Here is a 142,806-nt window from a genome sequence, read left to right as displayed (position 1 = left end):
CCGTCCCCCGTCCCCCACTCCATATTGGGCCTGGTTTTCACAAAACACACTAATCACTTATATCATATCATTCAAAAAAGTTTTGGGGTAGAAAATGACTCTTTATCCATGCTGGACCTAACTTATTGTACAGTTTCATATATTGTATAAAACAAGGAGGTAAACACTCCAGTCTTCTCTTTGAGTGCCCCTGTGTGCACCTTCATGTAAAGAGGTCTATCAATTCAACCATTTGAAATGGATGACCATTCATTTAAGAAATACTGATTTTCATCAGCGATTTAGCAACTACAAATTAGGTAGGTCGACTTGTTTTTTTACATAACCTTCCCTTTTGGTACATATTTATTCAGATAACTGATTACAATATTGGTTGTTATTAGCACAGAGAGATGGTTTTCTTTCATCAATATAATGCATTTGCCATTAGCCTGGCTCACTACAACAACTAACATGTCATCTCAGGTTTCAGGATGAACCATTTTCTCACAAAAATTGGATTCAAACAAACTGTCTCTCGTCAACAGTTTCACTTGTCACCATGATTGCATGTTAGGCCTAAATAAAAGGTCATGTAAGTACACAAGTAATTTGAAAAGTAGTTATTCTACAGAAACATAGTTATACAGTAAGTTATATTACAACCTACCTCTCCAGTAAGCAGCGTGTTCTCTCTCTCTAATGAAATAGGACATTCATAATCTGTCAGTAGTTAGTTGAATCAGTACCTTTACACTGTTCTGTTTGTCTGTACAACAGCTAACCTCCCAGAATCAGAATCTTGTGATGTCACAATGAAGGCCTCATTGCCATGACTACCCACAGAAGCTCTCATGTGTAGTCAAATGCTGGAACAATTCACTTTTTTAGCCTATGCAGCACAGTCATAACTGATATTTGCATTGAATCCATGTAACCACATTTTTTATTCAAATAAAATGCTCTACCTCATATCAAATGGTTGACCATTCATAATACAGGTGTTTTGACTAATTCAAAGTCAATATGTTTTAGATATCACAACTAGCATCCAGGTTTACTTAGGTTATTTGTTTGATCTCAGCCTACCACTAATGTCAATGTTTACCAGTCAAACATTTGGACACACCTACTCATTCAAGGTTTTTTTCTCTTTTTTTCTACATTGTAGAGTAATAGTGAAGACATCAAAACTATGAAATAACACATACAGTGGGGCAAAAAAGTATTTAGTCAGCCACCAATTATGCAAGTTCTCCCATTTAAAAAGATGAGAGAGGTCTGTAATTTTCATCATAGGTACACTTTAAAAAAAAAAGTCCATATTATGGCAGGAACAGTTCAAAATAGCAAAGAGAAATGACAGTCCATCATTACTTTAAGACATGAAGATCAGACAATCAGGAAAATGTCAAGAACTTTTAAAGTTCCCCCCCAACCCCTCTTGTACGCTGCTGCTACTCTGTGTTTATCATACAGTGGGGTAAAAAAGTATTTAGTCAGCCACCAGTTGTGCAAGTTCTCCCACTTAAAAAGATGAGAGAGGCCTGTAATTTTCATCATAGGTACACTTCAACTATGACAGACAAAATGAGAAAAAAAATCCAGAAAATCACATTGTAGGATTTTTTATGAATTTATTTGCAAATTATGGTGGAAAATAAGTATTTGGTCAATAACAAAAGTTTATCTCAATACTTTGTTATATACCCTTTGTTGACAATGACAGAGGTCAAACGTTTTCTGTAAGTCTTCACAAGGTTTTCACACACTGTTGCTGGTGTTTTGGCCCATTCCTCCATGCAGATCTCCTCTAAAGCAGTGATGTTTTGGGGCTGTTACTGGTCAACACAGACTTTCAACTCCCTCCAGAGATTTTCTATGGGGTTGAGATCTGGAGACTGGCTAGGCCACTCCAGGATCTTGAAATGCTTCTTACGAAGCCACTCCTTCGTTGCCCGGGCGGTGTGTTTGGGATCTTTGTCATGCTGAAAGACCCAGCCACGTTTCATCTTCAATGCCCTTGCTGATGGAAGGAGGTTTTCACTCAAAATCTCACGATGCACGGCCCCATTCATTCTTTCCTTTACACGGATCAGTCGTCCTGGTCCCTTTGCAGAAAAACAGCCCCAAAGCATGATGTTTCCACCCCCATGCTTCACAGTAGGTATGGTGTTCTTTGGATGCAACTCAGCATTCTTTGTCCTCCAAGCACGACAAGTTGAGTTTTTACCAAAAAGTTATATTTTGGTTTCATCTGACCATATGATATTCTCCCAATCTTCTTCTGGATCATCCAAATGCTCTCTAGCAAACTTCAGACGGGCCTGGACATGTACTGGCTTAAGCAGGGGGACACGTCTGACACTGCAGGATTTGAGTCCCTGGCGGTGTAGTGTGTTACTGATGGTAGGTTTTGTTACTTTGGTCCCAGCTCTCTGCAGGTCATTCACTAGGTCCCCCCGTGTGGTCCTGGGATTTTTGCTCACCGTTCTTGTGATCATTTTGACCCCACGGGGTGAGATCTTGCGTGGAGCCCCAGATCGTGGGAGATTATCAGTGGTCTTGTATGTCTTCCATTTCCTAATAATTGCTCCCACAGTTGATTTCTTCAAACCAAGCTGCTTACCTATTGCAGATTCAGTATTCCCAGCCTGGTGCAGGTCTACAATTTTGTTTCTGGTGTCCTTTGACAGCTCTTTGGTCTTGGCCATAGTGAAGTTTAGAGTGTGACTGTTTGAGGTTGTGGACAGGTGTATTTTATACTGATAACAAGTTCAAACAGGTGCCATTAATACAGGTGGAGGACAGAGTAGCCTCTCAAAGAAGAAGTTACAGGTCTGTGAGAGCCAGACATCTTGCTTGTTTGTAGGTGACCAAATACTTATTTTCCACCATAATTTGCAAATAAATTCATAAAAAATCCTACAATGTGATTTTCTGCATTCTTTTTCTCATTTTGTCTGTCATAGTTGAAGTGTACCTATGATGAAAATTACAGGCCTCTCTCATCTTTTTAAGTGAGAGAACTTGCACAATTGGGGGCTGACTAAATACTTTTTTGCCCCACTGTATATGAATAGTCACTTTAAATATACATTCATGTACATACTTCCTCAATTGGCCCGACCAACCAGTGCTCCTGCACATTGGCTAAACGGGTTATCTGCATTATTTCCCGCCACCCTCCTCCAGTCAACCCCTATTTTACGCTACTGCTACTCTCTGTTCATCATATATGCACAGTCACTTTAATCATATCTACATGTACATACTACCTCAATCAGCCTGACTAACAGGTATGTAGCCTCGTTACTTTTATAGCCTCGCTACTGTTATTTTTCACTGTCTTTTTACTGTTGTTTTATTTCTTTACTTACCTATTCTTCACCTAATACCTTTCTTGCACTATTGGTTAGAGCCTGTAAGTAAGCATTTCACAAGCTCAACACCTGTTGTATTCAGCGCACGTGACAAATATTGATTTGAAGAACCATCAAGCGCTATGATGAAACTGGCTCTCATGAGGACCGCCACAGAAAAGGAAGACCCAGAGTTACCTCTGCTGCAGAGGATACGTTCATTAGAGTTACCAGCCTCATAAATTGCATTCCAAAGAAATGCTTCACAGAGTTCAAGTAACAGACACATCTCAACATCAACTGTTCAGAGGAGACTGCATGAATCAGTCCTTCATGGTCGAATTTCTGCAAAGAAACCACTACTAAAGGACACCAATAATAATAAGAGACTTGTTTGGGCCTAGAAACACAAGCAATAGACATTAGACCAGTGGAAATCTGTCCATTTGTCTGATCAGTCCAAATTTGAGATTTTGGTTCCAACCGCTGTGTCTTTGTGAGATGCAGAGTAGGTGAATGGATGATCTCCGCATATGTAGTTCCCAGCATGAAGCATGGAGGAGGTGTGATGGTATGGAGGTGCTTTGTTGGTGACACTGTCTGGGATTTATTTAGAATTCAAGCACACTTAACCGGCATGGCTACCACAGCATTCTGCAGCGATCCGCCATCCCATCTGGTTTACACTTAGTGGAACTAACTGGCTAACTGCAAGCTTTGCAATGCAATCATTAGCCTGCTATCCACTGGAGTGGCTGTGCAGTCCCAAGTCTAAGATTAAGGGTGTCTTTTCCTAGTTTAAAATCATAAACATTCAACATTGGCCATGCTGTCAATGAAGCATTATTTGTGCCGCGCTCAAAACAACTGTTAACTCGGAACTGCAAAATCTGACTTTAGTAAGTTCAAGACATTTGGGAACTCGGGAGAAATGAGCTACGACTGGGAAAATACGTTTTGAACTTTCATCCAGCTCAGAATTGTACTTTCGGAACTCAGGCCTCATTCTAGAGCTACGACCTGAAGATCACTGACGTCATCATTATTCAAGCATTTTGTTGTTGTTGAGTTTCCAGTTCTCTTGAAAGCACCATGAATCCAGAGGATGCCAGACTTTGATAACAAAGTTTGATGACAAAATGTTCCCACGATGGACAGCCGCGCCACTTTCCTGTTCAAGTGAGCACAGCACAACAAGGTGAGTCCAAAAATGTATTGTATGCTGCTACATAAATGACGTAATTTGGCAGAGAGATATATATACTGTAGCTAAGAAAGTAAGATGTTAGCAGACCATGTGCCTCACCGAATGAATGAACTATTCCACTACCAGACAAGGCTTTGCTGATAGCCTGGTGCAGCAGTGGTACTGATGTTGGGACTCTGCTGTTGGGACAGCTTTATGTAGGCTCTAACAGTATGTGGGCACCATCTTTCACCGTTATAGTGCAATTAATGCATTGCTTAGTGTTGAGTGTTGTATAGTGTAGTGGTTTTGTTGGCATGCATCCAAACTAAAATTGGTACCTATAATATTCCCCTCTATCATATTCCCTCTATCATATTCCCTCTATCATATTCCCTTCCATCATATTCCCCTCTATCATAATCTGGGAATTATATTCCCTCTATCATATTCCTCTCGATCATATTCCCTCTATCATATTCCCTCTATCATATTCCTTTCCATCATATTCCTCTCTATCATATTGCTTCTATCATATTCTGGGAATTATTTTTCCCTCTATCATATTCCCTCTATCATATTCCTCTCGATCATATTCCCCTCTATCATATTCCCCTCTATCATATTCCCTCTATCATATTCCCTTCCATCATATTCCTCTCTATCATATTGCTTCTATCATATTCCCCTCTATCATTTTCCTTATATATCATATTACCCTCTATCATATTCCGCTCTATCATATTTCTTCCGTCATATTCCCCTCAATCCGAGCTGTGGCGAGAAGGTTTCCTGTGTCTGTCAGCGTAGTATCCAGAGCATGGATGTGCTACCAGGAGACAGGCCAGTACATCAGGAGACGTGGAGGAGGCTGTAGGAGGGCAACAACCCAGCAGCAGGACCACTACCTCCACCTTTTGCAAGGAGGAGCAGGAGGAGCACTGCCAGAGCCCTGCAAAATGACCTCCAGCAGGCCACAAATGTGCATGTGTCTGCTCAAACGGTCAGAAACAGACTCCATGAGGGTGGTATGTGGGCCCGACGTCCACAGGTGGGGGTTGTGCTTACAGCCCAACACCATGCAGGACGTTTGGCATTTGCCAGAGAACACCAAGATTGGCAAATTTGCCACTGGCGCCCTGTGCTCTTAACAGATGAAAGCAGGTTCACACTGTGCACATGTGACAGACGTGACAGAGTCTGGAGACGCCGTGGAGAACGTTCTGCTGCCTGCAACATCCTCCAGCATGACCGGTTTGGCGGTGGGTCAGTCATGGTGTGGGGTGGCATTTCTTTGGGGGGCCGCACAGCCCTCCATTTGCTCGCCAGAGGTAGCCTGACTGCCATTAGGTACCGAGATGAGATCCTCAGACCCCTTGTGAGACCATATGCTGGTGCGGTTGGCCCTGGGTTCCTCCTAATGCAAGACAATGCTAGACCTCATGTGGCTGGAGTGTGTCAGCAGTTCCTGCTAGAGGAAGGCATTGATGCTATGGACTGGCCCGCCCGTTCCCCAGACCTGAATCTAATTGAGCACATCTGGGACATCATGTCTCGCTCCATCCACCAACGCCACGTTGCACCACAGACTGTCCAGGAGTTGGCGGATGCTTTAGTCCAGGTCTGGGAGGAGATCCCTCAGGAGACCATCCGCCACCTCATCAGGAGCATGCCCAGGCGTTGTAGGGAGGTCATACAGGCACGTGGAGAACACACACTACTGAGCCTCATTTTGACTTGTTTTAAGGACATTACATCAAAGTTGGATCAGCCTGTAGTGTGGTTTTCCACTTTAATTTTGAGTGTGACTCCAAATCCAGACCTCCATGGGTTGATACATTTCATTGATCATTTTTGTGTGAATTTGTTGTCAGCACATTCAACTATGTAAGGAAAAAAGTATTTAATAAGAATATTTAATTCATTCAGATCTAGGATGTGTTATTTTAGTGTTCCCTTTATATTTTTGAGCAGTGTATATACTCAAATCAAATCAAATGTATTTATATAGCCCTCTGATATCTCAAAGTGCTGTACAGAAACCCAGCCTAAAACCCCAAACAGCAAGCAATGCAGGTGTAGAAGCACAGTGGCTAGGAAAAACTCCCTAGAAAGGCCAAAACCTAGGAAGAAACCTAGAGAGGAACCAGGCTATGTGGGGTGGCCAGTCCTCTTCTGTCTGTGCCGGGTGGAGATTATAACAGAACATGGCCAAGATGTTCGAATGTTCATAAATGACCAGCATGGTCCAATCATAATATAGCAGAACAGTTGAATCTGGAGCAGCAGCACGGCCAGGTGGGCTGGGGACAGCAAGGAGTCATCATGTCAGGTAGTCCTGAGGCATGGTCCTAGGGCTCAGGTCCTCCGAGAGAGAGAAAGAAAGAGAGAAAGAGAGCACACTTAAATTCACACGACACCGAATAGGACAGGAGAAGTACTCCAGATATAACAAATGACCCTAGCCCCCCGACACATAAACTACTGCAGCATAAATACTGGAGGCTGAGACAGGAGGGGTCAGGAGACACTGTGGCCCCATCCGAGGACACCCCCGGACAGGGCCAAACAGGAAGGATATAACCCCACCCACTTTGCCAAAGCACAGCCCCCACACCACTAGAGGGATGTCTTCAACCACCAACTTACCATCCTGAGATAAGGCCGAGTATAGCCCACAAAGATCTCCGCCACGGCACAACCCAAGGGGGGGCGCCAACCCAGACAGGAAGATCACATCAGTGACTCAACCCACTCAAGTGACGCACCCCTCCTAGGGACGGCATGGAAGAGCCCCAGTAAGCCAGTGACTCAGCCCCTGTAATAGGGTTAGAGGCAGAGAATCCCAGTGGAAAGAGGTGAACCGGCCAGGCAGAGACAGCAAGGGCTGTTCGTTGCTCCAGAGCCTTTCCGTTCACCTTCCCACTCCTGGGCCAGACTACACTCAATCATATGACCCACTGAAGAGATGAGTCTTCAGTAAAGACTTAAAGGTTGAGACCGAGTTTGTGTCTCCTACATGGGTAGGCAGACCATTCCATAAAAATGGAGCTCTATAGGAGAAAACCCTTTCTCCAGCTGTTTGCTTAGAAATTCTAGGGACAATTAGGAGGCCTGCGTCTTGTGTACGTGTAGGTATGTACGGAGGGAAATAGAGGGAATATGAAATAGAAGATTATGACAGAGGAATACAATAGAGATGAATATGACATAGGAATATGATATAGAGGAATGTATTAAGAGGGGAATAATGTAGAGGGAATATGAAATAGAGGATTATGATAGAGGATTACAATAGAGATGAATATGACATAGGAATATGATATAGAGGAATGTATTAAGAGGGGAATATTATAGAGGGGAATATGATATAGAGTCATACGATAGAGGGAATATGATAGAGTGGAATTTGATATATAATAAATATGATATATAATAAACATGATAGAGGGGAATATGACATATAATAAATCTGATAGAGGGGAATATGATATAGAGTCATACGATAGAGGGAATATGATAGAGTGGAATATGATAGAGTGGAATATGATATATAATAAATATGATATATAATAAATATGATAGAGGGGAATATGATATAGAGTCATACGATAGAGGGAATATGATAGAGTGGAATATGACAGAGGGAATATGATAGAGTGGAATATGATATATAATAAATATGATATATAATAAATATGATAGAGGGGAATATGATAGAGTGGAATATGATATATAATAAATATGATATATAATAAATATGATAGAGGGGAATATGATATAGAGTCATACGATAGAGGGATATGATAGAGTGGAATATGATATATAATAAATCTGATAGAGGGAAATATGATATATAATAAATATGATAGAGGGTAATATGATATATAATACATATGATAGAGGGTAATATGATATATAATACATCTGATAGAGGGTAATATGATATATAATAAATATGATAGAGGGGAATATGATATATAATAAATATGATAGAGGGTAATATGATATTTAAGGAATATGATAGACAGGAATATGATAGAGATTGAAATTATAGAGGGAATATGTGTCACTCCTGCTACCTATCTTCCCCCTGTCACGTTCTGACCATCGTTCGTGTGTGTTTTCCTTGTTTTAGTGTTGGTCAGGACGTGAGCTGGGTGGGCATTCTATGTTGGATGTCTTGTTTGTCTATTTCTATGTCTGGCCTGATATGGTTCTCAATCAGAGGCAGGTGTTAGTCATTGTCTCTGATTGGGAACCATATTTAGGTAGCCTGGGTTTCACTGTGTGTTTGTGGGTGATTGTTCCTGTCTCTGTGTTTTGTTGTCACCAGATAGGCTGTTAGGTTTTCTCACGTTTATTGTTTTGTTAGTTTGTTCATGTTCAGTTTCTTCATTAAAACATGAATAACAACCACGCTGCATTTTGGTCCGATCCTTGCTACACCTCCTCGTCAGAGGAGATAGAAGAAAACCGTTACACCCCCCTGTCTGTCGAGGGCGCCAAGCTCCCCAGCATTGATCGCTTCTGCCATCATCATTACTCACACCTACCGTCCCCCATCTTGCGGGTCAGCGATTATTGTTCTCACCTGGACTCAATCACCTCTATCATTACCTTCCCCATATCTGTCGGGTTCCACTCTCTGTTCCCTGCTTCTGTATTGATTGTCATATGTCCTTGTTTACCAGTGTGCTGACACTGTTCCTGTCTTGTTCTATGTCTGTTCACAATTAAATGTTTGACTCCCCGTACCTGCTTTTCATCTCCGGTGTCGGTCCTTAAAACATGATAGAGGGAAAACGATAGATATGATATAGTTGAAAATATTAGAGAGGAAAATAACAGAGAGGAATTTTATAGATGGGAATATGATAGAGGGGAATATGATGGAGGGGAATATGATATAGTTGAAAATGATAGAGAGGAAAATGACAGAGGAATTCTATAGAGGGGAATATGATAGCAAGGAAAATGATAGAGATTAACATGATAGAGGGGAATATGATATAGATGATTATGATAGAGGGGAATATGATTGAGAGGAATTTGACAGTGGGGAAAATGAAAGAGAGAATATGATATATAATACATATGATAGAGTGTAATATGATAGAGTGTAATATGATATTTAAGGAATATGATAGAGAGGGAAATGATAGAGGGAATATCTTAGAGAGGAATATGATAGAGAGGGAAATGATAGAGGGAATATGATAGAGAGGAATATGAATGAGAGGAATATGATATAGGGGAATATGAAAGAGGGAATATGATATAGGGGAATATGATATAGGGGAATATGATAGAGGGAATATGATAGAGAGGAATATGAAAGAGGGAATATGATATAGGGGAATATGATATAGGGGAATATGATATAGGGGAATATGATAGAGGGAATATGATAGAGGGAATATGATAGAGGGGAATATGTGTCACTCCTGCTCACGTCTGTCCTTGTTTACCAGTGTGCTGAAGCTGTTCCTGTCTTGTTCTGTCTGTTCACAATTAAATATTTGACTCCCCGTACCTGCATCTCATCTCCGGCGTCGGTCCTTAAATTATGATAGAGATGAACATGATAGAGAGGGATACTATAGAGTATATACACTGCTCAAAAAAATAAAGGGAACACTAAAATAACACATCCTAGATATGAATGAATGAAATATTATTATTAAATACTTTTTTCTTTACATAGTTGAATGTGCTGACAAAAAAATCACACAAAAATGATCAATGGAAATCAAATTTATCAACCCATGGAGGTCTGGATTTGGAGTCACACTCAAAATTAAAGTGGAAAACCACACTACAGGCTGATCCAACTTTGATGTAATGTCCTTAAAACAAGTCAAAATGAGGCTCAGTAGTGTGTGTGGCCTCCACGTGCCTGTATGACCTCCCTACAACGCCTGGGCATGCTCCTGATGAGGTGGCGGATGGTATCCTGAGGGATCTCCTCCCAGACCTGGACTAAAGCATCCGCCAACTCCTGGACAGTCTGTGGTGCAACGTGGATCCATCCAACGTTGGTGGATGGAGCGAGACATGATGTCCCAGATGTGCTCAATTGGATTCAGGTCTGGGGAACGGGCGGGCCAGTCCATAGCATCAATGCCTTCCTCTAGCAGGAACTGCTGACACACTCCAGCCACATGAGGTCTAGCATTGTCTTGCATTAGGAGGAACCCAGGGCCAACCGTACCAGCATATGGTCTCACAAGGGGTCTGAGAATCTCATCTCAGTACCTAATGGCAGTCAGGCTACCTCTGGCGAGCACATGGAGGGTTGTGCGGCCCCCCAAAGAAATGCCACCCCATACCATGACTGACCCATCACCAAACCGGTCATGCTGGAGGATGTTGCAGGCAGCAGAACGTTCGCCACGGCGTCTCCAGACTCTGTCACGTCTGTCACATGTGCTCAGTGTGAACCTGCTTTCATCTGTGAAGAGCACAGGGCGCCAGTGGCGAATTTGCCAATCTTGGTGTTCTCTGGCAAATGCCAAACATCCTGCATGGTGTTGGGCTGTAAGCACAACCCCCACCTGTGGGCCCACATACCACCCTCATGTGGTATGTCGGGCCCACATACCACCCTCATGGAGTCTGTTTCTGACCGTTTGAGCAGACACATGCTCATTTGTGGCCTGCTGGAGGTCAGTTTGCAGGGCTCTGGCAGTGCTCCTCCTGCTCCTCCTTGCACAAAGGCGGAGGTAGCGGTCCTGCTGCTGGGTTGTTGCCCTCCTACGACCTCCTCCACATCTCCTGATATACTGGCCTGTCTCCTGGTAGCGCCTCCATGCTCTGGACACTACGCTGACAGACACAGCAAACCTTCTTGCCACAGCTCACATTGAGGGGAATATGACGGAAGAAATATGATAGAGCGGAATATGATAGAAGCAATATGATAGAGAGGAATATGATGGAAGGGAATATGATAGAGGGAATATGATCGAGAGGAATATGATAGGGGGAACATGATAGAGGGGAATATAATTACAGGAATATGATAGAGGGGAATATGATAGAGGGAATATGATAGAGGGGAATATAATTCCCAGAATATGATGGAGAGGAATATGATAGAGGGAATATGATAGAAGGGAATATGATAGAGGGAATATGATAGAGGGAATATAATTCCCAGAATATGATAGAGGGGAATATGATGGAAGGGAATGTGATAGAGGGGAATATGATAGAGGGAATATGATAGAGGGGAATATAATTCCCAGAATATGATGGAGAGGAATATGATAGAGGGAATATGATAGAAGGGAATATGATAGAGGGAATATGATAGAGGGAATATAATTCCCAGAATATGATAGAGGGGAATATGATGGAAGGGAATGTGATAGAGGGAATATGATAGAGGGAATATGATAGAGGGAATATGATTGAGAGGAATATGATAGAGGGAATATGATACAGGGGAATATGATACAGGGGAATATGATAGAGGGAATATGATCGAGAGGAATATGATACAGAGGAATATGATAGAGGGAATATGATAGAGGGAATATGATAGAGGGAATATGATACAGGGGAATATGATAGAGGGAATATGATACAGGGGAATATGATAGAGGGAATATGATAGAGGGAATATGATACAGGGGAATATGATAGAGGGAATATGATACAGGGGAATATGATAGAGGGAATATGATAGAGGGGAATATAATTCCCAGAATATGATAGAGGGAATATGACAGAGGGGAATATAATTCCCAGAATATGATAGAGGGAATATGATAAGTGACGATTTTAGTTTGTATATCTTGGTGGGACATTGAAAAGAAAAAATGTTGGATGCATGCCAACAAAACCACTACACAATACAACACTCAACAATACATTAATTGCACTGTAACGGTGAAAGCCCACATACTGTTAGAGCCTACATAAAGCTGTCCCAACAGCAGAGTCCCAACATCAGTACCACTGCTGCACCTGGCTATCAGCAAAGCCTTGTCTGGTAGTGGAATAGTTCATTCATTCGGTGAGGCACATGGTCTGCTAACAGCTTACTTTCGTAGCTACAGTATATATATATATATATATCTCTCTCTGCCATATTACGTCATTTATGTAGCAGCATACAATACATTTTTGGACTCACCTTGTTGTGCTGTGCTCACTTGAACAGGAAAGTGGCGCGGCTGTCCATCGTGGGAACATTTTGTCATCAAACTTTATCAAAGTCTGGCATCCTCTGGATTCATGGTGCTTTCAAGAGAACTGGAAACTCAACAACAACAAAATGCTTGAATAATGATGACGTCAGTGATCTTCAGGTCGTAGCTCTAGAATGAGGCCTGAGTTCCGAAAGTACAATTCTGAGCTGGATGAAAGTTCAAAACGTATTTTCCCAGTCGTAGCTCATTTCTCCCGAGTTCCCAAATGTCTTGAACTTACTAAAGTCAGATTTTGCAGTTCCGAGTTAACAGTTGTTTTGAGCGCGGCACAAATAATGCTTCATTGACAGCATGGCCAATGTTGAATGTTTATGATTTTAAACTAGGAAAAGACACCCTTAATCATAGACTTGGGACTACACAGCCACTCCAGTGAATAGCAGGCTAATGATTGCATTGCAAAGCTTGCAGTTAGCCACTTAGTTCCACTAAGTGTAAACCAGCAAAGCACCTCCATGCCATCACACCTCCTCCATGCTTCACGCTGGGAACTACATACAGTGCCTTGCGAATGTATTCGGCCCCCTTGAACTTTGCGACCTTTTGCCACATTTCAGGCTTCAAACATAAAGATATAAAACTGTATTTTTTTGTGAAGAATCAACAACAAGTGGGACACAATCATGAAGTGGAAAGACTTTTTTTGGATATTTCAAACTTTTTTAACAAATCAAAAACTGAAAAATTGGGCGTGCAAAATTATTCAGCCCCCTTAAGTTAATACTTTGTAGCGCCACCTTTTGCTGCGATTAAAGCTGTAAGTCGCTTGGGGTATGTCTCTATCAGTTTTGCACATCGAGAGACTGACATTTTTTCCCATTCCTCCTTGCAAAACAGCTCGAGCTCAGTGAGGTTGGATGGAGAGCATTTGTGAACAGCAGTTTTCAGTTCTTTCCATAGATTCTTGATTGGATTCAGGTCTGGACTTTGACTTGGCCATTCTAACACCTGGATATGTTTATTATTGAACCATTCCATTGTAGATTTTGCTTTATGTTTTGGATCATTGTCTTGTTGGAAGACAAATCTCCGTCCCAGTCTCAGGTCTTTTGCAGACTCCATCAGGTTTTCTTCCAGAATGGTCCTGTATTTGGCTCCATCCATCTTCCCATCAATTTTAACCATCTTCCCTGTCCCTGCTGAAGAAAAGCAGGCCCAAACCATGATGCTGCCACCACCATGTTTGACAGTGGGGATGGTGTGTTCAGCTGTGTTGCTTTTTCGCCAAACATAACGTTTTGCATTGTTGCCAAAAAGTTCAATTTTGGTTTCATCTGACCAGAGCACCTTCTTCCACATGTTTGGTGTGTCTCCCAGGTGGCTTGTGGCAAACTTTAAACTACACTTTTTATGGATATCTTTAAGAAATGGCTTTCTTCTTGCCACTCTTCCATAAAGGCCAGATTTGTGCAATATACGACTGATTGTTGTCCTATGGACAGAGTCTCCCACCTCAGCTGTAGATCTCTGCAGTTCATCCAGAGTGATCATGGGCCTCTTGGCTGCATCTCGATCAGTCTTCTCCTTGTATGAGCTGAAAGTTTAGAGGGACGGCCAGGTCTTGGTAGATTTGCAGTGGTCTGATACTCCTTCCATTTCAATATTATCGCTTGCACAGTGCTCCTTGGGATGTTTAAAGCTTGGGAAATCTTTTTGTATCCAAATCCGGCTTTAAACTTCTTCACAACAGTATCTCGGACCTGCCTTGTGTGTTCCTTGTTCTTCATGATGCTCTCTGCGCTTTTAACGGACCTCTGAGACTATCACAGTGCAGGTGCATTTATACGGAGACATGATTACACACAGGTGGATTGTATTTATCATCATTAGTCATTTAGGTCAACATTGGATCATTCAGAGATCCTCACTGAACTTCTGGAGAGAGTTTGCTGCACTGAAAGTAAAGGGGCTGAATAATTTTGCACGCCCAATTTTTCAGTTTTTGATTTGTTAAAAAAGTTTGAAATATCCAATAAATGTCGTTCCACCTCATGATTGTGTCCCACTTGTTGTTGATTCTTCACAAAAAAATACAGTTTTATATCTTTATGTTTGAATCCTGAAATGTGGCAAAAGGTCGTAAAGTTCAAGGGGGCCGAATACTTTCGCAAGGCACTGTATGCGTAGATCATCCATTCACCTACTCTGCATCTCACAAAGACACAGCGGTTGGAACCAAAATCTCAAATTTGGACTGATCAGACAAATGGACAGATTTCCACTGGTCTAATGTCTATTGCTTGTGTTTCTAGGCCCAAACAAGTCTCTTATTATTATTGGTGTCCTTTAGTAGTGGTTTCTTTGCAGAAATTCGACCATGAAGGACTGATTCATGCAGTCTCCTCTGAACAGTTGATGTTGAGATGTGTCTGTTACGTGAACTCTGTGAAGCATTTCTTTGGAATGCAATTTCTGAGGCTGGTAACTCTAATGAACGTATCCTCTGCAGCAGAGGTAACTCTGGGTCTTCCTTTCCTGTGGCGGTCCTCATGAGAGCCAGTTTCATCATAGCGCTTGATGGTTCTTCAAATCAAATCAAAGTTTATTTGTCACGTGCGCTGAGTACAACAGGTGTTGAGCTTGTGAAATGCTTACTTACAGGCTCTAACCAATAGTGCAAGAAAGGTATTAGGTGTAAATAGGTAGGTAAAGAAATAAAACAACAGTAAAAAGACAGTGAAAAATAACAGTAGCGAGGCTATAAAAGTAGCGAGGCTACATACCTGTTAGTCAGGCTGATTGAGGTAGTATGTACATGTAGATATGATTAAAGTGACTGTGCATATATGATGAACAGAGAGTAGCAGTAGAGTAAAATAGGGGTTGACTGGTGGAGGGTGGCGGGACATAATGCAGATAACCCGTTTAGCCAATGTGCGGGAGCACTGGTTGGTCGGGCCAATTGAGGAAGTATGTACATGAATGTATATTTAAAGTGACTATGCATATATGATAAACACAGAGTAGCAGCAGCGTACAAGAGGGGTTGGGGGGGGAACTTTCAAAGTTCTTGACATTTTCCTGATTGTCTGATCTTCATGTCTTAAAGTAATGATGGACTGTCATTTCTCTTTGCTGTTTTGAACTGTTCCTGCCATAATATGGACTTTTTTTTTAAAGTGTACCTATGATGAAAATTACAGACCTCTCTCATCTTTTTAAATGGGAGAACTTGCATAATTGGTGGCTGACTAAATACTTTTTTGCCCCACTGTATGTGTTATTTCATAGTTTTGATGTCTTCACTATTACTCTACAATGTAGAAAAAAAGAGAAAAAAACCTTGAATGAGTAGGTGTGTCCAAATGTTTGACTGGTAAACATTGACATTAGTGGTAGGCTGAGATCAAACAAATAACCTAAGTAAACCTGGATGCTAGTTGTGATATCTAAAACATATTGACTTTGAATTAGTCAAAACACCTGTATTATGAATGGTCAACCATTTGATATGAGGTAGAGCATTTTATTTGAATAAAAAATGTGGTTACATGGATTCAATGCAAATATCAGTTATGACTGTGCTGCATAGGCTAAAAAAGTGAATTGTTCCAGCATTTGACTACACATGAGAGCTTCTGTGGGTAGTCATGGCAATGAGGCCTTCATTGTGACATCACAAGATTCTGATTCTGGGAGGTTAGCTGTTGTACAGACAAACAGAACAGTGTAAAGGTACTGATTCAACTAACTACTGACAGATTATGAATGTCCTATTTCATTAGAGAGAGAGAACACGCTGCTTACTGGAGAGGTAGGTTGTAATATAACTTACTGTATAACTATGTTTCTGTAGAATAACTACTTTTCAAATTACTTGTGTACTTACATGACCTTTTATTTAGGCCTAACATGCAATCATGGTGACAAGTGAAACTGTTGACGAGAGACAGTTTGTTTGAATCCAATTTTTGTGAGAAAATGGTTCATCCTGAAACCTGAGATGACATGTTAGTTGTTGTAGTGAGCCAGGCTAATGGCAAATGCATTATATTGATGAAAGAAAACCCTCTCTCTGTGCTAATAACAACCAATATTGTAATCAGTTATCTGAATAAATATGTACCAAAAGGGAAGGTTATGTAAAAAAACAAGTCGACCTACCTAATTTGTAGTTGCTAAATCGCTGATGAAAATCAGTATTTCTTAAATGAATGGTCATCCATTTCAAATGGTTGAATTGATAGACCTCTTTACATGAAGGTGCACACAGGGGCACTCAAAGAGAAGACTGGAGTGTTTACCTCCTTGTTTTATACAATATATGAAACTGTACAATAAGTTAGGTCCAGCATGGATAAAGAGTCATTTTCTACCCCAAAACTTTTTTGAATGATATGATATAAGTGATTAGTGTGTTTTGTGAAAACCAGGCCCAATATGGAGTGGGGGACGGGGGACGGGGACTGAAGTTTTCTTTTTAAAGTCTGTGTTGTGCTTTGTCATCTCCAATGGCAACGCCTTGCATCACAATGAAGATGTCATAAAGGATATTGTGCACATAATGATAGGAATGGCAAAAAATTGATTCATTTGAACTTGGTCGAGTTTCCAGTAGCCAACTTTTTACTAGTAATTCAGATAGGCCTATTGCTTAATCATCTCTAGATCAGGATTGTCACTTGCTTCATTGTAAGTAAATGGGAAGAAAATGTGTGCACATTGTAAAGAGATGCATTATTCTTTGGTGAGCAACACGCCACTTACTACAACGTTATGTATTTTTCAGAGTTATTGTTAGCTAGGAGGAAGACATGGAGGGTTCAACGCTGACACAGAGGAGGGGTGAGTGTCAGTTGAAGGAAAGGGAGATCCAGACAGACTACATGATGGAGCTGGGAGCCAGGTTGGCTCTGGTGAGACAGATCCAGAGGGAGCAGGAGAAGGAGATGAAGAGGATTTGGTTTGAGACGAGGAAAATGCCAAGCCTGATTGAGGAGGTAACAAGACCAACTTTGACAAAGTTGACTAGAGTTCTATTGAACAATATTGATTAAAGCAAATACATGTCAATATACAGGCAAAATATGCGATATGCCATGAATTGTAAGCTAACAATATTTTGTCTGACATCTTTTCTTGTGTTGTATCGTGTCTGTCTCTCTGTTTGAGTATTGTTATGGACATAGTCCTCAGTTCTTATGGTTGTCTTAAATAAATAAAAATAACTAGACCAAGCGATCTCTCGTAGACCTTCATATCAGGATTATATGGTTGTCCCACCTAGTTACCTTAAGTTGAAAGCACTAACTGAAAGTCGTTCTGGATAAAAGCATCTGCTAGATGTCTAAAATGTCAAATGTTATGCTGGGTGTGGGGCATGTATTTTTACAATTAGTTGACCCATTGGCTAGAAGACCCAGGGTTGGTACAGACTGGTGCAGAGCATCTGAGAGGACACTAGATATATACAGTGCCTTTGGAAAGAATTTGACTTTTTCTACCTTTTTTTACGTAATAGCCTTATTTTAAAATTGATTGAAAATATGCACATTCTCAGCAATCTACAAACAATACCCCACATTGACAAAGCAAATACAGGTTTTTAGAAATGTTGAAATGCCTTACGAAACAGGATTGTGTCGAGGCACAGATCTGGGGAAGGGTACCAAACCTCTCCTCAACATTGAAGGTCCCCAAGAACGCACTGTTCTCCATCATTCTTAAATGGAAGATGTTTGGAACCACCAAGACTATTCCTAGAGCTGGCCGCCCAGCCAAACTGAGCAATCGGGGGAGAAGGGCCTTTTTTCAGGGAGGTGACCAAGAACCAGATGGTGACTCTGACAGAGCTTTAGAGTTCCTCTGTGGAGATGGGAGAACCTTACAGAAGGACAACCATCTCTGCAGCACTCCATCAATCAGGCATTTAAGGTAGAGTGGCCAGATGGAAGCTGCTCCTCAGTAGAAGGCACATGACAGCCTGCTTGGAGTTTGCCAAAAAGGAACCTGAAGTCTCTCAGACCATGAGAAACAAGATGCTCTGGTCTGATGAAATCAAGATTGAACTCTTTTGCCCCAATGCCAAGGGTCACATCTGGAGTAAATCTGCCACCACCCCTTCGGTGAAGCATGGTGGTGGCAGCATCATGCTGTGGGGATGTTTTTCAATTGCAGGGAATGGGAGACTAGTCAGGATCTAGGCAAAGATGAACAGAGCAAAGTACAGAGAGATCTTTTATGACAACCTGCTCCAGAACAATCAGGACCTCAGAGTGTGGTGAAGAGTCACCTTCCAACAGAACAATGACCCTATGTACATAGCCAAGACAACGCAGAAGTTTCTTTGGGACAAGTCTCTGAATGTCCTTTATTGGCCCATCCAGAGACTGGACTTGTACCTGATCGAACATCTATGGAGAGACCGGAAAATAGCTGTGCAGAAAATCTCCCCATCCAACCTAACTTGGATTCTCCTAAGATTGGGAGAATTCCCCAAAAACAAGATTTCCAAGCTTGTAGCGTAATACCCAAGAAGATTCTATGCTGTAATCGCTGCCAAAGGTGCTTCAACAACGTACTGGGTAAAGGGTCTGGATACTTATGTAAATGTGATATTTCACATTTTATTTGTAATGAATTTGGAACAATTCTGTTTTTGCTTTGCCATTATGGGCTATTGTGTGTAGATTGATGAGGGGAAAAAACGATTTATTAAATTTTTGAAATAGGCTGTAAGGTAACAAAATGTGGAAAAAGTGAAGGGGTCTGAATACTTTCCGAAGGCACTGTATATGTGATGTATAAGTAAATAGCGTTGACTCATAAAGTATGTATGTCGTGAATGTGATCACTTTCAACATGTCTGTTTCTTTTCTCCCGCAGAATGTGAGAGATGTGACCAACCGTCCACTCACTGAGTTCATGGCTCACTGTATAGACTCCCTCCCACCGCTGGCTTTCACCAATCGGAGGCCTATACCAACCATGTTACATCCCCCCTCTCCATTGGCCATACGCACTCAGGATGCACAGCGGTTCATTGTATTTTCATACTTTGTCCCTGCTGAGTGCCCAGTTGCCACAGAGGCCACAGCAGATGTATCTACTGGTAAAAGAGAGGACTTATTGACAGATACACATCTTTCCTCAATGCTGCATCGATACCTGCCACACTTCTTTAACGATGACTCCATTCCACCACAGCAGACAGTAGAGGGAACCACTGAGCTCTCAGTTGCTCCAGTGGCAATATCTAATATAAAGGAAGAGGACAGATTCTATCCTTTCTCCCTCCCACCACTGGCTCAGCGGTTCGTTGGCAATTCATTAATTGTCCCGGAAACCTCCCAGCCTGCTGTTTCAGCCACAGAGTGCCGAGTTGCCAAAGAAGCCACTGCAGACACAGCCACTGTCAAGAGAGAGAACCGATGGGCAGCCAGAAGTCTTCCTTCAGTGCTGCCTCCATGCCTGCCAGCAGTCTTTGACGATGACTTCATGCCTCCAGAGCAGACAGTAGAGGATGCCTATGAGGTCTCAGGTGCTACAGAGAACACTTCAGGCACAGCTACTGTTGATGGAGTGGACAGATCAACAGCTAAATGCCCTGTCCCAATTCTGTCTCCCAGTCTGCCACCTGTCTTTGACAATGACTACAAACTGCCAGAGGAGGCAGTAGAAGGAACCAACAAGTGTCCAGTCGCCAGTGAATCTGCCACTTCCGTGTCCGCTGTCCTCCAAGAGGAGTTTTCAGCTGATAAGAGTCTTCCTGCACCCGCAGCACTGCCTCTAAGACTGCCCTGCACCCACAGCATTGACCACAAACAGCTATGGGAGAAAGTTGAGGACAACACAGAGTTCTCAGTAGACAAAGAAGCAACTGTTGCCATTTACACTTGGGAAGATAAAAGTCCTTCAGTTCTGCCATGCATCCACAACAACAACGACCACCAACTGCCAGAGGAGACAGTTGAGGACAACACAGAGTGCTCAGTTAACACCGAGGCAAGTGCAGTTGCATCCACTGTCAAGAGAGAGGAACTGACAGGTGATAAAAGCCCTGTCCGAGCAATTCCTCCAATCCTGGGATGCATCCATGACAAGGACCACAAGGAGCCAGAGCAGAAAGTGAAGGGCCCTAGTGAAGAGGTGGATCTCTGCCCTCACGCTCACCAGCTGGACCCAGATGTTAACTTAACTCTGGCAACCCGCAATGATGAACCCAGGACCTGGACCCTGGAAGAGGCAAAGGTAGGTGTCCTATTTTACACTACTACTTTACAGGTATGGGGGTCAGTTCCATTTCAATTCAAAGCATTGAAGAGAATTGGAATTTTAGAGTTCTTCTTACATTGACTGGAATTGACCCCAACCTTGCTGCTCTTTGCTCATAGTATGAAACATCACCCCTCACTAGAGTTAACATTTTGTATTACTTTTAGTATGGACCCAGGAAGAACATCTATGGGTATTGTAAAATATAATGGGAATACAAAAAAAACAAAGGACCTTAATTACTGTACTTCAAATTGTGTGCCCCATGAGGTCATCATTGTATGTCGATCACTCAAATGTGTATTGAATGTGACACATTGGAACAATATTACATCTAGAGTCAATGTCTTCCTGTCAGGATTATTGGATAGGCATTGAAATTGAGAGTGAAGAGAGGAGCGTCAAGGAGGAGGTGAGACAGAGGGAGGGATTGAAGCGTGAGGCGGACTGTGCCAATTCCAAGAGCTCCAATGGGATGGCTTCATCAGAGAGAGCAGAGACCATCCTTGAAAGAGTGGGCTTTCTGGTCATGAACCACATGCAGAAAATCCCATTTTTGAAGATGAAGGAAAGAGAGAAAAATAAGAAACTGCATAAGAAGTTGAAAGATGACGAGAAAGAGAGAAAGGAGAAGAAAAAGAGGGAGAAGAAAGAGATGAATGAGAGAGAGAAAGAGCAGAAGAAAGTCATGAAGGCTGAGAAAAAGAGGGAGAAGTTAGAACAGAAAAAGAGAGAGAAGGAAAGAAAAGAGAAGGAAAAGGCAGAGAAAAAGAGGTTAGAGGGGCTGATGAAGATACATAATGACATGATGAAAGACAGGATTAAGAAAGAGAAGAAGTGTTCTGAGGAGCTGAAAAAGAGAGAGAAAGCTCAAGCTGAGTTCTTGGAGATGGAGAGAAAGATTCAAGAAAAGGAGGAGGAGAAGAAGAGAGAAAAGATGAGGAAAGAGGAGAGGAAGAGACTAGAGAAGAAGCAAAAGAGGGAGCCAGCTGGAGGTGGAACTGAGAGGGTGATAGAAGAGCAGGGAAAGGATGAAAGCTTGAAGATGGATGAGTAGACTGGGTATTAGAGAGAGAGAGCAGGGCGGGATACTGTATTTTTGCATGCAATGAAAAATGCAATTAAAAAAAATCTATATAAAAGGTTTACTCTGTTTGATTTTTGTCAAGGCATACGGTATAACACAGTAAACACACAATGTTTACATTTCACAAATCTGGGGAGTGTTGCACTGTTAAAATGTTGAATTCCAACTAATTATTTGGATTGGAGATTACTGCTTTAGACTGTTGATATGAATCCACACATTCAGCTCAGTAAGCACTAAATAAGTGTCCAGCATGCTCTAGAGGTTATTACAAGTAACTACACATATCACACCACAACAGCTAACATAGGGTCTCACTCCCGCTCCTCCTTTCCTCCTCTCCTCTGTTCTTCCTCTATTCCTCCTCCTCTCCTCTCAGCGGCTCCAGCTGGATAGAGTGACGTCGAGGTGACCTCTCACTGGAGAGAGGGAAAGGGGGAACAGAAGAGGATGAGGAGATGGATAGAAGGAGAGCAGGAATGGAAGAGGAGGTAGAGGAGGCAGAAAGCCTGGTCTAAATATTGCTTTAAAGGGAAGAGAAAGGGGGGGGGGGGGTGGGAGAAAGAGGGGGAGGGCAGCTGCGTCCGACACCCCATACCTACACCTGCAACAGGTAGGCCAAGGGGCGGGACCTGAGGGTGAGACTCATAACATGATAGGGGAGGCAGATGAAGAAGGGGTTGAGCTGGAGTCAAGGATGGGAGGGTGTTCCTACGAGCCCCCTGCCAGCAAGAGGAAGAGCAGGGAGGAAGTCTGTCCACGAAGCACTTCCGGGTCATTGGGTCGCATCCGATGAGATTAGATCCCCCTCTATAATGTAAAGCAGTTTTGAGTACTGGGGTGTTCTTTGTATAAATCCAAGGTGGAACCTCCAGGGGCTAGCCTCCTCTCAGGGGACAGTATGCTCTGGGCTGCCTGGGAAAGGTGCTCCTCTGTGGGAAAGAGGAGAGAACAAGAGGCCCCGGAAGAGATCTCCTTATGGTAGAGATGGACAGATCGACTCTCCTTATCATCTCCCACCTCTTCCTCTAGCTCGGCCTTCTCCCTCCTTTCCTTCTTAAAGTTGTGATGAAGAGAACCTTTTTCTCCCTTTGCTCCTTCCTCTACCTTCCTTTCCCTCCTTCCCTCTTGGTAGACCTTGTTAAGTCAAGACAGATTGTGAATAGCTAGCCATGGTTCAGACCACTGTCGCTGTCTGGGAGGGGGGATACAGGACTGGTCCACTGGACTCAGCTCACATGAAAAACAGCTTCTATCTCAAGGCCATCAGACTGTTAAACAGCCACCACTAACATTGAGTGGCTGCTGCCAACACACTGACACTGACTCAACTCCAGCCACTTTAATAATGGGAAATGATGTAAATATATCACTAGCCACTTTAAACAATGCTACCTTATATAATGTTACTTACCCTACATTATTCATCTCATATGCATACGTATATACTGTACTCTATATCATCGACTGTATTCTTATGTAATACATGTATCACTAGCCACTTTAACTATGCCACTTTGTTTACATACTCATCTCATATGTATATACTGTACTCGATACCATCTACTGTATCTTGCCTATGCTGCTCTGTACCATCACTCATTCATATATCCTTATGTACATATTCTTTATCCCCTTATACTGTGTACAAGACAGTAGTTTTGGAATTCTTAGTTAGATTACTTGTTATTACTGCATTGTCGGAACTAGAAGCACAAGCATTTCGCTACACTCGCATTAACACCTGCTAACCATGTGTATGTGACAAATAAAATTTGATTTGATTTGACATGGGGAGAATCTGCTGCTGCTGCCACTCCCCCTCTTACCTGGGATGAGATAAGAAAGTATGAGACAGGTTCCTGAGATGTTTAACACCTTCCCTCCCTCCCTCTAACCTGATCCTCTGAAATTGAACACATTCTCTCCCTCAAGTGAGTTGGGTGAGCCCGTCTTGATGACGATGTCAGAGGGTGACATGCAGGTGACCGGTGATGCATCGGGAGACGGCAGAACGTTCAGGTAGCGCCTCGTCACCGGTCCTCCGCTCACACCCTTCTCCGTAGTGATGATGATGATGATGATGATGATGATGACACGGCCTTTGGCGCGGCATGCGTCCAGTAGCACCTGGGGTATGTAATGGTCAGTTATAATAATTTCACCACACACACGGTCTTGTATAAGTAACCTTTTGGGGGGACACAATTCACCCCCATTCAAAATACTATTTTCCCTAACCTTAAAAAAAAAAAAAAAAAATCTAACCCAAAACCTAATTCGAACCTTAACCTAACATAACCCTAGCATTTGACCTTGTGGGGACCAACATAATGTCTCCATTTGGTCCATTTTTGTGTTTGTTTACTATTCTTGTGGGGACTTCTGGTCCCCACAAGTATAGTTAAACACATCCACACACACACCCCTCCTCCCTCCTGACCTGTAGTGTAGGCTGGTGCTGTGCATTGATAGTGTAGACCATAGCTGAAGCTCCAGAGTAGTCCTCCATACTGGGGTTAGCTCCAGCTGAGAGGAGAGTAGAGGCTAGCTGAGCTTCAGCCCTCTCCATACAGGAATACATCAGAGCTATACGGCCTGACCGGTCCTGGGCATTAGGGTCTGCCTGGGTGGGGAAAGATAGGATGGGGTTAGGATGTAGGTAGGCACACACACAGTGGGCTTTAGGACCACCTGTTTAGAATAGAGTAGGATAGAATCCCACAAGGGGAAATTAAACCTACAGAGCTCTCCTTTAAAAGCAGACACAGACCTGGTTGTCTAGTAGGTATCTGAGCAGTTTCAGGGTTCCAGGTCCAGTGGCAGGAGGTCCTGGGGGACCGACATGGTCTGGAGGAGAGGAAAAGGTAGAGATGGTAAGAAAAAGAGAGAGGCAGTCAGACAGGCGAAAGTCAAATAGTGAGTTAGCATCCAAACGTACCTGGGTTGTCTGAGGTCCTGGGTTGTTAAGGTTTCACTCCAGACCAAGTGGAGATCGACACATCACATATTGGCAACAGACAACTTCAGCCGACTGGACACTGATACACATCCTCTTCACTCCGTTCTACCTCTCTCCTGTACGAGGAGCGTGGGTCCTGTCTCAGGTGAAGGGCAGGCGTGGGTAGCGGTGAGCGTTCAAAGTTGTCAATGGTTTTCAGCTCTAAATGTCACCTGTTGCCGAGTCTCCACACTACAAAAGGCTCTGGGAAGGACTGATAGAAGTCAGCTTTGAACGGCCTTCATCTGGCAGACCACCGCCTGAGTTCAAACAGCCCAGAGGGGTGTGTGTGCAGAAACGGCACTCGAAATCAAATTTTATTGGTCACATACACATATTTAGCAGATGTTATTGCGGGTGTAGCGAAATTCTTGTCACACACACAAAAAAAAAAAAAACGAAATATTGCAACGTTGCTTAGGAGCTAGAAGCAGAGTTGCCATGTCTGTCGACGCCATCTTGTCAGAACACAGACTTGTGGAAAAAGACCTGTGGATATGGAGGAATGTTTTGAAGCACTCTGGTAATGACTTTACTGGCTGTTCCGCCTTTGGATAGGCCTGTAAACACACACACACACTTCCTTTGCCTTCATCGTCAGCAGTGCGAGAGAGAGCAAACTAATTGAGGTCATGGAACCAGAAGCCTCTAATAAAATGTGTTGAAAGAACTAAATGTCTTGGCAAAAGCAGTGAAGTAGTTTTATTTTGATGTATCTACAACGAGAGGGACACAGGAAAAAAAACAACAACTGATGACTCGATGAAAAACCTAAAACAAATGACATTTATTGATGCAAGACTTCCCACCTTTTTCTCAAGAATCAACTTTTTAAATCAGTCTCTAAAGAAACGTTATTACAACATAAAACGGACAAATAGGAAACGTTTTATTACCACACAAGACATTTAGGAGTAGAAACTAGCCTATCAGGAGATACAAAGCAAACCCAGGAGGCAGTTCCTCACCATGTTTCATCCAGATTGGCATGATACCGTGTTGTCCCCTTAGATTATGTTCCCGCTGCTTTTGAAAATAACCTGAATATGGCAATATTCCAACCAAATGTTATGGGATCATTTATATACACGGCACTGCAAGAGATGGGTCACATTTCTCTTTCAGTTGGATCTTCAAATCAACGAGGCACCCAATCCAAAAGGGGTTAACAGAATTTAAAAAACACAGGATCATTGTAAAAGGACTAAATGCTCTGAAATACTGGCACCGGGAAACAGACTGCCTCGTCTTCAATACTGCTTTGTCACCAGAGAAAAACATGGTCTGCATCTCAGTCCAACGTGGCTTCCTCTCCTCACGTCATCTCTTCTTTCACATCAGTGCAGGTGAAAGGAGAGGACTCTCCTTTAGACTATCGAGATGGATACACCCAAGGAACAGAAACATGTGTCCTTACCCTCCGTCCCCTCCTCCTTTCAACCCTCCCAGAATGAAACAGTATTATACGTCACCATAGAAAACACAGAAATGACCAACAATGTGACAACGTTGATTTTACATACAGGAGAGGCGTTTGCACCGGTGCAGAGTTTGACACCTCATGATCAGAAGGGAAGAACTAGGGCCAGGAGGTTTGCCTGAACAGGTCACATGGTCAGGGAACACAACTTGAAAAAGGTAGAGCCATAGAGAACGATAGAGGCCTATAGTGGCCAAAATGCTGTGTTAGCATGGGCAGCGCCATTGAGGGCTTCCACCATTTTAAAGTAGGCAACTGGATGGGGATTCTTATGGGTTGTAGCCGCAATGGCACTGCCCATGCTGTCACAGATATAAAGATGAGTCCTCGATCGGTATGGGCAGAGCAGAAAGGTCAAATGAAGGTCATGAGTAGGGCCATGAGTTTTTCCTGAGCACATGAAAAGACAAGGACCACAGGAGGTCGGTGGGACACCTTAATTGGGGACGGCAGGCTTGTGGTAATGGCTGGAGCAGAATCAGTGAGATGTTATCAGACAGATCAAACGTGGTTCCACGCTCCAGTCCAGACATTATGAGCCATCCTCCCCTCAGCAGCCTCCACTGACAAGGGCACATAAAAAAAGTCATAGCCCTAGTAATGGTAAGTAAATATATCTCACATTTTAGAAACAGAAACAGTTTCACGGTTTGTTTTCCTAGAATCATCCTCTTCCAACAATAACAGAAACACTTTGCACTGGTGCCAACTAGGGCACATCCTAAATGGCACCCTATTCCCTATGTAGTACAGTACTTTTGGCTTCAGTAGGGCACTATATATAGGGAATTGGGTGCATTTCAGATTTGCCCTTAGTGAATATGGTTCAGAGTTGAACCTATACAGCAGTATCTCAAAATACACCAGAAGCCCCCCCCTTAACACTCGTCATATAATTAAGAACCTGTGTTTTTACACCTTAATTCAAATACAGAAAAAGAAATCCTTAATAGAAAACCTTATTTTCTTTTCATCTATCGTTACTAGGGAAAGGAGATTTCCCTAACCAGGAAACACTCTGGACTCTAACGTTAGTTGTAGCTCCCTAAGTAATGATCCAATATAGAGGGTTGCTCCTGGCCCTAGTTGTGTCAGAGTTAAACTGTAAAACACACACCGTCTCTTTTCATACCCAGATGGTCTGAATCAACTAGTTTCTCATCAGTCATTGGTTGTGACGGAAATATCAAAACATGTCATGATATCAAAATTCCCTTTACAGTATTTACAACAAACCAAAAGACAGATGGAGACGTCACATAAGGAGAGAGCGGTGGCGGGGAGGGGGGTGGCGTAGGTAGGCCGTCTGGTTGGTTGGGGAGGGGTTGGCGTAGGTAGGCCGCCTGGTTGGTTGGGGAGGGGGGTGGCGTAGGTAGGCCGACTGGTTGGTTGGGGAGGGCGGTGGCGTAGGTAGGCCGACTGGTTGGTTGGGGAGGGGGGTGGCGTATGTAGGTCGCCTGGTTGGTTGGGGAGGGGGGTGGCGTAGGTAGGCCGTCTGGTTGGTTGGGGAGGGGGGTGGCGTAGGTAGGCCGTCTGGTTGGTTGGGGAGGGGGGTGGCGTAGGTAGGCCGTCTGGTTGGTTGGGGAGGGGGGTGGCGTAGGTAGGCCGACTGGTTGGTTGGGGAGGGGGGTGGCGTAGGTAGGCCGACTGGTTGGTTGGGGAGGGGGGTGGCGTAGGTAGGCCGTCTGGTTGGTTGGGGAGGGGGGTGGCGTAGGTAGGCCGACTGGTTGGTTGGGGAGGGGGGTGGCGTAGGTAGGCCGACTGGTTGGTTGGGGAGGGGGGTGGCGTAGGTAGGCCGTCTGGTTGGTTGGGGAGGGGGGTGGCGTAGGTAGGCCGACTGGTTGGTTGGGGAGGGGGTTGGCGTAGGTAGGCCGTCTGGTTGGTTGGGGAGGGGGGTGGCGTAGGTAGGCCGTCTGGTTGGTTGGGGAGGGGGGTGGCGTAGGTAGGCCGCCTGGTTGATTGGGGAGGGGGGTGGCGTAGGTAGGCCGTCTGGTTGGTTGGGGAGGGGGGTGGCGTAGGTAGGCCGACTGGTTGGTTGTGTGTGTAAGGACAAATGTTGTCCTTTTGTGGGGATCTTGACAGTCAGTTACCATGGCAACTGCCAAACCGCCTACTGATTGGCTCAGCTCTGTTACAAGAGTCCTTTAAACATCCAATCAGAATAATTTCACAGAAGGTCAGAACTGCCCTCTGGGTAAAAAATACAATCAAAACAAAAACCAGACACTTCCAAGATGTCTTCCTCTAGGAGATGGATGCTGATTGGTGCAGAGTGATTCCGGAGTGTGCAGATAGACTTATTGTCAACCTGTTCTGTCTCAATGGAAAATTAAACCAATAAATACAACTGTGCATCCTCTGCATGTTCAGGGTCACTTAGTCTACTACAGAGAAAACACCTTCTCAGGGGGATGGAGAGGGACATTACTATGGGAATTACAATTTAAAGTACCATGATGGACCAAGGTGCTGCCCTCTGACTGGGCAAAGAGGGGGCAGTAGATCGTGAATATCCTGTGGGATTTTCCTTAAGGAGACTAGCGAAGGTTCACCATCCTGTGAAGTTACTAACGAAGAGGTCAGTGTGTGTGTGTGTGTGTGTGTGTGTGTGTGTGTCCTTTCAACAACAACAAAAACTCCAGAAATTAAATCCTACATTTTAAAATAACCAGAATCATCATAATATTATTAATCATAACAATAAAATATTATAAAAGAATAGCAATAATACATTACATACAGAGTAATGGAAAACATCACAACACTTGTGTTTTTAAATGTATACACAGAGTGAACGAGGGGGGGGGGGGTGGACAACACTTCCATGTCTACGTCTCAAATGACACCCTATTCCTCTAAAGTAGTGCACTACACAGGGAAAAGGGGATCATTCGAGATCCTGTTCCGCCCCTGTATCCATTAGAAACAAATAAAAACATCAAAATAAAAGTGAATGCCAATGTAAATGTTTGTCGAGCTTCCAGACAGCTACTGACAGAACCCTACCATGCTGTGTCCTGAAGGGTGTCCATGTTATCCCGTCTCTCCATCATCCCCTCTCTCATTGTCCAGAGCCTGACAAGAAGTCAGAGAGGCAGGGGGCGGGGTTAGAGAGTAGGGACTTCCTGTGTCTCTGTTTCCTGTCTATGCCACAGACAGCGTCGGGAAGCTCCGCCTTCACTAGAGGCCCAGCATGCCCCAGGGCTGTCCTAGAAGCCTGGGTAGCGGCGAGAGTTCCGCGGGGGGGGGGGGTGAGGTGAGGTGGGAAAGGCAGAATGAGTCCGATCCAAGGTGAGGGGTTGGAAAAATCCAGGTGGAAAGGTACAAAAATAAAATAACCAAAAGAAAATACAAAAATAAAGAAATTAAAATTACACACTCATCGTCATGTTGGGTGAATACTGTGAAGAGAAAAAGGGAAGGGGTAGACATGAGTGAAAAATGTAAACACTACAACATTACATACCAGGTCACCCACCCTGGTTCTTGTGGGGTCAAGGTATAAGGGTCAGGGGTCATCGGCCAGCAGTACTCACACTTTCACTTTGGAATGGGTTGAGGAAGTTTCCACCCATCTCCCCATCGTCCCGCGGCGTCCCGGGAGGGTTGCTCATACCCCCCATGTTGTTAGGAGAGTTCTGGATAGATAGATAGAGAGTAAGATAACTCTACATGTCTACCACAAGTTATTTGCCCAGCAGCACCAAGACATGTCCCGTTGACTGTAAACCCTGTCGGTTTGAGAGATTCAAGTCAAATGTTGTAGAAAAGGGGATTTATATTCACCTTTGGCAACCCGTCCATGTCCCCAGAGCCTGAGAGAGATGAGATTCAAAACAGTTAAATCCATGCACTGAACATTATGTCACCCTTACGACTGCATTATAACAGGTGTTCATAACCCTGTCACCCACCTAGTGAGCCATTCATGTGGTGAGGTTCCATGGCTCCCATAGCTCCCATCGGTCCATCAGGCCCCGGGCCCATAGGGAACTGGGAGAGAACACACACAACATAAAGATGTCTCAGTGACTGGACCTTTAGTCTGGTTTTATTGCCCTATCTAATCAGCAGGGGGGTAAAGTCATACTGTGTCATACTGTATCGTGGTGTCACGCTGCGTGACATCACGCGGTGGAATACGACGTGTAATGTGACTCACGTTGGGTCTGTTTCCTCCTGGTCCTATAGGGTTCATCATAGTGTAGATGTTTTCACTGGAGTTGTTGGAGTCTGGGGGAGACGAACACAATAGTACAACATTAGTACACACAGAGAGAGGCAACACACATAGTATCTAAATATAGTACTGGTGCTGGGGGGGCTTATTTAAGGGACGCACCACCTGGGCTGGGCATGATGGGAGTTCCGGGCGGCCCCCCTGCTCCTGGAGGACCCTGGGAAACAGTTCAAAAAGGTCAATAAGAACAGTGCACACAATTTCCCCCATTTCTACAGCGAAGGAACAGTTTTATAACTGACGAGTTGTTGAAAACACTGCCGGTTGGCTACTCACCACATAGTGGCCGGGAGATGAGGAGGAGTATTGTATCTGTGATGAGAGAAGGGAAACTAGAGGTTAGGGGGGGGGGGGGGGGGGGGGGGGGGGGTCATAGTTACCGCCAGGAGAGACTCAACTAACCAGTAGTTCTTTCCTCCAGCAACACGAGGTCAGTGTAGTACCTTTTCAGGCAACATGTTAAAATAATAACAATCCTTTTAATGAATAATCTAATCTATGACTAATTGAGCGAGGAGGAAACAACTTACTGAGTTCGCATTGGGACCAGGCCACGGTCCTCTACCACCAGGTCCCCTGAGAGACAGGGAGAAACTGTAAGTATAGGAAACACTGCCATAAACCAAGAGAACAACAGTTCAACATTCATGATGTCGGGGCCTTCGATATTCAACCATGAAGCTGGTGCTATGGGATAGACTGTCTTTCTCCCTATGGAGGGAACACTTACATGTTCATCCCAGGCATAGGACCACCCATGGAGTTAGGAGGGGGTCTCATACCCCCGTAGTTCTACATAGAGAGAAGAGATACACAGTGTCAAAACTAGAGAGTGTGTGTGTGTGTGTTCATCCCAGGCATAGGACCACCCATGGAGTTAGGAGGGGGTCTCATACCCCCGTAGTTCTACATAGAGAGAAGAGATACATTGTCAAAACTAGAGAGTGTGTGTGCGCGCACGCACTTACCTGTGGACCCATGGGCCCCATTCCTCGCGGAGCGTTCATTCTCATTGGCCCACCCATATTAGGATGTCCTACAGGAGAAAAGATGACAAGAACACAGTCTTAACACCAACACACACTGGTAGTTAACATAAAGATACTATGCGATGGTCTAATGGATCATTCGATTCACTTAGCAAACGCTTTTATCCAATGAAACGGTCACCTCCACACCTAATCCACATATGGCCAGTCTGAACCTGGAAGGCAGGGTTTATGGCAGGCAACAGACTAAACTCTCCTCTAACCTCATTAACTGGGACCCCTGTTAGGTTAAATGGTAATCTCTTAATTTGAACCAGTAATCTCAAGCCAAAACACACACCGAGACCCACACTATCCTATCTTCCACCCAGATGACCCCTAGATCTATAACGTCCTGGGGGCACCGGCATTCTCAGAGAGGAACGACACTTGAAAAACTGCAAGCTTCCATAAAAACACAAGCATGAATAATGTGTACACACACACACACACACACACACCTTGTGGTCTGGTGGGGTCCATGCTGTTTGGCAGGAGAGGCTGAGAACCAGGGATTCCCCCGGGAGGCTGAGGGAAACAGATGGACGAAAGAAGGGGCGATCGTGAGTATGGACCACCAGCACATACTTACCTGAAAGTACATGTCCAGCTGTATAGGTGAGTGTGTGGTCCATACCTGATTTGGCATTCGGAGTGAGGGGCGGGGTCCACCTGGAAACCGTGGCGACATGAAAGGCTGAGAGAGACCGAGAGAGAGAGTTTGTCATTCCGACTGAAAAGGAGCAGAGCAGACAGATGATGGACAGAGTGTGAATGGAGGATGAGGAGGAAGTGGGGTGAGAACACAGAAAACTAAAACAATGAGCCGGCTCATTAACAAGATATTTTACAGAGGATTTGCTCTCCTTCCTTGGCCTTACATGTAGATCAGTGTGTGGGTTTTGTCTGTCCTGTGCACATGCTCAGTGTGTAGGTCCACAGTGGCTCCTCTTTTGTTTTATTGATGAGGTGTTGGTGGAGTGTGTCTGTGTGGAGGCTAAAGCTCCCTCACCCCAGAACTGCTCCAGAGGAGAGAGTCAATTATTAATCTCTCTCTCTCTGTGTGTGTGTGTTTTACCTGTCCGTGTGGTCCCATGCCGTGGGGGGGCTGTGCGTGAGGAGACTGCTGGGAGCCTGGCGGACCCTGAGAGATGGGAAGAGTGACATCAGAGAGAGGGAGGAGCTAACACAATTACACCTTCAGGAGCAAGGAATGGGATGTGGCAGAGAAGCTAGGCAGTAGCCAATCAGAACACAGAGAGGGAGAGGAGGCCGTTTTTCCTAATCCGTGGTAAGAGGGTGTCTTCACCACTAGAGGGCAATGTTGACACAGCTAAAACGCATAGCTCAGAACGAGTGGATCAAAGGAGCCTACAGCATGGTTGGTCGCTGTCCATCCCACACTGTTCAACATCAGGACATGCAACTAGACTGACGAGCTGCAGAGACTGCATGTATGACTTCAGGTTTGTTTTGTGAGTTGTGTGCATCTTCTATTTAAAAAAATAATTATTGGCGAACAAACACGATAATAGCAACACAGGCATATTTGCAGCAAACAGCTCTTGCTAATGATAAGGCCACTTGTACAAACAGGACAACACAGGCACACACACCCTCCTCCCTCACTTGTGTTATAAATAGCACTTCCGTGCCTCTCCTCTCTTTTCTCGCTCTCTCACTACTCTTGCCATCTCCCACTCTCACCTACTTCCTCCCTTCCATTATTTAATTCCAGCTCTCTCTCTAGTTCTCCTCCACTCTCTCTCGCTCTCTAGACAAACAATGAAGTGGTAGCCACAGAAACAAACATTGAGGCCCCTCTCTCTCCCCCTCGCTCCGTTCCACCTTATCGTCGCTGCTGCCAAATGCCAGTGCTGTCCATCACACTGTCTGGCCGTGTGTGTGTGTGTGTGAGATATATAGAGCGAGAGAAGAGGAGTGTGGGATCATTGGAGGTGGAGAGAAAGAGAGGGAGGTGAAAAGTGTGAGGAGATGTAGGAAGAGATGGAATAAAGTAATGGATGGTGTAGATGCTTGGAGGAGTGGAGGGAGGGAGGGGAGGTTAGGGCCGTGGGAGGGAGGGAGGAAGGGAGAGGTGTATTACCTGGAAGAATCCAGGCGGCATGGGTCCTCCTGGCATACCATCATTAGGAGGCATATTCCCCATCACAGGACTGGGGGCTGCTGCCGCACTCTGCAACACACACGCGTTAAAAGATGAAGCACACAATCACACACACACACACACACACTAATAGATGCATTGGGTCTCCCTCCATCTCGCTCCCTCTCTTCCATCCGGCTCATTCCCCTTAAACCCCTCTCCCTCCCCAAACATCTGTACTCCTCCCTCCCTCCCTCCCACGGCCCTAACCTCCCCTCCCTCCCTCCCACGGCCCTAACCTCCCCTCCCTCCCTCCCTCCCACCCACAGCCCTAACCTCCCCTCCCTCCCACCCACGGCCCTAACCTCCCCACAGCCCTAACATCCCCTCCCTCCCACCCACGGCCCTAACCTCCCCTCCCGCCCACCCACGCCCTAACCTCCCCTCCCTCCCACCCACGGCCCTAACCTCCCCTCCCTCCCTCCCTCCCTCCCACGGCCCTAACCTCCCCTCCCTCGGCCCTAACCTCCCCTCCCTCCCTCCCACGGCCCTAACCTCCCCTCCCTCCCTCCCTCCCACGGCCCTAACCTCCCCTCCCTCCCTCCCACGGCCCTAACCTACCCCTCCCTCACCTGCCTCAGTTCTTCCCCGTTGCTCTCACTTCCTTTTGCTCACTCCTTCTCCCTCTCTCATCTCTCATCTCTTGCAGTAGTTAGTCGAAGCTGTTGCTATGGAGACGAGTCATTTGCTCCCTGTCCCTCTAGCATCCCCCTCTCAGAAAGAGAGAGAGAGGTAGGGGAGAGAGAGAGTGACGAGTTTTCCGTAACAACCTCTAACCAGGACCTAGCCACCCTAGGCAATATGGTGAGAACTCCACCTATCATACCAGAGGGCAAGGTTCGTATAGAAATACCACTAACCAGGCTACTGGCATCATGCTTGACATAGACAAAACACAGACAAAACACAGATAAATCCTAAATATCAATGACAAATAACTGTACATCAATACAGCTACATGGTTGACTATCACCCACACAAACAGAAATACATGTCAACACACACACAGTGACAGGAAGCACCACAGGGGAAGGTTAATGTCTGGCTCAGCCTATAGGAATCCACCACAATGAATAATTATTCCACAAATCAAAAAACTGATGATTTGATTGGGTGATGATGTGGCTCACCGATACTGAATGGAATTGATCTATCCAGCCCCCCTCCCCAAAATGAGAGAGGGAGGAAGGCAAAGAGAAAGTTACAGGAAAACGAAAAGGAAAAAAATCTATGAACTTAGAAAACAGCATATCTGAGCCCCCTGCCAGAATGCCAGACATGGATATAGACACAGACAGAATGCCAGACATGGATATAGACACAGACAGAATGCCAGACATGGATATAGACACAGACAGAATGCTAGACACACACCTTGTGTGTTTGAGTGCCCATCTGGTCCTCAAGACTTACAAACTGGCACTTCACTCAAACAGTTGCCAGCCAAGGCAGACAAAACAGAGCACACAAAGCATACACACTTAACCAGCTCTCTGGCACTGAGGATGTGAAAGCCCCCCTTGTTCTGGGCCGGATGCCAGGGCTGCAACACACACACACACAAATCCCTGGCTTAGCCCCGGCCCAGTGCTGGGATTACTGGATTAAGACCTCTATTCCATTATCTCCACACACTGACGATAGCGACACACACACACACACACACACCCTTAGGCCAAGGGAAGAGGCGGGACGAAGACACACAAACACACACTTGGGCCTGTCACTCACGTAATCATGGAAGGCCTTGGCCTCGCTGGAGTGTTCGCAGTTCTCCCGTCTGTCCGGCGCAGCGCAATACAAATCCCAGAATACACTGCAACGGGAAATAGAGGAAGAGGGTTCATGTCAGGGAGCACCTGATGAGTCAATAGAGGCTGTAAAGTGGTCAATCGAACGCCACCAAAGCAATTGAATTGCCATTGAAACGCATGAAGGACCGTGGGGGAAAGAGTCATTGCCCCCCCAGCTAAATTAGCCTACATCTGAGTTCCACTGACATCTATATACAGTACATCAGTTATTCACCATACTACTCTCACTTGCCATCTATCACACTGACATGTGCGCTCTCTCACTCACACGTACAGTTGAATTCGGAAGTTTACATACACCTCAGCCAAATACATTAAACTTCATTTTTCACAATTCCTGACATTTAATCCTAGTAAAGAGTCCCTGTCTTAGGATCACCACTTTATTTTAAGAATGTGAAATGTCAGAATAATAGGAGAGAGAATAATTTATTTCAGCTTTTATTTCTTTCATCACATTCCCAGTGGGTCAGAAGTTTACATATACTCAATTAGTATTTGGTAGCATTGCCTTAAATTGTTTAACTTGGGTCAAACGTTTCAGGTAGCCTTCCACAAGCTTCCCACAGTAAGTTGAGTGAATTTTGGCCCATTCCCCCTGACAGAACTGGTGCAACGGAGTCAAATTTGTAGGCCTCCTTGCTCGCACACACTTTTTCAGTTATGCCCACAAATGTTCTATAGGATTGAGGTCAAGGCTTTGTGATGGCCACTCCAAGCCATTTTGTCACAACTTTGGAAATATGCTTGGGGTCATTGTCCATTTGGAAGGCCCATTTAACACCAAGCTTCAACTTCCTGACTGATGTCTTGAGATGTTGCTTCAATATATCCACATAATTTTCCTTCCTGATGCCATTTATTTTGTGTAGTGCACCAGTCCCTCCTGCAACAAACACCCCCACAACATGATGCTGCCACCCCCGTGCTTCACAGTTGGGATGGTGTTCTTTGGCTTGTAAGCCTCCCTTTTTTTCCTTCAAACAGATCTATGGTCATATGGCCAAACAGTTCTATTTTTGTTTCATCGGACCAGACGACATTTCTCCAAAAAGTGCGATCTTTGTCCCCATGTGCAGTTGCAAACCGTAGTCTGGCTTTTTTGTGGCGGTTTTGGAGCAGTGGCTTCTTCCTTGCTGAGCGACCTTTCAGGTTGTGTCGATGTAGGACTCATTTTACTGTGGATATTTACTTTTGTACCCATTTCCTCCAGCATCTTCACCTTTGCTGTTGTTCTGGGATTGATTTGCACTTTTCGCACCAAAGTACGTTCATCTCTAGGAGACAGAACGTGTCTCCTTCCTGAGCGGTATGACGGCTGCGTGGTCCCATGGTGTTTATACTTGCGTACTATTGTTTGTACAGATGAACGTGGTACCTCAGGTGTTTGGAAATTGCTCCCAAGGATGAACCAGACTTCTGGAGGTCTACAATTGTTTTTCTGAGGTCTTGTCTGATTACTTTTGATTTTCCCATGATGTCAAGCAAAGAGGGACTGAGTTTGAAGGTAGGCCTTGAAATACATCCACAGGTACACCTCCTATTGACTCAAATTATGTCAATTAGCCTATCAGAAGCTTCTAACGCCATTACATCATTTTCTGGAATTTTCCAAGCTGTTTAAAGGCACAGTCAACATAGTGTATGTGAACTTCTGACCCACTGGAATTGTGATACAGTGAATTATAAGTTAAATAATCTGTCTGTAAACAATTGTTGGAAAAATTACTTGTGTCATGCACAAAGTAGATGTCCTAACCGACTAGCCAGAACTAAAGTTTTTATAAACAAGACATTTGTGGAGTGGTTGAAAAAGGAGTTTTAATGACTCCAACCTAAGTGTATGTAAACTTCCGACTTCAGCTGTATACATCTGAATGTAAATGGTATTCTAATGGAATACACAAACGTGTGAATACAAGAAGATGCAAGGGGCTGAGATACTCACCACCACCACGAGTGCAGGAATCCAGGAGGCTCCCCTAATGTAATATTCTTTTCCCATCGTATCTGAAAGAGAGAAAGCAACATGCTGTCTAGTTCTAAACTCAGCAGGAGAGGAGACTGCCAGGGTGGGTGTGTGTCTAGAGTACATGTGAAACTCATTCCACTGAGGGCTGAGCGTCTGCGGGTTTTCACGCCTCCTTTGTACTCGAATGATGAATTAAGGTCACTGATTAGTGAAGAACTCCCCTCACCTGGTTGTCTAGGTCTTAATTGAAAGGAAAAACCAAAAACCCTTAAGACACTCGGCCCTCCGTGGAATGAGTTTGACACCCCTGGCCTAGAGGTTAAGAACACATAATCAGTCTGTCTCAGCAAGTCGATGCTGTCCCTCTTTCTCGACTACGCTCTCTCTCTCTCTCGCTCGCCTCCTTTCCCTACCTCTCAGTCAACGCCCTCTGAGATAGTTACACCTCGTTCTAACTCTTTGTCAACACTGTCCTTCGCTCTCGCGGTCTCCCTCTACCACTGCCTCCATCTAGGCTACCGCTACCTGTCCACATCTACCTCAGTCTCCCTCTCTTTTCCTCTCAGTCAGTCTACCTTTCTCCCACTGTCTCACTCTAGTCCGTTACTGGGAAGGAGCAAAGTAGGACAGGAAAGTGTGTGCGTCTTACCTCCGACAAGAAGGTCTGTGCAGACTTCTGTGCTCCTACATGCAGCAGGTACTCATATACGTACAGCGCTAACCTGCAACACAGAACAGGACATTGCATTAGCAAAATTATAGAAAAAGCCATAGGAGTTAGCATTAGCAAAGATCTGGATGAGGATTACACAAACCTACTAGAACAACAAGGCTGACCGTGTGAGCAGGGCCAGCTCCAGGCATAGGCAGTCGCTTAGGGCCCCAGGCCGCTAGGTTGTTTTTGGGAACTCAGTCAGGGTCTCAACTTACTGTTGCGATAGTAGTAGAATACACAAGGTGCAAGTTCGAAATTTGGTTGTGCATCAGCAATTTCTCAATTTCAGCTAACAATTTTTGATTTATTTACCAATCTAAACTTGTAGTAATCATGGCAAAATACCGACCAGGTATGTGCCTAGGATCCCCAATTGATTTTGTTAGTCTTTGTCACTCAGATATCATTGAAACCCTTTCCATCCGGAGCATTCTAATTTTGTAATAACAGTTAAACAATGGTTTAAAGCCTTAATAACACTGCCGTCCAATCACTAAATGTATTTCTGTAAACTGCCATATACACATGACAACATGAGCTACAAATAGATAGAATTGGTTTAGGGATTTATGGGCGGGAACCTTTTTTGACTTCAATGAAAGGTCACGGCGCAAATCCTCCATTTGCCTCAGTGCCCTGGTAGATGACTGGAAGGAGAGTGGATTGAGTGATATTTTGACAGCTTCAAAGTGAAAACCAGCTGGTTGGTCAGATGAGGAAAGAAAGTTGCTACTCCCTCCGTCTCTGAATTTTTTGGGGCCATTTATTTCTAGCTGGCAAAACAAGTGAGCTAGATTTTCTGTGTACTGTCAATAACATAGCTAACTTTGTCACTGACATGGGCTAGTAAAAAAATCGTCAGGTAGACTAGCGGTTAAGAGCGTTGGGCCAGTAACCAAAAGGTTGCTGGTTCGAATCCCTGAGCTGACTACATGTAAAAGTAATCTGTTGATATGCCCTTGAGCAAGGCAATTAACCCCAACTGCTCCTGTAAGTCGGTCTGGATAAGAGTGTCTGCTAAATGACTCAAATGTCAATTAAACCAGATTGACCACTGTGCTCTGGTTTCACTTCACTTCACTTGCAGTGAAATATGTGAGCTTGCCAGATCAGGCTGGTTTAGGGAGGTTAAGGAAATACAGTATTCTTGATGCATGTCCCCCTGCCCCCACAGGTCTAAGACACTTCCCAGCATTGCTCCCTGGCCTCCCAACGCCCCTCCCCAGACCGCTTCCACCCTTGCCTCTTCCTTTCTGGTCCCCCCCCCCCCCCCCCTCTTACCCCCCCCACTGGCCTTGCTTCCTAGTCCTACCAGACACCGGCTGCATACCAGCCTCCAGGTCCACCGCAGCTACTCTGAGACAGCTGACTCCTCTGCCCACCAGAGGCCCCCACCGTGGCTCCTCCATGACTTTCTCCTGTATGTTCCTCACCCTTGTATGTTGTCCTTTCCTTTCCCCATATATCCTGCCTACCAGCCTGCCTACATGTTTAAGTCAGAACTCTCATGGCCTTGGAGATGTAAAGACTAAAATAATGTTGGGCTTTTAAATGGTTCCCGTTCTGATTCCTCACGTGATAGGCCTAGCGTAATGAGTGTAATGAATGTACAGAAGAAATTGAAGGTGTAAAAGCTGTTAAGTCATTACAAATAACATTTATGACAATATCTCTAAGGTGGTTGTATTTAATGTTCTAGCTATGATGGAGATCTTTTTTTTTTTTTACAGGTTTGAATGAGACAATGTCCTCCCTAATGTTATTCTTTCAATAAAGTTCTTGAATGATTAATATTACATTACTTGTTTATGACTTTCCTTATCATATGTCAGACTAAATGCTATTTCTATTTTTTTGGTGCAGATGTGTTGAATATACTATGCAGATAAGTGTCCGATCAAGGAACATTCCATATAAAATAAAATAAAGGTAAATATCATTGGTCACTAAAACAACTTATTCACAGTAAAAAAGGTATTTCTATTCTGATTTTCAATTCTTACGAAACACGAGACTCAATATGCTCTAAGTTTTTCTCGATCTTCATTAGAAAGGTTGTAAATTGCAGTTATTTGGGGGGGGGGGAACATAGATTTTCATATAACATTCATTTTCATAGGTGTTCTTTCTTGACTGATTGTCATTTGAAAGGGCAGTTCCTCAGCTTTCAAAATAGGTATCATATATTCATTATACTCATTAATGCCCGCCGAGGTCATGATTATTTGTTCCAGTGGAACATTCTGCTCAGGCGGGAAAGGGTTAACATGGCATAAGTCAAAGTGTAGAACTGCTGTAAATTTGCTTCAAAAGCTACAATATGTAACTTTTTGGGCGACCTGACAAAAGTCATAGAAAAGTGAGTTACAGATCTGTGTGTGCAGATTCTATGTGCTCTATTTCTATGCTTCCCATTTTTAAGTTTTGATTTTGTACACCAGCTTCAAACAGCTGAAAGTTAAATACTTTTGTTTATGGAAACAATTTCACAGCAGTTTAGATGGTACAGTGATTCTCTACACTATACTTGCTTGTTTTGTCAGACGGAAATTAGGCTAACTATTCGAATTTTAAGAGAAATTTCTGCAGTGCCTCTTTAAAACTTCAAACATTTCACCCCATGACAAAATGGGTAGAATTGCAGGAAAGTAACTCAAAAAATGTTTTCTCCCACATGGAAAAATGTGTAGAATGCCATGAAATTTGTTATAAAATTGCTAAAATGTTTCTTTGCAAAATATGTAGAACCGCAGAAAAATGTATTTCAAACTGCAGCACTTTCTACACCACATGGTAAGTGTCCACGCAAATGTTTTGCTCACTTAGGGCCCCCAATAGGCTATAGCTGGCCCTGTGTATGTCAGACCTGGGTTAAAATACTATTGCAAATATCTTCACATTTCAAGTAAATATTCAGATATTTTTTTTATTTGAAAAGACAGTAGTTGAATATTTGAATGCTGTGGGGAAATGCATTTGGAAGGTATTTGCATGTATTGGAAAATAGGGTAAATACGTTTAAATTGAACTTTTTAACCATATCCCCTTTAATTGAATTTTTTTATAATTTTTTTAAATTAGAAATTCACATACATATTGGACCATGACCCAAATGGTCAGAAAGTGACTTCTTACACCTGAATACAAAACAGCCAGGAGATTATGGTGTCAATGTACCACATTTACCACGAGACAGCCATTTCTTCATCATTGGAAAAGATAAACAGTTGAGTTTGATTTTTTTTTAAATGTACATACAAAAATAGGGTTGTCAAAACTATTTTAGAATTTAATGAAAAATTATTTTATTTTTAATTCGCATATGTTGTAGCTTAGACCTTTCATCATCTGAGGTTTGTGTTGTGCCTGCCATCAGTTGAGACGCAACAGCTCGTGAATAAAATAAGTAGTTGAGTTGGCCCATATTATTTGAAAATACACAGAAAATAAGTACTTAAATAACAAAATACACATGTATTTGAACCCAGGTCTGATGTGTGAGTCGTAAGGGCTGTCTCACAGGACCATAAATAGCTGAGGGGTGTTCCCACCCTGTGATCACAGATAAAACAACTGGTGAGACAGGTCAAACACACTGCCAGAAAAGAGTACGAATCCTCTTAAGAGCAGGAGGCAATTGTGAGGTTGCAGCTCTTCAGACAGGTGAGCCTGTGATTTATGAGCCAGGATGTCAGAGGCAGCGGTTCTCTCTCACACACACACACACACACACACACACACACACACACACACACACACACACAAAACTGTCTGAGGCTGCCTGGTGGTGTAGTAGAGTTTACTGTCCGTCTTGGGTCAGCTAGGCCTCCCTCTCACACACACACCTGACCAATGTGACCACTGCACAGGGCACTCAATGATTTGAAAGTCACTTAGCTCTTTGATTTAGTGTGGGTCTCTCGGCACACACACAAGTACAAACCTTAGTGATGTAGGGGTAAAAAATAAATAATAATTAACAGGCCGGCAAACTGATCAGCGGTCACGGTGAATAAAGTAACACTGCCTATACTTTCAATGCATTTTTCCCCAAAAGGTGGGGAAATGTAGCCAGAACACCAGGGTTAACACCCCTTCTCTCATGCTACGTGCCATGGGATCTTTTAGTGGCCACAGTCAGGACCCTTAACATCCCACCCAAAAGACGGCACTCTACACAGGGTAACGACCCCAATCACTGCCCTGGGGCATTGGAATTTTTCTTTTTTTTAGACCAGAGGAAAGGGTGCCTCTGCTTAGCTTCAGAGGCAAGCCAGAAGTGGGATGCATGGTGGGTAAACTGCTTTTACCCTCCACTACACCACTGACTTTAGTTAGTGTAGGTCTACTCTCTCACATACACACCATGTCTTCTCCTGACCGTTTACAGAAGGCTACGGTTAACAGAAACTACTGATCTCCCCCACAAGGGCACTGATGAAATGTTTATGTGTGATGGGAGGCCTGTCTGTGTGTGCGCGGGGTGGGGGGGCTATGTGCACCTGGTCTGCTGCATTATTTAAGCTCACGCATTGAGAGGAAGAGTTTCTTGAGCTGCAACACTGGGAGATGTTTTGATGGGAAGGTAGTGTCTCTGCACACACGCACAATTACTCAGTCAGCAAAGGGACAGCTCACGCCTCCCTCAGTCCCTTTCTCTCTCACACAAACTTCCCCCCTGATGTTCACCACCAGTACGTACACCTGACATCCTGCCTGCGGCTGCAGACAAAACCCCTCTTTAAACACGGATAAGCCAGCCCACCGACACACACACACACACTCTCTCTCTCTCTCTTTCTCACAGACCGAAAAACACACACATTATTCTAGCTCAGAGCGACCGCACACACCACTCCAACTCACAGCACAGAGCAACCGCTTCAGTCAGACACTCAATAATTCAACACAGAAGAGGGAGATGAGGACTTGGAAGAGAGGAAGGGAGAACTGAGCATTGGAGAGGAGGGGAAGAAAGGAGAGGAGACAGAGGAGGAGAGGGAGAAAATCAAAAAAAGTTTGCCTTCTGAGCAAAGCTATGGTCTGCCCAGAGCTCAAGTGCTGAGGTTGATTCATAAAATCAGTTAGGCTAGATTGTAGAGATTAACATACTATTTTCAAGCACAGCAGCGACAGACATAAGGAGCAGACAAATGTTTTGACAATTTATTTGCACATCTAAAGGACAAGGCTTAGAACAGTTTTTATTGAAATATGGACTGAAGTGTGAGGAAAAGCATGGGCAAATAATGAGGTATTGGCTTTGTTGACATTTGGAAAGAAACAGGGGAAAAAGAGCCACCGACAGCTTGTCAGTAAAGTTCAAATAAATCAGTATGAATAGCCTAGTAGTTGTGTTGTTCACGGTGCATAATTTTGAGTATCTGGTTCTGCAGGTCATAACAACAAATATATATATATATCTTTAGAAACCAAATAACACATGTTGAGAGACAAACACGTTCAGGAACTAAACATAAATGCAACACAGTAGCACTAGGTGGATAAGATAACGTTTCTGTCGTACTAGCAGCCAGTTCAGTGGAACAGCATCCTTCACGGACAAAACGGCACCCGTAGCTAGCAGACAAAGGGATAGGTAAGCTACCGCTAACTGAGCTAGCACACTGCCTAGAGTTTAACTCAACTATTCGTCTAAATGCTAAGCATAGTGGCCAATTTTAAAATGACAGAAAACCTAGTTTTATAAAAGGACACGTTTTTTCCTCTTTAATAAGGGCTAAACAAACTGTTTGGACACAAAGTTGTCATACTTGCCGCTAGCTAGCACCTAGCCTACCTAGCAGTAACTCGCGTATGAAGGTACACAGTCATACAATGTAGAGTGAGTTCGAATAGTTCATTTTTGGAACGTTGGGCACTCCTTTGTTACATTGAAACAAAACCGGTTACATTGGTTTCAACTTTGTAAAAGCTATCAGTCGGCTACGTTATTTCCCCATAAACTAATCCCAGGCTTCCTGAAACACACAAGCATCTTCACGAATGCATTGTTCCCAATACCCAGAGAGGTAGGGATGCTCTTTTCCACTCAATTCTAAAATGCAACATATTGCACAGACAGCTTTAAAACAAACGAATTTGCCAATGTTGTTTAATATCTCCAATATCATACATTAAGTTATTATGCTGTACCGGATGAGAATGAAACTAGTAGGAATGGATACCTTAGTAGTAAGCTAACGTTAGCTAGGCTAGCAATCAACCCCTAATAACTGATTGCTTGTTAGGGAGGGCTACAAGACTTCACCGATGCAAGAAAACCTGAAAAACAAAGAACCAAAACTACGAAGAGAGCATATCGTATCCTATTCTGCACCCTTTCTATGACAACAAGCAAGGTGGTGTATGTGAGCGTTGGAGATAACAGTAGATATCCTAGCATTAGTGTCTCTAGCTAGTGTTTTTGTGACATTGCACTATTCCCACTTACTTTTCTCTTGCTTGGTTATCTGAGGGCACAACAGCACCTTTCCCCTTGGCGTACATCCTTGAAGCTGGTTTCGATACTTTTTATTCAGTCCGGTTCCGACACCTGTCAAAGAAAGCGACCACTTACGATCTCCATAGCTACACAGCAGTAGTGTTCTCTCTCTCTCACTGTGCCCCGGTGTCTTTTTTTCTAGCAGGCTACATCCATCCTCAACATTGCCGAGCCGAACAGGGGCTGCTGCCGTCGCGGGGAGCTTGAAACCGTCTGTTGGTGATCGTTTTTTTTTTTTTTTTTCGCTGTTCCAGGGTTTTACCCACGCTCCCCCTGTTATAGAATGGTGGGGGCTTCTTAAAGGGATAGATCCCTTTTGGTTTATTTGCCAAACTAAATTATGATAGACTGGTCAGTGTTCTTCATTCCTGTGCCTGGAGACCCACATGGGTGTGTGCAGGGTTTTGATATAGCACAGCACTAACATACCTCTTTTAACAGTACCCTACTGTGCCCACATGGAACTGTGTGCTCTGTAAGGTATGTTTTCCGGCCAGGAATGGTATATAACAGCTCTGTGTGTCCTGTTTAGATACAGTTCTATGGCTGTGTCTACACAGTAAGCTAAATTCTGATCATTTTGCCAGTCGCATCAGATCTTTTTCAGAGCGGATCTGTTTGGTGAAAGGACCAATTTAGTGGAGAAAAACAGATCAGAATTTGGCTGCCTGTCTAAACACAGCCCATGTGTCGTGTGAGGGAATAATTAATAAAATGTGTATATGTATACCAAGTATGAAGTTGAGGGATGTGTGTGTGTCCTGTCCCTTTAAGAATGTGTGTGAGTGCCGGTGCAGTGCAGTGGCTGGGTGTGTGTGTGTGTGTGCGTGTGCAGGAGCGAAGTGATCTGCTTAAATGTTGCTCATCTGTGGGAAGGACACACTGACTGCATGCATGTGTCATTCTTGGGGTTAGCCACCTCCACTGTTTTCTACAGGACACACATAAGCAAACACATTGTCCAAAAAGGGGGGAAAGAGAAGAGAGAGTGCAGAGCTAGGACACACAAACACAGCCTAGCTAGGCAGAGCTGTCAGCGTGCTTGTGTTGCTCCAATAGGGAAGAGAGTGAGGGAGAGTGTGTTTGTATCTACTCAGCTCTAGACCACAAACTCTATCACTGTCTCATCATAGCATCAGTATCGATTGGTCTGAGCCCACATACCTCTCAGAACACACACACTTTTGAGCGTGTGCCTGTGTGTGTGTATATTTCTGATAGGGTAGGATGATTCGTTAGGATAATTATAAATCAACTCCACTCCTGGAATTCAGAGGTATTCACCCTAATGTACACACGCACACACACACATCTCACACACACTCCAAACAGGTTGTGTTCAATCGAGCCAGACCTGTATTTTCAATCACTCCAGAAGAGGACCTCTCAGAATATTACATTCACATGTTTCATTGCTAATTGAATGAGGCCGTTTGACTCACCAATTAGGCTGTTTGTTGGATGTCTGGATCAGTACTCACTGGATTCCTATAGATGGCTGAAAGACTTGGGCCCCGTTTCAATGCTGTAGTAAGAAAGAAGGAGGTTACTGGAACATGGCTCTCCGTGTGTCAATACCACAACCTAGCAAGTAGAGAGTGTGGTGGTTTCAGTAGTAGCACATTTAATCAATGTGGTTAACTATTTTGCTTCTCACACTTCCTGATACCTGATAGTTCTACTATCTCTCAGAATAGAAGTTAGCACTTTAACCTCAGATCTAGGATCAGGTTACCAGACCTCACATTCTAATCATAACCATTAACAGGACTGGACTGTGTTTGACCTGGGACCAGCTAGGCTGCGTTTACACATGCAGCCCAATTCAGATTATTTTTTTCACTAATTGGTCTTTTGAGCAATCAGAAGAGCTCTTTTGTAAATAATTGGGCAGAAGATCAGAATTGGCCTGCCTGTGTAAACACAGCCTTAGAGTTAAGGGAAATGTCTACCTGCTTCTGTATCTCTCTAATCTCTGTTTTTTCTGAATACGTTCTATCTCTATAGAAATGTAATCTCTCTAAAGATCATACTGCCTGGTTTCTCTACGCCCCCATTTTCACTCTGTCTGAGAGGAAAACCACAGACAACCAGTGCCTCGGTATGACGCTGCCTCTCCTTGCTTTTTCAGCCTCTTTTTCTCTCCTCTTCTTTCCTCTCCCCTTGTCTCCCATTCATTAATTCTTCCACCCATCTTCTCCATCCTCCCCACTCCTTGTGCAAGCTCCAAACAGGTATATCAGTTGTAGGTGTTTTGCAACAATGTGTACCTGGACTGTATTTACACCCTGCCTGCTCATGCTCATTACTCGCTAATGATTACCTGCTAATTACCATGTAAGTACATGGTTTTAGCACCACAACGTATAGGTGGACCATATTTCCAGAAACTAAAATGGCAGGTTGCTGTTTTATACTGAACAAAAAAAATAAAATCCCAACATGCAACCATTTCAAATATTTTTTTGAGTTACAGTTCATATAAGGAAATCAGTCAAATGAAATAAATGAATTAGGCCCTAATCTATGGATTTCACATGACTGGGCAGGGGTGCAGCCATGGGTAGGCCTTGGAGGCATAAGCCCATTCACTTGGGTACCAGGCCCACCTAATGGGAAACCAGGCCCAGCCAATCAGAATGAGTTTTTCCCCACAAAAAGGGCTTTATTACAGACAGAAATACTCCTCAGTTCCTTCTCCCCTCAGACGATCCCGCAGGTGATGAAGCCGGATGTGGAGGTCCTGGGCTGGTGTAGTTACACGTGGTCTGCGGTTATGAGGCCAGTTTGACGTACTGCCAAATTCTCTAAAACAAATTAACGTTGAATTCTCTGGCAACAGCTCTGGTGGACATTCCTGCAATCTGTATGCCAATTGTAGGCTCTCTCAAAACTTGAGACATCTGTGGCATTGTGTTGTGTGACAAAGCTGCACATTTTAGAGTGGCCTTTTATTGTCCCCAGCACAAGGTGCACCTGTGTAATGATTGTGCTGTTTAATCAGCTTCTTGATATTCCACACCTGTCAGGTGGATGGATTATCTTGGCAAAGGATACATTCTCACTAACAAGGATGTGAACAAATTTGTGCACAACTTGAGAGAAATAAGCTTTTTGTCCATATGGAACATTTCTGGGGTATTTTATTTCAGCTCATGAAACATGGCACCAACACTTTACATGTTGCGTTCATATTTTTGGTACGTATCCACGTGGTTGTAATCAGCCAGTGGAAAACAAAGGGAATGTAGAGGGAGAGAAAGAGAGAGAGAGATGTGGGAATTTGAGCGAGTTGACTAATATTCTGAGAGATTAAAGGAGAGAAAGAAAGAGAGGGAGAGAGAGATTGTGTGTGTGTCTGTATAAAGAGGTCAGACTGGGCTTATGAAACTGTCTATGACCTAACCTGCCCTATTTCTGACAGAACACAACTCTGTACAGTCATATCATACCCGTAGGCACACAAACACACACACATACATGCATGTACGTACAGGCTTTAGGATCAGAATGTCAAATATCACCTCTTCAATCTAAGTAAAGTTTTGATACTGTGTGTCAATAATGGCAAACTTTTAAACAGTTGGAGCAGAGTCAAGTACATCTGACCTAAGAGCCCTGAAATAAAAACACATGGATGTTAAATAGGATCCAGATTGCATGTCCTCTTAAAGAAGGGTTTTAACAGTGGCACGCACTCACACATACATACACATGCTCACACACACACACCCGGAACACAGATTTTTCATTAAAGGAACACAGACTGTGGTGTGATCTGCTACTACACAGACAGTACACAGTTCTCAGCTTTTAACACTATTTTATTTAAATGTTGAATTCAATCAAACTCTTACTGTAATGGTTATCTGGTGATGTCTTTATTGCTTTATTCCCAAAATGTCTAAATGGTTTTAGGTAAAAATTACCACATAACTACTTTTCCAGGTATGTTTGTTGACTGAATAAATAATGCTCTATTCTATCCCCCCTCCTAATCTCTCTCTAAATGTTCTCTCTATTTTCCCCTTTCCCTCTCTCCCCTCCCCCTCTCTCTCCTTCTCCCTCTCCCATCTTTTCCATTCTCCCTCCCCCTCTCTCTCTCCTTCTCCCCCTCTCTCTCCTTCTCCCTCCCCCTCTTCCTCCCCCTTTTTTATCCTTCTCCCTCGCCCATCTCTCTCCTTCTCCCTCCCCCTTTTTTATCCTTCTTCCTCCCCCACTCTCTCCAGTAGAGAAGGTTATGCTTGGCATTATGTTTGTCTTACCTCTGCTCTTGGTGTCCCATGCAGTGTTATGTACGTACACTAACACCAAAAACGGGCTGTGTGTGTATATATGGAGTGTGTTGTCTGGGGGTTTTGATACATGCGTTGTTGACAGTCTTGCCCCTCGGCCAGAACTACAGGGCCCCTCTACCCCTCTGTGGGCCTCTAAACCTCTCTTTCTTTTCTCTCTCTGTCTTTCTAGTTCTTTACCTCTGTCCCTCTCCATCTGCGCACTCCATACCTCCTGCTCTCTCTTTCTCCTCGCCTCTCCCTCCATTCACCACCACATCCACCTATCTCTAACACACACGGTGGCAGGGCTGTACTCTACCTCCCCAAGGAGTAGTGTTTAACTCACTGACAAGGGGTTTAAGGCCGAGGATGTTTGTGTGTGTGGTGGTGGGGAAAGTAAATTGTTTAGTGTTTCTGTGCTGACTCCACATATGATCCCCATTAGCTAACGGGGGTACAGACACACACTCACGGTGAAGGATGACGTTAATCCAGTGTTAGCCATAATGGGTCCATTCTAGCTGTTCAGCAGTATCTACTGCAGACATCACAAAGCACTTGTACATACCTGCTCTATTCTATCAGGTTCTATTATGTACTATTCAGATGTTGTGAATAAAACATTCATCTTTATATTTTGCTTTAAAGATTTATCAATTGTTTGTAAAAATCTGATGTAGATTAAAGGTTATAACGATTATTAGATGTCGGAGACATGAAAACAACATGAACAACAATTTGATTTATTAAAAAAAAAAAAATGTTAATGCACATTCTCCTAGTCAATGTCTCCATACCAAGTCCAGAGTGTCATGTTTCAGATGTCAGTAGAACTGAGTTGACAGCCCATAGCATTCTAGCTCAAAGTCTGATGGCACAAGTGACCATATCGTTGGCCATTTTAAATCGTGTCAGTATGTCAGATTAGCTCAATCGCCAATTTCTCAGCCTCTGAGTATCACAGAAACACAACACTTTGAATAACAGACAAATGTTCATAAGTGGCTGGATGAAGTGTATCAAAATATCTGTTCAAAACAGGAAAAACATTCAAACGTATGTTTTGAAAGATCAAATTTGACTATAAACATGTGCGTTTCTTTATTTAAAACTTCTTGAGGCTAGGGGGCAGTATTTTGATGTTCGGATGAAAAACGTGCCCAAAGTAAACTGCCTATTTCTCAGGCCCAGAAGCTAGAATATGCATATAATTGGCAGATTAGGAAAACACAAAAATTTCCAAAACTGTCAAAATATTGTCTGTGAGTATAACAGAACTGATATTGCAGGCGAAAACCTGAGGAAAATCCATCCAGGAAGTGCTGTTTTTCTGAAACCTCTCTTTTTCATTGCAAGCCTATCCTCCATTTAAAGGGATATCAACCAGATTCCTTTCGCCACTGGAGCGAGACCTTTTCTTTCTCTCTTCTATTGAAAAAGGCTACCGTCCGGTTGAAATATTATTTATTGTAAAAACAACCTGAGAATTGATTATAAAAAACGTTTGACATTTTTCTACGAACTTTACGGATACTATTTGGAATTTTCATCTGCCCGTCGTGACCTGCACGAGCCTGTGGATTACTAAACAAAATGCGCCAACCAAATGGAGGTTTTTGGATATAAAGATAATCTTTATTGAACAAAACAAACATTTATTGTGTAACTGGGAGTCTCGTGAGTGCAAACATACGAAGATCATCAAAGGTAAGCGATTCATTTTATTGCTTTTCTGACTTTCATGACCAATCTACTTTGCTGCTAGCTGTTCGTAATGTTTTGTCTGCTGAGAGCTGTCCTCACATAATCGCATGGTTTTCTTTCACCGTAAAGCCTTTTTGAAATCTGACACGCCAGGTGGATTAACAACAAGCTAAGCTGTTTTTTGGTATATTGCACTTGTGATTTCATGAAAATGAAATAGTTTTAGTCATTTAATTTTAATTTGGCGCTCTGCAATTCACCGGATGTTGATGAAAATGATCTCGCTAAAGGGATCGGTGAGCCAAGAGGTTTTTAAACCTTTTACTGCAGTAGGCTAAATTAAGGTCACAGAGTGTTTCTTGGTAGTCTCATACAAATCTTCTTTGAAACAAAAGTATACACCTCACACAAATGGTTGTGGGCTTAAAAATAAGAAGACACTTGTACCATGTCGGATATAGAGTTGAAATGTATTACATTTTGAGTTTGCATCCCAATATTAGACTTTATATACATCACATAAGAATGAAATAGAGCAAAACCGTTTGACATAGAAACACCGGATTTTTGTGACAAATTTAATCATGTTAATTAATTATGAAAAATATGAGTAACATTCCACCCATTCCACCCGCTTCTACTGCAATACTATATACTTATTTTGGGGAAATATAAACCACTTACTTGTGTGTGTTTAAACTATTTATATTTGTGTTACTGCTTGACAGACGGTGTCTCTTTGCAATCATAAAAAATTTGAGGTAAAAAATGAGCCTTGTTGGCGCGTTTTAAGCTAAAAATATGTTGGAGCTTTTAAGGTTAGCACTGTAGCAACATGAAAAACATAATCATCAACCACCACAGATGCCCAATAGGGGATAATCAGATCTTAACTACACTAATGCTTGATTGGTCCTGGGGATTCACTGTATTGTTTTAATAAACACACACACACAGTGAGTGTGTATGTTATCTTCCAGATCTTGACCTGTGTTAAAGCATTATGATTATTGTATGAATTGCACTCCACACTGCCCTTTCCAACCTGGACAAAAATAACACCTACAGTGGGGCAAAAAAGTATTTAGTCAGCCACCAATTATGCAAGTTCTCCCACTTAAAAAGATGAGAGAGGCCTGTAATTTTCATCATAGGTACACTTCAACTATGACAGACAAAACGAGAAATAAAATCCAGAAAATCACATTGTAGGATTTTTTATGAATATATTTGCAAATTATGGTGGAAAATAAGTATTTGGTCAATAACAAAAGTTTATCTCAATACTTTGTTATACACCCTTTGTTGGCAATGACAGAGGTCAAACGTTTTCTGTAAGTTTTCACAAGGTTTTGTGACGACCCTCCCACTCTGTCTGCCGTATTCTGTCTTTGTTCTTGTTTCCTTATTAGGATTCCGGTGGGCGGAGTTGGGAGGGTCGTCAGCTACATGGGAAACACCTGGGCCAGGTGTGTCCCAGGATAAATAGACCTCTTCCACATTCATGGAGGAGACTCTCTCCATGCAGACACCTTTGTAGATTGTGTTGTGGTTCTTGGTGGCTTTTTGTTTGTTTGCTTTGGCACCTTTCAACACCCTGCATTATCACATTCATGCATGCAAAACATTCACTTACACTACTGATTACACACACCATTGTATATTTTCCTTAGTTGCTTTAGTTAATAAATATATATTTTGTTATGCCTTATCTCCACGTTGTCTCCCTTTGTTACGGGCTTTGAGCCGGTTCGTGACAGTTTTCACACACTGTTGCTGGTATTTTGGCCCATTCCTCCATGCAGATCTCCTCTAGAGCAGTGATGTTTTGGGGCTGTTGCTGGGCAACACAGACTTTCAACTCCCTCCAAAGATTTTCTATGGGGTTGAGATCTGGAGACTGGCTAGGCCACTCCAGGACCTTGAAATGCTTCTTACGAAGCCACTCCTTCGTTGCCCGGGCGGTGTGTTTGGGATCATTGTCATGCTGAAAGACCCAGCCACGTTTCATCTTCATTTCCCTTGCTGATAGGAGGTTTTCACGCAAAATCTCACAATACATGGCCCCATTCATTCTTTCCTTTACATGGAGGTAAAGGAGGTCATTCACTAGGTCCCCCCGTGTGGTTCTGGGATTTTTGCTCACTGTTCTTGTGATCATTTTGACCCCACGGGGTGAGATCCTGCGTGGAGACTCAGATCGAGGGAGATTATCAGTGGTCTTGTATGTCTTCCACTTCCTAATAAGTGCTCCCACAATTGATTTCTTCAAACCAAGCTGCTTACCTATTGCAGATTCAGTCTACCCAGCCTGATGCAGGTCTACAATTTTGTTTCTGGTGTCCTTTGACAGCTCTTTGGTCTTGGCCATAGGGGAGTTTGGAGTGTGACTGTTTGAGGTTGTGGACAGGTGTCTTTTATACTGATAACAAGTTCAAACAGGTGCCATTAATACAGGTAACGAGTGGAGGACAGAGGAGCCTCTTAAAGAAGAAGTTACAGGTCTGTGAGAGCCAGAAATCTTGCTTGTTCATAGGTGACCAAATACTTATTTTCCACCATAATTTGCAAATAAATTCATTAAAAATCCTACAATGTGATTTTCTGGATTTTTTTTTCTCATTTTGTCTGTCATAGTTGAAGTGTACCTATGATGAAAATTACAGGCCTCTCTCCTTTTTAAGTGGGAGAACTTGCACAATTGGTGGCTGACTAAATACTTTTTTGCCCCACTGTATGTGAGAATGCTATTCATTGACTACAGCTCTGCATTCAACACCATAGTGCCCTCAAAGCCCATCAATAAGCTAAGGACCATGGGACTAAACACCTCCCTCTGCAGCTGGATAGTGGACTTCCTGACGGGCCGCTCCCAGGTGGTAAGGGTATGTAACAACACATCCACCACATTGATCCTCAACACAGGCGCCCCTCAAGGGTGCTTGCAAATTCTCCTCCTGTACTCCCTGTTCACTCATGACTGCACGGCCAGGCACGACTCCAACACCATTATTAAATTTGCCAATGACACAACAGTGGTAGGCTTGATCACCAGCAACAACGAGACAGCCTATAGAGAGAAGGTCATAGACCTGGCCGTGTGGTGCCAGGATAACAACCTCTCCCTCAACGTGATCAAGACAAAGGAGATGATTGTGGACTACAGGAAAAAGAGGACACAGCACACCCCTATTCTCATCGACAGGGGCTGCAGTGGAGCGGGTTGAGAGCTTCAAGTTCCTTGGTGTCCACATTGCCAACAAACTAACATGGTCCAAGCACACCATGACAGTCGTGAAGCGGGTGCACGACAAAACCTATTCCCCCTCAGGAAACTGAAAATATTTGTCATGGGTCCTCAGATCCTCAAAAGGTTCAACATCTGCACCATCAAACTAATCTTGACTGGTTGCATCACTGCCTGGTATTGCAACTTCTTGGCCTCCGACCGCAAGGCACTACAGAGGGTAGTGTGAATGGCACAGTACATCACTGGGGCCAAGCTTCCTGCCATCCGGGACCTCTATACCAGACAGTGTCAGAGGAAGGCCCTAAAAATTGTCAAAGACTCCAGCCACTGTAGTCATAGACTGTTCTCTCTGCTGCCACATGGCAAGTGGTACCGGAGCACCAAGTCTAGGTCCAAGAGGCTTCTAAACAGCTTCTACCCCCAAGCCATAAGACTCCTGAACGTCTAGTCAAATGGCTACCCAGACTATTCACATTGCCCCCTCCCCTCTCCTCACCAGTGGCACTCTGTTGTCATCTATGCATAGTCACTTTAACTCTACCTACATGTACATACTACCTCAACTAACCGGTGCCCCCGCACATTAACTCTGTACCGGCACCCCCTTGTATATATTGTTATTTTTTTACTGCTCCTCTTTAATAACTTGTTACTTTTATCTCACATACTTATCCGTATTTTTGAAACTGCACTGTCCGTTAGGGGCTCGTAAGTAAGCATTTCACTGTAAGGTCTACCTGTTGTATTCGGCGCATGTGACTAATATAATTTGATTTGATGAATGGCTACATTAGAGCCTGTAGAGTCAAGTGTCACTAGTCCTTCTCCCTTAACTGCTACCACTGTTCACTTACCAGCCATATGTACAGTACTGGATATGGGGAGAGAGAGTTTTCCATTATTGAGAATAATTGTCCAACATGTTATTATTCAATCTCTTCTGTTTGTCTTTTCTTTTTTTATTCTGGAGAAAATAAAACAACATGACAATCATAGTTTCCATCACTAAGAATTACTCTATTATAATATATTTATGATAAATGTGTGACAGCATAGACAGGCCTACATTTTCACAGCAAAACTGATCCAAAATGGCGCAGCAGTAAGATGTCTTTTTTTTCAATTTTCGGATTAAATATACCTTCCTGCAACCTGCCTCACCCAATGTGGTACGGATCTGCTATTTTTTTTTTTTACCTTATAACTGGAACCTCCATCAGAAGCTAGCCAGCTAATTAGCTACTGGCTATTTAGTCATTGTTAGCCACTAATAGCGGTCTTTACCTTTATCTCAGACACGATAGCCCGGATAATACCTGCCAGTCTGCACAGCACGACACAGGTTTTTTCCACTACATCACCGGATTCCTGCCGCAAGCTCTGGACCATTACACCGGATCTTCGCAGCTAGCTAGCTGCTACCGAGTAGCTATTGTGGCTAACACCCTTATCCAGAAGCATGCACCAGTTAGCCTCAATCTAGGCCCATCTCTCGGCTAGCAAACGAAGTACACCAACTACAATACCTCTCTTGCCAATTGGCCAGGACCCTTTGTCAACACGGAGCCCTGCCAATCCATCACGACTGGTCTACTAGTCTGCTGACGTAATTCGGCCGATGTGCTCTCAACCAGCCTCTGCGACGTGGATGTCGGTGAAGACCCATCTGCTAGCCCCGGCCCGCAAGCTTTCTGAACACCGTGTCTCCCGCTCGCCTAGCATAGTAATCGACTACTCCCTGTTTCAGGGATTGCTGCTCATTGGTACCTATGATCACTCGGCTACACAGCTGATGCCTGCTGGACTGTTCATTAACACGGTACTTCATTTTGTTTATCTGTCGGCCCCAGCCTCGAACTCAGGCCCTGTGTGTAGCTAACTGACCCTCTCTGCCCATTCATCGCCATTTACCCATTGTTGTCATCTTAGCTGTTTACCCATTGTTGTCTTCACTCTCCCAATCAACACCTGTGATTGCTTTATGCCTCTCTCTAATGTCAATATGCCATGTATACTGTTGTTTGGGCAGCTCTTATTGTTTAATTTTACTGCGGAGCCCCTAGTCCTGCTCAACATGCCTCAGATAGCTCCTTTGACCCACCCCCCACACATGCGGAGACCACACCTAGCTTAACTGGTGCCTGCAGAGATGCAACCCCTAACTGTAAAAGCCTTGTGTTCATGCATGTTAACATCAGAAGCCTCCTCCCTACGTTTGCTTTATTCACTGCTTTAGCACACTCCACCAACCCTGATGTCCTAGCCGTGCCTGAATCGTGGCTTAGGAAGGCCACCAAAAATTCTGAAATTTCTATCCCAAATTACAACATTTTCTGTCAATATAGAACTGCTAAAGGGGCCGGAGTGGCAATCTACTGTAGATATAGCCTGCAGAGTTCTGTCATACTATCCAGGTCTATGCCCAAACAGTTCGAGCTTCTACTTTTAAAAATCCATCTCTCCAGAAATAAGTCCCTCACTGTTGCTACTTGTTATAGACCCCCCTCAGCTCCCAGCTGTGCCCTGGACACCATATGTGAATTGATTGACCCCCATCTATCGTCAGAGTTTGTACTGTTAGGTGACCTAAACTGGGACATGCTTAACACCCCGGCCGTCCTACAATCTAAGCTAGATGCCCTCAATCTCACACAAATGATCAAGGAACCTACCATGTACAACCCCAAATCTGTAAACATGGGCACCCTCATAGATATCATCCTGACCAACTTGCCCTCTAAATACACCTCTGCTGTTTTCAACCAGGATCTCAGCAATCACTGCGTTAAATGTCCACGTTCAAACAACCACCTCTCATCACTGTCAAACGCTCCCTAAAACACTTCTGCGAGCAGGCCTTTCTAATCGACCTGGCCCGGGTATTCTGGAAGGATATTGACCTCATCCCGTCAGTAGAGGATGCCTGGTTGTTCTTTAAAATTGCTTTCCTCACTATCTTTATAAGCATGCCCCTTTCAAAAAAAGAACAGATATAGCCCTTACTTCATTCCAGACTTGACTGCCCTTGACCAGCACAAAAACATCCTACTGCACTAGCATCGAATAGTCCCAGTGATATGCAACTTTTCAGGGAAGTCAGGAACCAATATACAGTACACAGTCAGTTAGGAAAGCAAATGCTAGCTTTTTCAAACAGAAATTTGCATCCTGAGGCACCAATTCCCATAGGTTTTGAGACTCTGTAAAGTCCATGGAGAATAAGAGCACCTCCTCTCAGCTGTCCACTGCACTGAAGCTAGGAAACACTTTCACCACCGATAAATCCACGATAATTGAGAATTTCAATAAGCATTTCTCTCCGGCTGACCATGCTTTCCATCTGGCTACCCAAACCCCGGCCAACAGCTCTGCACCCCCCACAGCAACTGCCCCAATCCCCCCCCCCCCCCCCCCCCTTCTCCTTCACCCAAATCCAGACAGCTGATGTTCTGATAGAGCTGCACTGCAAAATCTGGATCCCTACAAATCAGCTGGGCTAGACAATCTGGACCCTCTTTTCCTAAAATTATCTGCCGCCATTGTGGGAACCCCTATTACTAGTCTGTTCAACCTCTCTTTCATATCATCTGAGATTCCTAAAGACTGGAAAGCGGTCGTAGTCATCCCCCTCTTCAAAGGGGGAGACACTCTAGACCCAAACTGTTACAGACCTATATCCATCCTGCCCTGCCTTTCTAAAGTCTTCGAAATCCAAGTGAACAAACAGATCACTGACCATTTAGAATCCCACCGTAGCTTCTCCGCTATGCAATCCGGTTTCTGAGTATTCTTATCGGGAGACTCAACAGCCTTGGTTTCTCAAATGACTGCCTTGCCTGGTTCACTAACTACTTCTCAGACAGAGTTCAGTGTGTCAAATCGGAGGGCCTGTCGTCCGGACCTCTGGCAGTCTCAATGGGGTGCCACAGGGTTCAATTCTCGGGCCGACTCTTTTCTCTGTATATATCAATGATGTTGCTCTTGCTGCAGGTGATTCTCTGATCCACCTCTACGCAGACGACACCATTCTGTATACATCTGGACCTTCTTTGGGCAGTGTTAACAAACCTCCAAATGAGCTTCAATGCCATACAACACTTCTTCCGTGGCCTCCAACTGCTCTTAAATACTAGTAAAACTAATACTAGTAAAACTAATGCATGCACTTCAACCGATCGCTGCCCGCACCCGCCCGCCCAACTAGCATCACTACTCTGAACGGTTCTGACTTAGAATATGTGGACAACTATAAATACCTAGGTGTCTGGCTAGACTGTAAACTCTCCTTCCAGACTCATTAAGCATCTCCAATCCAAAATTACATCTAGAATTGGCTTCCTGTTTTGCAACAAAGCCTCCTTTGCTGCCAAACAACTCATGCTGCCAAACATACCCTCGTAAAACTGACTATCCTACCGGTCCTTGACTTCGGCGAAGTCATTTACAAAATAGCCTCCAACACTCTACTCAGCAAATTGGATGCAGTCTATCACAGTGCCATATACTACCCACCACTGCGACATGTATACTCTCGTCGGCTGGCCCTCTCTACATATTCGTCGCCAAACCCACTGACTCCAGGTCATCTATAAGTCTTTGCTAGGTAATGCTCCTCCTTATCTCAGCTCACTGGTCACCATAGCAACACCCACCCGTAGCACACACTCCAGCAGGTATATTTCACTGGTCATCCCCAAAGCAAGCACCTTCTTTGGCCGCCTCGCCTTCCAGTTCCAAAAATCACTGAAGTTATATCATTATATCTCCCTTGCTAACTTTAAGCATCAGCTGTCAGAGCAGCTTACCGATCGCTGCAGCTGTACACAGCCCATCCAACCAACTACCTACCTTATCCCATATTTGTTTTTCTGCTCTTTTGCACACCAGTATTTCTACTTGCACATCTGCATATGCACATCTATCACTCCAGTGTTAATTGCTAAATTGTAATTACTTCTCCACTATGGCCTATTTATTGCCTTACCTCCTTCATTTGCTCACACTGTATACATATTTTTCCATTGTGTTATTGACTGTATGTTTGTTTATTCCATGTGTATCCCTGTGATGTTGTTTTGTCGCACTGCTTTGCTTTATTTTGACTAGGTTGCAGTTGCAAATGAGAACTTGTTCTCAACTGGCCTACCTGGTTAAATAAAGGTGAAATATAAATATTATTATTTTTATTTAAAAAAGGAAAGGTGGATGTTGTAGACTAGAGAAAAACATTCAAGCCTTTTAATAAAGATGGCAAAATACTTTTCATTCAGTAGAAATGGGCAGACATGTCAACATGCTTTCTCCCTCAGTCCACTAACCTTTTCGTTATCTAAAATGTACTAATTCCTTATTATGGCGGGGGGAGGGCAAACTCGTGACTTCAACAGCCGTTCTGTGACCCAAAAAACTGTCAGTCTTTGCCTGGAATAAATTGTGGAATATACTATTTCCAAGAACAGGGGGGGAGCATATTTGACAAAACATTGAATTCTTAACCATTGGCTGCTCAACTTTAATTTGGACTACTATAAAGTCTAAAATAAACAACAAAGAAGACGAATAGGTTTAATTTTTATTTCGACGACTTTTGTTTGTTTAAAGGGGTTGGTTAAAGAAGGAAGTAACATCGCAGACCCCCGCCATACGGTGCTGCGTTTCGAGCGGCCCCATAGTAGAATCAATTCAGCTAGGGGGAGCTTGAAACTGTCAACTGATGCTTTCCTCGGAGCTCTGGAGAAACACAGTCAAACTGAATACCGTCAGCTAGTGGGATATCAGCAGCACCGCACAAGTTGCACACACTGTCGATCACACTCATTAATCTTTGCTTTTCCTTGACCGATTCTCAAATGAAGAATTATGTGAAGTTAAATAACAGTGTAATACATTAACTACATGAAGGCTATACTTAAACTCTAGTCATTGTGTTTTGAGCACTGAAATGGACTGCATAATGCTCAACACTTCAGTCATTTACTCTGAGAGGGTTTAGAAACATGTCTTCATATGCTAGGATGCAAAATTAATATGCCAACTTCAACTTTAAGATGATCTCTCATAACAAAAATTGATCGAAATTCCATTTAAACTGAAAAGAATATCTGAAATGTTCCCTGATCATAATCCATATAACTGAAGCTTCTTTCTCTATTGTGTGAAGTTGAAGGTATTGTAGCAGTTGGGTAGTAACTAAGGAGGTGGGGGCGATACATAGCAACCATCACATCTAGATGAATCCCTGTGATGAGTGAGATTTCTCGTAATCACCATCCCAAACGTCCCTATTCCCTACCATGCTGTAGTGCACTACTTTTGACCAGAGCCCTGTGGGCCCTGGTCAAAACTACTGCACTATGAAGGGAATAGGATGCCATTTGGGACAGGCAGTCATGTATGGTCTTACCTGGTCACTGTATCCAGGCTACCACCACACCTGGAGCAGGTTGAACTGGACAGGTAACAAACTAGATGCTTTGGAGCTTTGAGCACATACACACTCACACACACACCCGCGCGCTGTACTTATGTCACTCATGTACGTACATTACATTGTGTCACAGGGAACATGGCTTGGGGGAAAATCAGGCGCACTATTCCATTGTGTGTGTGTATCACCCATATGCATCAATGTAATCTGTGTGTGCCTGTGTGTGTATTTGTGTGTGCGTTACCACCAATGTCACCTTCATAGAACACTAAACATGGAGCATCCTTCAGAATGTAACAGATAATGTTTGTAGGCAGGGAGGGATGTTGATGTGTGTGTGCCGTTGGAGCTTCAGAAGGCAACACAATGTTTGCAGGCAGAGATATTGATAAGGTCAGCCCTTCCCAAGGTCACTTCCACATGACTGCGTATTCCATTTAATCTTCTATACATCATACAGAACTATATACATTCTGTATGATCTGTTATGTGTTTAAGACGGGTTGAAACCGAGCTCTGCTTTCTTTATTAAGGACACACTGCATAGATTGAAGCAAGAGGTCTCTATGAGCCAGTCAGATCAGGAACAGTCAGTGTGTGTGATGCGTGTCAGTGTGTGCCATGTGTTCGCCATGTGAGTCATCCTCAAGTGTGAGGGTCTAAGGAGAAATATCCTCTGCTCCTACTCTCCTCCTTCCACCTCCTCCCTCTCTTCCTTCCACCTTCTCCATCTCTCCTCCCACTCTCTCTTCTTCCTCTCCTCCCCCTCTCACCCTTTCTACTCCTTTCCACCTCCCCTCTCTCCTCCTTCCACCTCCTCCCCTCTCCTTACACCTCTTCCCTCTCTCTTCCTTCTTCCACCTTCTCTTCTTCCAACCTCCTCCCTCTCTCCTTCCACCTCCTCCCTTTCTACTCCTTCCACCTCTTCTCTCTCCTCCTTCCACCTCCTCCCTCTCTCCACCACCACCCTTTCTACTCCTTCCACCTCTTCTCCCTCCTCCTTCCACCTCCCCTCTCTCCTCCTTCCTCTCTCCTCTTTCCACCCTCTCCTCTTTCCACCTCCTCCCTCTCTCATCCTTCAACCTTCTCTCCTTCCAACCTCCTCCCTCTCTCTCCTTCCAACTCCTCCCTCCCCTCTCTCCTCCTTTAAACTTCTCTCCTTCCAACTCCCCCCTCCCTCTCTCCTTCCACCTCCCACCTCTCCTCTTTCCACCTCCTCCCCTCTCCTCCTTCCACCTCCCCTCTCTCCTTCCACCTACTCCCTCTCCTCCTTCCTCTCTCCAACTCCACCCTCACCCTCTCCTCCTTCCATCTCCTCTCTCCCCCTTCCACCTCCTCTCCTTCCACCTCCCCTCTCTCCCCCTTCCACCTCCTCCCTCTCTCCACCTTCCATCTCCCCCCTCTCTCCTCCTCTCTCCCTTCCAACTCCTCCCTCTCTCCTTCCAACTCCCTTCACTCCTCCTTCCACCTCCCCTCGTTCTCCTCCTTCCACCTCGCCACTCTCATCCCCGCTCTCCTCCTTCCACCTCCACCCTCTCCTCCTTCCACCTCATCCTCTCCTCTTTCCATCTCCACCCTCTCCTGCTTTCACTTCCTACCTCTCCTCCTTCCACTTCCTCCCTCTCTCCCCCTTCACCTCCCTCTCTCCCTTCTTCCACCTCCCCCTCTCTCCTTCCACCTCCTCCCTCCCCCTTTCTCCTCCCTCTCTCCCTCCTTCCACCTCCCCCTCTCTCCTTCCACCTCCCCCCTCCCCCTTTCTCCTCCCACCTTCCACCTCCTCCCTCCCCCTTTCTCCTCCCTCTCTCCCTCCTTCCACCTCCCCCTCCCTCCCTTCACTCCTCCTTCCACCTCCCCTCGTTCTCCTCCTTCTACCTCGCCACTCTCATCCCCGCTCTCCTCCTTCCACCTCCACCCTCTCCTCCTTCCACCTCCATCCTCTCCTCCTTCCATCTCCACCCTCTCCTGCTTTCACTTCCTACCTCTCCTCCTTCCACTTCCTCCCTCTCTCCCCTTCACCTCCCTCTCTCCCTCCTTCCACCTCCCCCTCTCTCCTTCCACCTCCCCCTCTCTCCTTCCACCTCCTCCCTCCCCCTTTCTCCTCCCCCTCTCCCTCCTTCCACCTCCCCCTCTCTCCTTCCACCTCCTCCCTCCCCCTTTCTCCTCCCACCTCCCCCTCTCTCCTTCCACCTCCTCCCTCCCCCTTTCTCCTCCCTCTCTCCCTCCTTCCACCTCCCCCTCTCTCCTTACACCTCCTCCCTCCCCCTTTCTCCTCCCACCTCCCCTTCTTCCATCTCCCCTCCTTCAAACTCCCCTCGCTCCTCCTTCCACCTCCTCCCTCTCCTCCTTCCACCTCCTCCCTCTCCGCCTGACACCTCCCTTTCCGCCTGACACCTCCTCCCTCTCCTCCTTCCACCTCCACCCTCTCCTCCTTCCACCCTCTCCTCCTTCCATCTCCACCCTCTCCTCCTTCCACCTCCCTCGCTCCTCCTTCCACCTCCCTCTCTCACTTCTTCCACCTCCCTCTCTCACTCCTTCCACCTCCACCCTCTCCTTCTTATGTCTCCCCTCTCTCCTCCTTCCACCTCCCCTCTCTCCTCCTTCCACCTCCCCTCTCTCCTCCCACCTACCCTCTCTCCTCCTTCCACCTCCCCTCTCTCCTCCTTCCACCTCCACCCTCTCCTCCTTCCACCTCCACCCTCCCCTTCTTCTGTCTCCCCTCTCCTCCTTTCACTTCCTACATCTCCTCCTCCCACCTTCCCCATCTCTCCCCTTTCCACCTCCTCCCTCTCTCCTCCATCCACCTCTCTCTCTCCTCCCCCCCTCCCTCTCCTCCTTTCACTTCCTAACTCTCCTCCTTACACCTCCTCCCTCTCCTCCTTCAACCTCCTCTCCTTCCACCTCCTCCCTCTCTTCTCCTTCCACATTCATCTCTACTCCTTTCATCTTCTCCTCCTACCACCTCCCCCTCTCTCCTCCTTCCACCCCATCCCTCTCCCCCTTCCACCTCCTCCATCTCTCCTACTTCCACCTCTCTCTCTGCTCTTTCCATCTCTCTCTCCTCCTTCCACCTCTCTCTCTCCTCCTTCCACCTCCTCCCTCTCTCCTCCCTCCACCTCTCTCTCTCTCTCCTCCCACCTCCTCCTTCCACCTCTCCTCCCACGTCCTCCATCTATCTCCCCCTCTCTCCTTCTTCCACCCCATCCCTCTCCTCCTTCCACCTCTCTCTTCTCTTCCTCTCTCTTCTCCTTCCATCTCCTCCATCTCTTCTCCTCCAAACTCCCCTCGCTCCTCCTTCCACCTCCTCCCTTGCTCCTCCTTCCACCTCCTCCCTCTCCGCCTGACACCTCCTCCCACCTCCCCTCTCTCCTCCTTCCACCTCCCCTCTCTCCTCCCACCTACCTTCTCTCCTCCTTCCACCTCCCCTCTCTCCTCCTTCCACCTCCACCCTCTCCTCCTTCCACCTCCACCCTCCCCTTCTTCTGTCTCCCCTCTCCTCCTTTCACTTCCTACATCTCCTCCTCCCACCTTCCCCATCTCTCCCCTTTCCACCTCCTCCCTCTCTCCTCCATCCACCTCCTCTCTCTCTCCTCCATCCACCTCCCTCGCCTCCTTTCACTTCCTAACTCTCCTCCTTACACCTCCTCCCTCTCCTCCTTCAACCTCCTCTTCTCCCACCTCTCCTTCCACCTCCTCCCTCTCTTCTCCTCCCTCTCTTCCATTCACCTCCTCCCCCTCTTCTCCATTCACCTCTTCCCCCCTTCTCCATTCACCTCCTCCCCCCTTCACCTCCTCCCCTCTTCTCCATTCACCTCTTCCCCCCTTCTCCATTCACCTCCTCCCCTCTTCTCCATTCACCTCCTCCCCCTCTACTCCTTTCACCTCTTCCCTCCCTCTCTACTCCTTTCACCTCCTCCCCCTCTTCTCCATTCACCTCCTCTTTCTCTCTCCTGAATTCCATCTCCTCTCTCTCTGCTCCTTTCACCTCCTCCCTCTACTCCTTCCACCTCCCTCTCCTTCCACCTCCTCCCTCTGCTCTTTCCACCTCCTCCACTCCCTCTCCTCCTCCCTCCACCTCTCCTTCTCCTCCTTCCACCTCCTCCCTCTGCTAATTCCACCTCCTCCCTCTGCTAATTCCACCTCCTCCCTCTCCTCCTCCACTCCCTCTCCACCTCCTCCCACCTCTCCCTTTCCTCCCTTCACCTCTCCTCCTTCCACCTCCATTTCTGCTCCTTCCACTTCCTCCAACTCTTCTCCCTTTCTTTCTTCCTTGCTCCTCCCTCCACCTCCTTCCTCTCTCCTCCCCTCCTTCCACCTCCATTTCTGCGCCTTCCACCTTCTCCCCTCTTCTCCATTCACCTCCTTCCCCTCTTCTCCATTCACCTCCTCCCCCCCTTCTCCATTCACCTCCTCCCTTCTCCATTCACCTCCTCTCTCTCTCCTCAATTCCATCTCCTCTCTCTCTGCTCCTTTCACCTCCCATTTCTGCTCCTTCCACCTCCTCCCTCTGCTCCTTCCACCTCTCCTCCTTCCACCTCCATTTCTGCTCCTTCCACTTCCTCCAACTCTTCTCCCTTTCTTTCTTCCTTGCTCCTCCCTCCACCTCCTTCCTCTCTCCTTCCACCTCAATTTCTGCGCCTTCCACCTTCTCCCCCTCTTCTCCATTCACCTCCTTCCCCTCTTCTCCATTCACCTCCTCCCCCTTCTCCATTCACCTCCTCCCTTCTCCATTCACCTCCTCTCTCTCTCCTCAATTCCATCTCCTCTCTTTCTGCTCCTTTCACCTCCCATTTCTGCTCCTTCCACCTCCTCCCTTTCCTTCCACTTCCTCCTTTCACCTCTCATTCCACCTCCTCCCTCTGCTCCTTCCACCTCCTCCCTCTCTGCTCCTTCCACCTCCTCCTGCTCTGCTCCTTCAACCTCCTCCCTCTGCTCTTTCCACCTCCTCCTCCCACCTCTCCCTCCTCCTTCCACCTCCTCCCTCTCCTCCCACCTCTCCCTTTCCTCCCTTCACCTCCCCTCCTTCCACCTCCATTTCTGCTCCTTCCACTTCCTCCCACTCTTCTCCCTTTCTTTCTTCCTCTCTCCTCCCCTCCTGCCACCTCCATTTCTGCGCCTTCCACCTCCCTCCCCTCTTCTCCATTCACCCCCCTCCCCTCTTCTCCATTCACCTCCCTCCCCTCTTCTCCACTCACCTCCCTCCCCTCTTCTCCACTCACCTCCTTCCCCTCTTCTCCATTCACCTGCTCTCTGCTCCTTTTACCTCCTCCCTCTGCTCCTTCCACCTCCTTCCTCTGCTCCTTCCACCTCCTCCCTCTCTGCTACTTCCACCTCCTCCCTCTCTGCTCCTTCCACCTCCTCCCTCTCTGCTCCTTCCACCTCCTCCCTCTCTGCTCCTTCCACCTCCTCCCTCTCTGCTCCTTCCATCTCCCGCTCTCTTCTCCTTCCACCTCCTCCCTCTCTGCTCCTTCCACCTCCTCCCTCTCTGCTCCTTCCACCTCCTCACCTGCTCTCTGCTCCTTCCACCTCCTCCCTCTCTGCTCCTTCCACCTCCTCCCTCTCTGCTCCTTCCACCTCCTCCCTCTCTGCTCCTTCCACCTCCTCCCTCTTTGCTCCTTCCACCTCCTCCGTCTACCTCCTCCCTCTGCTCCTTCCATTTCCAATATACAAACTTTTAGTCCTCATCTTTCCCCTCTTATCGGGGACTGATTCAGATCTCAGGTGTGAGACCTGGGACAGCAGGTGAACGCTGCCCTGGCAGTACTGGAGACCTGGAGGTTTGGATGTGAATATGCCTGACCCTAAAGACTCCTACTGAACACACACAGAGATAACATCAGCTAGCACAGAGGGGGAGGGGTCGTACAGGCCCACACACACAGAGAGAGATAAGTAAACAGTAGTCTGACGTAAACCAGTGGTGACTAATGCTGTGACGTCTACTAAACAGTCCTATGACCATGGTTAGAATACAGAATGAACAACACACTCGAATGTGTCCTGTTGTTATGTGCTTTCTGTTGTGTGCCCTGTTGTGTTCTCATCCCTCTAGTCTTTGGTAGTAGTCTTCCTCCACCTAGTGGTGGTTAACCAACATGCTCCCACAGTGACGAGGCTCTACTGCAGCGCAGCAAGAGAAATGAACCACAAGTTTTAATACGTGTGGGCCCTGGTCAAAAGTAGGGCACTATAAAGGGAATAGGGTGCCATTTGTGACACACACTATGTGAGGTCAGAGAGAGAGCGGTCTTCATTTCAGCTTCTCTGGAGCCTCCTCCTATGATGTGGACAAAAACAACAGTATGTGAACTATAATAAAGGTGGACTATGATTATTAAAACACTGCGTGTGAAAAACTGCTAGATTTATGGTCAGAGTTGTCGATAGAGGGGACATGATGGCACAGTCAATTAGAAGAGTCTCTGAGAAGTTCTGTAGCAAAATAGATTCCATTAAATTACTAGAGGGGCTGTCATAAACCCTCAAAGTTCCAGAATAGAGTGAAAATGGCAGCCATTGTGGTCAGGGAGACATCCAAACCAGTCTAATTGGAATGAATGGTAGTAAAGGCATAATCCTGTTTTTATGTATGCTGGAAAATGTAAGTAAGGCATGTGATGTATCAGAAATTATTTAATAGAATTACTGTCAACCTAAAATATTGTCATATAATTATAATACAGTTTAATACGGGTTTAATACAAACGCTCTATATTAATAGTCTCTAAAATATATGTTCTATTGGTAAATAGCCCACCCATTTTCACCTACCTCATCCCCATACTGTTTTTATTTATTTATTTTTCTGCTCTTTTGCACACCAATATCTCTATCTCTACCTTTACATAACCATCTGATCATTTATCACTCCAGTGTTAATCTGCATAATTGTAATTATTTGCCTACCTTCTCATGCCTTTTGCACACAATGTATATATAGACTCCCCTTTTTTCTACTGTGTTATTGACTTGTTAATTGTTTACTCCATGTGTAACTCTGTGTTGTCTGTTCACACTGCTATGCCTTATCTTGGCCAGGTCGCAGTTGCAAATGAGAACTTGTTCTCAACTAGCCTACCTGGTTAAATAAAGGTGAAATAAAAAAATAAAAAAAAAATGTAAACAGGCCATAAATGTCTACATTGTTGTTTTCTTGGAAAGCTGAGAGGTCTATTATATGATGCAATATCAGTACTTGTTGTATTTACAACTTGTCTACGTCCAATCATCAACTGATTCCAGACAGTGTCTGGTTGGAGATGGACTGTGTTGTTTAAATGGAATGTGGGCATATTGGCAGTTCATTTAAAACGTTTATGGAATCAAACCTCTAAAACTAGCTGGCAGGCTAACACACATACAGTGCAGATAGTGTCAAATAATGAATTAAGAAATGATCACTGGCAAACCATGGTTGACAAACTCCCTGACCAAAATGGCTGACCTTTATCCCATCACTTATTTATGTCTTTGACATTTTGCAGGAGGAAATCTCTTGAGATGGTGCATCTCATTTTCAAGAGTCCAAATGAAAAAAACTAAACAAACAATACTTAGAATAATATGGAAACTACTGTCTAATATAAAAACAAAATATATATTATTACATACAAAAAAAACATGCATTAACAGAATTAACTTCTGCTCCAACGACTAATAAAACAAAGTACATATAATATATACATACAAATATCTTCACATGGTGATGTTTCTATTAGCGAGTTAAAAATAAACTGTTTGTTCTTAACATTTGAAAAATGACTCTTAAATTCACTGTGTTTTTTCTACAGGTATATAATTCCAGTCAGTTGGGTCTTTGTACCTGAAAGATGTTACTCTAACCTCATGATGTACCCTTGGACTTTGTCATTGCTGCTGCTGTTGAAATAAGTCATGTGAGTCTGGTAAAGTTAGGTGTTCCTTAAATTTAAGTTGATACACTTAAAAAATTAATTGTGACCAATGCAGTCGTCTTCTGTTTGGGAGTGACAGCCCATTTAGTGATTCAGACAATGTGTCTTATAATGGCATCATACGAAGGTTCATGTCCATTCTAGTGTTCTAATTCCTAACTCTGTTTGTAGCACCCTAATAATGGTGAGGTCACTTTGAAGTCATTGTGAGGTCACTTCCTCCCCCTGGTCCACTTCCTACTGACTCCACATAGAATGATCAGAACAGACATTCCTGATTAATGCAAACTTTGTGGCTTTGGATAAAAGTGATCTAAGAGCTTTGTCCTTTCTACTCATTCTAATTCTACTGTAACAAGTCCTGCTCTGCCGCCATGTTGAGTCGGATATAAAAAGAGTTCTGATGAGTCATGTCTCCTTGCTCTAACTCTATGTCACTTCCTCTTCTTCTTCCTCCTCTGGCAGGTTGCCGGGGCAGGGCTCCATTGTTACTGTGACGGCCATTCCACTGCGTCCTAGCAACACCGGCTGGTGTCAGGGAGGTAACTCTCAACAGCGGCTGGTGTCAGGGAGGTAACTCTCAACAGCGGCTGGTGTCAGGGAGGTAACTCTCACCAGCGGCTGGTGTCAGGGAGGTAACCTGACACCATGATGGTGACCCCGTGAGCGCTGCGGCAGTGCTGCATGGAGGCCATTGGCTCCCACACATCTCTGGTTACGCTGTACCTCTCCATGGAGCTGAGCTGGGTATGACCGTCATACCCTCCTACTGCATACAGGTACGAGTCCACACACACCACACCTACACAGAGGGAGAAACGTTATCCACACACTGACAGGTGTACACACACACACACACACACACAGTCTGCTGCGTACAGTGGTCATGGGGGCCAGTTGGTGCCAGGTGTTGGAGTCGGTGTGGAACCTCTCTGCTGTGTTCCTGCGGTTCTGGCCGTCAACAACCTCCCCCCACCACGTACAGAGAACCGCCACGACCTGCTACCCCCGCCCCCAAACGGGCTACTGACACGGGGCTCACAAACACCCAGCAGTTCGCCTCTGGGTCATACCTGGCGGAGAGAGAGAATTTATGACGATTGTTGCCTTAAAGCTGCAATGTGTAACTTTTTAGGCGTTCCCGACCAAATTCACATAGAGATGTCAGTTAAAGAAAGCAAATCTAAGAAGCAGTAGATCTGCTCTATGTGCGGTATTTCTAGGCTTCCTATTCTTAAGTTTCGCTTTTGCATCTTTTACGTTCAGTTTTGTACACCAGCTTCAAAACAGTGAAAATACAATATTTTTGGTTATGTAAAATATATTTCACAGCGGTTTAGATGGTACAATGATTCTCTATACTATACTTGCTTGTTTTGTCACATAAATTGAAATTAGGCGAACTATTAGAATTCCTGCATTCAGGAAATGGTGGAGCGATTTCTGCATAGTGCAACTTTAATGCTCATCATCATGACCTGAGTGCATGGGACTGTAGGAGCTATCAGAGTGTGAGTTTGATAGTATAACTAACTCATTGCATAGGAGCCAGGTAACTCACAGTGGATTAACTAAAGCTACCAGCTTTGTGCAGTGTCTAGTAACACGCTGTGTGGGAGAGCAGAGCACAGGAGAGGCAAGGGTGGATGGATGGAAGGACACATCTCTGAGGTATTCGACCAAAGCCATGGGTCCTGTAACGACATTCCGGTGAAGATGATTCCCTACCGGTTAGCCGCTCAGCAGCGAGTTGTGAAGCATTCCCAACCAGATTGACATTCCTTGAAAGTAGGTAACAACACAGCCGGCCCAAAGGCAGTCACACTAATTAGTCAGGAATTTCTACATTATCTGGGGAATTTACACTACCATCTCTCTCTCTTTCTGTCTTTTCTCCTCTACCCCCCCCCCCCCCCCCCCCCTTCTCCTCACTTTTTCTCTCTCTTCCACCTCTCCTCAGTGTTATGATGTGTGGACCCCTGGGACCCCCCCACGGCGTAAATGCTCCCGTCCACCCCCACCCTGTTCCTGGGGGTGTTGAGGGAGGCGTGCTGACTCCACTGATTGGTCATGGGTTTGTAGCAGCACAGGGAACTGGACTCACTGTTGTTCTGTAGGGACAGGTTCCTGCCTCCCACCTGAGGATATATATGAGTGAGTGAGAGTGAGAGATATATTAGATAGACCTACAAGGCTGTAAAAAGCAATGTGTGTGCGTGCGTTCGTAAAAAGCAAGGTGTGTGGAGCAGGCCAAACAGCACACAGGAGCCCAGGCCACTGCAGGGAGAGCCCATGTCAGCTAGCTTCAGCCAGATGTTCCTACCAGGGTCATAGGCCTCCATAGAAGACAGAGAGTGCTGCCGATACCTGGGATGGAACACAGGAGGATCAGACAGTACATAACCATATCAGGATTATATTGTCATACTCGTATGATATCATATCATCCAATTATCTCATTGTATCGTATCTTCATCCCATCATATGTTTGTAGACTACCCTCCGGTTACGTAGATAAGCTGTGTTCCACGGTGAGGCGCAGGGGGGAGGGGCTTCCTCAACGCCATTTCCTGGAATATCCTCGACAGGAAGTCTCTACAGGAGTTGGCCTGGAATGAAGGAACATGAAAATAGAAAAATGATCGAATTTGGGATTCCTCAATCTATCAATCAATCCCAGCAGCCGGTCATAGATGAATAGACGACATAGAGACTTGCCTTGCTGAGGATGGGGCAGGACTGGAGCTGTATCTTGATGAACTTGGGAGGCAGAGCGTAGACGTGGAGAGCATTGAGGAGGGCGTGGAGATACGGAGCTCTGCTCTCCACATCTCATCGCACCCAGTCTGTACAAGCCTTGTACACCTGACATCAAGGGGCTCATGATCACACTTTGGCAGGCGGTTATCTTGATTTTCACATAGAAATATGCATATAAGTGAAGTATATAAATATACACCTCAGGATAAACCATGTATATAGAATATAAATCAAATCCATACCTCTGACTCACAGAGCACCTTGAGGCTGTCCTGGCTGATGAGCTCCAACAGCTGACAGTGAGACAGACTGAAGAACTCCTCCTCTTTGGTTACCTGGGGTAGGGACAAAGACACACAGTCAACACGCGTCACATGCTCACACACACAGTCTGTCAAAGCAATTCTATGTCCGACTAAGCGCACTGTTTTTGTCTATAAGGAACAGGTGACGTCAGGGAACCCAAACAGTTGGACCTCTCATGGTCTTATACAACATTGATAAAACGTCATGAAAAGTCAAGGTTGGTTCGTGTCTCTTGTACACGTACTGCTTAACTGAGATGTGTGTATATGAGTCAGGGGTCTGAGCCTCACAAAGTGTATCATATAGGAACAGGTATCGTTTCAGAATGAGGGGTACTGTTGTTCTGCTGGTGTTGTTGTTCTGTCTGTCTGGAACATGGACTCAGGAGGAGAGTGGAGGGTGTTCTGTCTGTCTGGGACATGGACTCAGGAGGAGAGTGGAGGGTGTTCTGTCTGTCTGGGGCATGGCAGCTGTAGTTAAAATTAATTTTAAAAATGAAAAGCTGAAATGTCTTGAGTCATTAAGTAATCAACCCCTTCCTTATGGCAAGCTTAAATAAGTTCATGAGTGTTACGGTGCTTAACAAGTCACATAACAATTTGCATGGACTCACTCTGTGATCAATAGTGTTTAACATGATTTTTGAATGACTACCTCATCCCTGTACCCCACACATACAGATAATTGTAAAGTCCCTCAATCGAATGGGTAATTTTAAGCACAGATTCAACCAAAGACCAGACAGGGTTTTAATGCTCGCAAAGGGCACCGATTGGTAGATGGGTAAAAATAAAAAAGCAGGTGCTGAATATCACTGAGCATGGTGAAGTAATTAATTAGGCTTTGGATGGTGTATCAATACACCCAATCACTACAAAGATACACACGTCCTTCCTAACTCAGTTGCCAGAAAGGAAGGAAATTGCTCAGGGGTTTCACCATGAAACAAATGGTGATTTTTAACAGTTAGAGTGATAGGCTGTGATATGAGAAAACTGAGGATGGATCAACAGCATTATATTTACTCCACAATAGTAACCTAAATGACAGAGTGAAAAAGGGAACCCTGTACAGAAAAAAAAAAATATTCCAAAACATGCATCCTGTTTGCAACAAAGCAAGTCCTAAATACAAAGCGTTATGTTTGGGGCAAAACCATCACTGAGAGCCACTCTCAATATTTTCATGCATGGTGGTGGCTTCATCATCATCATGTTATGGGTATGCTTGTCATTGGCAAGGACCACGTCATTTTTGCCGGTGAGGTCTGGTGAGGACCTGCCTTACAACAGGTCTACAAGCCCTCAGTCCAGCCTCTCTCAATCTGTAGCTCCCTCCAGTAACCACAAGCACAACCGTTCCTTGATTTTAACTGGCGACTTTATTCTGTAGATTTAGTCAGAATTATCAGAATGTTATGAAGAGTGATCAGATGAATTGCAAAGTCCCTCTTTGCCATGCAAATGAACTGAATCGCAAAAAAAAAATCCACTGCATTTCAACCCTGCCACAAAAGGTCCAGCTGACATCATGTCAGTGATTCTCTCGTTAACACAGGTGCGAGTGTTGACGAGGACAAGGCTGGAGATCACTCTGTCATGCTGATTGAGTTTGAATAACAGACTGGAAGCTTCAAAAGGAGGGTGGTGCTTGGAATCATTGTTCTTCCTCTGTCAACCATGGTTACCTGCAAGGAAACACGTGCCGTCATAATTGCTTTGCACAAAAAGGGCTTCACAGGCAAGGATATTGCTGCTAGTAAGATTGCACCTAAATCAACCATTTATCGGATCATCAAGAACTTCAAGGAGAGCAGGTTCAATTGTTGTGAAGAAGACGTTTGTCTGTCTTAGGGACTGATTAACCAATCAATGGACTAAGCATTGTTTTTCCCTGAATCCCCCAAGTCAAATTCTGCACCTGATTAATCCTCGCTGAATGATTGTGACAGTGCATAGTCACTCAACGAGTGATACTTAGCAATATTACTAAACGTTCAGGAGTGTGGGTTTTCCCACACAGTGTCTGTTATTACAAATCAAAGTCCTGAATAACCAATCAATGGACTGATTAACCAAGAACAGCCATGTACCCCTCCATTTGGGGAGAAAAAGGCGTAAAATTTAAAAAATAATATATATTTATTTTTTTATATATTTTTGTTTTAAATGCAGCATACAACAATTTCTAAGATTTTACTGAGTTACATTTAAGAAAATCAGTCAATTTAAATAAATGAATCATGCTCTAATCTATGGATTTCACATGACTGGGTATACAGATATGCATCTGTTGGTCACAGATTCCTTTAAAAAAAATAGCTTGGGGTCGTGGATCAGAAAACCAGTCAATATCTGGTGTGACCACCATTTGCCTCATGCAGCGTGACACATCTCCTTCACATAGAGTTCATCAGCCTGTTGATTTTGGCCTGTAGTCCCACTCCTCTTCAACGGCTGTGCGAAGTTGCTGGATACTGGCGGGAACTGGAACAAGCAGTCATACACATCAATACAGAGGATCCCAAACATCCTCAATGGGTGACATGTCTCGTCAGTATGCAGGCCACGGAAGAAATGGGACATTTTCAGCTTCCAGGAATTGTGTACAGATCCTTTCGAAATGGGGCTGTGCATTATCATGCTGAAACATGAGGTGATGGTGGCAGATGAATGGCACGACAATGAGCCTCTCTTCACAACGTTGACTACAGCAAACCGCTCACACAACACCATCTGCCTGGTAAAATTGAAACCGGGATTCATTCGTGAAGAGCACACTTCTCCAGCGTGCCAGTGGCCATCGAAGGTGAGCATTTTCCCACTGAAGTCGGTTTCGACACCAAACTGCAGTAAGGTCAAGACCCTTGTGAGGAAGACGAGCACGCAGATGAGCTTCACAGAGACGGTTTCTGACAGTTTGTGCAGAAGTCCTTCGATTGTGCAAGCCCACAGTTTGATCAGCTGTGCGGGTGGCTGGTCTCAGACGATCCTGCAGGTGAAGAAGCCGGATGTGGAGGTCCTGGCCTGGCGTGGTTACACCTGGTCTGAGGTTGTGAGGCTGGTTGGACGTACTGACAAATTCTCTGAAACGAGAGCTCTGGTGGACATTCCTGCAGTCAGCATGCCAATTGAATGCTCCCTCAAAACTTGAGACATCTGTGGCATTGTGTTGTGACAAAACTGTACATTTTAGAGTGACCTTTTATGGCCCCAGCACAAGGTGCACCTGTGTAATAATTATGCCGTTTAATCAGCTTCTTGATATGCCACACCTGTCAGGTGGATGGATTATCTTGGCAAAGGAGAAATGCTCACTAACAGAGATGTAAACAAATTTGTGCACAGAATGAGAGAAATAAGCTTTTTGTGCGTATGAAACATTTCTGGGATCTTTTATTTCAACTCATGAAACATGGAACCAACACTTTCCATGTTGAGATTATATTTTCATTCAGTATAAATATGATAATTTGCTATTGGGTAAACTATATGAGACCTCAAGCATAGTTTCACTTCCATAAGGTTTATAAATAGACAAGGACAAACAATTATACCAGAAATGATATAGGCCTAGTGTAGTGTGTGCGTGTGTCACCCTACAGCTAGCCTGATCACAAGTCATAAGACCTAAACCCACCAGCCAGGAGAGAGAGGGGGAGTGAGAGAGAAAGGGGGGGAGGAAAGAGTGGTGAATGGCAAAAAGAGAGAGATAAGGGATAGAAAAAGAGCAGGAGTGAGGGAGAGAAGAAGACCTTCACACCCCACCCACCCACCCCCCACTACCTCCTATAAAAAGGTCCATTGTCCTGAGCTGTGTTCCCTGGTACTGAACTCCTGATCTGGCTTAAGGGGTTTTACACACCAAAACTAACCCTGTCGTCACAGCAAATAAGCATACAGTCCACAGCAGACAGTGTGAAAAATCTGCAGAACTACTGAAACAAAGTTACACTGCTGACTTACAGTACCAGTCCAAAGTTTGGACACACTTAATCTTTCAAGGGTTTTTCTTTATTTTGACTATTTTATACATTGTAGAATAACAGTGAAGAGATAAAACTATGAAATAACACGTATGGAATCAAAAGTAGCCACCCTTTGATGACAGCTTTGCACACTATTGGCATTGTCTCAACCAGCTTCATGAGGAATGCTTTTCCAACAGTCTTAAAGGAGTTCTCACATATGGTGAGCACATGTTGGCTGCTTTTCCTTCACTCTGCGATCCAACTCATCCTAAACCATCTCAATTGGGTTGAGGTTGTGTGATTGTGGAGGCCAGGTCATCTGATGCAGCACTAAATCACTGTCCTTCTTGGTCAAATAGCCCTTACACAGCCTGGAGGTGTGTTGGGTCATTGTCCCGTTGAAAAACAAATGATAGTGGGACTAAGTGCAAACCAGATGGGATGGCGGATTCGCTGCAGAATGCTGTGGTAGCCATGCTGATTAAGTATGCCTTGAATTCAAAATAAATCACAGACAGTGTCACCAGCAAAGCACCCCCACCCCATCACACCTCCTCCTCCATGCTTCACGATGGGAACCACACATGTGGAGATCATCCGTTCACCTACTCCGCATCTCACAAAGACACGGCGGTTGGAACCAAAAATCTCAAATTTGGACTCATCAGACCTAAGCACAGATTTCCACCGGTCTAATGTCCATTGCTTGTGTTTCTTGGCCCAAGCAAGTCTTTTCTTCTTTCTGGTGTCCTTTAATAATGGTTTCCTTGCAGCAATTCAACCATGAAGGCCTGATTCACGCAGTCTCTTCTGAATAGTTGATGATCTGTGTCTGTTACTTGAACTCTGTCAAGCATTTATTTGGGCTGCAATCTAAGGCGCAGTTAACTCTAATGAACTTATCCTCTGCAGCAGAGGTAACTCTGGGTCTTCCTTTCCCGTGGCGGTTCTCATGAAAGCCAGTTTCATCATAGCGCTTGATGGTTGTGGCGACTGCACTTGAAGAAACTTTAAAAGTTCCTGAAATTTCCCAGATTGACTGACCTTTAGGTCTTAAAGTAATGATGGACTGTCGTTTCTCTTTGCTGTTTTGAACTGTTCTTGCCATAATATGGACTTGATCTTTTACCAAATAGGGCCATCTTCTGTATACCACCCCTAGATTGTCACACAACTGATTGGCTCAAACGCATTAGGAAGGAAAGAAATTCCACAAATTAACTTTTAGCAAGGCACAATTGTTAATTGAAATTCATTCCAAGTGACTACCCCATGAAGCTGGTTGAGAAAATGCCAAGAGTGTGCAGAGCTGTCATGAAGGCAAACGGTGGCTATTTTGAAGAATCTCAAATATATTTTGATTTGTTTAACACTTTTTTGGTTACTACATGATTCCATACTGTGTCATATTTCATTGTTTTGATGTCTTCACTATTATTCTTCAACGTAGAAAATAGTCAAAGTAAAGAAAAACCCTGGAATGGGTAGGTGTGTCCAAACTTTTGACTAGTACTGTACATGCTCTACAATGTAAACAAATACTAGTTGAAACTAAGATGCGGTTTTGCAGCACACACTATTCAGTGACTGTGACAGTAGCCAAAAGTTAACCATTAACAGAATCAACAGTGGGTGTGTCCACATGTAACAGAACCGACGAGAACACACCGTGCTGTTCTATCACTGAGGCTTGCATCTCAATACTTTGAAATGGCTTCCTCTCCTCAGCTCATCCACTTCCTCATTTAACAACCTGACTAGAGGCATTTACAATGGTATTTGCTATGTCATAGCATGACACTACAGTCTTCAAGCAATGCTGCTTGACACCATTATCCATGTCAATTAAATCATTTCAGGCTAGAGATTACATGCTGAGCAACCAAACATGGTCTGCAAATTAAAACATTAACTGCCAACGAAGCAGTTCTGACATTTGTTTTGCCAGTGGGATCAAAACAACTGTTTTACTTCAGTTCAATTGGATTTTAGAAAAATGTTGAATTATTTCATAACAGGATGTGTGCAAGTACAGTACAGTGTACACACACACACACACTATGACTAATAAGATGGTGATTCTGACAGACAGGGGACTCACTACAACACGTATAGAATAGGATTGTGTGTGTGTCACTATTTTACACTGTCATAAGGTATCTGGCAGACATATGACTACAAATAACATAAAAGTCAACATACAAGTCAAACGATTACACAATATATCAAACCATAGGCCCGAAAGATGAACAAAGTTACTGAACCCAGTTGTGACAACTTCCTATGCAGGGGAAGTGTTAAACTCTATTCACTGGAACAACTGATAAGGTGCACATAATCTGAAACAACTCAAGAGTGTATTAATAATGCTAATGACAAGATGCAAAATCAATATCTTTACCTTGTTTATGTTCATTCATAATCATGACTCACTCCATAAATCAGCTATATTCCTGTTAGTGATAAACGTATTCCCTTGAGATTGTAGTGATTTATACTTATCAGAATGCTTATATAGACTTAGCTCTCAAACGAATAACTTTATCTCCATTTTTATCGGCTTCAAGGGCCCCCTACGGGCTTGAACAACGATGCTTCAGCCCCTGTAAGCACCTGCATTAATCAGGCCCTGAATACACACTATGCAGCTGTTGCTAGAGCTCATTTTCACTGGCTGTCCACTGGTGGCAAAAACAACGATTGATAGGCTGCTTAAACTTCTTCAAATCAACCATTATTGCAATGCAATTCAACGTCAGGTTTCCAGGCAAGTTTAGATTGAGATATATGAGCGGGAGTTAGTCATATGTGGCGCTCATCTGCTTCTTAATCAGTTTTCAGACTTTTAGACTGCAGTGCATTCAACAACAATTGGACATGTCAAAGGTAAAATATTACACACACTGATATAGCCTAGCCCATCTGCTCAAATCAGTAGATACTCACCTCCCCTGCTATATTATATTTTAGGCTACAGGGATTTATTCCAAAATAGTAGTTTCCATCTAGTGTTCTTTCCGCGGTTACACAGAAAACAATGTGGCTACGACACATTCGGCTCACTGACTGTCAGTATGGAAATCAGGCTGTCAAACTGCCGACGCAGTTGTCCTTTGATGACGCAACCGCATAGGCCTTATGTCGGCACAAAAACACAACTTGCCACTTCACTTAAATTACATCGCACCTATGGAATAAAACGAGTGATATTTTTGGATACACTGGGGGCAAAAACACATTCAGATGAACAATACCTCGTTTGAAGCTGGCTCCTGTGCTGTGTGCGCCTAAACGCTTCGCATTGACGTGAGCCATTCACATCACAGTAGATGCATTATATGCGCGCTACGCGATTTCTACATCACCACGATTTAGCAACTTCAACTTCATAGCAGCATAGCCCAGCAGCACAACTTCATTACTGACGCCCGGCAAGTACGCACAAAACAACAATAACAACATCCCAAGAAATGAACCCGATTACCCGACGATAATAACGCAAGATACGCCAACCCAGCGCAGTTTAGCGTGGCTGGCAGACTATCTATGACATCAGACATTTATACGCTCAAAACAAATAAACGCCCAAATTCTAAGGTCCTAAACAGTTTATTTGAGTCATAAATAAATATTGTGCTCTAGGCCTATTCAATTAAACATGCAGTACCTCATATTGAAAGTCAACTAGATCACGAAGTGTGTGTTGTGCAGGGTCAGCAGTTAATGAACAAAGAAACTGTGTACAAATTGCTATGTGGATATGGGGAAAAGTAGTTTGACGGAACAGTATCATCAGAAAGTGCTGGGTTCTGACGTGGAGGCATCTGACGGACCGGTTTAATGGAACACCATGATCACCATCCCTAAGGATTACAGCCACATTCTCAACGTAGTACAGCAGTATGTCTGCATCTCAATCCATCCGGAGAGGATTTATTTCGTAGTCTTTGTCTCCTCGTCTCATTTCCTTCATCTTACATGAAAGGATCGGACAGTTGACGGCAATTCCTACTCTATTTATAATATCCCTTCCCCATTTCTAACTTAAGTTTGTTAGTCTCTACTTTCGACATGGTGTGTTTCTGTACAAAGTAAATCACCTTTTTTTTTAATGAATGGGAGAGTGACACCAGCAGGTATCTCTTCCTACACAAGGTAATATAATAAAACATTTAATCAAAATAATAAATGCAGACACTTTTGTCCAAAGCAACTTACTTCAAATATGTGCTTGCATTCATTTTAGGAATGAGTGGTCCCGGGACTCAAACCCACTATCCTGGCATAGCAAGCACCAAAACTGGGGAACAATAGTATGTTCAAAATGTAGGTCGAATCCCGCCTCGGGCCAATAAATAATATTTCTAATCACCTATTTAAGATCATCTGAGTTGATGGACGGTTTATGGTAATATAATCATAACATATAGAAGTGTTGTTCTAATGAGGTTGGCTTATTATTACTATCCTCCCGTTACATCGTTTTATGAGTTAGTATCTTCAATTATCAGATATCTGTTGAGGTTTCTTGTGGACTGCATATTACATTATATAATTATAAATTCATCACATCCCACTGGGCACAGACGTCACTTCAAGGCTGTGCAACGCAATATTAGGAAGGTGTTCCTAATGTTTTGTACACTCTGTATGTGGCTCTCAGAAGAAATAGTCATTTTCCCCACTGGGCACACACTGGTTGAATCAACGTCTATCCCACGTTGTTTCCACATGGAAACAACGTTGATTCAACCAGTGTGTGCCCAGTGGGAAGAATGACCATTTCTTCTGAGAGCCACATACACAGAGTGTACAAAACATTATAGGAACACCTTCCTAAAATTGAGTTGCACCCCCTTTTGCCCTGAGAACAGTCTAAATTCATTGGGGCATGGACTCTAGGTGTCAAAAGCATTCCACAGGGATGCTGGCCCATTCTGTCATCATGAAGTGCTTTGAGAGGCTAGTTAAGGATCATATCACCTCTACCTTACCTGATACCCTAGACCCACTTCAATTTGCTTACCTCCCCAATAGATCCACAGACAATGCAATCACCATCGCACTGCACACTGCCTTATCCCATCTGGACAAGAAGAATACCTACATCAGAATGCTGTTCATTGACCAGCCAGGACACCTACATCCCCCGATGTCACAGGAAGGCCAAAAAGATCATCAAGGACATCAAACATCACCCCTCTATCATCCAGAAGGCGAGGTCAGTACAGGTGCATCAAAGCTGGGACCGAGAGACTGAAAAACAGCTTCTATCTCAAGGCCATCAGACTGTTAAGTAGCCATCACTAGCCGGTACCACCCGGTTACTCAACCCTGCACCTTAGAGGCTGCTGCCCTATGTACATAGATATGGAATCACCAGTGACTTTAATAATGGAACACTAGTCACTTTAATGATGTTTACACACTGCTTTAGTCATCTCATATGTATATACTGTATTGTTTTCTACTGTATTTTAGTCAATGCCACTCCAACATTGCTTATCCTAATTATGTATTTCTTAATTCCATTCTTTTACTTTTAGATTTGTGTATTGTTGTGAATGTTTAGATACTACTGCACTGTTGGAGCTCGGAACACAAACATTTTGCTACACCCGCAAAAACATCTGCTAAATATGTGTATGTAACCAATAAAATTTGATTTGATTTGAGGTCATACTACCTATTCTGCCTCGGGGCTGGCCTGTTGCTGCCCACATTGGCTTGCCAAATCCCTGTGGTGGCAAATGTCCCCAAGAGGGACATCCACTTCCTTATGGGTCTTTTTTAAGACATCTGAAACCAACAGGACAAATGTATTACACTACCACAAGAACAATAAGCAATACATAGCAAACCTAGCTAAAAAAAAGTCTGAAGAAAATCAGGTGGCACTAACTCTGAAAGCTCCCCCCATTGAAAGTGAATAATACTGTAATGTTACCAAAGGATATGCGTACTGTAAGTTGCTTACATCAGTGGATGCTACTCAGAGGAGGAAGGGGAGGACCATCCTCCTCAGTGAATTTTATTTAAAAAATATATATTTTTAAAGTTATAATTTTTAGATCAAACTATACTAAATATATTCACATGTCACCAAATAATTTATTAAAACACACTGTTTTGCAATGAAGGTCTACAGTAGCCTCAACAGCACTCTGTAGGGTAGCACCATGGTGTAGCCAGAGGACTGCTGGCTTCCGTCCTCTTCTGGGTACGTTAACTTCATTGCAAAGCCTAGGAGGCTCATGGTTCTCACCCCCATTCATAGACTTACACAGTAATTATGACAAGTTCCGGAGGATGTCCTTCAACCTATCAGAGCTCTTGCAGCAATTAACTGACATGTTGTCCACCCAATCAAAGGATCAGAGAATGAATATATTACTGAAAGCAGAAACTACAGCTAGCTAGCATTGCAGTTCATAAAATGTGGTGAGTAGTTGACTCAAATAGAGAGAAAGACAATAGTTGAACAGTTTTTTAACAAATTAATTTATTCCAAAATGAAGGAGAAGCAAGAGAGAGAGTATTTTTTTTCACTTTCAATTTCACTTACTTAGCTAGGACATGCAGCTAGCTAGTTTAGCCAACTCAAACACCCTGCTCAAACAGTGGGATGCTATGTTAGCTAGCTGGCTATGACTATCCAACACAACACTGGAACTCTTCCAAGTCAAGATAAGCTTTTGGTTTTACTTATTTATTGCCACCAGGGCCCACCGGTGTAAGGGCTAAACTGCTTACTAACTGTAGACAAACTTTACTGAATGATTGTAGGGGGTTTACTAGTGTGTTAGTTCTATCAGCTATGTTGACTATGATGTAAAATTTTGACAATGATGTAGGCAGTGTCGTGACTTTACTTTCATTAATCTGATGACTGTTATTTATCTAATCAACTAACTATGTTTAATTGTTACCCGATTAAATTAATCATGTAACAATTAACTCATTAGGATTTGGGGCACCACGAGAGTGGTTCATTAAAGAGTTACCATCTCCCGAATTAAACTCCTAAGGTCTTAACCTATTACATCCATAAACAGTCAATTTATTAATCCTAACCTCGTATCATATCATAATTCTGAACAGTCGAAACCTCCTGCATCTACAAAAACCAGAGCCTTACATATGATTCAGAACTACACAAATTGGTTGAATTATTTATTTACTAGCTAACTAAATGTTAACACAGGATAAGCATACACACTTAATACATTACAAATAGGTCCCTAGTGGACTGACACAACATGGTGGCTTGTTACAAAAGACAAAAGGGAGAGAGAGAGAGAGAGAGAGAGAGACAGAGACTTGGTGAGAAGGCAACAACTGTTGGCGCAATTATTAGAAAATGGAAGAAGTTCAAGATGACGGTCAATCACCCTCGGTCTGGGGCTCCATGCAAGATCTCACCTCATAGGGCATCAATGATCATGAGAAAGGTGAGGGATCAGCCCAGAACTACACGGCAGGACCTGGTCAACGACCTGAAGAGAGCTGGGACCACAATCTCAAAGAAAACAATTAGTAACACACTACGCCTTCATGGATTAAAATCCTGCAGCGCACACAAGGTCCCCCTGCTCAAGCCAGCGCATGTCCAGGCCCGTCTGAAGTTTGCCAATGACCATCTGGATGATCCAGAGGAGGAATGGGAGAAGGTCATGTGGTCTGATGAGACAAAAATAGAGCTTTTTGGTCTAAACTCCACTCGCCGTGTTTGGAGGAAGAAGAAGGATGAGTACAACCCCAAGAACACCATCCCAACCGTGAAGCATGGAGGTGGAAACATCATTCTTTGGGGGTGCTTTTCTGCAAAGGGGACAGGATGACTGCACCGTATTGAGGGGAGGATGGATGGGGCCATGTATCGCGAGATCTTGGCCAACAACCTCCTTCCCTCAGTAAGAGCATTGAAAATGGGTCGTGGCTGGGTCTTCCAGCATGACAACGACCCGAAACACACAGCCAGGGCAACTAAGGAGTGGCTCCGTAAGAAGCATCTCAAGGTCCTGGAGTGGCCTAGCCAGTCTCCAGACCTGAACCCAATAGAAAATCTTTGGAGGGAGCTGAAAGTCTGTGTTGCCCAGTGACAGCCCCGAAACCTGAAGGATCTGGAGAAGGTCTGTATGGAGGAGTGGGCCAAAATCCCTGCTGCAGTGTGTGCAAACCTGGTCAAGAACTACAGGAAATGTATGATCTCTGTAATTGCAAACAAAGGTTTCTGTACCAAATATAAAGTTCTGCTTTTCTGATGTATCAAATACTTATGTCATGCAATAAAATGCTAATTAAATACTTAAAAATCATACAATGTGATTTTTGTTTTAGATTCCGTCTCTCACAGTTGAAGTACCTATGATAAAAATTACAGACCTCTACATGCTTTGTAAGTTGGAAAACCTGCAAAATCGGCAGTGTATCACATACTTGTTCTCCCCACTGTACTTTTCAAATTACAGTATTTTCTTTATAACATTTTAATGCAACAACAAGAAAAAATCACATTCTATATTAGGAAAATTGTTCCAGTATTTGCTTTAGAACATGTTAGAGTTTTGGCGGGAAAATGTCTGTGAAACAAAGGCATATTCCTGTGTGAATTTGGAGAAGGAGATAGCTGAATGTTCTAATCCTTGATTTACAACAGAGTGTGAACTGTCAACCCCCCACCAGCTCCCTTCTGAGAGGGGGTCTGGCTGAAGTTATTTATTGCAAAGCTGATCTGACCTATTTGGATCCCTACAGGATAGTCATGACAGATGGGTATAGTGGTGTTGATATGGTTTGGCTTGGTCACATACAGCTGATGTGTTGTGCATTGAAGTCCACAAACAAATGGAAAAGGTGAGAGGAGGGGAGGGCATATATGCAAGAAGGAATACAACGTGGCTGTTATGAAAGTCAGCCGTGTTTACGTGTGATCAGGGGTGTATTCGTAAACATACCAGAATTTGTCCAATAGAAACTCTCGTTTGCAAATGTTGGACTAATGATTACACACAAGATCAGCTAGATGCAGGAAATGGTGTGCAAGGCGCTATTGAATGTGTTACTATCTGTCACCTCAAAATTTTCTCTCGACCTGTGTGCACCTACTTTGTAAACTTTCATTCATAGGCTAGGTTGTAACAACCTCACGATGGGTAATTGGGAAAATTTGAGAATCATGTAGTAGCCTAAACCTATTGCCGTTACATTGAACTGGGTGAATGGAATATAAATGACAGTTATCTGATATGTAGCCTCTGAATTCAATGTATGAAACCTTTATGGTAAGGAAACTGTGAAAAACTATAAAAATCACATCAAAATGAATCCAAATCATTAACATGTGATGTAAAATCTTGTCTAATGATAGATAGTAAATGTTAGCTAGATAGTTAACGAAATTAGCTAGCTGAATAGCATTTACTAAAATGGGCAATAACTTAACCTTGGTAATGTTAGCAGATTGCATTATATTTTAGATCTCAAAAACTTTGACAGTTCTCTTACCTATGCTAGAGCAACTGTACTGTAACTTTACTGAAACGTCACCATTAACGTTATCATGCAGGCTAGTTAGCTTGCCAGGCATCTAAGCTTCGCAGCAGCTATTGATAGCCACAAGTCTGCAGTTGCTACATAAATGATACAGTTGGAAAACAAGTTGGCTCTGATCAATATCACAATTGCAGTATCATTCATGTTTTTAATCTTGCATTGTGGTATGAAAAGTTGATATTTCAGAAGGTTGGCTAGCTACAGTTCTGTCTCAATCTCTGGATGCCGCTCTTTTTTCCCAGGGGGTTGGCTATGTCAACCTATAACTCCTCCATCTTTTGCACCCCTCCATAGGTGTGCGACGCTATAGGCTGTGTCCTTCTCCCAAAGAATGAGAAGCTATACATTGATTGGCTCTTTGAACATGGACATGGAGATGGTGATTGGACATGGTTGACAGCCTAACGTGAGTAGAATGGCGCCAACGCCATGCTCTATCAACTGAGCTACAGAGGACCACACTGAGTATGATATGCAGTGTAATAAACTGGGTGGTTCGAGCCCTGAATGCTGATTGGCTGACAGCTGTGGTATATCGGACCGTATACCACGGGTTTGACAAAACATGTATTTTTTACTGCTTTTACTGTTGCTCCATTTCTATCCATTGGAGGGCAGTACCTACAAGCTTGTTCTGTATGTGTCAATGGCTGTATATTTAAGCAATATGGCACCTCGGGGGTTTGTGGTGTATGGCCAATATACCACGGCTAAGGGCTGCGTCCAGGCACTCTGCGTTGCGTCGTGCGTAAGAACAACCCTTAGCTGTGGTATGTTGGCCATACACCACACCGCCTCTGGCCTTATTGCTTAAATATACAGCCATTGACACATGCAGAACAAGCTTGTAGGTACTGCCCTCCAATGGATAGAAATGGAGCAGCAGGCCCCCTCAGTCGTACTGTAGCTCCACATTATTGGGTTAGGGAGTAGCCTACGGGTGAAAGCCAGTATCCAGCCAGTATCCAATCTATCCAACCCAGCTAGTTCAAATAAACATGCACTTCACATGTACTTGTAATTCAGGCCATAAAACCAGAGGGATTTACAGACAAAACCTTGATCCCCGTCTCCTCAATGTAGTGTTTTGCTTTTTTTGATTGTTGATGGCATAGAGTAGACCAACACATTGGGTCCAGATGGGAACAGAGGGAGAGAAGCTGAGAGAGAGACGTAGGGAGACAGAGAGGGAGAAACATAAGTTACATTGGCATGTTTTGGAGGCCCTGCCATAAGAGAGACAGACAGAGAGAGGGAGAAGAAAGAGGTTGACATACATCTGTCATGCATTATTTCAGGAAAGCATTGCTTGAGGGAGAGAGAGAGAGAGAGAGAGAGAGAGAGAGAGAGAGAAAGAAATATAGACTATGTGAGGAGGAAGAATGACAGTCTGATTGGTTCTCTCCTTTGTCAGGGGTATAATCCCTGATATGCACAATCCCTCTGGAGGAGTAGCCATGCTTTGTGTCTCTGGATGGAACTGGTTCATAACCAGGTACTGACGGTCTTCAAACGACATTCTTCTCCTAATCGGGCAGGATTGGACCTCTCTCTGCTTTTCTCTGATTACCTCTCCCTCTTACTTTCTATCTCTCCCTTTCTCTCTCCAACTCTTTGTCTCTCTATCCCCTTCACTTTCTTGCTCCATCGCTCTTTCTTCCTCCCTCTTGTTCTTTCTATCTCTCCCTTGGTACATCATCTTGTACTCAGATAGAGTTGGAGTGGTTCCCAGTCCTGATTAGAGGGCTCTAACTCCAACCTCTCCTAAAACCTCCTGCGGGGTCTATACACAGAGGAGAATAATACACGTATCATCACAATCTATTCCATTGTACTGGAATCTACAGTACTGGATTCATTTTGATGTGCCCCTTAATGGAATCATCTTTCCCCTGTGAGACACAAGCATAGAACCAAATGAGGAAAGCATGTTATTCCCCTTCAGAAATACTTGTAATAGGCCCCCGATATGAAAATGATCCAATTTTTGATTTTCAAGTTTATAGAACAATTTTCTGGAAACTTTGCAAAAAGCCACATTGGGCTTCAATGTATGAAAACTTTACGTTAAGAAAACTGTGAAAATCTATAAAAAATCACATCAAAATGAATCCAAAACATTAACATGTGATGTACAATGTCAAATGATATATGAATCTGAAATGAAGTCATTTTATCTAAAATAGCAAATGTGAACATATATTTTTGAAAGGATCAACTGTTTTGTGTTTTTAGTATGTATGAAGAACATCTAACCTACTTTATTTAGTTGTCCCTTCTGGCTGAACTTGGAGGATAACCTCCTATCTTACTCTTTTATAACAAAATGAATGGTTGTCATAAACCACACCTTTTTGTTTGCCTGTTCTTTTGATGTGTAGAAGGAACATCAAAGTAGCTATTGAAGTCTTTGGTTGTCCATATTTGTAGAATCTGGAAGAGAAACAATCTCTCAGACGTTTCTGTTACTATATGAATGCAGCCCTATGTCTCAGGTTTGCAAACCCTTTAAGCCCAATGTTGCATCACTTGCAAAACTACCTTTAGCTCTGGCTCAGAATGTTTGTTTCTTGATTTATTTACAGAATCAGAACACAGAAAACAATATTTCAAGTAATTGTGTATGGGACCAGTGTGGTCTCAGTCGAGTGGACAGGTTTCTAGTGTTTCAGAGGCTACTGATGCCACAACGATGCTACTGACACAACAAATACTAGTAAGAGATGAATCTGGGTCTAAGGAGATGCACTAGGTAGTGTTTGACATCATTTTTTTCTTTAGGACCTGTACATGTTGCAATTCTTTTTGTTCGACCCCATGCCACATGGTTTTGCCATGGGCCCATGTTCCCATCAGCGTGGTCTGGTTTAAAGGGAATAAGCCTGTCTTCCCATGTCTGTTACAGTAGTGCTGGATTGAACCATCTCCAATCTGTCCTCCTCAATGTTTCAGCATAGTTGTAGGGAGTCAGTCACAGATCCAGAACCAGCTTACCCTCAGTGTGTGTGTGTGTGTGTGTGTGTGTGTGTGTGTGTGTGTGTGTGTGTGTGCGCACGTGTGTGCGCATGTGTGCCAACTAACAGACCTTTTTTGCATTGATGAGAAACATTCTCCTTTCAGTCCCTTCCGATCAATCGACACCCCCTTTAGCAAATCAGTTTCATTCTAGCAGTCTTAGAGTGGCTTATAAATGACACAACACGGGGTTCTTGTTCATTCAACAACAAAAAATCACACTTACGGGATGCCCGGACACAGTCGCCACACCACGAGCGGGAATCACCTCGGGAACAACGGGCGCCTCCCGGAGTCGAGAGAAAGCATGGCATTGTGGGACATTTGCCTCTGAATCAGTTAACATTCTTAGTCTCTGTTACACTAACTGACTCAAAGAAGAGAGGGGAGAAAGAGAGAAAGCAAGAGAGAGAGAAGATGAGGGGGGAAGAGACAGAGAGAACGACTGAAAGAGAGGGGGATGCCAACTTCAAACATTAGTCATAGTGCCCATTGAGATGTTCAACTTGAACAGTGTTTTTTTATATCCTACAAGACAATGCAGTATGATTGAGTAGACTGGATGTCGTGTCTGTAGTCTACCTTACATCACCGTCTCTCTCATGTGAATGAAGACATCTAGTCAGTTATCCAAAGCATCAGATGACACCCACTCTCACCAATCCTACAATGTCAAATCAGTGATTACTTCAAAGGGAAGGAAGGTAGGAATGAAAGAAGAACTGAAGGAAGGAAGGACCGATGAAAATATTGATGAAATATTTAATATAATTGGGAGAAGTGACAAGTTCCAATCTCAGCTAGTTGGTGGGGGAGGGATGGGTGTAGACTCAGAATGTACCACTGTAAGACATCATATGTGTTGTTCCCTGCAGCCCAAGGCATTGGGTATGGGTGTAGACTCAGAAGACATCATATGTATTGTTCCCTGCAGCCCAAGGCATTGGGTATATGGGTTATGCAAGATACCACAATACATCCCTTTCACCACCTGTCACCATAACGTCAAAACAAACACAAACACAAACCCAACCACCAAACCATCTCAGATATCACACACATGCACAAGCATGCACGCATAGACACACAGACACACGCATGCACGCATAGACACACAGACACAAGCATGCACGCATAGACACACAGACACACGCATGCACGCATAGACACACAGACACAAGCATGCACGCATAGACACACAGACACAAGCATGCACGCATAGACACACAGACACAAGCATGCACGCATAGACACACAGACACAAGCATGCACGCATAGACACACAGACACAAGCATGCACGCATAGACACACAGACACAAGCATGCACGCATAGACACACAGACACAAGCATGCACGCATAGACACACAGACACAAGCATGCACGCATAGACACACAGACACACTGCATGCACGCATAGACACACGCATGCACGCATAGACACACAGACACACACATGCACGCATAGACACACAGACACACTGCATGTACGCACATACATGGGAGTCAAAGTCATCATGAGGAAGTTTCCTATAATGCTCTGTGACTCAACACTCAACAGCCCCCCAGGCAGAAAAGAAGGAGGGGGAGAGGGAAAAGAGGGGGAAAGAGTGATTCGGTGAAAGTGAATGGCTCTGACTCCTTGACGCATCACAGGCCAAGAGGGGGGGGGGGGTTAAAAAGAGAGGAAAAGACTGGGAGGAAGAAAAAACGACTGGCGTCTGTGTAGGAAGAGAGAGGAGGAGCTTGAAAAGTATGAACTTGTGTGTGAAGACGCAGACAGAGAGAAGGAGAAGCACTAGATTACTTAACGGAGTTTGGAAAAGCTCACCACTACCGATGGTCTCTTTCGGACCGGAGGTTTGCAATCAACTGATCAAATAATAGGTTTGGACCGAGCTTGGGCATGAAAGACTCCTCTTCTCGCATCTTGGGACTGCGGTGCAATTCACCTTGAACCTGTGCGGTTTTCCCCATCCTAACCTGTGTAAATTATACTCTATTAATAGAAGCGTAAAAAGTGGAGAGTTTGCCGACTGAACGAAAGAAGATAAAAGTTGCCATAAAATGATGTCATTATTATTCTTGATTCTGTACATTCCTGCTGTTATGTCCTCATCGTCACGTAAGTACAGCAGCTCTTCCATGTGATAACACACGTTGTCTGTAAATCTGGTTTGGTAGGATATAGCCTACTGTTAGATAATAGCCTACCTTGTTAATGGGCTGAACGGTATTGTTTATGCGGGTTTCATAGGGAATGAGTGTACAAAATAATTGCTCTAACAATGGAAAGTCCTACATCTTTTGAAACGATTATCCATAATATTGTAATAATAATTTGAGGTAAATATTAAGTGATTTGAACGCAGTGAATCAGATTTAGTAGGCTACCTTATTTTTCCAACCATTTCAAATTAAATTAGATGAACAGGCTAAACTTAATTATAATGCATTTCATAAAGAAAGAAAATAACATTTGAGATCTGTATCCAGCATCAAACATTATGTAAAATAATGCAATATTGCTTTATGTAATATAATGTAATGTAATATAATATATACTTTTTTTAAATTTTTAAGTCAGTTCCATGAACAATCACTAGTCCTTATAGATTTGATGAAATGGTGAAATAATAGTCCTAGCTAAACACAAATATCGGTTTTCTTGACCATGCTATTGAAAAACCGTGTCCCAAGAGGATGGATTTCAACAGGTCGGCTCTTAATTCGTTTAACACATGTAGCACTGGGCTGTCACCGAGGCAACACCACGGTGACATCATATGGTCGGGTCTCAGGGAATATTAAACGCCAGCTTAATACCAAGTTAAAGTAAATAAATCACAGTTATGTGCTGCGGTATGTCGGCTAGATTTTGTGTCTGAGTCCAGTTTATTTGTATAGGTGAGGTCATAAAACTACGGAGGCCTAGATTATTATTGTTTCAGTTGTTTCAGTTGTTTCGGGTTAATGAAGAAATGAATGTATGCAACAGTAGTGAGCTACTGCCTCTATAGCAAGAAGGCTTGGACTTTTATGGCACATGAGATTGTTTCCACAGAGTTGCTGGTTGAAGAGCAAGACCCACTGCTGCCATCCCCCCAATTTCTCCAGTGATAGATTCATAACAAAGCAATACACGTTTTCTGAAAGGTTATTTGTCCTGGTTTGGATGTGCATCAGCACTCTCCTCACCACTGAAGACCTTTAGGCTGCCTTGTGAACGGTCTCTCGCCTTCCTTTCCATGTCATGTTGATGCTCTCTAGTTGATGTTCTTGTTGTCAACGTTTCCAGTGAAAGCTCCCACTCACTCATCATAGTCATTGTAACTGCCATTCAGAAAACATCACATGGCTCGATATGGCTAAATGTTGCATGACGTCTTGTTTCAATTCACTCACATACAAGGCCTCCATCAAATGTTCCACGTGTGGCTCCTTTGTCCCGTAGACAGAAACACAGACGACCTTTGAACTGTTCCGTTCAGGAGTGAAGGGTAAACAGTGTTTTAGAAACCAGAGGATTGAAGACTGACATCCAGAACCAGGAGGGTCTAAAACCAGAGGCCATTTATCATCTCCACAACACCAGTGCTGTAATACAGGGCTTTAGCTCGACAGCTTGTGTGTTTACTTAGATGTAAAGCAATGCTTTTCACCCCTGAGAAACAAACAGGGTGTTGCAGACTTTTGTTCCATCCAAACACTTAACACATCTGATCTAACTGACCACCATCTTGGCTCTGTGCCTGGATGGAAATTAAACCCTGCAGAAATGATCAATGCTCAGTCTCAGACATGAACGAAAACAAACTGTACAAGCTGTATAATCAGTGCACAGAACACTCTCACCAGAAGAAAACACTGTTGCCCCTTTAAACCGTCATCTGTAGGAGCAGCCTTACCTCAGGAGACCTCCTTTCTAGAAACAAATACTATTTTACAGCCCATAGTTACTTCTTCAGAACCCATCAGGAAAGTAAATACACAAGTGTAATTGCATCTGTCGTTGAGGTCTTTAGAATGAATGTTCTGCTGCTTAATTCAGGGCCGTTCCCTCTGCCTGGCCTGTAATACTGCGGTGGTGAAACCATGGTTGTTATGGAGCTGGATCGTTGTTTGATTTGCTAATCACGGCCTGGCTTCCTCTCCACGATGATACATTTACAGCATCAGCGTTGACAGTGTTTTGGTGTAAATTGTGTGTGTGTGTGTGTGTGTGTGTGTGTGTTGTCGAGGAGGAGTTTTGGTCAAATGAAGGTCTTCATATGAGCTTCCTCAAAGCACAACACAGCCTTTTTGTCTGTTCAACACTCGTGGCTTGAGGATGAGACTTGTAGAGGTCTGACAATGTGATAAACACTCTGCGTCTATGGAAGTGGAAATCTGGGTTCACTACTGACCTGGAAGTTACGGCTGTGTTCTAGAATACAGTAGCCTATTTGTCGGATATTCTCTTCTGAATAATTCTCTCTCTTTCCCCTCTCGTCTGTCTCTATCCCTCTGCTTACTGGGAATCAATAGCTCAATCAACCATTCTTTAATCCATGTATTCACTCATCCCATCTCTCGCCCCTCCAGAGATGGCTGGTATCTTCCCCCAGGACCCAGCCCTGCCCATCGGCTCCACCCTCATTGCCACATGTTCAGTCAGCCCTGATCTGGGCCTCCACGCCAGCTCTCTGTTCTGGAGCCTGAATGGCCGCCGGCTGCCCAGCTCTTCTTACAGCGTGTTGAGCCCTACGGCCCTCAGTGTCACCCTGCCGGGCCTGCCAGCCTCTAGGCAGAGGTCAGGGGACAACCTGGTGTGTCACAACCATGGAGGACATGTTCTAGCCGGGTCCTGCCTCTACATTGGGAGTAAGTGGAGCAACACACACACACACACACACACACACACACACACACACACACACACACACACACACACACACACACACACACACACACACACACACACACACACACACACACACACACACACACATCTAGCAGCAGCACCTAGCGCACACATAGTTAAAAGTTAACAGTGTTATACCAGTCTTATATCAGAGTACCAACCTGTGGTGGATGAGTAACTGTAGGGTCTTTAGTCCTGTTAACTCCTGTGTTATTACACCATGTTGTGGTGCATTACTCCCTTAACTACTCCCTGGACATGGAGTCTGACACACACACACATACAGGTCTGACATACAGACATACGCACACACACACAGTGTTGTCACAGTGCCCTAATCTCAGCGTGACGTCCCTGTTCAACACCTTGTGTTCAGAAAGGGATGGAATCTTGGCAAAGTACCAGAATTTGAACCCCAGACAGACAGAAGAACATTCTGGACTAAAAGATATCCTCTCTCCCTCCACCCACCTTCTCCCTCAGTGCCTCCAATGAAGCCAGTCAACTTAACCTGCTGGTCCAGAAACACCAAAGACCTGACCTGTCGATGGGCACCGGGAGGACAGGGAGAGACCTTCATCAAGACCAAATACACACTCAAATACAAACTCAGGTACACACTCCTTACACACACTTAATACACATGCATACACACACATTCTAATATAGTTTGATTCTATTATATGTGTGTGTGTGTGTGTGTGTGTGTGTGTGTGTGTGTGTGTGTGTGTGTGTGTGTGTGTGTGTGTGTGTGTGTGTGTGTGTAGGTGGTATGGCAGAGAGAGAGAATGTGAGGAGTACAGTGCCACCCAGCCATACTCTTGCTACATACCTCGTGACCTCGCCCTCTTCACGCCCTACGAGATCTGGGTGGAAGCCACCAATCAGCTCGGCTCAGCCACCTCGGATGTCATCACCCTGGATATCCTAGACGTGGGTGAGTGTGTGCGTACGTGCGAGTGTGTGTGTGTGAGAGAGACAGAGACAGATAGAGACACAGAGAGAGAGTAAGTGCCTGAACTTTGACCCTCTGGCTTTAGAGCTTTACATCTGCCCCAGTTAAAAGTTGCCCTGGGGCACATATACAGGATCAGCTTACCTAGCCCAAGACCTAACAGTAACCATTAGTGGAGAATCGTAAAACTGACCTAAGATAAGCATCTAGGACCAACTTCATCCTACTACTTAGATCCCGACCCAGGATTTTGGGGGTGAGGGACACACACACACACACACACACACAAATGGGGGAGGACGAGCATTTTGTAGAATGGAAGACCAGACACACCCTGCCTTTTGATGAGCTCATTTTCCTTTTACTCACGCTGGGTGGTCACACACACACACACACACACACACACACACACACACACACACACACCCTGCGGATGGGGCAGGGCTAGGAAGGTGGGCGATTGACGCGTTACACCACTCGAGTTACTACTCGCTGCTCCCTCATTTCCCTCCACACTGAAACTAATAACACAACAGTACCCGTGCTGTATGACTTACTGTTACGGTCAGATCCAATTCACTCAGAGAAGAAAGAAATAACCATTATTTTACACGGATCTTTCTGTTTTAAAGTAGTTCTGAGTTACGCTACCTCTTTCCCCTCCCCGTCCACAGTAACGACGGACCCGCCGTCAGGTGTGAGCGTGAGTCGTGTGGGTGACCTGGAGGACCATCTGAGTGTTCGATGGGAGTCTCCCCCAGCTCTCAAAGATTTCCTGTTCCAGGCCAAGTACCAGATACGCTACCGGCTGGAGGACATCTCAGACTGGAAGGTCATGGAGGACGTTGGGAACCTGACATCATGTCGCCTGGCAGGCCTGAGACCGGGTACTGTGTATTTTGTCCAGGTACGGCGTGTGTGTGTGTGTGTGTGTCTGTGTGTTTGTGTGTGTGTGTGTGTGTGTGTGTGTGTGTGTCTGTGTGTTTGTGTGTGTGTGTGTCTGTGTGTTTGTGTGTGTGTGTGTGTGTGTGTGTCTGTGTGTTTGTGTGTGTGTGTGTGTGTGTCTGTGTGTTTGTGTGTGTGTGTGTGTGTGTAGGTGTGTGTGTGTGTGTGTGTGTGTGTGTGTGTGTGTGTGTGTGTGTGTGTGTGTGTGTGTGTGTGTGTGTGTGTGTGTGTGTGTGTGGTAATCCCAGTGTGTTCTATGCAGGTGCGCTGTAACCCAGTAGGGATCTATGGGTCTCGTAGGGCTGGTATCTGGAGTGAATGGAGCCATCCTACTGCTGCTTCTACACCTCATAGTGGTGAGGACGCACACACACACACACACACACACACAGACACACACACCCAAACACACACACTCTAACCCCCTCTCTCCCCTCCTACAGAGCGTGTGTTATCAGGTTCGTGTGACTCCAAGTCTGGAGACTCCAATTCTACGTTACGTCGAGAGCTGAAGCAGTTCTTCGGCTGGGTACGGAATAATGCGTATGGCTGCGGCGGCATGTCAATCAAACTCTACGACCAATGGAGAGTCTGGATGCAGAAGTCCCACAAAACACGCAACCAGGTAGGTAAGGATCTAAGTAGAACTCACCTGCACTCGCGTACAACAACCACACACACAGGTATGCACACAGGTCTTATTGAATCATTTGTATCATCATGTTTGAATCGTTCAGCTTTTCTTGGGGAAATCCTCATAAGTTTTTCTCTCTCTCAGGTCCTACAAGGGGATAAGTCATAGTACGCATCCCCCCTGCCTTTAAACAACCATCAACAAAGTCAAGACAACATGTGTGTGAAAAATGGTGTCCCCTAAATGCTGTGGTTTTGCATACACCATTCAGCGACGGAAGAAGGGGGCAGAAATACAATTTTGGGGACAGTGTCTCAAGCCCTGCCCCATCCGCAGGGTGTGTGTGCTGTAATTATTTAACAAGACGTGGAGGAATAAGACATTGAGGAATAGTGATCTTCTTCTTACTGTGGGAACACTGGCAGCTCTGAAAAGCTAGAGATCCACAGCACCCTCTAGTGGAAGTTAACATACTGGGAGGAACAGTGGAGACAGAGGACCAGAGTAATGTTTCTAGTCACATCCCAGTCTTAAACCATGACGACCCAATCGGAACTGTCTGTGACCCACTATTTGGGAACCCTGGTCTGGGAGGAGGGGGGGGGGACTATTAAGGACTATTAACTGACATTGTGTTACAGGACTATTAACTGACATTGTTGTCTGTGTCAGTGTGGAGATCTGTCTTAATAATAAGTAGGGTCAGGAGTTTTTCCTGATCATATGGCCCTGCCCAGGAACACCTCCTGACCATAATGCTAATGTATTTTTCTACAGAATTGTACTGTCATATTTAAACTATTATTTTTTGTTACTAAGTTATGTTTGGTTACTGATAATGTTATTGACTTAATTATGAATTATAGTTTGGTTTGAAAGAGTTTGGAAGTCATTCTATTCACACACACTCGCACACACCCCCGGACACACACACCCCCAGACACACACACCCCCGGACACACACACCCCCAGACACACACCCCCCCCGGACACACACACCCCCAGACACACACACACCCAGACACACACCCACAGACACACACACCCCCAGACACACACACCCACAGACACACACACCCCTGGACACACATACCCCCAGACACACACCCACAGACACACACCCCCCAGACACACACACACCCCCAGACACACACACCCCCAGACACACACACCCCCAGCCACACACTCGCACACACCCCCAGACACACACACCCCCAGACACACACTCGCACACACCCCCAGACACACACACCCCCAGACACACACCCACAGACACACACACCCCCAGACACACACACCCCCAGACACACACTCGCACACACCCCCAGACACACACACCCCCAGACACACATTCCCCCAGACACACATTCCCACAGACACACACCCACAGACACACACCCCCGGAGACACACAACCCCAGACACACATTCCCCCAGACACACACCCCCAGACACACATTCCCCCAGACACACATTCCCCCAGACACACAGCTGTGTTCCTCTATGCACTTATAGCCTGTCATGTTTCTGTTACTGATGTTACACTGGGGGAACAGGAACGATGTTCTCTATATGTAATCTATACATGACTCCATTAACCCAGTTTATGGTGATACATAATCAATCGGTAGGAATCCGACTCTGTTTATCCAGCATGTTTAGGGTCAACGGCCGTGTTGTCTGTCTGATGTTGATGACATGGCTGCAGGGTCCCGTTACTGCGGCCTGCGGTTGCCTGTTAATAATTAACCCGTGTTTGTTGGTCAGGGCTCTGCTCACAGTCTTTAGTTACCTCTCTCTGCCTCCCAGCACCCTTTATCTAAAGATATCCTATACAGTAACTTAAAGCTACACTCAGCAATATGACATCATTATGCCGGTCAGATTTCTCCTTACAGAATCAGCAGCAATGCAAATTAGGGAGAGACAATAGTGGTAGTCTTGGTAAATCTGAATTCTGTTGTTGTTCATGTATGTATGTTAAGCAGGAAGTTGCCCCAATATGTGCGATGATATCATATTGCTGAGTCTCCCTTTGAAGGGTCAGATTTGAAATACCTCCTGCATCACAGTCTGTACCAGAGAGACAGAGGGGGCATCTAACGATTGCTGCAGGTGGGCAAAGTGTAGCTAATTGTCTATGCGTGACTAAATGGGTTTAAACCTCGGTCATCTGCGTGCCACAACATTATTAACCAGCTGAGCTAAAGCCTGGAAAAGCTACCGTAAGTCTTCAGTTGCCAGGGAAGTGTACTCATCACATGGACATCGAGTCGCCTCTATGACACATGAACTCTAGGAAGAGAAGTGAGATGGTGATTCAGGTGTTCCCAGGGCTGCAGAATGGAGATAACGTTTCCTCAGCTTGTAAAGACCATCTATAATTCAGCCTATGAGGCTGTGTTTTTCCTGAAGAGGCTGGATGGTGCCGGGAGTGAATCAATGACAGAACAGCAAACAGTAAAGGGAAGAGAAGGAAGAAGAGAGGAAAGAGAGAGAGAGAGAGATCTGTGTGCACGGAGTAGAGTTGTCAACTTATTCTGGGATACCTTAAGAGTGGTCTAACAAAGTTTTTTTTTCCCGAGTGGTCTAACGAAGTTTTTTTTCCCCGAGTGGTCTAACAAAGTTTTTTTTCGAGTGGTCTAACAAAGTTTTGTCGACAGACGTGAAGCAGGAAGGACCCGTACAGAGGATATGTTTGGACTAACAGGGGATCAAATCAGACCGAATCTCTTCTCCTGCTTGTTATTGTTGTGCTGATTGGTGATTGCATTTCTAGCTGCCAGCGAATCACAGGGCTGCCCACACAGACACAACGGACTGCTCTGGGAGAAGGTCCCTCAGCATTCTCTGAGGGTTGGCAACCCTAGCTGGGAGTGACAGAAGAACAACGTGTAAAAGAGGAAGAGAGGAGGGTTTGGAAAATAGAGAGAGAGAGAGAGATCGACAAATCATGGAGGTTAAGAGACGTCCGATAATCGCTGGCAGAGAGAAAGGTTTGTTGAAGACATCTATTATGTAACATGTTTACATTACAACTTTAATTTAATTGACAGGGACCGTACTCAACACTGTCATATTTCTGTTTTAACATCAATGGAAAAGTGAAATGAAGAAGCTCTAGAAACTGGAGGAGCAGGAATATGGAATTTGTATTTATTTTAGTTTTACATGACTGGAAAATAAACATGATCATTATCATCACCATCATTACTTGTTGCTAGGGCCAGGCCCCGGTCGCTATGCTCTCCCTCCAACCATTGGCTACATCAACCATGACCTCACCAAGCCCAGTAGCCCCGCCTACACCTTCCACAGACGTATGAGCAGCAACAGTAAGTCTCTGAGGTCAATCTCAGTCTCTTTGCCTATTTCTCTTGTATGGTGAGTAGACCTTATTCACACCGTTGCCGTGAGGATTCACACTCCAGGCTAGTAGGGCAGGAAGCAGAAGTCTATGGAAAGTACTGCTGACATTTTCCTCAAGTTTGACCTTTAAATTACCCTTTGACCTTCATTATTATTATTCATTGTGGGTTCTTCTCCACAGTGGTCTCTGTGGATTGTAGTCCAGGACCCCAGTACCACATCGATGCCAAGATGACCCGGTTCGGCCGCGTCGGTACCCCTTCTTACTCCATGCTAGGCAGGGCAAGACACTCCGGTGAGACTAGCTACTCCCTGAATCAGATAAATTGTTCAATCAAACTGTATTACCCCAGTGGGCTGCGGGACATTCGTTACATTCTCTCTCTATCTCTCTCTCTCACCCCCCCCCCCCCCTCTCACTTCTAGCTGAACTCTTCCAGACTCCAGGTCCAGGTGCCTACAGCCCAGAGAAACCTCATCTCAGAACTCCCTCCTACACTATTGGCTCTCGGTCACGCTACCGTATAATGGATTCTGTGCCCGCCCCTAACCGGTACAAATGAAAGAGAGAGAGACAGTGAGAGAGAGAAAGAGAGGGAGAGAGAGGGAGAGGAAGAGAGAGGGAGAGCGGGTAAAGAGGGACCCTATATCATTCATATCATTCTAATCATCCTCCCAGGTACACCCTCCCTAACCTGCTGGGTTCCCAGGTGCCCCACAAGCCGTCCAGTGCCAGCTACAGCTTGGCGGGGCGCAGACAGGTTGGCGCTCCATCAGAAGACCTGTCCATGACCCCTGGACCAGGACGCTACAACAGTACTGACCCCAGCGTCTACCTCACACGACAGCCGTCCTTCTCTATGCAGGTTTATAGCTTTATCTTATATTTATGTCGGTATTTAATTCGCTTTTTAGGTATTTATTTATTTACAATTGAATATTTTGTATAGTATTTTCTTGCATATATCTTCCTCTAAATTAGAGTATTGGGATGTTTCCCTTAAAATAAAGTTGGATGTGATTTTAATTTGGATCCAGAGCCGGACTACCCGGGCCAGCGATCAGTCTCAGAAGCCTGGGCCAGGGACCCACAGCCCGGAGAAGGTCCTGCTCCACCTCCCCAGACCTCCTGCCTTCTCCCTGGGCATCAGACACTCAGAGTTCATTACTCCTCTGGTGGTGGTTGTTTCCGACTGATTTTTATTGGAGTTTCACATGGAGTTTGTGGAAATGCTGGAGTCAGTTCTGAGTTAAATACCACTGTGTTGTTTTAATGAGCACATTTAGCACAATGTTGGAAAAGTGCGTCACAAATAGAGTGTTTTTATTATCATTGTTAAGCCAAGTTGTGGATCTATGGGTGTGACCTGTGTTGATCTGTGTCTGTGTGTGTGTGTGTGCGTGTGCGTGTGCGTGTGTGTGTGTGTGTGTGTGTGTGTGTGTGTGTTTGTTTGTTATCTCAGTGTGTACATGTGTGTGTTCAGTGTGCAAGCATGGTGACAGTAATAGGTAGGCTCCAGTCACTGCTCTGTCCCAGCCACATCAGTTCCATGGAACACACCTGGCTCGATAAGACCTCTCAGGGGACAGCCCTGGTAGAACTTTCTTGGTGTCCTCAAACGGATCCAACTACAGAGAGAAGGAGAGAGAGAAAAGGAGCCAGAGAGCTCGAGAGAGAGAGGGGGGAGGAGAGTGTCTCACACACACACACACACACAGACACACTATAAGAGTCTGCACTCACAGTGATATCATGTGGGGTACTCTTGTTGTCCCAATGGTATCTGACTTGGTACTTCAGGGGGAAGAGGGTGTGGTCGGACCAGGAAGGGGGAGGGTCCCACTTCACTAACAGCTTCAGCTTCCCTGGTACGGCTTGCAAGGTCACATTCACGGGGGGTCTGGCTTCACAGCTGGAGTTTGATACCAAAGACTCTATATTCTGTCCTCCCTGTGTAAATAGTGACTTGGATCAGGCAGACCCACCCCAGCCCTCACATCTTTACCAAACCCAAACTGTGGAGTACAGAGAGGCACACTCTACCTATCCTCACAACTGAAGAGATCAAAACAGAAACTGATGGAGAGGGCTACAGAGTACCAGAACCAACTAGTGGCTCACAGCCTGTCAATAAATCCAGACTGTTCTGCAAGGGAGAAACCATGTCGATGTAAAGACTGTGGTAGAGGCTTCCACAATAATATAGGCTTGACTAATCATATGAGGATACACACAAGGGAAAAAACGTGTAGCTGTGAAGACTGGCAAATGTTTCAATAACAAAGGAATCTTAAATTGGCCATGCAAGATCTCACACAGGGGAGAAATCTTATTGGTGCAAAGACTGTAGCAAATCGTTTGGCAACAAAGGAAACTTGACCATGCATATAAAAAATAGACACGGGTCTGGAGAGGAGAAGTCTTATCAGTGCAAAGACTGTGGCAAATACTTTAACAAGAAGGCAAAATTTACTAGACATTAGAAATGACATGCAGCGAAAATTAATCGGTGTAAAGACTGTGGCAAATGTTTCAGCACAAAGGTTTACTTAATCAGACATACAAAGCTACACTCAGGAGAAAATCCTTATCACTGTAAAGACTGTGGCCAATGTTTCAACCGTAAGGAAAACTTGACCCTCCATACAATATCTCACACGGGAGAAGTCTGACAGTTGTAATGAATGTGGCAAGTGCTTCAACAAGATGAGAAATTTGACTGTGCACATGAGATCTCACACAGGGGAGAAATCATATCAGTGCAGAGACTGACAAATGTTTTCCTTATAGGACAGGCTTGATAATGCATACCATGATACACAGAGGGGAGAAATCATTTCGCTGTAATGACTGTGGCAAATGCTTCAGACAGACAGCAACTCTGGGAAGACATATTAAAGGTTGTCACAGCAAGTAGAGAAAATGTTTTAGCTGTAAGGGTCACTTGACTGACCGTACAGTATCTCACACAGGGGTGAAATCATATGGCTGCATAGTCTGTGGATAGTGCTTGAATCACAGTGGGCTCTTCCGGGCTCCAGAGTGGTGCAGTGGTCTAAGGCCCTGCATCTCATGCTTGTCACTACAGACACTCTGGTTCAATTCCAGGCTGTTACACGACTGGCTGTGATTGCGAGTCCCAGATTTGGCCAGTGTATGCTGTCATTGTAAATAATAATTTGTTCATAACTGAAGTTTAAATAAAAAATAAAAAAATGTAAATAAAATTGACCAAGCATATGATGTTAAATACAGGAAATGAATTGTATTGCTGTAAAAAAAAAAAAACACTCTGGCAAATGTTTCAGTTGCTCATTAGCTTTCAGGTATCCTGTATGAAATAAAAGCCTTATCACAATGAGCCATTTAAAAGATCTTCAGGTCTGTTTTTATTCACGCTATAAACAACATTTATATTGTCGCAATCCTAGCTAATGAGCCACCTTACAGTTCCCACCAAATAGGTTAACCCTGTTGGAAAAATGCAGTAGCGTGATTGCCTTTCACGCCAGCAACTCAGGTTCTATTCCCGTTCCCTCAGTTGACAAAAATAATTTATTAAGTTTTTCTTATTAATGGATGTCATTCTGAAATCCTCTCTCTTATGATGGCAAATGTAATCCATAATTTATAATATTGCTGTGATGCAGATCCATGTTGACACTCGATTCCTTAGATAACGTAGTAGGGACTCAACCCCACGTTCATGTACACAATAATTGTTTTCAATTAAAATATAAATCATAAAACAATATTTATAGATTGAATAAAATCAAATGCGTGTTTTTCTACATGGGCGACTTTTATTATGAAGGCTGGACCTACCCCGGAAGCGGAAGTGATTTTCTGCTCTTCTCAGAGATCGCATTACAGCAAGCTAGCTGTATGTAAGCTATATTTAGCTAACATTATCACAGTTTATCCTTCCATTTCGTCGCTAAAGTTAGGTTTTATTTCACATTAAGAATGTCAGAAAGAAAAGTTTTAAACGTAAGTACAATTCTTATTTACTATGTCTTGATTTATTTTCAATTCGCTGAAAACGGGCAGTTGTTTTGCGAATGTAATGTTTGCTAGCTAGCAGCAAGCTGCGTGTTGCTAATCAGGCTTGCCATTGAAGCAAACACTTTTCTATGCTCATGACACCAAGTTACACAATAGTAGTAGTTCGATCAATACGCTTAGCTAGCTATATAGCTAGTAGTCGTACTCATTGTACTAGCAAACTAGCTGTTTCTTGCTTATCTTTCCTTATGAGGATATACTGATATAGAGCAGGCTATTGCTGTAAACGTTGAATGTTTTCATCTCTTTATGTGAATTGTGTTTGTCTAATTCTTGTATGTTTTCCTTTCGTTGTTGTAGCTAATGACTGATAAAGGCAATGTGAATCAGATATTTCGTAGTTAAATTGCACTGCTGACTGTGTTCGTTCTCCTGTAGAAATACTACCCGCCAGACTTCGACCCGGCTAAAATACCCAAACTCAAGCTCCCTAAAGACAGGCAGTATGTGGTCCGGCTGATGGCTCCCTTCAATATGAGGTATGTCAACACTCTACAACCCTGCCCAGAAACAGGTACCATGAGTTGTGAGTGCAGGAATGCGTGCGTGTGCCCTGACCCTGTCCCTGCGTGTGTTTCTTGCAGGTGTAAGACTTGTGGGGAGTACATTTACAAGGGGAAGAAGTTCAACGCCCGTAAGGAGACTGTGATGAATGAGCTCTACATGGGACTGCCCATCTTCCGCTTCTACATCAAGTGTACACGATGCCTGGCCGAGATCACCTTTAAGGTAAATCTGTTTCTGCGTGTGTGTCTGTAGACTGAGACATAAAACATAAACTACGTCTTAGAACAGTTTGTGTACTCGCCCAGTGTGTGTTGTCTACAGACTGATCCGGAGAACACAGACTATGCCATGGAACACGGTGCCACAAGGAACTTCCAGGCGGAGAAACTTCTAGAGGAGGAAGAGAAGAAGATAACTAAGGACAGAGAGGAGGAAGAGTTGAACAACCCAATGAAGGTACACTTCTATAAACAATGCTGGAGAATCTGACAGACTGATGATATGTTCTCTACCAGGTTTCTGGAGAACCGTACCGATGTTGTGTTGAAGGGCCGTGCTGATGATGATCCTTTCTAGGTGTTGGAGAACCGTACGCGGGACTCTAAGATGGAGATGGAGGTTCTGGAGAATCTTCAGGAGCTCAAGGAGTTGAACCAGAGACAGGCTTCGGTGGACTTCGAAGGAATGCTGGGAACATACAAAGAGCTGGAGCAGAGGACCAAAGAGCAGGAGAAGGAGGAGGACGAGAGGGAGACACGGTGAGTACAGACCGAGAGAGGGAGACACGGTGAGTACAGACCGAGAGAGGGAGACACGGTGAGTACAGACCGAGAGAGGGAGACACGGTGAGTACAGACCGAGAGAGGGAGACACGGTGAGTACAGACCGAGAGAGGGAGACACGGTGAGTACAGACCGAGAGAGGGAGACACGGTGAGTACAGACCGAGAGAGGGAGACACGGTGAGTACAGACCGAGAGAGGGAGACACGGTGAGTACAGACCGAGAGAGGGAGACACGGTGAGTACAGGGAGGGAGGACGAGAGGGAGACACGGTGAGTACAGAGAGGAATGATGAAGAGGGAAATTGTTAAGCAAAGCATAACAAAATGGTTGTGTATGTGTTACAGGGAGATGCTAGAGAGAGCTCTAGTGAAGAGGTTAAGAGACTCCGACTCTGACTCAGACCAGGAGAGCAGCAGTAGACCAAAGAAACCCAGCACAGACAGACCTACTGACATCCTCACCACAGACAGACTCACTGACCCACAGGTAACACACACACACAGGCCTTACAATACATGTTAACCAACATGCCTACTTATGTCCTGTGTGTTGTTTCTGCAGGGCCTGTCAGTGGGGGGGGTGAAGAAGGCCAAGGTGGAGAGCTGGGAGAGAAGTGTGGGGGGGATGGGAGGTGGAGGGGCACTGGGATCACTGGTGGTGAGAAAGAAACCAGCGACCTCTGTCCCTAAACCTGATACCACAGTAACTCCTGCAGGCTCTAACACACAGACAGGTGAGCTATGGAGGCTTTAACATAAGCTTTATGGCAGGAACTGCAATATCGAAATGACTTTGTATACACCGAGGTGATTTCCTGCTTAAGGCGTCAGCATGCTTCAGTTCGACAGGCGCCTAGCCAAACTAGTGTGATTGTACTCCTTTAAAGACCTTCGCTCAAAAATGAGAAAAACAGTAATAGTAGTTTGCATGTTGAGACATTGTAGCCAGCGTACACTTCCCCTAAATAGAACGCAGGAGATCTGGCATACATTTTTGTATTATTATTTCGTTGTACTTTTTCTCGCCAATTTCGTGATGAATCCAATTGGTAGTCAGTCTTGTCCCGTCACTGCAACTCCCGTATGGACTCAGAAGAGGCGAAGGTCGAGAGTCATGCGTCCTCCGAAACACGACCCCACCAAGCCTCACTGCTTCTTGACACACTGCTGGCTTAACCCGTAATCCAGCCGCACCAATGTGTCGGAGGAAACACCGTACAGCTGGCAACCGAAGTCATTTTGACGAGGAGATCTTAGTCGTGCAATTTTACATCTAACTAAGATGTTTGGTGCAGTATTTGTCAATGAAAACATTTGCATTAAAAAAACGAGTTGTCTCTCGTTGAATAACAACAAAGACTTTATTGAAGAATCTCTACTGTTGACCAATCACTGACGAAGGGGCTTAGGCTCCGAACTTCAGCTGTTCGGGCACACACAATTATTTTTTCTGGAGGCAAGCCTGAAAAACCCTCACTGAAAACAGACCAAAACATAGCCATAATATATGCAAGAAGTCTTCCAGCTGTAAAGCATGCGGACGCCTTTACAGCTGTCAATAACAACAGGATTCAAGACTGTCAACGCTGTCGTTATTGGCTCTTACCAATGCCTCAATGGACAGTGCAGCCTGAGAGGAGACAATTGTAGCAGTATTTTGTCTGTTAGCACCGCAGGAAGTCACTCTTCTCTACATGTTGTATGGCTGAAGATACTTTTACTGCTATTTCTGTCATTCTAACCTCTGTACTTTCTGCTTTGCAGTTTCAAAGGCAGCTGCTATTGTACCGGCGGCTACTAAGCCAATCACAGCACAGAATGGGTCGTCGTCGCTCAGCCTCCTGGGGGCATATTCCGACAGTGATGACAGCAACAACAGTGAATGAGAGAAAGGCTGGCGACGCTTTGGCTAATCAGAAGGCTCAGTCTGTCTGAACTTCGTGATGTGGAAATGTGTTGATATGATGTTGGGCCATTCACCTGTTCCACACAACCCAGAAAGGTTTTGGATTTTCAAGATCACAACACAAGGATGGTTATTAGGTGTAACAAAGGGGTAAGCAATTTGATGCCTGTGATGATTTAAAACTGCTGTAGTTGTTTTGGAGTAAATAGTTAGCGGCCTGAAGTTTATCATCCTGCTTTGTGACCCTTACCCCCAATGTAATTAGTTTTCACCTGTGATTTTGGAAAATATATTTTGAAATGTTCATCTACCAACTACCCTCCAACTTTGTAAAGGTGTAAGTCATGTTTTGACTTTTCATTAAATACTTATTTTCTCTTGTGCCCTACTCAATGTCTGACTTTTCTGGAGTCCTAAAAATGTACTTTAGGTCCTAGCTAAGTGGTTTTTTAAAATGTATTTATTTATTTATTTTACAGTTTTGTGAAATACAAAACACAAATGTTTTTTTTTGTTTAACCTTTTATTTAACTAGGCATGTCAGTTAAGAACAAATTCTTAATTACAATGACGGCCTAGGAACAGTGGGTTAAACTGCCTGTTCAGGGGGCAGAACGACAGATTTGTACCTTGTCAATTGGGATTCAATCTAGCAACCTTTCGGTTACTGGCCCAATGCGGGGCGGCAGGGTAGCCTAGTGGTTAGAGCGTTGGACTAGTAACCGGAAGGTTGCGAGTTCAAACCCCCGAGCTGACATGGTACAAATCTGTCGTTCTGCCCCTGAACAGGCAGTTAACCCACTGTTCCCAGGCCGTCATTGAAAATAAGAATTTGTTCTTAACTGACTTGCCTGGTTAAATAAAGGTAAAAAAAAAAAAAAAAAAAAATGCTCTAACCACTAGGCTACCTGCCACAAATAATATAGTTTACTTGATGATTTCATCTACACACGACTTTCCCCAAAGACCTCAATTCTCAGCTGTAGTAGGCCGCTTTTGTAAGTTTTTAGAACATGAAATCAATGTGTCAGAAGCAGATAACTTTTCCTAAAATGCTCCTTGATTGAAGTTATCACACTAAATTGGCTACTGAACAGGCACTGGTGTGTACTTGACTCAACAATCAAGTGATTGTAACAATGGCAACAACAACAAAACTGCTCTCTCACACAGTCATACTCCCCACTTGTCCTGTGGGAACTAGAACATTCAGGTGTTCTCTTCCACCTCATCAGGCATGGAAAAGGAGATTTGGCCCCCGTCTCCAATGCTGTACAGCATGTCAACTCTGCCTGCACATTCATTGTGACACGCTTGCATAGTGTCGTGGCTCTGTTGAAACGGATGTGGTTAGGGCGGTTCAAATGTATTGCTGGCTACTAATGCGTTTGGAATGAAAGATGACACTCGATGCCTGATCAACATTACCATCTGCCAGTGTGGTAGGGTGGCATGTTGCCCTGTAGGTGGAGTTTTTGTTTATTGCTATAAAAAAACACTTTTTTAAAGTGAATAGAATAAAATATATACATTTTGCCAAAACATTCAAAGACAGCCTGCGTTAAATAGTATAAATATAAGCCAAAGTTTTTGTTTTTTGTCAGTACATTTTTTTGGGAATGTTGGCCATTCATTCTCAGATTCGCTCAGATGTCACTATGTGGTGAAGATCTCCGAGCCCTTGCCTCACACTGATTGTCATGATAAAGATGATTCAGATCCAGTAGGAGTGACATTTTTGGAGAAAGTGGACCCCTGCCTTTTGGCTGACCCATATGTGGTTTCTGGTTGGGTGAAAATGGAATTGGGTTGAATCAGTGAAGGTAACCTGAAGTAGACTTGTGTTTCTTCCACCCAGACGGAGCTGAGGACAAGACCTGTTACTTGCTTTGCTCTCAGAAACAGGGTGCCGTTGAAAGGGGTGATTACTGGGGTAAGGGTGGAGGTGGAGCAACTGAAATAGATGATTCCCGGTGTCTGTGATGCCTGCCATTTGGTGCAACGCAGACCCGGTGGCGAGCATGGTGAAACAGAAGAGTCACTGTCTGTCCTTTTGAGTTTTCATTCTGAGTCGTTTCCTGACAAAATCATGTTAGGCTATATCAGTTATCCCGTAAGAGCTTTTGTGCCGAACCCACTACGGTGTTTCAGGTGCCGAGCTTATGGTCATGTTGCGGCAGTGTAGAAGGGAGATTCCTATATGTGAGAAGTGTGCAGGAGGGCATGGGACAAATGACTTGGTAGCATCATTAAAGCAGTATGTGTTAACTGTAGGGTAGCCCTTGGTCATGACTATCAGTTCCATTACACATAAGAGTCATTAGACAAAGGAGTCTTCTGTAGGGGGGAGTTTTGTTAAGAACTACAAAGCTCGGTCTGAACATTAACACGTGTATGGTTTTAGAAGCATAAGGACCTTTTCTTTCATATAAAAAACAAGAGTTTTAATTGATACAACTTTATAGTGCTAGGGTTAAGATTCCCACATGGCCATATTTCCATGTTACAGCTCTTGTTTACGGAAAACAAACATATGACAGAGTGGACTACCTGTGCTAATTAGCTATTTGTGTCTCCGAACACCTGTGTGTCAACAGAAGACAGACGCCACAAATGTGTGTTCACTGAAAATTACTGTCAGCTGCAACTGTGTTAAAGATACTGCTTTTAAACACAGCAAGGTGACCGGGGACAATTGTATGGTTAAACAGTACAAATACGGCCTACACTCTAAAAATGAGGGGTTCAACAAGGGTTCTTTTAAGATCCTCAAAGTTCTTAGAAGAACCTTAGGGTTCTTGGAACTCAAAATGGCCCCCAATAGGTTCTTCCAAGAACCCCATAGGAGGTCGGGTTCATGGTGGAACCGCCTTAGTTGGTGGGGGTTATTGCAGGAACCTAACTGCCCAACTGAAACATTTCGATTTGAAAAGACAGGTACATAACTGAGAATTCTTAAAGATTTCCTACATTTTTAGGTAAAGTCTGTCCCTTGTATGATCTAAATTGATATTGTTTTATCATGATACCATCTATCTTTTCATATTTGTGCAAATCTTTCTAAAACAGAAAATGGACACAATTCAATGGATATCACCCAACAAAGAGGTAAGAATATGTAGGCTATAAGAATATGCTAAATAAAAACTTTTGATAATGCTTTTCATATACATACCTTGTCCATAATGTAGAGGCCTATGGGATATTTGAAGAAGTAATGGAGGAGGAGGGTACAGTGCCTTGCGAAAGTATTCGGCCCCCTTGAACTTTGCGACCTTTTGCCACATTTCAGGCTTCAAACATAAAGATATAAAACTGTATTTTTTTGTGAAGAATCAACAACAAGTGGGACACAATCATGAAGTGGAACGACATTTATTGGATATTTCAAACTTTTTTAACAAATCAAAAACTGAAAAATTGGGCGTGCAAAATTATTCAGCCCCTTTACTTTCAGTGCAGCAAACTCTCTCCAGAAGTTCAGTGAGGATCTCTGAATGATCCAATGTTGACCTAAATGACTAATGATGATAAATACAATCCACCTGTGTGTAATCAAGTCTCCGTATAAATGCACCTGCACTGTGATAGTCTCAGAGGTCCGTTAAAAGCGCAGAGAGCATCATGAAGAACAAGGAACACACCAGGCAGGTCCGAGATACTGTTGTGAAGAAGTTTAAAGCCGGATTTGGATACAAAAAGATTTCCCAAGCTTTAAACATCCCAAGGAGCACTGTGCAAGCGATAATATTGAAATGGAAGGAGTATCAGACCACTGCAAATCTACCAAGACCTGGCCGTCCCTCTAAACTTTCAGCTCATGCAAGGAGAAGACTGATCAGAGATGCAGCCAAGAGGCCCATGATCACTCTGGATGAACTGCAGAGATCTACAGCTGAGGTGGGAGACTCTGTCCATAGGACAGCAATCAGTCGTATATTGCACAAATCTGGCCTTTATGGAAGAGTGGCAAGAAGAAAGCCATTTCTTAAAGATATCCATAAAAAGTGTTGGTTAAAGTTTGCCACAAGCCACCTGGGAGACACCAAACGTGGAAGAAGGTGCTCTTGTCAGATGAAACCAAAATTGAACTTTTTGGCAACAATGCAAAACGTTATGTTTGGCGTAAAAGCAACACACCATCCCCACTGTCAAATATGGTGGTGGCAGCAACATGGTTTGGGCCTGCTTTTCTTCAGCAGGGACAGGGAAGATGGTTAAAATTGATGGGAAGATGGATGGAGCCAAATACAGGACCATTCTGGAAGAAAACCTGATGGAGTCTGCAAAAGACCTGAGACTGGGACGGAGATTTGTCTTCCAACAAGACAATGATCCAAAACATAAAGCAAAATCTACAATGGAATGGTTCAAAAATAAACATATCCAGGTGTTAGAATGGCCAAGTCAAAGTCCAGACCTGAATCCAATCGAGAATCTGTGGAAAGAACTGAAAACTGCTGTTCACAAATGCTCTCCATCCAACCTCACTGAGCTCGAGCTGTTTTGCAAGGAGGAATGGGAAAAAAAATGTCAGTCTCTCGATGTGCAAAACTGATAGAGACATACCCCAAGCGACTTACAGCTGTAATCGCAGCAAAAGGTGGCGCTACAAAGTATTAACTTAAGGGGGCTGAATAATTTTGCACGCCCAATTTTTCAGTTTTTGATTTGTTAAAAAAGTTAGAAATATCCAATAAATGTTGTTCCACTTCATGATTGTGTCCCACTTGTTGTTGATTCTTCACAAAAAAATACAGTTTTATATCTTTATGTTTGAAGCCTGAAATGTGGCAAAAGGTCGCAAAGTTCAACGGGGCCGAATACTTTCGCAAGGCACTGTAAATGTGATCTGCATAACATATCTTTGTATGCCTCGTCTGTATATTTAGACACAAAAGTGAGCATTTCACTGTACCCTGCAATTACAAATGTGACTCTGTGCATGTGACAAAAAAATAATCTAATCTAACTGGTAAAACAGTGGTGGTAAGTGTATATTTTGCATTTGTGATATTATTTTGATGTGATATGAAAGTAGAAGTATTTATGTTTCTAGAACAATACTGCAATTGAGAATCGATTCACATTTAGATGGAGTATTTGTCTGTTTTGGCTTCCAGAGCCAATTCACCAATTAAACAGAACATGTAAGGTTCTTGGACTAATGAGTAACGTTAGGCTCCTTTAGTCCAATATTGGGCTAACTGTAGGGGTGCTCATGTTACTGGGGATCAGAAGTGTCCAGTGCCAGATGCAGGTTGAAGTTGCCATGATCAGAGTTGTACAGATGGTGTCATATGCTGAGACAGTAAAGAAAGTAGGGGAAGATGTGTCAAGGGTAAGGGATCCTAAGAGGCTCCAGGTGAGTTGTAGAATTTTGCCAGTAGAGAGTGATAGGCCTACGAATGCAGTGTGCTTCAGTAAGGTTGGCTTTTTAGTGTTTATTGCTATTGCTGTCAACTGTCCTGCAGGAATAGAATGTAAAATCACAGAAAATAGGTGTTGTGGTGGCAGCTGCAGAGAAGTACTTGGGTTTACAAGATTTTAAAGCAGAAGAGGGTGTGTTGAATGGTGTCCCGTCCTCCCAGACCCTCTGCCTGGTATAGGATCAGATAGGTTCAAAATAGTGGAATGGAGTGGTGGCTTTTTTTAATGAGTGAAGGGTTGGTTGGCAATACTTTTTTTGTATTACGAAGTATAATGGATTTATACTCCAGTCCATTTGGTGGCGGTAATGGGCCATTAATATTGGATGCCAACCTCCGTTAAACCCCACCGAATAATACTTTCTTGTAGCTAGCTAACCCTTTTTATTATAGCTCAGTGAGATAACCATTTCGGACTAAAATAGTCTAATTAGTTAGCTAGATAGAAATTGTAACGTTAGCCAACTAGCTAGCTAGCTTGCTAAGTGAAATAATATTCTACAAAATGCATTTAATCTTTGTTTTAAACTGACGTAGTGTAGTTAATTTACGTTGGTGGCAGGCAAACTTGTTTTCTTCAGCTCAAGCCGAGGGAAGTTAACAAGCTAACGTTAGCTAGCTACAATTACATTTCTGTGAATTCATGGGGGGTGGACACACAATTAAATACGTAATTGGCTGACGGCCCCGATTTCCATCAAAACGTAAGTATCGTTTTTATATTATGCAAATATAAGCTGCATAGCTAACGTTAGCTAGTTAACGTTATGTCTTCAATGTTGCACCAAACATGACTAACGTTAGCTAGCTAGCTAACATCAGCTTATTATAGCTAGCCAAACATTCGTAGTAGGTAACGTTAAATCCATGACTGAGTAGCTTGTCAGTCGCTTTCCAGATTCAAACGAAATATAGCCAATTGTAAATATAATAATATGGAAATACAGTACTATATCTAAACAGATAACAAACAGTTACTACTCTCTCAAACGTTAGTTTGATGAATACATTCCAGTTCAGCTACCTAGCTTTATCTAGCTCCGATCCTCCTGTCACAAAGCAAAGGATACAAAGGTAGCTAGTGTGATTGAAAGAGTCCTTTATTTTGCTCAATATGTTATATATATGAGCCTTTAAACAACTAGGGCCCAGAGTTTTTCCTGCTCAGGTCTATCATGCCAGTCTTTCCTCCTTTCATGTCCACTGCCCCCATACCAAGCAAGTTATGTAATTCGTTACATTAGAACGTTAATATTCCTCTTAGATAAATTGTCTGACCTACCCTGATCACTTGCATTGTCCAATGACTGACTGCCAGACCCAGTGTATTATTCCCTCTCACACCCAGTCTGATGAGCATCCACTGAATGCCCGTGTGTGTTGTTTTTACTGATTCCATTGTCACGGTAAGCACATTATTGGAAGTATTGACAGTGTTAGTTAGATACAATGTAATATTCTGATTTATTCTCCTTCCCTCAGACCCATGGCAAAGTGGTTAAAGGACTACCTGAACTTCGGCAGCCGTCGTGACGCCCCCCAGCTTTCGCGTCCTGACTACACAGAGAGTGAGATCCTGAGGGCCTACAGAGCCCAGAAAGACCTGGACTTTGAAGACCCCTACCAGAGCGCAGAGAAACCACAAAATGGCTGCTACGGTGGCTGCAGAGGGACAGTAAGCCTGCATGCATTTCCTGCCTTCGCTTCTGTCCTTCCCAACGATGCAGAGGTGGGAAATGTTATATATTCTGCTGTTATTACAGCAGAGGAGGCTGGTTGGCAGAGATATAGGAGGACTGGCTCAATGTAATTGCTGGAATGGGGTGGATTTAACAGTATCAAACACATGGCTTTACAGGTGTTATGACCATGTTATTACAGGTCTTTAAAGGTTGTTATAATGTATTCCAGGTGAAGGTGGTGTCTCCCAAACACAGGCTGATCAAGGTGAATTCTCAGGAGTTCAGTCGCAGTAAGATCCCCCTGAGTCCCGTCACCATCCACCAGGAACCGGTATGGCATGACAGTTGTTGTTTTTATTGTTGATCTCCCTCTTTCATGTTCTTTGTATCCACATGATTCTCCTCATTTATGGCTGACTCTTTATTTTTTAAATATTTTTTTTACCCTTTTTTCTCACTATCCCACCCGCCCTCCATCACTCTCTTCAGGTGCTTCCCTCTGCTCCTGCAGCAGTAGGGGACTCCGACACTGTCTACTCGGACCCGTTTGATGCCAGACCAGTTCCACGGCTTAGAGCAGATTGGGAGCCTAATCCTAGCCCACACCTTTCCTTGGGCCTCAGCCCCATCATCAGTCCTACCCTGGTAGCTTTCAGCCCTAACCCTATCCTAGGTCTCAGTCTCCGTCCAGGGGACAGCAGCAGCTACATGGAACCCTTTGAAGCCCAGAGGGTCATCACAGGTTGGTTACTTTTAGCTGTTGCCTACACACCCACACATTGGACTTCACGCCTGGCTGTCTAAAATGACTGACATACTACTGAGATGCATAGACTCACAGTTAATTAATTGATTGTGTGTGTAGAGCTCCAGCAGGGCCCAGAGCGGGGCCGACCAGGAGTGGGCAGTGGAAGGGTTGTGGTTGGGATCGGAGATCAACTCTATGATGACCCCTACGATGAGAGGACTCGACATCGCCACCGGGAAGCGCCACCGCAGCAGGGGAGAGAGTTCCTCAGGGACGAACCGGTAACAATCTTCTTCTTCTTCTTCTCTGTTTTGATTTCATCATCCTCCTACATCCTCTCCTCCTCCTCTTCCAGAGAGAGGTCAGAGAGAGCAGGCTGCCCCAGGACGATGAGAGACCAGCAGAGGAGTACGACCAGCCCTGGGAATGGAAGAAGGACAACATCTCCAAAGCTCTAGCAGGTAGATATCTAATAGAGGAAAGCATCACTGAATTGTTGGGCTCTAAATACATAATCTCTAAAGTTCTAGCAAGTAGACCAGTGCTATGATCTATTCATGTGTAGGAGGCACTCAGTATATGCTGCAGTTTTACATTTTAGCCATTTAACCGACGCTCTTATCCAGAGCGATTTACAGGAGCAATCAGAGTTCAGTGCCTTGCTCAAGGGCACATTTTTCACCTAGTCTGCGCCGGGATTCGAACCAGCGACCTTTCGGTAACTGGCTCAAATCTCTTAACCGCTAGACTACCTGTTGCCCAGCTATTTAAGTAGTTGGCTAATAAAACTCTCCATTTGTAGTGAAGTTTGAGGGGGCGGAGTGGGAGAAGTCGTTAGGCCAGTCAGACCAGGCCAAACTACCCAGGACCAGCCCCACAGCCCCAGGGGGCGCAGCCAACCTTCGGAGGCCTGGTGACACCCCCCCTATCCTGGGTGAGAGAGTGGACCCCTGCCTGCCCCTGGAGAGACAGGTGTAAGTTCCTCCCCTCAACCGCTGACTCTCAGTATAATTTAAGAAGCTCCCCCTGGCCGTGTGTCACAATTTTGTGTCCCTTGCTATGCGTCACACGGTAATATGTCCCTCTTGCAGGTGGTACCACGGTGCTGTGAGTCGTGCGGAGGCAGAAACTCTACTGACGTTGTGCAAAGAGAGTTCCTACCTGGTGAGGAAGAGCCAGACTTGCCCACAAGACTACTCTCTCTCCCTCAGGTACCTTTACACACTCTCCCTCTCTCATTCTCCTGGTGTTATTTTTTTTGTTAGGTGGTTTTTCTCCACAATTTTGTGGTATCCAATTGGTAGTTAGTCTTGTCCCATCGCTGCAACTCCCGTACTGACTCGGGAGAGGCGAAGATCGAGAGCCGTGCGTCCCCCGAAACACAACACAACACAACCCAGCCGCACTGCTTCTTGACACAACGCCCGCTTAACTCGGAAGCCAGCCGCACCAATGTGTCGGAGGAAACACCTGGCGACCATGTCAGCTTGCATTGCGCCTGGCCCGCCACAGGAGTCGCCTGGCCCGCCACAGGAGTCGCCTGGCCCGCCACAGGAGTCGCTAATGCGTGATGGGACAAGGACATCCCTGCCGGCCAAACCCTCCCCTAAAACGGACGATGCTGGGCCAATTGTGCGCCACCCCATGGGTCCGGGTGTGGCCGGCTGCGACAGAGCCTGGATTTGACCCAGGATCTCTAGTGCCTTAGACCACTGGACCACTCAGGAAGCCTTCCTGATGTTCTACATTATGCCAATCACATCATCGTAAATGTGTTTTCCATATTTATCTAGGCCCTAATAAGGTGTTAAGGTTTTTTTTCCACCTTTATTTAACCAGGTAGGCTAGTTGAGAACAAGTTCTCATTTGCAACTGCGACCTGGCCAAAGATAAAGCAAAGCAGTGTGACACAGACAACAACGCAGAGTTACACATGGAGTAAACAATAAACAAGTCAATAACACAGTAGAAAAAAGAAAGTCTATATACAGTGTGTGCAAAAGGCATGTGGAGGTAGGCAATAAATAGGCCATAGTAGCGAATAATTACAATTTAGCAGATTAACACTGGAGTGATAAATGAGCAGATGATGTGCAAGTAGAGCAGAAAAGTCAATAAAACAAAAACAGTATGGGGATGAGGTAGGTAGATTGGGTGGGCTATTTACAGATGGACTATGTACAGCTGCAGCGATCGGTTAGCTGCTCAGATAGTTGGTGAGGGAAATCAAAGTCCAACTTGAGGTGTTGGCTTTGGGGATGATCAGTGAGATATACCTGCTGGAACGTGTGCTACGGGTGGGTGTTGTTATCGTGACCAGTGAACTGAGATAAGGCGGAGCTTTACCTAGCATAGACTTAGATGACCTGGAGCCAGGCGACGAATATGTAGCGAGGGCCAGCCGACTAGAGCAGTGGTGCTTATTGAAATTGTCAATTATCGTGGATTTATCAGTGGTGACCGTGTTACCTAGCCTCAGTGCAGTGGGCAGCTGGGAGGTGCTCTTGTAACGCTGCTCTCTTTTTCTCTCTCCTCTCTCTTTCAGGAGTTGTCAGGGCTTCATGCATATGAAGTTCACTCTGAGTTCAGAGAGTCGTTATGTCCTGGGAGAGAACAGTCCTCCATTCTCCTCTGTACCAGAGGTCATCCACTACTACACCATGCACAAACTACCTATCAGAGGAGCTGAACACCTGTCTCTGCTCTACCCTGTCATAGTACAGACCCTCTGACCCTTCTCCACTCATTATCAGCACCCCAACTGGCACCCTAATCCCTACGTAGTGCACTACTTTAGTGCACTCTGATCAAAAGTAGTGCACTATGTAGGCAATAGAGTGGGACACGGCTATATGTGATACTATTACAGAAGGTGCTGTCGTCTGCGGAGATGCTAACATGGCTGCTGTGGAACTGTGTGATGTTTTTCTTAGAGCGTCAACATGGTTCTGGTAGAAACCACAATGGTTAAACTGTATATGGCCAAAGGCAAATGCTGTAACAGAGCAGGTTACTGTATGTCAATAGTGTTATTGATCATCTGTCTGGCACATTGATTAGCTAGCTGTACCAGGGTGGGAGTTTCATCCAATAGTGCTATACAGTAGAACGCTACATCGCTATAGTGGAAAGCTATTATAGAAATGTGTGCTTGAAAGCTATTTCAGTACTTATATGTATGAATGCTGGTATTATACCGAGTGTACAAACTATTAGGAACACCTTCCTGATATTGAGTTGCACCCCCTTTTGCCCTCTGTACAGCCTCAGTTCCCCGGGGCATGGACTACAAGGTGTTGAAAGCGCTCCACAGGGATACTGGCCCATGTTGACTCCAATGCTTCCCACACTTCCCCAAGTTGGATGTCCTTTGAGTGGTGGACCATTCTTGATACACACAAACTGTTGAGTGTAAAAAAACAGCAGTGTTGCAGTTCTTGACAGACTCAAATCGGAGTGCCTACTACCATATCCTGTTCAAAGGCGTTTTAAATATTTTGTCTTGCCCATTCACCCTCTGAATGGCACATATACACAATCCATCTCTCAATTGTCTCAAGGCTTAAAAAATCATCCTTTAACCTGTCTCCTCCACTTCATAGACACAGATGACATCAATAAGGGATCATAGCGTTCGCCTAGTCGGAATGTAATGGGAAGAGCAGGTGTTCCTAATGTTTTGTGCACTCAGTGTAGTGTTAAAGTGTGAATGTTTTTTGGACTTTGATCATGAAAGCTAAAGAATAATAGGTAGGTTTGTTACTGTGGTGCTGTTTGTAAGGTTTTCTTGTGTTCTATGAAAATAAAGTGTGATTTTGTTTTAAAAAACCTTAAGTCTAACCCCATATACACAGGTAGAGGGAAGGGATAAGGGTTGTTCAGATAAATATATTTCCTACTTTCCATTGTCCATACTAATATAATTGCTTCGTTCTAATTGGTATGCTAGTGTTTAAATTGGAATTGCAAGAGAAATCGAAACAATACCCGCATGTGCGTTCAATGACGTCCTCATTATGAACGCGTTTCACGTCACAGTGAGTGACATGACCGATGATATAGATTCCGGTGTCACCATAGCAACCACCAGGGGTCAGTATCAGCGCAAACAAGGATAAACATCAAGGGTGCGTTCGTAAATTCACTTTGACTGGCTATTTAGGGTGTGGTTGTAAATTCAATCTGGAGTGCCAGTGTGCGCTCAGACTGCGTTCTGGGCATTCATAAATTTGTTTCGCTCTCGGAGCGTTCAGAGCGCACACTGGACGCTTTGGCTAGCAGTCAAGCACCCAAGCTAACTGGCTAAAGGTGGCTAGATTGGGTGCTTGACTACTAACAGGCTGAAATTGGCTAGATTGCTAGCTACTTCCAGACACATGAGCAGATTAGGCTTTTTAGATGTTATCTAGAGCGTTTGTGACGAACTGCTGCTGGCAACAATTTCATCATTTTTTTTGCCATCGTCTACCAACCAGTAATATTCAATGGGCGTTGCGCGTTCGTAAATTCATCGGTTATTCAGTGCTCTGGCACAAACGAGAGTTCTCTGAAATTGGAGTAGATAGCCAGAGTGCATTTACAAACGCACCCCTACTTAGATTTCAGTGCACTCTAGTCTGAGTGTATCAGAGCGCAGAATAACTAGCTAATGAATGTATGAACGCACAACACCTGTTGAATACTACACGTATCAGGAAATGTCGGCAAAAAACGTTATTAAATTGTTGCCAGCAACACAGTTACAGTCCGCCAACTCTAAGATGACATGAGCCTAGCCTGCTCTGCTTGGGCAAGTAAAATGGTCAGAGTGAGGTGTTCTCTCATTTATGTCTGGAAGTAGCAAGCAAGCCAACTTTAGCCAGTTATCTTGGGTCCTCGACTGCCGTTGTGTGGTCAGAACGCTCGGATCAACCCTGCTCCTCGGCCAGAGCGTCAACTGTGCGCTCTGAATTTACGAACGGACAATCTGACATTTTTCTAAATTTACGAACGCACAGAGCGCACTCTGGCACTCCAGAGCGAATTTACGAACACACCCCAAGTTGATCGCGAGGCAGCGACAGGTAGGCGACGTGATAAAATAACGTGATGTGTGCAAATATTTTAGGCTGCTAATCGTGGATATTGCGTTTACTTTATTAAAAACATATCTGGTTAATACAGTGTACTCATGAACTGACTCACTAGCCTATGTTATCATTGTTCAAGGTGAATTATTCCTACTGAAGTAATAAATAAAGTCGGTGGCAACTTGGCATCCAGTGCATAGTTGACAGCATATTTGAGAGAAAGTTGAAAATATTTTCTTACTAGTGGTCATGACAGCTCTTATGTCATGTTTATGCCATTGTTAGGCTATTTCCATTTCATAATGAGGTGTTATTGTCACCCCTTTGACTTTGTACTTGTCTCCCATTGAAGAAAAGGTGTGTGTGCACTGTGTTCAGAGACATTTAAAGGAAAGTACAATAAACCAGTGGAGGCTGCTGAGGGGAGAAAGGCACATAATAATGGCTGGAAAGGAGTTAATGGAATGGCATCTTACACGTGGAAACCATGTGTTTGATGTATTTGATACCATTCCACCAATTCCTCTCCAGCCAATAACACGAGCCCGTCGTCCCCAATTAAGGTGCCACCAACCTCCTGTGCAATAAACAGTCATCTTTTTGTTATGCTTCAGCAGCTCGCGTATCCATGACTACCCGGATGGTGCAACTCGCTCAGCCCAAACCCAACCTGCTCCGATTCCCTGACCGGTACTGCCACACAAACACAAACACACACGCACACGCACACTGACAGACTGACTGATTATTTTCCTTCCAGACGGTCAGTCTACTGGCTAGATGAACTCCCACCTGAAAGAAATGGCTCCCCCACCACGTTTGGTAAGATCACCCCACTCTCTTTCTGTCCCTATCCATTTTCACTCTCTTTCTGTCTCTATGATGTTTGTGTTGTGGATAATTGACTTTATAATGACCTTTTTAATGTTACTGTTTTTGTTGTAGAGTTGACGCCCCACTGGTCCCAGCTGTGTGGCAGGAAGCAGCTTAATTCTGGGTTCGAACAGAGCAGGTGCGACTTCATATTGTGTCATAATGTTGTACAGTATGTTAATGATGTGTATAATGCATGATGTCTATGATGACTATTGATGACTCTCCTCCTCCCTCTCCAGATCATCTCCCCAATGGGAGGTCAGTGTAGCAGCTCTGAGTGCCTATCCATCCAATAGAGTGTGTTCTCTGGCTTTGCCCCGCCTCCCCACCGCAGGCTGGGTATCTGACCGCCCCCTACTGGCCTCCGTGAGCACTACACACACACACACACCTCAATGTATAACCCTCTCTATCTGTGTCTCTCTATATCTAGCTATCTCTCTTGTTTCCTCTCTTTGTATGTGTCTCTCTCTCTCTAGCTGAGCAGAGCAGTGCAGACTGCAGTAGCCAGTCCTAGGGTCTGCCAGTTGGCCTGTCCCAAGCGGAGGCAGGGTCTCTATTCGCCCCATTCATCCAAGACCTCACTGGCACCCCCCCACCCAGCTGCAACCTCCTCCCGACTACAGCTCCTCGCCAGTAAGACCCTTAGGATACCTCGTATTTACCTCAGACAGTAACGTTTAATAACGGCCATCCAACTACATTGCAAAGTAAATGTGGTGTTCATTTTTAGCCTGAAAATTGTCGCTACTCTACCTGTCTCGCGCACACTCTCTCTTTTTCCATTACTCTCTCCGTCTCCTTCCTCCTCCCACCTCCCCTCTCCCAGTCCCTAAGTCTGACCACCCCCAGTATTCCCAGGACCGTCCAGTCATCTGGCCAGTGCCGGGGCCAGTGAGGAAGGCAGTAGCCAGTGAGAGGGTGCAGGTCCTTTCACAGCCCAACCAGCGGAAGGCGCTGTTCCAAGGCTACAACCCGTACACGGTTACCCTAGCTGCACGCTCCGCTAGCGCCTCGCCGCGCCTACAGGTGAGCTGTGTTTCTCTCATTTACTCATTCATTTAAATAATTTTATAAAAATGTCATTAGTTTGTCTGTTTGTTTATTACAGGAGCTTTGTCTGCCCCTGCCGCGGAAATGCAAGGGCAAATAGACGAATGCATCTCATCTCACACCTCTACAGTACCTCCAGCCGCCTCTTCTTCAGATACTCTGTCTCCTGTACAGCATGTCTATGTCCCTGATCACCACGGCTCCATAATAAAGACCCTCTATGATCTCATTGAGGCATGTTGCTGGGTCTTTGTTCTGGTCCAACGGGGCCGCTGGCTTTAGAAGGTGGATTGTTTAGTGCTGTGACGTTCAACAGCGGGCTGATCATTCAACTGAACTGAAGTGACTTTTACTATCACCAAAGGGGAGTTGTCACGGACCTAGAATATTACAACATACATTAAACATAAAGAGAACCACCTGAATGTAAAAGGGTACCTTATATCTTTTACTGTGTAATTGTAGTATGTGACAGATGTAGGAAACCTGAAAAGGGATGTAATATCCTTTACGAATATTCCCTCTCCTGTTAACCCTCTACTGCACATAGTTGCACTAAGGCAACAGAAAATCATTTTGACCCTACAACCTCCCATGTGAATTGTTTTAAATTGAACAATCCAATGAGGTGCAGAAGTTGGTATGATGTATCAATTTGGGCAGGGAACTTCTTCCAGGAAACAACAACCCCTTTTCATGGTTTTATTTTTATTTTTTTTTATTTTTTATTTCACCTTTATTTAACCAGGTAGGCTAGTTGAGAACAAGTTCTCATTTGCAACTGCGACCTGGCCAAGATAAAGCATAGCAGTGTGAACAGACAACACAGAGTTACACATGGAGTAAACAATTAACAAGTCAATAACACAGTAGAAAAAAAGGATAGTCTATATACATTGTGTGCAAAAGGCATGAGGAAGTAGGCGAATAATTACAATTTTGCAGATTAACACTGGAGTGATAAATGATCAGATGGTCATGTACAGGTAGAGATATTGGTGTGCAAAAGAGCAGAAAAGTAAATAAATAAAAACAGTATGGGGATGAGGTAGGTAAAAATGGGTGGGCTATTTACCGATAGACTATGTACAGCTGCAGTGATCGGTTAGCTGCTCAGATAGCAGATGTTTGAAGTTGGTGAGGGAGATAAAAGTCTCCAACTTCAGCGATTTTTGTAATTCGTTCCAGTCACAGGCAGCAGAGAACTGGAACGAAAGGCGGCCAAATGAGGTGTTGGCTTTAGGGATGATCAGTGAGATACACCTGCTGGAGCACGTGTTACGGGTGGGTGTTGCCATCGTGACCAGTGAACTGAGATAAGGCGGAGCTTTACCTAGCATGGACTTGTAGATGACCTGGAGCCAGTGGGTCTGGCAACGAATATGTAGCGAGGGCCAGCCGACTAGAGCATACAGGTCGCAGTGGTGGATGGTATAAGGTGCTTTAGTGACAAAACGGATGGCACTGTGATAAACTGCATCCAGTTTGCTGAGTAGAGTGTTGGAAGCAATTTTGTAGATGACATCGCCGAAGTCGAGGATCGGTAGGATAGTCAGTTGGTATCCAATTGGTTGTTACAGTCTTGTCTCATCGCTGCAACGCCCATACAGACTCACACAGGGACATTCTATGAGCAAAGGGAGCCTAATGGAGCAGTTGGATCATACCCTCTGATAGTGAGGACAGTCAGCTTGAGGACAGTGACAGCGAAGAAGAGTGGACCCCAGAATCTGGTTGGATAGGCAGTGAAATACTAGGTTATGCCCAACTTGTATTTTCTTAGGAAAAGAGTGCTTGTTTCTACTATATTTCACTTAATACATGTTCTGTTTCTGATTTTCCTTTGTGTTTTAGCCTACCTTTATGGCACAGCGTTGCCCTGAGGCAACAAAAACTGATTCATTCATGCTGCAGTAGTTTGTGTCCGGGGGCTAGGGTCAGTCTGTTATATCTGGAGTATTTCTCCTGTCTTATCTGGTGTCCTTTGTGAATTTTAGTATGCTCCCTCTAATTCTCTCTCATTCTCTCTCTCTCTTCTCTCGGAGGACCTGAGCCCTAGGACCATGCCTCAGGACTACCTGGCCTGATGACTCCTTGCGGTCCCCAGTCCACCTGGTCGTGCTGCTGTTCCAGTTTGAACTGTTCTGCCTGCGGCTATGGAACCCTGACCTGTTCACCGGACGTGCTACCTTGTTCCGGACCTGCTGTTTTCAACTCTCTCTCTACCGCACCTGCTGTCTCTAACTCTAATGATCGGCTATGAAAATCCAACTGACATTTACTCCTGAGGTGCTGACCTGTTGCACCCTCTACAACCACTGTGATGAGTATTATTTGACCCTGCTGGTCATCTATGAACATTTGAACATCTTGCCAAGGTACTGTTATAATCTCCACCCAGTCCTCCCGTCAGAGCCTGGTTCCTCTCTAGGTTTCTTCCTAGGTTCCTTCCTTTAGGGAGTTTTTCTTAGCCACCGTGCTTTTACATCTGCATTGCTTGCTGTTTGGGGTTTTAGGCTGGGTTTCTGTACAGTACTTTGTGACATCGGCTGATGTAAAAAGGGCTTTATAAATTAATGTGATTGATTGATATGGGTATATTTATATTATCAGAAAGCCTACATCTTCCATGGTCCATCTAATTTACCTTGCATCTTTTTTAATTGTTTTCTGGATGTTGCTGCAACACCGCTTCTCTCTTCACCTCTTCAACAAAAATAATCTCTTCATCCTCTGACTCCTCCCTGCGGTCTGGTTCACTTTTATTTTCACAAAAGCTCTGACGTCAGCTCTGGGTAGTGGAGAGTGTAAACGCACACACGCCTTTAGTTGGAAAAAGTTGCCCACTCTCAATTTTCCGTAAAGGAAACGATTTCAGACGTTTTTTTCTTCCGGCATCTCTGCTTGCGAGGGGACAATGTGCGACCCACACATGTCCGTGTGTTGACAGCGCAGGACACTCCGTGTGTTTGGTGTATACTACAGTTGTGGTTTTCCCTGACTCACCTATAGAGCGTAGGCTTAAACAGGTAGACCAGGTAGGCTACGGGAGCGATATCCGGAAGAACAAGCACATCTGATTGTTCCCACTATTTTTCTCTTACCTTTGCAACTGAACTTCTCCCAATAACGTTTATGCAGTTTTGATAATTCTTCGGAGAGAGTAGAAGTGTGAAGATGACGGAACTACCAGTTCACAAGAAAAATATGCTGATTCTAGTTGATGTTCTCTGTGTGTTTGTCGGTAAGTGCCCTATTTCTCTCTCTCTAGCAACATGGCTGATATAACACTATTTGTTGTAATAACCAAGGACACAACTCGCTCTCTGCCGTCTATACATGCTCAATGCAATAGGGTAGCACTAGCCACCGATACATCAATAAAATAGTTGTGTATGTATAATTGTTTATTGGGTAAATGCTGGATAAGACTGAGATGGTGGGGACTTTGTAAACAATGATATGCAGGCTACACACACACAAGCCACAGGCCAAAGCCCAACATGCAGGACACTTTCCATGGAAGGCCAGTTATACAGACAGACACACCGCAATAGTATTGTAATAGGAAGAGAGTCAGCATTGCACGAGTTATAGCTTGTTTAATGGATTCTTTCATTGTCTGTCAACACATTACAGGTGGGCACAGTGCCTGGTGGAGTGGTGTAACACTGATCTGTATTGATTCAAGTACTATAGATTGTAGGCTAGTCATCAGTCAGCATGGGTTAGTAAAACAAAATGCATAGTCACAATTACTATGATTTTAAGTTCTCTATATCACAGTTACAATTTATGATGACCATTTTAAAAATAATCTGTAATTGCTTGTGTGTGTGTGTGTGTGTGTGTGCACTTGTAACAGAACACCTGTTCTTTTGACTGGCATTTCATGGAAAGTGTCCTGCTTGTTGGGCTTTGCCCTGTAGCTTCCAGTGTGTTTGTGTGTGTGGAGCCTGGGTTTGCATGTTCGGACTTGTACTGGACTCTCAGTACTACAGGATCTGTAGTTTAGAATAGACATTTGGGTGGGCAGTCTCCTTCCCCCTTTATCTCCCACTCCCTCCACCTCTTTCCATCTTCATCCCTTTCTTTCTTCCCCCTATCCCCCACTCTTTGTCTTCCTCCCCCACTCTTTGTCTTCCTCCCCCACTCCCTTGCTCTCTTTCTCTCATGGTATTTAGTGAGAGAGTAGGGTTGTTTAACAGTTAAGCGGAGGTAAGCTGGTCCTTGTTAACAGACGACATCACCTTGTGGCATAACCATGTTTGTTGACAGTCTCAGAGGGCTGTGTGTCTGGGCCTGGGGTCTGACGACAGTAACCATGTTTGTTGACAGTCTCAGAGGGCTGTGTGTCTGGGCCTGGGGTCTGACGACAGTAACCATGTTTGTTGACAGTCTCAGAGGGCTGTGTGTCTGGGCCTGGGGTCTGACGACAGTAAAATCACTTTCTTTCTTCTTTCATTATTTCCTCCCTCAATCTCTCCAGTTGGTTCTTTTTTCTTTCATCTCTCCTGCCTCCACCCTCTCTATCTCTCGATAGATAGTGGTCTCTGGGAATAGCAGTAATTAGTGACAAGAAAACTATTGGGATTTTTTTTATTCCCAGTCCAGATGAGTGATACAGGGTTGTGTGTGTGTGTGTGTGTGTGCATACTTGTGTGTGTGTGTGTTACCCCAGCTTCCTCACTGTGTCATTAATATAGTAGGAATGTGCCGAGTCGACAAACTGGATCTGATTTGACAAAGCTTTCCCTCACTCCTCTTTCTTTCTCTCCCTCTCTCATTCACCCATCTCTCTTTTACTCACTCTCTCATTCTCCTATCCCTCTTTTACTCACTCTCATTCTCTCCCTCTCTCATTCACCATCCCTCTTTTACTCACTCTTATTCTCCTATCCCTCTTTCTCTCCCACTCTCTTTCTCCCATCCCACTCTCTTTCTCCCATCCCACTCTCTTTCTCCCATCCCACTCTTTCTCCCATCCCACTCTCTTTCTCCCATCCCACTCTCTTTCTCCCATCCCACTCTCTTTCTCCCATCCCACTCTCTTTCTCCCATCCCACTCTCTTTCCCCCATCCCACTCTCTTTCCCCCATCCCACTCTTTCTCCCATCCCACTCTCTTTCTCCCATCCCACTCTCTTTCTCCCATCCCACTCTCTTTCTCCCATCCCACTCTCTTTCTCCCATCCCACTCTCTTTCTCCCATCCCACTCTTTCTCCCATCCCTCTTTTACGCTCTCTCTATCCTCTTTCTCTGTTTTACTCTTTTCTCCTCTCCTTTGCCTCTTGTCCTTTGCCTTGTTATCACTGCAGACAAAGAAACATTACACACACACACACACACACAGAGAGAGAGGCACACTGAGTTATTTCTGTAACACACTCTAACAAAAATACCAACCAAACGCCACCAGCACCAAGCACTCTGCTGTTATATGCATAACACAAAGGGCTAACGTATCCATAATTTCATTTGGACCTTTAGATCGTTCAATATTGACTGGTAATTGTGTGAATGGGACAGATTACTGTTGTAAGACCTGTACACACCCTCTGGAAGAATCTGATTGGCAGACAATGATCATGTTCATTCTAAGGCAGCTGCCGTGGCTCTAAGTTCTTACTGTTATTTATGTGACTTGGGGTTTGGAGAGCATCTGCATCAAACTATAGACTGATACCAACTGTTGTTGTGTTAGTTTGTTATTTATCGGTTTGATTTTCTGGGTTTTGCGCACAGAGTTAGAGAAGATACTCTGCTGCTGTTTTACTGACTCTCTCACTCTCACACACACACACACACACACACACACACACACACCCCATCTCTCTGTGCCAACTATGTGTGTGTGTGTGAGAGAGAGAGGAGGGGGGGGGGGGGTTGACCTTTCCTGTGTGGAAAATAACCAGGATTCTGACAGTACAGCGGGATTACTACAGCCATAGAGTACTGATCCTCTTCCTGCACTGTCTCCCTATTGGAATCTCTCTATTGTCTAGATTTAATCAGTGTGTGTGTAGCTTTTGGATGTGATTAGTAGGACAGTCTGGAGAATAACAGGAACACTTCTCAGGTCCCTCCTTCCTGTGAGGTCAGAGGTCAAGAGGAAGTTGATCATGTGTCATATCTCACCAGACATTCCTCCATGTTTGTTTTCTCTGGGAGGAATCTGGAACTTTCTATCAACCAGATGAGAAACAATGTTATCCCCTGTTCTTCTTTCTCTCTGACCGTGCTGTCCATTCTGTTACTGACGACCCCCCCCTCGGCCCAGATAACTGTGTGGGGCGGGGGGTTAAAGAAGACACAGACTATGGACTCTGCTTCCTGAATCTGCCACTGGACACACAAACGCACAGCCCTCTGAGTCTGTGCCACATCGCTGTTCTTTCTACATCTCTGAGGAAGGTCAAGATGTGTGCTACAAACTAACCTCTTCCTGAAGATAATGCTTGAATCCGTTTTCCTTTGGGTTCATTAAAACATCTACAGTACCACTGGATCCCAGGTACGGATTGTCGCCAGTTCTGTTACAATATATGCCATTCCGCAAGGTTCCAGATTCACTGTTACAACGTTGTCTTAATAGTGTTGGTTTTCAATCTTTCATCTATTTATTCACACACTCCCCTTTCTCCTTCCTTTTAAAAAAATCTAATTCAGCTCAGCCCACTCTCTGGAGAGAGGAACAATAATGATCTTGGTTCAACTCAACCCTTGGCTACAATAACAATGTAGCAGAAACCTTACTGGAATAAAACTGGAGATGACTAAAATTCTATGTTTGTGTGTTTATTTCTCTGGCACTGCAGCAGAGTGCTACACACATGCACACCTCACCCTAACCACTACTCTCCAGAGAGCTGTCTTATCTGTTATCCTAGCACCATACAAAGTCGACATGACTTTAAAGTAAATACCAGTTAGTACACTTCAAAGTGTCTGAGTGCGTGCTTGACCTAGCGAATTAAGGTTGACCAAATAAGAGCCGGCTCTTGTAGGTGAACGTTGGGAGCCGGCTCGCATATCAGAAGAGCTGAATCCATTTATAAAAATATAAAAAAATTAAGAAATTAATAATCAAAAGATTTAAATTAATATAATTAACTAATTCAAAGAAGGAAAAATAAACATAATATAGGCCTAAATGCTCAAGCTGTCTGCTCAGACTAACAGCCTCACCTAAACAAGACTGCACTACAAGGTGGAATCAACATTTTATATGTTGAAGTGGTTTCTTGAGTCAAAGGATGCCATCATCTCTACCCTGGCCATTGTCAATGCACCTGATGATGCTCTAACCCAAGAGGAATGGGAGGTGGGACGGCCCCAGCAGTCAGCTGGGCAACAGGGAGGGACAGCCCCAGCAGTCAACTGGGCAACAGGGAGGGACCGCCCCAGCAGTCAGCTGGGCAACAGGGAGGGACAGCCCCAGCAGTCAACTGGGCAACAGGGAGGGACCGCCCCAGCAGTCAGCTGGGCAACAGGGAGGGACAGCCCCAGCAGTCAGCTGGGCAACAGGGAGGGACAGCCCCAGCAGTCAGCTGGGCAACAGGGAGGGACAGCCCCAGCAGTCAGCTGGGCAACAGGGAGGGACAGCCCCAGCAGTCAACTGGGCAACAGGGAGGGACAGCCCCAGCAGTCAGCTGGGCAACAGGGAGGGACAGCCCCAGCGGTCAACTGGGCAACAGGGAGGGACAGCCTCAGGCCACCAGGGCAACAGGGAGGGACAGCCTCAGGCCACCAGGGCAACAGGGAGGGACAGCCCCAGCGGTCAACTGGGCAACAGGGAGGGACAGCCCCAGCAGTCAACTGGGCAACAGGGAGGGACAGCCCCAGCGGTCAACTGGGCAACAGGGAGGGACAGCCCCAGCAGTCAACTGGGCAACAGGGAGGGACAGCCCCAGCGGTCAACTGGGCAACAGGGAGGGACAGCCCCAGCAGTCAGCTGGGCAACAGGGAGGGACAGCCCCAGCGGTCAACTGGGCAACAGGGAGGGACAGCCCCAGCAGTCAACTGGGCAACAGGGAGGGACAGCCCCAGCAGTCAACTGGGCAACAGGGAGGGACAGCCCCAGCAGTCAACTGGGCAACAGGGAGGGACAGCCCCAGCAGTCAGCTGGGCAACAGGGAGGGACGGCCCCAGCGGTCAACTGGGCAACAGGGAGGGACGGCCCCAGCAGTCAGCTGGGCAACAGGGAGGGACAGCCCCAGCAGTCAGCTGGGCAACAGGGAGGGACAGCCCCAGCGGTCAACTGGGCAACAGGGAGGGACAGCCTCAGGCCACCAGGGCAACAGGGAGGGACAGCCCCAGCAGTCAACTGGGCAACAGGGAGGGACAGCCTCAGGCCACCAGGGCAACAGGAAGAAGAGGGAGCAGAAGCACCAGCAGTAGTGCCACAAACATCTGCTGTTTGAAGAGACAGCAACTGGGGATGCAGCACGAAGGAATCTCTCAGCAGACGCCATAATGGAGGTCTGATCCTATTTGGAGGAGCCCCTCTGCAGATCCTCTGAGCTGGTGGAAGAACAAGGCCTCTGTCTACCCACGGCTTACTAAAGTCCTGGCAGGGAGACTCTGCCACATCCATTCCCTCTGAGAGGGTCTTCTCGAAAATGGAACAAATAATTACTGAGAGAAGAAACCGCATCAGCTCCTCAAAAGTGAGGCAGCTTGCATTTCTGAATGTAAATCTCTCATGAAAGCAAAATATGGTGAACATTGCTGTGTGCTGCTGGTTATAACATGCCAATAAAGAAGAGAGAGAAAAGAGGGACCAGTTTAATGTTTTAAGTGGGATGCTGCAGTTTTGCACATTGTTATTTATTTTTCTTTGATATGGTGCAATATTCTATTATTATGTTCAGATTGTATTTGTTTTGAATTGTTACATTTATATGCACTTTGTTTATATACATTAAAACAGTTCTACTTTAAATGCAAATGTTTTAATAACATTATTTACCATAACGAACCAATGCATTTTTAAATACATTGTGGTTAATTAAGGTAGAGTATGATTTAATTAGAATTGTTTTAACACCAATCATAGTCAAACTATCGCAAACTGTTTGACTTGAAAAAATACAAAACATATTTTTTTTAAAGAGCCGGCTCACTGAAAAGAGCCGGAATGCATGACTCGTGACAATGTGAGCAGGGCGGGCGCCAGAAGGAATCAGTTGGACTGGCGTTGGATTTTTATAGGCGGGCCCGTTTTTTCACGGGACCTCCTGTGTGCAAGCACTTGCGCCATTACACATTTTGTTAATGTGTTTTATGATAAAGACAGCTTGTGAGTTTCAAGTTTGGGGAAGCTTACAAGTTATCCCACACTTTCTACCTGTTCTGATTATTTTAATACTGTGTACATTTTCGTGGAACAGTTTCATTTCAATAATGTTTTTTGTTTCTCAAAATTATTGTCACACGGTTAATGTTAATTTAAATAAGACAAATCTAGAAGTTTAAATTAAACTAATGCAAGAGCACCAGCCTTTGCCATATGGACACAGCCTACACCGTGGTCCATTGGAAGAAATGAGCACATGGAACTAAGAGAGAACCTATAGGCCAATGCTACAGTGGGCTTATTTTATTTAACATTTTATTCAACTAGGCAAATTATTTAAGAACAAATTCTTATTTACAATCACGGCCTACCCCGGCCAAAACCGAACGACGCTGGGCCAATTGTGCTCATGTGATGCAGCCTGGATTCGAACCAGGTACTGCAGTGACGCCTCTCGGGAGCCCCTATAACTTCCACCATCAATTAAGTAAAATACATAAGCCTACATCTGACAAATAAAAACAGTATAACATATCCTGATGAAAAATTCAGGTTATTTCAATTGCATTAATCTATACTCTGCCTGTCTGCCTCTCAATCTGTCTTGTTTTGCGCGATGGGTAATGAAGTGTAACATTGTATCAACTCAGCATGTTGGTGTGCTCAGGCGTGCGCGCTCCCTCCATTAACATTATCAGGACAGAAAATCAGCATTGCTCACATAGAGAGCACTCAAAACAAAAGACAACGGAAAAAAATAGAAAAAAAATCTTTAAATTATGGTTATGAAATAAACCAAAACTTGTTTCTCACTGTCTTGGTGTAAGAGTGGGGTAACATCTCACAGCAATAACTGGCAAATCTGGTGCAGTCCATAAGGAGGGGAAGTACTGCAGTACCAAATACTGACTGTTACTTTTGATTTTTACCCCCCCCCCCTGTTCAGGGACACATTATTCAATTTCTGTTAGTCACATGTCTGTGGAACTTGTTCAGTTTATGTCTCAGTTGTTGAATCTTGTTATGTTCATAAAAATATTTACACATGTTAAGTTTGCTGAAAATAAACAGTTGACAGTGAGAGGACATTTCTGTTTTTGCTGAGTTTATATGTAATGGTAAATTGATACAAATAAACAATCGAAGGGCAAACTATTCTGGAGAGCTGATTGCATGCATTCTGGAGAGAGACGTCCATATCTCCGTCACACACTTCTCCCCTTCTTCTTGTCTCAACATTTTAAATTATACTCAAGACACATTCTAGATGCTTTACGCTAAGCCTATTGCCACACTCGCTGCCCAAATTGCTTGCTTCTGAAATAGGCCTATGCACTTGTGATGTGAAACAATACACTGTTGTTTAAAAATAAAAAATGATCATCATCTATGGCTAAGTCAAGCTGTCTGGTAAAGTACTTAGAATGATTTTATTTAGACAGAATAATTATAATTTTACTTTAGGGGAAGCCAGAATCTGAGCAGTGCGCTGTGCACCCGCCAATTTCCCTTTCTAGTTCGCAAGTGGATGAAACCAGATCTGGATATAATGACGAAATTCTCGTATCTCTGTCCTAACAATTTGAGTCGTTGTCCCAAAGGCAGGAATGCAGGCACAAGCTAGGTCTGCATGATACAGAAATTAACCAGAGCCCTTCCCTTTCTCCACATGTTGTTAGGTTACAGCCTTATTCTAAAATTGATTACATTTAATGTTTTTCCTCATCAATCTACACACCATACCCCATAATGACAAAGCGAAAACAGTTTTATTTTTAATTTTTTGGAAATGTAATTAAAACATATATTTTTTTAAATGTACATGAGTATTCAGACCCTTTGCTATGAAACTCCAAATTGATCTCAGGTGCATCCTGTTCCCATTGATCATCCTTGAGATGTTTCTACAACTTGATTGGAGTCCACCTGTGGTAAATGCAATTGATTTGGACATGATTTGCATGTCAGAGAAAAAACCAAGCCATGAGGTCGAAGGAATTGTCCGTAGAGTCCAGAGACACGATTGTGTCGAGGCACCGACCTGAGGAAGGGTACCAAAAAATGTATGCAGCATTGAAGGTCCACAGGAACACAGTGGCCCCATCATTCTTGAATGGAAGAAGTTTGGAACCACCAACACTCTTCCTAGAGCCTGCCACCCGGCCAAACTGAGCAAACAGAGGAAAAGGGCCTTGGTCAAGGAGGTGACCAAGTACCCGATGGTCACTCTGTCAGAGCTCTAGAGTTCTTCTGTGGAGATGGGAGAACCTTCCAGAAGGACAAGCATCTCTGCAGCACTCCACCAATCAGGCCGTTATGGTAGAGTGGCCAGAGGGAAGCCACTCCTCAGTGAAAGGCACATGACAGCCCACTTGGGGTCAGAATCTCTGGTCTGATGAAACCAAGATTGAAGTCTTTGGCCTGAATGCCAAACATCACGTCTGGAGGAAACCTGGCACCATCCCTACGGTGATGTATAGTGGTGGCAGCATCCTGCTGTGAGGATGTTTTTCAGTGGCAGGGACTGGGAGACTAGACAGGATCGAGGGAAAGATGAATGGAGCATAGTACAGTGAGATCCTTGATGAAAACCTGCTCCAGTGTGCTCAGATTGGGGTGAAGGTTCACCTTCCAACAGGACAACAACCCTAAGCGCACAGCCAAGACAATGCAGGGGTGGCTTCGGAACAACAAAGTACTGAGTAAATGTTCTGAATACCTATGTAAATGTAATATTTCATAAAAAAATATATATATTTAATACATTTGCAGAAAAAGAAGAAAAAAAACTGTTTTATGCTTTGTCAATATGGGGTATTGTGTGTTGATTGATGAGGGAAAAAACTATTTAATCCATTTTAGAATACAGCTGTAATGTAACAAAATGTGGAAAAAGCCAATGGGTCTGAATCATTTTCGAATGCACTTTATTATACCCATAGAAACACAGCCATGCAATCTCCATAGAGAAACATTGGCAGTTAAATGGCCTTACCGAAGAGCTCAATGACTTTCAATGTGGTTCCAAAAAGTCAGTTTGTCAAATTTCTGTGCTGCTAGAGCTGCCCCGGTCAACTGTAAGTGCTGTTATTCTGAAGTAGAAACATCTGGGAGCAACAACAGCTCAGCCGCAAAGTGGTAGGCCACACAAGCACACAGAACGGGAATGCTGAGTGCTAAAGCACATAAAAAATTGTCTGTCCTCTATTTGCAATACTCACTACTGAGTTCCAAACTGCCAGCACAAGAACTGTTTGTCAGGAACTTCCTGAAATGGGTTTCCATGACCGAACAGCTGTATTTCTGTCTGTAATAAAGCCATTTTGTGGGGGAAAACTAATTCGGATTGGGAGGGCCTGGCTCCCAAGTTGGTGGCCCTATGCCCTCCCAGGCCCACCCATGGCTGTTCCATTGCCCACTCATGTGAAATCCATAGATTAGAGCCTAATTTATTTATTTAAATAGACTGATTTCCTTATATGAACTGTAACTCAGTAAAATCTTTGAAATTGTTGCATGTTGCTTTTTATATTTTTGTTCAGTATATGACTGGTGGAGGTTCAGTCTGCATCAGGGGAGCATGTTGTCTAGTGACAGGGTTCATGAAAACAGCAGGGTGTGTAAAACCATTGTCCTGTCAGATTTGAGTGTGTGTGTTTGTACACCATTGTGTTGTCAGTTGAGACAGTTTTATAGTCTGTACTGGTGCCAGTCTCTCTGCTCTGGTCTGTGAGTCACTGAACTATGGGGGGAGAGCGAGGGAGGGAAAGAAAGAGGGGGTGAGGTTTGAATGTGGTAAAGAGAGGAGAAGGTTTCAAAGAAAAGTCCATGGTCTCTTCTGTGAGAGATCATTTTAAGGGAATTTCTCATGGTAACTTTGGGACATTCATATCTCTCTCTCTCTCTCTCTGTGTGTGTGTGTGTGTGTGTGGTGTGTGTGTGTGTCCCTTCCGGTAGTCCGCTCCCATGCCCTTGTCAGCGCGGCTCAGTGGTGAATGTTTAAGGCTGTTACGCTGTTAGGCATATCTATGGTGATGGATGTGTGTGCGTGCATGAGCATCAGTGCGCACACAGTATCTAAACCCAGAGGCCCAACGACGCAAAACTTCCAGGAACGCTTCGTGATGCAGACTCGACAGACCAGACAGGGGTTTGGGAAGTCAATGGGAGAATTGAGAAATTCTTCCTTTGCCGTTAATATTCTCTAAATCGAAAGGCACAACCTAGGTGTCTTAAGTAGCTGAACATGTTACTCCAATCTTGTGTGAAAGTGACAAACTGACATGTTTTCATTTTGGTGTAAAATAACTTTATATCTAAGGAGGGCCTTTGATTTGACGGCCTGTTCATGCGCAGTTCGGAGCGAGACGATCGTTAGACCCGATGAAGTTTCTGAGCTTAGCTAGCCAACGTTGCCATGACATCGCCTACAAGCATGATTGGGGATTTCTATTGGAGAAGCCGTTTCTAGGCATGGTCAACTATACAATCTTTGGAGCGCGCGTGTGTGTGGCGACAGCTAGCAGCTTCCTCCCCAGGGGACGGAGGTCACTGATATACTGCTGACCAATAAGTGCCTCGATGTGCCTTCACATGCCCATGTATTGTTCACAGTTCCTGTCCAGCTGATATATTTAAACATGCCTGTTGAGCTGCTTCTTGAACCTCAATCTCACCTAGACAGAGATAAGTTCAGCACCATGTTGATACTGTCTCCCTTGACCCACTCCGACACCCCTCCTCTCTCTCCCTCTACCCTTCCTATCGCTCTCCCCCCTTCCCAGCGGCCCTTCCGTCTGCGGTCTTGACGTTAATGTTCAGCCCGTACCAGAGGGGTATCTACTGTGATGACGAGAGCATCAGATATCCTTACAGAAGAGACACCATCTCCCACAGGGCAATGGCTGCAGTTACCATCCCCTCCTCCATAGTCATAGTAAGTTTGATGAACAACTTGATGGTTATGGCACGCTATGGTACGAGTTTACCTCTGCTATGGTACGAGTGTGCCTCTGCTATGGTACGAGTGTACCTCTGCTATGGTACGAGTGTACCTCTGCTATGGTACGAGTTTACCTCTGCTATGGTACGAGTTTACCTCTGCTATGGTACGAGTTTACCTCTCTCTCTCCATAGATAACTACAGGAGAAGCGTTCCTGGTGTACTCCAAGCGTCTCCACTCCAACTCTAACTTTAACCAGTACATGTCAGCTCTCTACAAGGTCAGTTGGAACACGGGTCATAGTTTTGGACTGACAATATGTGGTCTTAGCTCGGATTGGCTAGCTGCCTCTTCCCAATTTCATTGGTTCGGGAAAGGGGTTAAATTGGCCTGTGCTGTGCCTCTACTAGGTGGTGGGGACCTTTCTGTTTGGAGCAGCTGTGAGCCAATCACTGACTGACCTGGCCAAGTTCACCATTGGCAGGCCACGCCCTAACTTCCTGTCTGTGTGTAATCCCACGGTGTGTTCTGGGTACATGCTGCAACTCAACTGTACTGGCAACCCTCGAAACGTCACTGAGTCCAGGTGTGTGTGTCTTTCTGTCTGTCTGTCCGTCTTTCTTCTCTTGCTGTGTGATGCAATGTCAACATGTTTCTCTCTGTGTTGCAGATTGTCGTTTTACTCCGGACACTCTGCCTTCGGGATGTACAGCATGCTGTTTCTAGCAGTGAGTGTTTTTTATTTGTGTGAGTTTCATACACACGTGAGATGACGATTAATGTGTGTGTGTGTGTGTGTGTGTGTATATAGTTGTATGTGCAAGCACGTATGCAGGGGAAGTGGACTCGTCTGGTCAGACCCACAGTGCAGTTCTTCCTCGTGGCGTTTGCGTTGTACGTTGGATACACACGGGTTAGCGACTACAAACACCACTGGAGCGACGTACTGGTGGGACTGCTGCAGGGAACTCTCATCGCTGTGCTCAACGTGAGTGTGTGTAGGGGGTTGTAGGAGGTGTGTGTCTAGGGGGTTGTAGGAGGTGTGTGTCTAGGGGGTTGTAGGAGGTGTGTGTGTGTAGGGGATTGTAGGAGGTGTGTGTCTAGGGGGTTGTAGGAGGTGTGTGTGTAGGGGGTTGTAGGAGGTGTGTGTGTGTGTAGGGGATTGTAGGAGGTGTGTGTGTAGGGGGTTGTAGGAGGTGTGTGTTTGTACATGTCCGACTATTAATGATGAGCAATTAACCCAAAATGTTTGTAATATTGTGGTTTTGGAACAAATAATTGACTGATGTCAGTTCAATTATTTTAATTCCATTTCGGGGGTCTGTGAGCTCAATGCCACATTGCACAGTTTCTATACAGATTAATCAGATCAAGCCCGAACTGTGCGATGTTGTAGTTTTCCAGAAAATACATTATCGAAGTGATTCAGCAGTCATAAAAGTATGCCTTCTTAACTTTGATGAACTACTAAAATAGTGATTTTGTTAGAAAGCATAGGGACTTGGCATAAAATAATAAAGTTCACAAATAAATCAAATGTAATATACACAACAACCGAGATATTTGATTAAAGTCATGTGAATGATGGTTAATAAGTGATGAGCAGTAATGGACAGTCACTACCATCATGGGACTTTTATTGTTTTATTCTGTGTAATAACATTTAACCCACAATGCATAATGCATTTAATGCAAATAAATACAAAATTGTGACCGAAATCGAAAAGGCATTTTTTTCTTCGTAATCGAACTGAAACAGAACCGACCTCAAAAAGCACTAATCTCTCAGCACTACTGACCAGAAAATGATCCTTTTCTCTCAGGTTTGCTACGTCTCTGATTTCTTTAAGCTCCGCCCCCCTCCTCGCTGCCCACGATCCGAGGCGGCTGAAGACGAACACCTAGAGGCCAAACCTGGCCTGGACCCAGACACACAACTACACAACAACCACTACAACTACGCAACTACTTCAGCCCAAACACAGACTAACAACGACACAACAACCACTGCGACTACACAACAACCGCTACACAACAATCACGGTAACCGTGGGGAAGTGGCGTAGAGAGTAATTTGTTGGTAGGTGGGCCTGCAGAAATTTGGGTGGGCAATTATTTTTAATTAAAATGTTTTGTTGTTGGGAAAAGGAGCTAACTTCCTGCAATGTTGCCATTGGGCCAAGAGAGAAATGTACAGTTTTATAGCTGTCTATGAATTCTATCTGATGATGTTTGCATGTTTTAAGTGAAAAGACAACAAATAATTAGAGCCCGACCCGTATTGGATTTTTGGGTCCGATACCGATTTTGAGGGAGGGAAAAGTCACAGATTACTGATATCTGTCGATATATTGGTTTTTTAGAGGTTGAATGAAAAACAGACCAAATTGTGCTTCAAAGGATCAACAGATACTCTAAATGATGATTTCTTAACTAAATATTATAGTTAACATTATTTAAGAACATTGTATTTGTGGTTTACAGGAGATCCACCAAAAAGCAATTATATTCTCTATAAATACAACAGTGAATACAAAGCTTGTTTAGTTGACTTTCTTAGGTGCAACTTAAAAATGTCTATGGCAGTGGAAAAGAGGTATGAAAAAGTGTTTGTGCTAAACTACCATAAGGGTGAGTAGATTTTTGTTTTACAGCAGTCAAAGGTCATGGAAACAAACACTTTATGGCAACCTTGCAATGAGAGTACGTAATGACAAGCACAAGCTAGCTGTTCATTACGACAATGTTTTCTTACAGAAACCATATTTACATAACACTGTTATTCAATACAAAAGGTATTGGCTATACAATTCAACTGCAAATGGCATGCGCTGATGACTGAAAATGTTTATGCATGCAAATTCTTGCTGCGCTGGTTTTTGTCACACGTTCCAATTTCGCGAGCTAGCTAACGTTAGCTACTTATCTCATAATGAATGCAAGCACATGGCCTGAATGATAGACCTGCGCCAACTGTCTTGTTTTTTGCAGATTGCATATTTCAGAAAACAAACTAAATTAGCCCACTAGCTAACATAATAGGCCCTGATAGTATCGGTCTTCTTTTTGTATCAAGGACGAGTGTTCACTTTGGCGCCAGTCCAGTGTTGGCACATACGTAGCACAGATTGCTAGCTAGGTAGCTAAGTTCCCCACCCATGCCTATGCCCACGCCCACCCATGCCTACGCCCACCCATGCCTACACCCCTGCCATAGAGCTGTCTGTGTGAGAGAAGTGTGTATATCAGTGTAGGCTCATTGTATTGGCTGGAATGGAATAAATGGAACGGTATCAAACACGTTTGACTCTGTTCCATTTATTCCAGTCCAGCCATTACAATGATCCCATCCTCCGATAGCTTCTCCCACCAGCCACCACTGGTGTGTATGAGAGGATGTGTATAACCACTCACATGCACATGCATTTTAACTTTGTATTTTATTTTAATACAACGTACTAAAAGTATGGCGGATGAAACCGTTTTAGCAGAGAGAAAGACGTACTGTGTAGTTCCCTAGATTTCAATTATGCCAACAGGAAACACTGAAACAACAGTTTTACATTTTGTTATGATTCATTTCTATTTCCTTTGTGCAGCAGCATCAACCAGGTCTTCCTGGTGTTTGTAGTTTTTTTGAGTGTCCTTTTTTTTTGTTTGTTCCCGCCCACCACCAACCTACCTGATTTAACTAGTTGTTAAGACCTTGATTAGCTGAATCGGGGTGGGTTAGTGTGCTCATCCTGTAGTTCTCCAGGAGGGGGGGGGGACCAATGGTCTGGAGTTCAGTGTTAGGCCTACTGATACCTAACATGTCTGTAGAAGACATGCATGTACAGTATATGGAATGTAAAACAGTGTTGCATAGATAATTACTTTCTAACTGTTTATTTCTGTCGTATCTGTAAGAATGTAATACCACTACTAGCCCACTGTGATGTTTTTCTTATGTTATTGACGCAACTTGTATTAGTTACTCCAGTTTATTATATATAAAGCTGTGTATAACCTGCCTACCTGTATGTGCACACAGTAGGTCCTGTGAGATCATGATTCCATGTGCTGCCTTTGAAATGTTATTGATAATCAATCGTCAGTGTGTCAATGATTGAGTCGCTCACTGAGATGTTCTCTGAAAAACACATTACAGTTCTGCAAAGGGTTAATATATACACTATATGACCAAAAGTATGTGGACACCTGCTCGCCGAACATCTCATTCTGAAATCATGGTCATTAATATGGAGTTGGTCCTCCCTTTGCTGCTATAACAGCCTCCAATCTTCTGGGAAGGCTTTCCACTAGATGTTGGAACATTGCTACGGGGACTTGCTTCCATTCAGCCACCAGCATTAGTGAGGTTGGGCACTGATGTTAGGCGATTATGCCCGGTTTACAGTCGGTGTTACAATTAACCCCAAAGATTAATGGGGTTGAGGTCAGGGCTCTGTGCAGGCCAGTCAATTTCTTCCACACTGATCTCGACAAACCATTTCTGTATGGGCCTCGCCTTGTGCATGGGGGCATTGCCATGCTGAAACAGGAAAGGGCTTTCCCCAAACTGTTGCCACAATGTTGGAAGCACAATTGTCTAGAATGTCATTGATTTCCTTTCACTGGAACTAAAAAAACAGCCCCAGACCATTATTCCTCCTCCACCAAACTTTACAGTTGGCACTATGCATTGGGGCAGGTAGCGTTCTCCTGGCATCTGCCAAACCCAGATTCGTCCGTCGGACTGTCAGATGGTGAAGCGTGATTTATCACTCCAGAGAACGTATTTCCACTGATCCAGAGTCCAATTGCGAGCTTTACACCACTCCAGCTGATGCTTGGCATTGCACATGGTGATCTTAGGCTTGTGTGCTGCTGCTCGGCCATGGAAACTAATTTCATGAAGCTCCAGACAAACAGTTATTGTGTTGATGTTGTTTCCAGAGGTGGTTTGGAACTCGGTAGTGAGTGTTGCAACCGAGGACAAGCAGTCCCGTTCTGTGAGCTTGTGTGGCCTACCACTTTGTAGCTGAGCCATTGTTTCTCCTAGACATTTCCACTCACAATAACAGCACTTACAGTTGACTGGGGCATCTCTAGCAGGGCAGAAATTTGACAAACTGACTTGTTGAAATGGTGGCATCCTATTACGGTGCCACGTTGAAAGTCACTGAGCTTTTCAGTACAGGTCATTGTTTGTCTATGGAGATTGCATGGCTGGGTGTTCAATTTATACACCTGTCAGCACGGGTGTTGCTGAAATCGCAGAATCCACTAATTTGAAGGGGTTTCAACCTACTTTTGGCCATGTAGTGTATTTTGTGTTTGTATCCACACTGTATTCCTTAATAAGCTTGTCTGTAACAAACTGTAGCTGCAATCAAATGTGTGTGTTTCTTCTTGATGGAAAAGAGATCTTGAGTTTATGGAAGTATTTTTCCTTTATAATCTGACAACTCATGCTGAGACGAAAGTGCATGCAGAACCATAGAGTTACTGTTGTGGAGGGATGGATAAACGGATGGATAGGATGTCTTCAACTTCATGGATTCATCCATGTCATTCACTAGGACTTTCCCAATGTTGGTTGGAGTGAGGGCACACCAGACCCAGTGATGAAGACACTTGCACATGTTGTCATATCTTTATTTCAATTTGTTTTATTTCTGTGTTGCTTTTTTTTGTAGTTTATGCATAAAGATAAACTAATATGTCCATTGTGCATCTGACTGATTTTTGAAAATGTTTATTAAAGTGTGTGTGTGTGTGTGTTGAGTCTGTAGCCTAATGAGGGAATAGTTACTGAAAAGGGTGCAGGCATAAATTCCCTGTACCTCAACCACGGTTGCTATAAAGCCCTGGGCATGATTCCATTTGTTTCGTTTGGGTGGTCCTTGCAGACAAAGACCCTCTTTGCAAACCATTTCGCTGTAGACTCTATGCGCTTCCTCGTTAAGAACAGACAATGTTATGTTACTGATGGTTTGTACGTTTGTAGCTACCAGTGCAGCACCTTCTAGTTGTCACGTTGGGGATAACAGTTGTTGACAACTATAGCATTTTTAGCTAGGCCTAACCTTAACCTAATTCTCCTAACCTGCCTAGTTAATTCTCCTAACCTGCATGTTAAAAAAACATCAGTATTGCCACAGCGACATGTTCTTGGATGTCCTCAGGTGAAACGCTATCCTGTTGACAACAGTGGAAGTCCCAGGATGCTGCAGGCCTGTCCAGACGTGTCTGAGTTGTGGGATAACTCTTGTCAATTGGAAAACAAACTCCATAGGGATATACTACAAGCAGAGTCAATGAGTTAGCCAGCTAATTCGCCTAAATATCCTGAGGTTTATTTTGTATTTTTTTGTATTTTAAAGAAAAGGTTTGAAATGGGAATGGTGCCTTCAGGAAATATTCATACTCCTCGACTTATTCCACTTTGTTACAGCCTGGATTCAATAGTTTCTCACCCATCTACACACAAACCTTTGTGACTAAGTAAAAGCATGCTTTTAGAAATGTTTGCAAATGTATTGAAAAATGAAGTACCGAAATATCTAAATCACATAAGTATTCACACGCCTAAGTCAAGACTTTGTGGAAGCAAGCACCTTTGGTAGGGATTACATCTCTGAGTCCTCTTGGGTATGTCTATCAGCTTTGCACATCTGGATTTGGGGATTTTCTCAAGTTCTGTTAAGTTAGATGGGGCACGATGGTGAACAGCAATCAAGTCTTTCCACAGACTGAAGCCATTCCAGAATTGCTTTGGGTCATTGTCCTGTTAACATATATCTTCACCCCCAGTCTGTCATTTGCACTCTGAAACAGGTTATCAAGGATATGCCTGTATTTGGCTCCATTTATTGTTCTCTCTATCCTTACCAGTCTCCCAGTCCCTCCCTCTGAAAAACATCCCAATATCCTGATGCTGCCACCACCATGCTTCACAGTAGGGATAGTGTTAGATGGGTAATGAGCTGTGCCTGGTTTTCTCCAGACATAACATTTTGCATTCAGGCCAAATAGTTACATTTATGTCTCATCACACCACAGAATCGTTTGGCTTATGATGGGTCTTTCACGTGCCTTTCTGTAAACTCGTGCATTTTTCTCAGGAGTGGCTTCCATCTGGCCACTCTCCCATGAAGCCCAGATGTGTGAAGTGCTGCAGAGACGGTTGTCCTTCTGGCAGGTTCTCCCATCTCAGCCAAGGGACTCTGTAGTTCTGTTAGAGTGGTCATTGGGACAGCCAGCTCTAAGCAGAGTCTGGGTAGTTCCATATTTTTTCAATTTCCACTCTGACATGCGCTGTCACATGTGGGACCTTATATAGACAGGTGTGTTTCTTTCTAACTCATGCCCCAAAAAATGAATGGCCACAGGTGGACTAAGTTGTAGCAACATCACAAGGATGCGCGAAGGAAATTGGATGCACCTGAGGGGTGTGAATACTTACGTAAATTAGATATGTATTTTATTACATTTGGGAAAAGTTCAAAAAATG

At 44.4% G+C, this 142,806-nt stretch overlaps 8 protein-coding genes and 1 pseudogene across 17 annotated transcripts; 7 read left to right on the top strand and 2 right to left on the bottom strand.

The window, feature by feature from the left end:
• The first annotated feature begins 19,377 nt into the window (after positions 1-19,377).
• Positions 19,378-22,459, top strand: LOC118965347. The gene is made up of 3 exons (XM_036984412.1): positions 19,378-20,936; positions 21,319-21,474; positions 22,427-22,459. Exons 1-3 carry the CDS (start codon positions 19,518-19,520, stop codon positions 22,457-22,459), a joined length of 1,608 nt encoding a protein of 535 aa, XP_036840307.1. The 5' UTR covers positions 19,378-19,517.
• Positions 22,460-25,735: 3,276 nt separating this feature from the next.
• Positions 25,736-45,222, bottom strand: LOC110528784 (single-stranded DNA-binding protein 3). Of its 6 annotated transcripts, none has more exons than XM_036982778.1 (18): positions 44,919-45,222; positions 38,399-38,471; positions 37,726-37,787; positions 35,695-35,779; positions 33,904-33,993; positions 32,875-32,940; positions 32,434-32,493; positions 32,258-32,324; positions 31,737-31,804; positions 31,499-31,560; positions 31,299-31,344; positions 31,045-31,080; positions 30,871-30,925; positions 30,691-30,761; positions 30,443-30,521; positions 30,315-30,343; positions 30,065-30,166; positions 25,736-29,929 (listed from the first exon to the last, which is right to left on the bottom strand). In XM_036982778.1, the coding sequence occupies exons 1-18, from the start codon at positions 44,972-44,974 to the stop codon at positions 29,900-29,902; spliced, it is 1,137 nt and encodes a 378-aa protein (XP_036838673.1). In that variant the 5' UTR covers positions 44,975-45,222; the 3' UTR covers positions 25,736-29,899. The 6 variants fall into 6 exon arrangements, with proteins under 6 accessions (XP_036838673.1, XP_036838672.1, XP_036838668.1 ...); XM_036982777.1 differs by having other exon boundaries at positions 25,815-29,929; positions 31,299-31,362; XM_036982773.1 differs by having other exon boundaries at positions 25,815-29,745; positions 31,299-31,362.
• A 23,056-nt stretch (positions 45,223-68,278) lies between these two features.
• On the bottom strand, positions 68,279-78,820 carry LOC110528903 (annotated as a pseudogene).
• An 11,056-nt stretch (positions 78,821-89,876) lies between these two features.
• On the top strand, positions 89,877-96,460 carry LOC118965264 (cytokine receptor-like factor 1). Of its 2 annotated transcripts, none has more exons than XM_036982770.1 (8): positions 89,877-90,267; positions 92,727-93,005; positions 93,529-93,658; positions 93,813-93,982; positions 94,675-94,907; positions 95,208-95,301; positions 95,389-95,570; positions 95,724-96,460. In XM_036982770.1, the coding sequence occupies exons 1-8, from the start codon at positions 90,210-90,212 to the stop codon at positions 95,745-95,747; spliced, it is 1,170 nt and encodes a 389-aa protein (XP_036838665.1). In that variant the 5' UTR covers positions 89,877-90,209; the 3' UTR covers positions 95,748-96,460. The 2 variants fall into 2 exon arrangements, with proteins under 2 accessions (XP_036838665.1, XP_036838666.1); XM_036982771.1 differs by having other exon boundaries at positions 95,389-95,574.
• Positions 96,461-97,008: 548 nt separating this feature from the next.
• LOC110528901 (outer dense fiber protein 3-like protein 2) lies at positions 97,009-102,452 on the top strand. Its single transcript, XM_021611082.2, has 6 exons — positions 97,009-98,574; positions 98,803-98,913; positions 99,129-99,242; positions 99,374-99,500; positions 99,627-99,813; positions 99,986-102,452. Exons 1-6 carry the CDS (start codon positions 98,532-98,534, stop codon positions 100,142-100,144), a joined length of 741 nt encoding a protein of 246 aa, XP_021466757.1. The 5' UTR covers positions 97,009-98,531; the 3' UTR covers positions 100,145-102,452.
• A 331-nt stretch (positions 102,453-102,783) lies between these two features.
• LOC110528887 (splicing factor YJU2) lies at positions 102,784-106,598 on the top strand. Of its 2 annotated transcripts, none has more exons than XM_021611067.2 (8): positions 102,784-102,938; positions 103,392-103,492; positions 103,598-103,742; positions 103,842-103,976; positions 104,097-104,278; positions 104,650-104,791; positions 104,867-105,038; positions 106,069-106,598. In XM_021611067.2, the coding sequence occupies exons 1-8, from the start codon at positions 102,915-102,917 to the stop codon at positions 106,188-106,190; spliced, it is 1,023 nt and encodes a 340-aa protein (XP_021466742.2). In that variant the 5' UTR covers positions 102,784-102,914; the 3' UTR covers positions 106,191-106,598. The 2 variants fall into 2 exon arrangements, with proteins under 2 accessions (XP_021466742.2, XP_021466743.2); XM_021611068.2 differs by having other exon boundaries at positions 102,793-102,938; positions 103,826-103,976.
• Positions 106,599-111,964: 5,366 nt separating this feature from the next.
• LOC110528880 (SH2 domain-containing adapter protein F) lies at positions 111,965-117,897 on the top strand. Of its 2 annotated transcripts, none has more exons than XM_021611051.2 (9): positions 111,965-112,343; positions 113,122-113,314; positions 113,551-113,652; positions 113,811-114,063; positions 114,187-114,350; positions 114,425-114,530; positions 114,872-115,043; positions 115,161-115,280; positions 116,615-117,897. In XM_021611051.2, the coding sequence occupies exons 2-9, from the start codon at positions 113,126-113,128 to the stop codon at positions 116,799-116,801; spliced, it is 1,293 nt and encodes a 430-aa protein (XP_021466726.2). In that variant the 5' UTR covers positions 111,965-112,343; positions 113,122-113,125; the 3' UTR covers positions 116,802-117,897. The 2 variants fall into 2 exon arrangements, with proteins under 2 accessions (XP_021466726.2, XP_021466725.2); XM_021611050.2 differs by having other exon boundaries at positions 111,966-112,343; positions 113,122-113,368.
• Positions 117,898-118,013: 116 nt separating this feature from the next.
• On the top strand, positions 118,014-121,861 carry LOC110528918 (testicular haploid expressed gene protein-like). Of its 2 annotated transcripts, none has more exons than XM_036982769.1 (8): positions 118,014-119,132; positions 119,756-119,828; positions 119,899-119,960; positions 120,084-120,150; positions 120,254-120,380; positions 120,494-120,650; positions 120,844-121,043; positions 121,126-121,861. In XM_036982769.1, the coding sequence occupies exons 2-8, from the start codon at positions 119,767-119,769 to the stop codon at positions 121,165-121,167; spliced, it is 717 nt and encodes a 238-aa protein (XP_036838664.1). In that variant the 5' UTR covers positions 118,014-119,132; positions 119,756-119,766; the 3' UTR covers positions 121,168-121,861. The 2 variants fall into 2 exon arrangements, with proteins under 2 accessions (XP_036838664.1, XP_021466778.1); XM_021611103.2 differs by having other exon boundaries at positions 119,753-119,828.
• A 1,805-nt stretch (positions 121,862-123,666) lies between these two features.
• LOC110528892 (phospholipid phosphatase 2) lies at positions 123,667-139,251 on the top strand. The gene is made up of 7 exons (XM_021611072.2): positions 123,667-124,311; positions 135,150-135,301; positions 135,502-135,588; positions 135,719-135,894; positions 135,979-136,036; positions 136,120-136,296; positions 137,132-139,251. Exons 1-7 carry the CDS (start codon positions 124,245-124,247, stop codon positions 137,372-137,374), a joined length of 960 nt encoding a protein of 319 aa, XP_021466747.1. The 5' UTR covers positions 123,667-124,244; the 3' UTR covers positions 137,375-139,251.
• Positions 139,252-142,806: the final 3,555 nt, after the last annotated feature.

The sequence above is a fragment of the Oncorhynchus mykiss genome, chromosome 7, assembly GCF_013265735.2.
Source record: "Oncorhynchus mykiss isolate Arlee chromosome 7, USDA_OmykA_1.1, whole genome shotgun sequence".
Lineage (NCBI taxonomy): Eukaryota > Metazoa > Chordata > Actinopteri > Salmoniformes > Salmonidae > Oncorhynchus > Oncorhynchus mykiss.
The sequence above is the reverse complement of the archived record's forward strand: the minus strand, read 5'-3'. Positions and strand labels throughout refer to the sequence as shown.

Excerpts from the sequence above, each read along its gene's own strand:
- LOC118965347 (XM_036984412.1), top strand. The coding sequence starts at position 19,518 with ATGTATGTCGTGAATGTGATCACTTTCAACATGTCTGTTTCTTTTCTC. Across the intron at positions 20,937-21,318 it reads GGACCCTGGAAGAGGCAAAG|GATTATTGGATAGGCATTGA; the intron begins GTAGGTGTCCTA and ends TCTTCCTGTCAG. Across the intron at positions 21,475-22,426 it reads CAGAGACCATCCTTGAAAGA|CGGCTCCAGCTGGATAGAGT; the intron begins GTGGGCTTTCTG and ends CTCTCCTCTCAG.
- LOC110528784 (XM_036982773.1), bottom strand. The coding sequence starts at position 44,974 with ATGTACGCCAAGGGGAAAGGTGCTGTTGTGCCCTCAGATAACCAAGCA. Across the intron at positions 32,325-32,433 it reads CACTCCGAATGCCAAATCAG|CCTCCCGGGGGAATCCCTGG; the intron begins GTATGGACCACA and ends TGTTTCCCTCAG. Across the intron at positions 30,167-30,314 it reads ACATGGACGGGTTGCCAAAG|AACTCTCCTAACAACATGGG; the intron begins GTGAATATAAAT and ends CTATCTATCCAG.
- LOC118965264 (XM_036982770.1), top strand. The coding sequence starts at position 90,210 with ATGATGTCATTATTATTCTTGATTCTGTACATTCCTGCTGTTATGTCC. Across the intron at positions 93,983-94,674 it reads CCTGGATATCCTAGACGTGG|TAACGACGGACCCGCCGTCA; the intron begins GTGAGTGTGTGC and ends CCCCGTCCACAG. Across the intron at positions 95,302-95,388 it reads TGCTTCTACACCTCATAGTG|AGCGTGTGTTATCAGGTTCG; the intron begins GTGAGGACGCAC and ends CCCCTCCTACAG.
- LOC110528901 (XM_021611082.2), top strand. The coding sequence starts at position 98,532 with ATGGAGGTTAAGAGACGTCCGATAATCGCTGGCAGAGAGAAAG. Across the intron at positions 98,914-99,128 it reads CAGACGTATGAGCAGCAACA|TGGTCTCTGTGGATTGTAGT; the intron begins GTAAGTCTCTGA and ends TCTTCTCCACAG. Across the intron at positions 99,814-99,985 it reads AGCCGTCCTTCTCTATGCAG|AGCCGGACTACCCGGGCCAG; the intron begins GTTTATAGCTTT and ends ATTTGGATCCAG.
- LOC110528887 (XM_021611067.2), top strand. The coding sequence starts at position 102,915 with ATGTCAGAAAGAAAAGTTTTAAAC. Across the intron at positions 102,939-103,391 it reads CAGAAAGAAAAGTTTTAAAC|AAATACTACCCGCCAGACTT; the intron begins GTAAGTACAATT and ends GTTCTCCTGTAG. Across the intron at positions 103,743-103,841 it reads TGGCCGAGATCACCTTTAAG|ACTGATCCGGAGAACACAGA; the intron begins GTAAATCTGTTT and ends TGTTGTCTACAG.
- LOC110528880 (XM_021611050.2), top strand. The coding sequence starts at position 113,126 with ATGGCAAAGTGGTTAAAGGACTACCTGAACTTCGGCAGCCGTCGTGAC. Across the intron at positions 113,653-113,810 it reads TCACCATCCACCAGGAACCG|GTGCTTCCCTCTGCTCCTGC; the intron begins GTATGGCATGAC and ends CACTCTCTTCAG. Across the intron at positions 114,531-114,871 it reads CATCTCCAAAGCTCTAGCAG|TGAAGTTTGAGGGGGCGGAG; the intron begins GTAGATATCTAA and ends CTCCATTTGTAG.
- LOC110528918 (XM_036982769.1), top strand. The coding sequence starts at position 119,767 with ATGACTACCCGGATGGTGCAACTCGCTCAGCCCAAACCCAACCTGCTC. Across the intron at positions 119,961-120,083 it reads TGGCTCCCCCACCACGTTTG|AGTTGACGCCCCACTGGTCC; the intron begins GTAAGATCACCC and ends TTTTTGTTGTAG. Across the intron at positions 120,151-120,253 it reads TCTGGGTTCGAACAGAGCAG|ATCATCTCCCCAATGGGAGG; the intron begins GTGCGACTTCAT and ends CTCCCTCTCCAG.
- LOC110528892 (XM_021611072.2), top strand. The coding sequence starts at position 124,245 with ATGACGGAACTACCAGTTCACAAGAAAAATATGCTGATTCTAGTTGAT. Across the intron at positions 135,302-135,501 it reads TCCCCTCCTCCATAGTCATA|ATAACTACAGGAGAAGCGTT; the intron begins GTAAGTTTGATG and ends CTCTCTCCATAG. Across the intron at positions 135,895-135,978 it reads CGAAACGTCACTGAGTCCAG|ATTGTCGTTTTACTCCGGAC; the intron begins GTGTGTGTGTCT and ends TCTGTGTTGCAG.